General features: G+C 40.3%; 2 protein-coding genes and 1 long non-coding RNA gene across 3 annotated transcripts; 1 reads left to right on the forward strand and 2 right to left on the reverse strand.

The window, feature by feature from the left end:
* Positions 1–8,135: 8,135 nt before the first annotated feature.
* Positions 8,136–31,872, forward strand: ACO1 (aconitase 1). The gene is made up of 20 exons (XM_068175980.1): positions 8,136–8,290; positions 9,997–10,165; positions 12,311–12,448; positions 13,694–13,763; positions 13,868–14,051; positions 16,743–16,882; positions 17,858–18,029; positions 18,468–18,568; positions 19,559–19,675; positions 20,912–21,071; positions 24,211–24,346; positions 24,841–24,925; positions 25,192–25,348; positions 25,916–26,040; positions 26,778–26,882; positions 27,602–27,744; positions 29,163–29,310; positions 29,727–29,849; positions 30,813–30,998; positions 31,735–31,872. Exons 1-20 carry the CDS (start codon positions 8,194–8,196, stop codon positions 31,846–31,848), a joined length of 2,670 nt encoding a protein of 889 aa, XP_068032081.1. The 5' UTR covers positions 8,136–8,193; the 3' UTR covers positions 31,849–31,872.
* LOC137464576 (uncharacterized) lies at positions 27,610–29,469 on the reverse strand. Its single transcript, XR_010994286.1, has 2 exons — positions 29,408–29,469; positions 27,610–27,972 (listed from the first exon to the last, which is right to left on the reverse strand). It is a non-coding gene; the product is annotated as an uncharacterized lncRNA (long non-coding RNA).
* RIGI (RNA sensor RIG-I) lies at positions 30,840–58,441 on the reverse strand. The gene is made up of 19 exons (XM_068175979.1): positions 58,251–58,441; positions 58,027–58,158; positions 56,033–56,211; positions 55,383–55,533; positions 53,514–53,636; positions 52,575–52,688; positions 51,538–51,691; positions 50,422–50,680; positions 49,560–49,722; positions 49,045–49,146; positions 45,537–45,694; positions 44,762–44,897; positions 43,739–43,887; positions 42,541–42,631; positions 41,666–41,836; positions 40,000–40,151; positions 38,053–38,199; positions 34,660–36,407; positions 30,840–31,884 (listed from the first exon to the last, which is right to left on the reverse strand). The coding sequence occupies exons 1-18, from the start codon at positions 58,354–58,356 to the stop codon at positions 36,111–36,113; spliced, it is 2,784 nt and encodes a 927-aa protein (XP_068032080.1). The 5' UTR covers positions 58,357–58,441; the 3' UTR covers positions 30,840–31,884; positions 34,660–36,110.
* Positions 58,442–144,179: the final 85,738 nt, after the last annotated feature.

Raw genomic sequence — 144,179 nt, forward strand, 5'->3', positions numbered from 1 at the left:
GATCTGGATTTTGTTAAGACTAGATTGCATTTCAGAGGCTGTCTGAGAGCACACTACATATATCTGCTTGCCTGGATTACCAAAGGCTGGTGAGATCTATACGAGAGAAGTGTTTTGACTCTAAGCTGTAATACCTGTGTTGAGGTGAGAGGGAAGGTAGCATTTGGCTTTCTGGAGGGATGATGTGAAGGAGTTTAATATCTACATTTGGAACTGGGCACCTAAACTTCCAGCTCACTTAGAGTTACTTTAAGACCTCAATGTTTGATTTCACAAACTCGATCTCTGACCTAAACTTTCAGTTCCAATATGTGTGATACAGCATTGCTAACAAAGTGCAATGGTCAGAATACTCATGACAGCCTATGAAATACACAGACTGTGGGACTATGCAATTAGCAACCTGTTTAGTGTGTTGGAAGTTTACCACTTTATGGATCTGAATAAGTATTTTAGCATTGCAGTCAAAAGTTTCAGGCAGCCAGAGAAAGCAGGAGCATCTGCAATCCAAAGCTCTGTTTGTTCTAGTACAGTATTTCTCTTGAGCATTAAAGTTGAAAGGGGTTCCCTGAAACTTTACCTAGAGATTGTTTAGGAAACCCTCCTTTTTCTATAAATGCATTTTTTCCAGTGTGGAATACTGATGTAGTTTATACCGATGAAATAGTTGCTCAGTCATCAAATTGTTAGTGGACTTCTCTTTAAGGATCTTTATGTAATGACAGACCTTTCTGTGTAATGAAGAAATACAAAGATTCTTTCTCGTGTTTCTTTAACCACTGAAATCTCCTCAGTGTCTGTTAGCAGCAATGGAACAGTGTATATTTGTTACATAGTGGTCTTATCTGCCACAGGCAGAGTGTTAAATAATAAGAGCTTCTCTAAATCAAAAGAAGAAACCTGTGTTTATTGCAACAGTAGTTGTACTCATCTGTTCTTTGTACATCCATGAGTAATTATAGCATTTGATATTTTTATAAAACAAGACTCTGCTTGTTCTACTTCTGGTATTGAAGTCTATCCAAATGCTGGGGGCATGTGTGGGCTTGAGGTATTTTGTGCTTATGGTTTGTTTGGTTGGGTTTTGCCATTATTTTGGTGGGTAGGTGGGTTTTTTTGTTGTTGTGTTGTCATGTGTCTGGTCATCTGTCTGTCTATTTACCCAGTGTAACAAAAACATTTTTGTTAGGCAATTTGAATATTTAAACTAAAAAAAAAAAAAATTCCTGTCACACAGGTATATTTATTAGGATTTTCTTTCTAAACTGACTTGAATTATGGATGGATGTATTTAGTGAAGTTTTACTACTTTAAACACCTGACTGATACTGAAGATGTTGCCTTTCCATATCAAAAATGCAGCTTTTTGTCAGCATGCTTAGCATGGGCATTCTTCTTCCTTGGTTTTTGGATAAGGTACACATGCACAGAACATCATGCAATTCCAATATGATGGAAGTTCCTACATGCTGGACCTGCTTAGAGAGCTCTATTCATGGCTATGCCAACTATAACTTAGGTAAACTAGAATTAGTCATCAACTTTTTCAGCGGAGGTTCCCTGTTGAGTAGAATGTGAAACCATGAGAAAAGCTATGTAAATTTTAGAGCCTCAGGGCAATTATTAATTGCCCTTTAATAAAGAGCAATTGCCCTTAATTAAAGAAGTGCTGTTCAGGTATATGTAACTGCTTGTAATGTCACAAAGTGCATGCTCAATGTTGTGATGAAGCATTTATAACTCAGTAGCTCTGCTGCAGCTGGGCTTAGATTTTTTAAGTTGCTTGCTTTTGCTATTTGGAGGTTCTTGTTGCAAACTTGGCAGCTAAGTACAGATAGATACAGTGGCACTCATTTGAGTGGACAAAATCAGGAAATAACTTGTGAGCATAGGAGTGATAATTGGCGCAGAAGGTGGTAAGGTCAGATTCAGCCTGAATGAAAAATGTTGCATTTTTCAAGCAAGGCCATGGATATTGCCTATGTCCTGCCTTATCACCAGGCAAGGACTTTTACCATGGTGGTCATGCCAGCACACATCTTTTTTCCCAGTTTTCAGTTGGAGGTTTCACCACAGAAACATCATATTTTGTCATGTTTCTTCACAAATTTCCTTCAAGTACCAGCAAGTCTGAGCCTTCTCCTTTTTCTTGATGACTGATAAAATTGCGTCTTTGCCTATGTGTAATCTTTTTTATCACTTCTAGAGTCTGGTAAAATGTTCAAATTAAACTGCTTCTTTGCTGAGTGTGTGCTTCCCAGCAATGGCCAGGAATTTACCCATATTTCAGGAAAAAGACCATTTACTACTTGAAATCTGTTTTAGTTAATATACTAGGTGTTTAGTTTTACAAGTAGATGTCTAAAATTAACCCCTTATCATTAATAATGTAGACACCCTTTCATAATTGGAAAGACAGCAACTAAGAAGCCACAGGTGGAATAGAAAAAGCAATTGTGGAAACATGTTTCTCCAAGTGAGATTAAATGTATGTCTGTACTAAAATGCTGAATAACCATGGCTGTTCTCCTCCCACTTCATGGCCTGAAGCTTAGACAGAAATTTTCTCATCCAGAGCCTTTTTCCCTTCTGCAGGTCGAACAATCTGTGTCCTTGGTTTATCGCCAAGTGCTTCAGTAATAAATGTGATTATTACTAATCATGAGTCTTTTGTAAACATTTGTGTTGTGTACTACAGAAGGAGCATGGTTTACTGTCAGCATGTATGTAGGAAAACCACTCCGTGTGCTACAGTTTTGTCTTTTTCTGGATGGTGAGAGATGAGAGGGATGCTCTGATATCCCTAAAAACCCCAAAATAATACATATTGTTGATATGGATCTGTTTACAGTCAATGAGTATAAGTGCAGCTGTTATTTAAAAATAATCTCATTTTTTTGTGATGTGAGATTGCTTCTTTTTAGTCTGACTGGCTGTGTTCAGTTTCACCTTTAACTCTAAAGAGAGTAGAATAGTATGTTTTAAAGTGATGTCTAGAACAGTTGTCAGACTTTTTCTCAGGTATAGCAAGAGACCAAATACTTTTTTTCCCTCTCTATGATCTTCATGAGATAATTTATGCAAGTGCAAAATTACAGGATATATTATGATGTTTTCTCAATTACATTATTTTCAGTAAAATTTATTTGTTGTCATTGTTCCAAGTTACAAAACTGCCTCTAAAGGGATCTGAAATAGTGTCAAGGAGTCACTGTCCATCAAGAAAGTGCTTTAAACTCAACCAAGTCCTCTTCTAATAATTGTTGTGATGTGACCAGTATTGTGTTTATGTTACATACTCAGAAATGTACAACAGCTGAAGATTTGAAAGCACGCACACAACATATGTTGAAGTGTCCTGTGAATGTTTTTTCTTTAAAAAAATAAAATATTTTACTTACTTAAATCCTTTTTATGGAGATCCACATGAAACTTTAATATAGTTCGAATGTATCTGATTAACGAATAAGAGAAGACAGGGAAAGAGGACGGACAGACAGATTTTTCCTTTTCTCCCCTTGGACTTGTGCATGTTTCTTATGTCATGATCATCAAAGGGTGTGTCCATCAGGACACCACAGAGATAACCACAGACAGTACAGCTAGCAGGCATCTTTGCAGTGATCTTTAGGTGCTAGTGAACATCTGAGGTCTCTTGGTAAAAGCTGTTTGCTGGAACACTCAATACAAATGAAGTGAGGAGTCATGTACTAAGATTTTGTTTGTTCAGAAAGCCTTTTTAGAGTATCACAGTGCAAAACTTGTGTTTCCAGAGAAATTTGAACTGTGTCATATATAGGGATGCAAAAAGCAAGAGACAGCTGTTGTGGGCAAGGGTTCATTCTCTACCCTAAAGGGCAAAACGTTGCATTTGCAAAACACAGCTTCCTTTTTTTTATATTTGGAAAGTTACGGCCTTATCCAAATAAATTTGCCCCTCCTGGTATTCATGGTTGCAATCTTTCTGTACTTCTGCTTCTTGGAGGGACAGGGAAAAAACAGAAATCAGACTTTCTGTGGTGAGCTGATGTGCAGTCTGGGTGAATTGAGGTGCATTCTAACAAGAGATTGAGTGTGGTGGCACAGTAATAGATACTGCATTGATGTAACAAAGTGAGTGGAAAACAATATTGATAGGGAGTTCAGATTCATAGATGATCAGCATTAGTGTGGGCCGGATTGTGGGTGTTCTCAGAATTTTAATAGTAGGCACTAAGGAAGGGCTAAAATAAGGCTGTTTGTCTGGTACACATCATACAAGTCATGCAACCCTTTAAGAAGGTTCCAGTACCTTGAGATTAGTTCTGTTGGTCAGAGCATGGCACTAATAATGCCAGGGTTGTGGATGAGAATATCATATGGGCCATTCACTTGGACTTAATGATCCTTGTGTGCCTTCCAACTCATAATATTCTGAGTCTGTGTCAGTAATGAGATGCTTCTTTTTTAATGCTATTCTGCATTTTCAGGTTTGAATAATCCACGGGTTTTTTAATGTAATCTCCACACAAACAGTTTTAAAGTTGTTGGGCAGAAGAGAAGTGCTTGTTTTGGTATGTCTGAGCAGGTATCGATATGGTCATGCATTGGGCATGGTCAGCCTGTGTGACCCTGTGTGCTGCACCAGTTCTAGGCAGACAGATGTCTGCTCCCCCGTGTTTGCATATTTGCATTTCAGTGCCTGCAAAACACGAATAAATATTCCTTGCTGTAATCACAAGTTAATAAAAAAGTTAACCTGTATCTATCACAGGGATGATTTCAAAAGTTTTGGTATACTCAGTATGCAGAGTATTGCCCCCAGATTTTTTTTGGCAAATCACTAGTTTAGAGTTCTGTGCTGTGGCCACTCGGTTTATAATTTACTATAACTACTAAAGGAAATAATAGTTGGTATGACTGAGCTTCCCTGTCTCTGTGAGATTTACTACAGTAATGCCGCTAGTTGGTATTTTTTTTAGAGATTTTACTTCTTTTCAGGTATTTCTGAATGGCTTCCAGGTTTGCAATGTTGTTGTTCATATCAGTGTGACCAGGCCTATGAAAAGAACTTGTGATTAGGCCTTGGTCAGCCCACAGTTTGGCTTATTTATGTAACTCACTGATGAGAGGAGATTTGTACTGAAGTATCTCATACTGTGAAGTAAAAAAACTCTGTTCAGGGAAGATGGTGATGACTGATAAAGTAATGTTAACATGTAGATAATGTGTCATAACATCTTGAATTTCTTCTGTGATTTTCCAAGGCGTGGACTTGGATTGAAAATGTTCAAGCTGCAATTTATACTTGGATGAGAATACATGAACTGAGTACAGTGGTCTCATGGTCATATCAAATTAATGATTTGCTTTATCTGTCAGGGGATATCTGAATATTTTCTATCTATGGCTACTCTTAGATTTTCCCATGAAAAATTAGTATGAATAAAATAAAGTTCTTAAAGTGGAATGCAGAAAGTAAATCTTAACAGGAGGGTAGCTGGCAAGAATAGGAAGGAAGAAATTCATTTTGATCATGCTCAATTGTATAAGCACACAGTTTGCTTAGAGGAATAGCTAGTAGTTCATGCTGATTAAAGATCATGACACCTAAAACTTTAGGGGCTTGTGTACAGGGTGAGTATCTGCAAAGCTGGGAAGAGGAGTTTCAGAAAATAACTTCTCAATGGAAATGTGAGAGGTGATACATTTGAGGTTGTCCGTGTGTTTGCAGTCTGTTCATTTGCTGACCTTCCAGCTTCCTTGGACATTGAGCTTTTTATCTAGAATAATCCGTTTTTTTCTTTGAAAGAATGCTGGAAATTTTTCTTTCTCTACATTATCTTGCTGCTTTACACCCTGGGCCTTTTTTTGTTACCATTTCTGCTATTTCTCTATGGGTGTCTTCTAAATACATGAATTTTGAAAATACAGGAATACTTTAAAAATCCCCCATAAATATGTTCCACATAGTAGTATTTCCTGAACATTGCATGAAACTAGCAGATGAGATAAATAATTTAATTCTTTGGCCTTGCTGGGTCTGTTTTTAACAAATACTGGACTTTGTGCATCCTTTTGCACCAGTCTCTGAGGCCTGTCATCTCGTGCCTTGTTGTGAATTTTCTTGTTCGAAAAACTGGGGCAAGAGAAGATAATGGTACTTGAATGAAGACAGGAACGATATTCTGGGAAAACAAGGGATCTGAAAATCAGGCCTGTGGTTAACTCTCTACTAAAAAAATTTTAATCGTGACTGGGAATGCTGCCAGGCACTGCAAGAGAATTGTTCTCACTGTTAAATTGTTAGCACTGTTAAATTGTTAGCATGCATTGGCCTAAGCCAACGCTTCCAGAAGCGACTTGGTCAGAGTTCAGGTCTTCAATGTGTCCTAGGAAGTGTTCCATTAAGTAGTTTGCATACGGTTAACCTTTTCTGGACATTAAGAGATATGTCTGTATTGAATTTAGGCCCCCTGCTGCTAGTTGGCCTTGCTGCGAGGAATATCTTAGGGTGTTTTAATTTCTATGTGAACCTAAAAGTCCTAGGTCCCAGAGGAATGCTTTATCCAGGAAACCATTAAGCCACAAAAACCAGCAAATCAGTAAGCAACAACAACAAAAAGAAAATATCTGAAACTAAAATGATGTTTACAATATAGCCTATATAAATTTTCTTTTTGTGGTGACCCTAACAAATCTTTCTGAAATTAGGAGAGTTCTTTTTGTCTCTGTTAGCATTTGTAATCTTAGTCTATAATACTTTCTATCTCAAAATAATAGTGTTTTCTGGTTTTGTTAAATTGTTTTTAATTTTGAATGGAAATGTCTGTCAGTTCAGCTTTAGATCAAGGCCACTTCTGTTGGTTTTCTGTGGGATACTGTTAATTTTGTGTCTAATAGTATGAGGCTGTGGTTTTGATTTGTGCTGGAAACATTTGATAACACAGGGATATTTTAGTTCCTGCTGGCAGGGCTTACACAGAGCCAAGACCTTTGCAACTCCTCACCCACCTCACCAGTGAGAAGGCTGGGGTTGTGCTCCAGGGTGTGCCTGGAGCTGGGAGGGGACACAGCTGGGACAGCTGACCCCAACTGACCCACATGTTCAGCATATAGAACTGTGAGGAGAAGGAAGAGGGAGAAGTCCAGGATTATGGAGTTTGTCTTTCCAAATCACCATGAGATGTGATAGGGCCCTGCTGTCCTGAAGATGGCTGAACACCTGCCTGCCTGTGGAAGAGGTGGATGTATTCCTTGTTTTGCTTTGCTTGCAGGTCTAGCTTTTGCTTTATCTATCAAACCGTCTCTATCTCAACCCATGAATTTTTTCATTTTGCTGCTCTGATTCTCTTCCTTTTCCCACCAGAAAGGAGTGAGGGAGTGGCTGTGGTTGCCTAGTTGATGTCTAGGGTTAAACCACAACAGAATTAAGAAATGGGACTGTGTTGTCATGGTGGTTTGTAAATCACAGAGGCACAAATGGCTGTCTAGAAACAGCATAAAGAAGAGAATAATGAAGACACAGAATTTCTGTTGTGAAATTGTGTCCAGAGGAGGGCAACAAAGACGATGAAGAGGCCCGAGCCCAGGTTCTGTGAGGAGTGGCTGAGGAAGATGAGTTTGTTTAGCCTGGAGAAAAGGAGGCTGAGGGGAGGCCTTACCATTCTCTACAACTCTCTGAAAGGAAAGTGTAGCCAGGTGGGGTCAGTCTCTCCTCCCACACAGCCAGTGACAGGATGAAACATGTTCTCAAGCTGCACCAGGGGAGGTTAATATTTGATATTAGGAAAAATTTATTCCAGTCATTGCAATAAGCTGCCCAGGGAAGTGTTAGATTCAACATCAAAAGTTGTGTGTGTGTGGCACTTGAGGACATGGTTAGTGGTGGATACAGTGGTGCTCAGTTAACAGTTGGACTTGATGGTCTTAGAGGTTGTTTCCAGCTTTTAAGATTCTATGGTTCTAAACCACTTGGTGTATCCGTGTTTTTCACAATACTGCTATCTTCCTTCAGACCTTTTGTCTCTGAGGATGTGTTACAAGTAAATTTGTGTTGGAAGGGGAATGACTGATAGTACCTTTTTCTCTGGTTCAGGCCTTTGTGTGTGGGATAGATACACTGTAGACTGTGGGACATGAAGGACAGATGTCATGAAAATGTCCTTGATTTTTCTTTTGTTCTAGAGACACTAACTAGGGTCTTCAACAACCATGAGCAACCCTTTTGTACAGATTGTGGAGCCACTGGATGCGAAACAGCCTCTGAAGAAATTCTTTAATCTGAGCAAATTGGAAGATGTGAGATATGGTATGTTGACAACATAGAAGAAGCATGTTGTTAATATTGATGAACAGAACCTGAACAGACTTGGCCACATTGAATGATACGTGGTCTCTGGTGAGAGCTATGAATTCAAAAGGCAGATCTTGAAAACAAAATTTTAGCAAAATTTCATTCTTGAAATTTGAATGACAGAAATATTGACAAGATCACAGTAATATTTTCTCAGCATACTGTGCACACAGCAGTCTTGTTTTTGCTGAGTGGGTGAGGAGAGCTAGGCAAAACTAAGAGCACAAATCTTCTTATACTGCTAAAGGCTGGAAAGGATTGAACACTGATATGTATGACTGAACCAATCAGAAAGATTTTTCAGCTTTGAAAACAGTAGTGGGTAGAGAATCCTTTCTGAGGAGGCTTTTCCTAAGTTCTCTGACATTTCCCCAGTCTTTCAGTGGTACTGGTAAAAATCTTAGTGTCTGTGTCATTGACTTAGAAACTTGAGTATCTTAGAGTTATCTATGGTGGGTGTTAGGTGTTTCAAAAGGAAACAGGTGATTAAGGAGAATTCAGGGAACAAGAGGAGGAACATTTTTTCTGAATGTCAGCAACACATATCTATTACAGGCTCCAATATGCGAGCAGGCAATTAATGTCAGTCTTGGTCAGTGAAAAGCAGAGAAGAGTGTTAAAGAATAGACAAATATATATACAGTGTTACCAATTGATCCATTCCAGGATTCCAAGAGTGATAACCTCCAGATCCTTTAAAGGAAAAAAGATGCAGTTCTCACTGTCCAGCATAAAAGGGGAATAGTTTAGCAGGGAAGGGCAGGAGAAGATTCTAAAAAAACCCCAAACAACAACAGTAACAATAATCCCCAAAATTCCCAAATAAACATAATCCCCCAAAACAAAACCCGCAACAACAACCAACCCAAATTGTTCTGAATTACTGTGTCCTGAATAATAGATGGAGGTTTTTTTTTTTTTTTTTACAATAGCACTAATGAAGTCTCACTGAGATTAAGTGACTGTTATATCTTGAGGCCAGCCCTTTGTAGAAAGTTGGAACAAACTTCTCAAAAGACTTTAAAATGTGAATATTCTGAGAGGCAATCAAATGACTGAAGCATGTTTGGGTTTTTCTTCACAACCATTCCTTGTAGTAGAGCAACTGTTGGAGTTGTCAGGACAACTCCAGTAGTATTTTGTGTCATCTTCTTTAAATATTTCTGATTTAAAGTAAAAGAAGGTTGATAGATGCACAGTCTGACTTTCGTTCAGTTTCATCTTCCATCTCTTGAGACAAAGAGACTGCATAAACCACTAAAGTTGTACTTTCCAACATGGCAGGTAGAAAACTATGCTTTTCCTGGTACATTTATATGTCTGTATTCAGTGACAAAAGTGAGAGCAAACTGCTGAAAAAAAAGGAGAGCACAGCATGTTTTCAGGATTGCTGTGCTATGGAGGATGGAAAAGTCCTTCAGAGAAAATGTCTGCTGTGTCACAGGAACTGAGATAATAAACCTGCTGAAAGAATCGAGTGGAACGGGTCAGTTAGTACTGACCTCCTGGCAAAGCTGGAGGTGGGAAAAGGGGTTTGGATAATCAGAATAAGGTCTTGTGAGAATATGGGGATCTGTCTGCCCCAGGCATGGAACTTTGCACTTGCTGACCTATGCCCTAAGGTAAAAACTGAGTTTTTTTCTTGCCTCTTACCCACGCAGCTCGCCTGCCATTTTCTATTCGAATCCTCCTGGAAGCAGCGATCCGTAACTGTGATGAATTCCTAGTGAAGAAAGGAGATGTTGAGAATATTCTTAACTGGAAAGTGATGCAACACAAGAATGTTGAAGTGCCATTTAAGCCTGCAAGAGTTATTCTGCAAGACTTCACGTGAGTCTGATGGTTTCCAAAGCAAAGAAGAGGGTCTTTTTAGAGTGCAACAATGTTCAGCTGGGGTGGAGGGGTGAGCTGAGGGGAAGAATAGCAGTGAGATATTTGGAAAACCCTTTTTCTGTTTTCCTGGATGTCATGCTACAGACAACTCTTGGAGAGGCAAACACTCAGAGTAGGAGCATTGAAAAAATTTTCTGAGACGGAGAAGTAAATATCTTCAGAAAACTTCAAAACAGGGGAAGAAAATGGGATTGATAAATTGCATCCAGTTGAGGAAGTTTGGTGCTTAGAAGTTATTCTTCGAAGGGGTGGTATTGTCTGTTCTCTCTCTCTCTCTCTTTTTCGCTTTTTTTTGGTTGTTTTATTTGGTTTGTTTGTTTTTGTTCTCCAGGGGCTCTTGCTTTCAATATTCTAGCTATTTCAGTTCTCATTTATAACCCACGTAATTTCTTCCTCTTCTAAATCAGTGTTATTATAAATATATTTTTAAAGACTTCTCTGCTGTTGAAAAAATGAGCACATTATTTTTCCCAGAAACACAAACTGAGATTCCTACCTAATGGACGCTAAAAACTGGGCCTTGTTATTGCAGTGAGTCCTCAGGTGTGTCAGTAATAATCATATAATAGTCCCTGTTCAATGTGGAAAGTCAATTTTCCGGTGGAACAATAGCATCCAATTGTTCTAATACAGTATTTGACTTGCAAATCTCCTCACTGTTCTTTGTATCTTTTTCCTCTGTCTATAAAATATTTTAGTACATCCACAGTAAGCCCAGTGCAACTATGCTGCTAGCTGATATTCTTCCTCAACAGTAGAGTGTCTTAGCTGTCATAACCTCTGTTTTGCATTTTCACAGAGGTTTTTGAAGTGCTAGAGACCTAGTACAGCTCAGCTTGAAGACATTAGAAAAAATTGGCAAAACTTCAAATGAAAGAAGTGCTGATTTCCTAGCTATTTTCACCCATTAGCTGTTGTTAATGTTTTGAAAAACTGGAGCAGAGAGGAAGCTGAACTTTAAAGCAAACATTGTTCCTTCTCTTACTGCTCTTCTTTCTTGCCCCCTAGTCCTGCTGAGTTTTAAAAATGTGCCTATAAGTCTGCAGAGCAACTGCATTCCTGGAAAATGAACTCTTGGACAGGCCTCTGAGGACCTATTTGAAAAAGGCAGCTTTGGCAACTTTCCAAAAGCTGTGCAACAATTACATTCAGGTTGTCCTGGTTTAGAATTATCTAACTTCCTAGTTAGGATTATTCTGTATTTATCTTGAGTTGTTCTAAGATGGTAGAAGGTTATTGTGTCTGTTCCATATTAATTGTATAACATTCATAAATTGGCAAAATACTTCTTCTGCTGTTTTCCTCCTACCCCCCTCCCTCAAAATCCCCCAGGCAGCATAACACAGAATTTCCTATTTTTCTTATAAAAAGCTTATCCTGGGATGTCAAACTGCTGAACAGTATCAATTAATTGTGTCTAGGTTAGATAATGTGGATCCTTTTTCCTGTTAATTTTTTGGTAATCATTCAGGATTTTCAAGGTACAATTCAATAGGAACTAAAATTCAATAGGAAGTTTACTGCTGTTGTTGCATGGTTTTTGATATTTTAAAAAAATGTAATAGTGTCCTTATGGTCAGAGTTAAAAACATAAATCCTTACTGCTTTGGGATGCTCTTACAGAAATGTAGTTTTTTCAATGGGTTGTTCATTGATGCCAGATCCACATCAGAGAACTCCTTTTGTTTTAGCAGCCAGCAAAATTAGATAAGTAAGGATGTAAGAGGGTTTTCCAAGCTGCTTGAAGACATTATGGTAGAACATATGTCAGTAGAAAACTGAGAATATGTGTGCAGAGAAGCATCAGAAGCTGTGTTAAAAGAAATACTGAAAAGTGTATGATCTCTTAGAGAAGTCAAGTGTTGAAATGCCAGAAGTTCTGGTTGCTACTCATTATTTGGTTGCATTGAAAATGGAGGAGTGCAGTTTGCTTTGTATGTAGCAGTAGCTGTCTGTTCTGTATCTCAGGATTGGTTTTGTTTTTGTTTTTGTTTTTTTTTTTTTTTTTTTTTTTTGGTTTTTTTTTTTGGTTTTTTCTCTTTTCCAAATTGTTTCACCATGCCCATTTTGTTTCTGTTGTAGTGGGGTGCCCGCTGTGGTTGACTTTGCTGCAATGCGTGATGCTGTGAAGAAACTTGGTGGGGACCCTGAAAAAATAAATCCTATCTGTCCTGCTGATCTCGTGATAGATCACTCCATCCAGGTTGATTTTAACAGGCAGTAAGAATAAAAAAAAAAATCTCTCTTTACTTCTTAATGGTAGTAAGTAAACTGAATCCAGTTACTGGTCATCAAGGTAATTCTACTGGTGATCCTTTTAGCATTTGTACTACAACATTCTAGACATTAAGAAATTTTAAAAATAGACTGTTGTATCAGCTGTGGTGAGTTGGGGAGAGAATTTTCTCTATCTGTGGCGCATCTCTCAGCAGCAAAAGCCTGTACTAAATTGTTAGTAGAAAAAGACTCATTCCAGGCCTGTGTTTATTGTACTTCTATTTAATAATGCTGCATTATTATTAATTGCTCAGAAATGGCATTTTTTCCCACGTGCACTTTTTTGACCCTATAAGGGTTTTTAGAAAGAATGAATGAGAATATTTCCTTTATTCCTCACTTCTCTAAGAATAGAGGTGATCTACTCTAGGCTCAGTTCTGAGGAACTTTTTCTGCTTCAGTGCCTCCAAGCAGAAGAGCATGAGACACTGCTTACTATGGCCCCTGTGAGTTCTGGAAAGAAAAATATAAGGCTGTTCAGTCCTCAGCACGCTGAGGACAAAGATACAAAGACTCGCTAGGATTCACTAGACCTACAGTGAAATAAATGACCTCTGTGTACAGGTCCTTCTGACCTGCAAGGTACTTAAATATGGGCCTACTGAACTAATCTTCTAAACAGATCCTGGAATCATATGTTTTATGGTGGTTTCCTTCCATCTTCCTGAAGTTTTTTGGTATGCAGTTACTAATCATCATTTTTTTGTCACAGCCTTATTTTATTTCTATTAGGCTCGTTAACATATGCAAGAAAATAGAGATTTTTCTCTCATATAGAGAACATTGGCCAGATTTATGCTTCAGTTCTTTCAAACTCTGCATACGTAAGCTAGGGAGCTGATTGAGAAATTTAACACTGCTTTGAAACACAGAGGCTTCAGACAGCACTCTGTCGTAGTGACAGCCATTTTAAATGAAGTTGCAGGACAGTTGTGTTCCAGTTTCCTTTACTGCCTTACTGATTCCTTTTGATTTAGGTGTTGGAAAAGTCACATTTGAAGCAGAGTTCAGGTATTATCTCTTAAGTTTTCTTAAATCGTTTCCATTGGTTGCCTGTAGGGATATTAAAATGGTGTAATGGATCAGCATGCACATTAGCTAATAAATATTTTTTTCTTTAAACCTTTGACAAGATATAAAATTCATGCGATAATTTTGGTTCTGACAGCTGATTATTTTCACTTGCAGGTCAGACAGCTTGCAAAAAAATCAGGACCTGGAATTTGAAAGGAACAAAGAAAGATTTGAATTCTTAAAGGTACTGACAAAAATAATCTTATTTGCATGTAGAAAAGTGCAGTAAATGAAAGTTCTTCCAGTGCTCATGTTGAAAATTTTTTACTCTAATTCCTTTTGTTTCAGTGGGGCTCTCAAGCTTTTAAAAACTTGAGAATTATTCCTCCGGGCTCTGGGATCATTCACCAAGTGAACCTGGAGTACTTGGCAAGAGTGGTGATGGATCAGAATGGCTACTACTATCCAGACAGCGTGGTTGGCACTGACTCACACACCACTATGATAGATGGCTTGGGAGTGCTTGGCTGGGGTATGTACAGCAGTGTATTGTGAACAGTCTTTTGTCTCAGGGAGCTAGCTGTGTTTTGGGCTCTGGTGAGTTGATTCTGGTTGGCAGATCACCCCCATCCAAACACTTCCTCTCTCCTCCTGCTGGCACAATGCAGGAAGAGAACTGTTAGTCCAAATGCAAGATTAAACTGATGGGTAGAGACAAAGTTTAAGTGAAGAGGGGTGAGTGTCAGGAAAGGAAGTTTAAGAAGTGATGCAAGGACAGTCAGTCACCAGCTCCAATCAGCACACCAACTACTTTTGAAAGCCCACCTCCCCAATTGGTGACGAGCCTGATGTTTTATGGCATGGAATATCTCATTGTTCAGCTGTCGTCAGCTGTCCTGGCTGTGCCTCTCATGGTGTTTTTCCCACCCCAGCTTACTTGCCGAGGGGCAGGGTGAGAAACAAAAAGCATTGATGCTGTGTAATGACTGCTTAGCAATGGCTTAAACTCTGATGTGGTTTGGTCACAAATCTAAAACATGGCTTTGTATGCGCTGCTGTGAAGAAAAGTGATCTCTGTGCCAGCTAGACACAGTTACACAGCCTAATCCCAAGTGCAAATAACCTGATAAGGTCTCTTACAGTTGTATAAGACTTTGTAACTAAGCTCCCCTTTGTGATAACTGCCTCAGATAATTTCTGTTACATGTGTTGTTGGCTTTGTTTGGGTTTTTTTAATATATTCTTTTATATTTTTTATATATTCTTTTTTATCCTGCATTTAAAAGGAAGTAGATAAGGAAAACATTAAATTAAAAAAGGGAATTGAAGTATCACTGACCATCCAATTTTTCTTGTGTCACTTGTCTACTTTAAAAGTGTTGGATTATCTAAAAAGTACTGCAAAAACAAATCTATTAGATGGAAGATGCTGAAAATTAAATCTGAGTGACTTAAATACGGTTGGAAAGGACATTATGCAAAACAGAGCTGTGATGTTCTAATACCAGTACTCTGCACAATATTTGTTATCGGAATAGATATAAATAGTTTATTTTTCCTTCTAGTGGTGAACTGAAGTACTTGAATTATTGAATAAATAAGTAACTATGGAGTGGACGTATTTGTAGTCATCCCATAATATAACAAATACTTCAGCTGAGCCTTTATTTTCCTGTGATATGGTGATAGGACCCCTATTGAAACAGCTGTTGTACAAATATGGAACACACTGTGTTTTTAAAGAGTATTTGTTAGTTGTTCATGAATGTGCTTGTGAAGTTCTGAACACCACATATGGTAGGACTTTCTGATTTTAATAACCCACCTATTGTACTGTAGCAGTATTGATTGAGTGAGACTTTCTGAATCAAGGGTGAAAGAGTTTCTGTCTTAGAATACAAAGGTAAACAAGTTCAATGTATCTAAAGCATGACATCTTTGGGATTAGACACATCTGTTATTCTATATTTAGTTGCTTTATATGCATGGAGCCATCATTTAAATGAAGTTGTAGCACTAAAAGCTGCTTGGAAAAGTGTGACTAATAGCCTTAGTTTTTCTCCAGAATATGAAAAGTATGGCTGGACACAGTCTCTAGCATACGTACTCAAAATGTACACTCTTGGATCCAAGAGGTTTATTTTCTAGGGGCTGGTGAAGTTGAATTTGGTTTGTGACTGTCAGTGGTAGTCAGTCAGTTATTTTGACTTACTTGAATGTTTAAAAATGATTCAACACCCAGTGAAAGGAGCCACATGATTTGATCTGTCACAGCATTATCTTTTAAATTAACAGAGGTATATCACTTTGAATAAAAGAAATTAAAAATTATTTTTCAGAACCATTCTTAGATTAGGTGGGAAAAAGAATTGGAATAGTGATTTGACATTCATAAGCAGCTATTTCAGGCATTTTTTTCTAGCTTAGTATTCATTAAGCTAAACAAAAGGTAGGAGATTTCAGAGAAAATATAAATATACGAAGGACTTCCTACAGCAGAAAGTTATAAAACTGCTTAATGGTTTGGCTGCTTAATGCTAAGTTGCGAGATAATAAACGTCATGGCTTTGTTAGATTGCATATGACTATGACATCTTGATACGTTACCTTAATAAATTGGCAGTATTAAATTCTAGCTGGAATTCTGATAGTGAAGGTATGCTTATGCAACGGTTCCCACCTACACATTCCCAAACCCTGTTGGAACATAGTGGTCATAAGGGAAGATATTTGTGTCTTAACAAGTACCTTTTATGTTAGCATTCTTTAGCAACATTTTTTCTTTCAAAATAATTTCTGATTTTTTGTTTGGTGATCAACAGTCATGGTCTGCATATGTTTCACTTACAGCACATGTTCAGTGCCATGTCAGTGGTTCTTGGTTTGTTGCGTTACATGTTTAAGATATTAAATAAAACTTTTACATCTGTTATTGTAAAAGCCAAGCATCCTTAGAGTAAGTTGCTTAGATTCACCTAATATCCCATCTAGTGGCTTAGGAACAAGGATGAAAATATAAAACAAAATTAAATTAAAAAGCCCAACCTTGCAGGAACAGCAGCAAGATGAGGAATGCCTCTTAACAGAAGACTCAGACTGTCTGCTTTCTCTACCGTTTCACACATTAAATAGAGTACTCATCAGGCAATTGACTTCACAAGTTTGTGTCTAACATGTTAGTATCTTTCTCAATAGTCACATTGTGTCCTCCTGTTGTGTGCAGGTGTGGGTGGCATTGAAGCAGAAGCAGTGATGTTGGGACAGCCGATCAGCATGGTGCTTCCTGAGGTGGTTGGCTATAAGCTGGTAGGAAACCCTCAGCCACTGGTAACATCCACTGACATTGTGCTCACCATTACCAAGGTAAATTACCAAGATTTTGTATTTTTCCATTACTGCTGAGAGATAAACACATTCTGTAGGACAGAGCCACTGTACAGAATGTTTAGGAACCCTATGTATGCTTCCAGATAGTAATTTTTAATTTTTAAAAAGCTTTATCACTGTCTGTGAGTTGGATTCAGCTCATTAAGGAAAATTTTCTAGGCAAATCTTTCCCAGAAGCCACACAAAATATATGTTGGGATATTTTGGAATTCAGTAATGTTTTGGAGCAGCAGTGCTTTTTTTCCTCTGCCTGAAAAAAAACATGATGACTTGTTTTTTGAGGTCACTACTTAAAATAAGGCAATATAAAATCTGGAAACCAGACAGTAAGCATTGCAGTCTTTTTTCTTCCATGTGCAGGTGTTTGACTCCTGTAATATATTTATAATATGTTTACTGACTCTGTCCACTGTCACTGAATTAAGAGTATTACTGGGTCAGCATCAGTGTTGTTGGAAGTCAGAAATCTGGTAGGGAAGTTCATCATGGAATGCTGTCTACAGAGAGACCTTCAAATGGGGAAAGCCAACATTTTTCCATCATTTTATTCAAATGTTATGTGTGTTCAATTTGATTCATGTACTTGTGCAGCTGGTTCTCCCTATTTTTCCATCTTCTGGGTTTACTGTGTGAAGGCTCCCCACACAGTTCTCTTCCTCTTATAATATCACGTTGAGAAAAATGCAATTGTAAGACAATTGTAAGTCTAGTTTAAATGAAAGGAAGAGCAATTTTTAGAATAAATATTGTCCTATGTCGTACCTTATTTTTGAAACTTTACATCTCTCTGTCCTCACCTTCATGATTTAGTTTAGCACAAGCTTCCTGGTTTCAAATGGCTGTAGAAAACTTCACAAGACATTTCTTTGAGTCAAAGGCTGGACTTCATAACAGACATGCTCATGTCATTTGACACATAACAATGACACAGGCACTGTATTTTTATAACAGCATCTTCGCCAAGTTGGAGTTGTGGGTAAATTTGTGGAGTTTTTTGGTCCTGGTGTTGCCCAGTTGTCAATTGCTGACCGAGCCACCATTGCCAATATGTGTCCAGAGTATGGAGCAACAGCTGCCTATTTTCCAGTGGATGATATTAGCATTGGGTACCTGATACAAACTGGTAAGTATAAGAAGAGACCACAAGTTAAGGGGTAATTGAAAGAATGCCAGGTCTATATGACATTAGTAGTGGGATTGAATCAAGTGAAGCCTTCTGAGCTTCAGTTAATTTTTTTACTGGTATTTACTTATTAAGACTAGTTTTTGCACTTAGGATGCATGTTTAGGAAGAGCTGAGTGTTGGACTTATGGCAGCCTGCCAAAAATCTGAACCTGGGTTGTCCAGGTGACAGAAATAGGAAGCTAAAATTTTGTTTTGCAAAAGCCACTAAGTCTGCTCAATTGGTTTGTTTTTAGTGGATCTCTAATATTAGTCTTGAAAGGGTCTTGCAGTGCTATTGACAGCATGTCTGTTATGCACTTTTTTTTTGTTCTGTCAGATGGTGGTTCCTCAGTTTCCCTTACATTTTGGTTTTGCTGTATCTGGCTTTCATTTTAGGCCGCGACAAAGAGAAGGTTATGTGCACAAAAAGGTATCTTGAGGCTGTGGGAATGCTAAGAGATTTCAAAAACTCTTCTCAGGATCCAGACTTCACACAGGTTAGAAACTACTCTGTTTTCTGGCTCCTCGCTTTGTGCCCTGTCCTGTTTTATTGTGACATTTGTCTGTTTTTCACAGAAACTATGAAATAGTCAAAGGATTCCTTGTCCTTTGCTTTGGTCTGCACAGCTGTCTTATTTTAAGGCTCAGTGGAATGAGTCAGCTGGCTCTTCAGGTGTGAAAACTTGGATGTAGGTATAGACTAGCTCTCAGCTGACTTCTAGTTGGTGCAGATTCTTTAGTTTGTTCAATGGAGCTTTGAGAAGTCCTTCCAGACTGAAGGATAATCTGAAGTGTAGCTATGGAGATAATGTGGATGTTGTGTGTGTAAGCCCTGTTTGCAGGTTTTTTTTCTGTTCAGCCATTTATTTTACTTTGTGAATCAGGACCCTTAGAAGCCCTGTGTGGGTAACCACAGAGCACACAAATAATTTTCTGTGCAAGAAAATTAAGAACTTACTGTGTGTCCAGGAAACTCAAGAATATTCCTGGTTTTCTCTACTGTAAAATTTTATCTTGTAACTTGTGTTTGAGTCTGCATGATTATTCAAAAATCTTTGTAGATTTGGAAGGATGTAGCACATTATGAAAACAAAGTTGGAAATGGGTGAGGAATAGATGAATAATAGCAGAACAATAGTCTGCTTTGTTTTATACCAGTACCAGTATTTCTTCACGTCATTTTTAACCTGCTTCTAGCATGTGAAAAGACAAAAAATAATCTATAATGCTTAGATGCTTTAGTTACATTGGGTTTTTCAGTAACTTTAGTACTTTTATAGTCATACCTGTGAGCTGGCAGCATCTAAAATTAGAAATGTTCCTTTTCTTCTGATTTTCCCATTCTCGTGTGTCTTCAATAATTTCTGCAAATAAAGATGTGCAGACATAGCATTGATTCAACAGCAGAGGTAAGCATACCTGTGGCTTACCTGGCTTCAACTTTTCAGGCAGTGCCCAACCACTCTCTGTTTATCTTACTTGAACAGGTTGTTGAGTTGGATCTCCATACTGTTGTGCCTTGCTGCAGTGGACCAAAGAGACCTCAGGACAAAGTTGCTGTGTCAGATATGAAGAAGGACTTTGAGACTTGTCTGGGAGCTAAGGTAGGGACTAGGAACATTTGAGCAAACAAACTAATTCATACTTCTGAAAGCTGTCTGGTGTTCAGGAACTATGTTCTGGGGTTATGTGTTGTTTGTTTGCCTACTGAAAAATAAATAAGGATATTTGCAGTTTCAAAAGTGACAGAAGCAACAGGCAGTTTAAAATTGTGATGTTGCTTTTCTTGCATGAAAGTGTTCATGTCCTGTTGGAGTAGTTTTTCTTTCTGATCTTAGGTCTAACACGGTTTTTACATAGACTAGAGATTTCAGAACTCTGCCACGATGGGGGGTTTTAATAGAGGGGACAAAATACTTACTGCACTGAGTTCTGAGATAACTACCCACCTCTTCAGCTCTCCAAGCATTCCAAGTAGCTTATGCCCTGAATCCACAATGCAGTTTTGCACTAAGTATTGAATATGTTCAGCAGAGCAGAACTGTATGTGACTCTTTGATGCTGGTGGTAAAGACAGAAAACAATGACTACATTCTACATCATCCAGTCAAAAGTGGTCATTGAAAGAGGAGCTAGATTTATATTTGAATGAATATTCCTGGATACTTAAGTTTTCAAATCAGATTGAATACCTGATACAGTAACCATCCTTGTTAAAGGCATTACAGAACTCCAGTGATGTAAAAGAAACCTAAACTACAGCAGTTCCCAATAATACTTGGTTTGTTACATTTTCCAAACTCCATTAGGTGATTTTATGCTTTCAGATCTCTAAATGTAATTTTTCATGGCATGAACAGTGCCTACTTGCTCTTTTTTTTTTTCAAATATCAGACCTTTGCCTCTCAAATCAGCTCCTGGTATATATTCAAGCTGTTTGATAATCCTGACTTAAATCTTATGTGTTATGCTAAAATCTCAGGACTAGATTGTGTGCTAAGATTGTGTGTGATCAGGAATCTGTAACATCCAGGAGTAAGAAGCATCTTAGAAATCCAAAGAAGGATATATTCATGCAGGAAGACAATACAAATATGTTTTGCTGCAAAGACTGCCTGTTTTACCAGTAAACAGAGAAGAGGAGAAACTCCAGAAAAAAAAAAAAATTGGCCATCATTTTGGTTGACCAGAAATGCAAGCCTTCACCATCAGACCTAAAAGCACAAGAATGAATTTGATTAACAGATGCTTCTTATTGGTGAAAAAACAGCCCATACTAATGTTCAGTTAAAATACTTATGTTAACCACTCCTTTTGATTCTTACTTTCTCCTCCTACAGCAAGGATTCAAGGGATTCCAAATTGCACCAGACCAACACAACAACATAGTCAAATTTAATTTTGAGGGCCATGACTTCGAGCTTGCTCATGGCTCAGTAGTGATTGCTGCCATTACAAGCTGTACAAACACCAGTAATCCCTCAGTTATGTTGGGTGCAGGTAAGCTGATGTGCTTAATGTGCAGTAGTTTCTCTGTGGCTCTGAATGCGTGTCCTAAAGACGACAACAACAACAACAGTGATGTAATTCAAGGTCTACAGTGCTGGTTTTGTCATTAGGAGTGTTAAAACTGAGCTTAGTTTCTAAGACTAGCAAAGGACTTGTGGAAGTGGTAGCTAGAAATGTAGGTTGACAAAAATGTATTCTTCCCACACGGTCTTTTCTACAAGGCAAGCTAGATCTTAATTAAGCAACACTTTTGGCACTGCTCCAAATGCACAGAAGCTGATACATAGAGATAAGAAGAGGCTGTTGAAAGTCAGAACCAGAAGAGAGACAGTGAAGAATGGTCTTTTGGGACAAGTCTGAAGGTGCTCTGATCTATCAGGAGAGTGAAAAACACACATTTAGCTAGAGGTTGTCCTCTAACGTTGTTACAAGAGTCTGGAGGCATGGTAGGTGTGAGTAGAGGAAGCAAATTATATTCTCAGGGATTGCCAGCTTTCAGAGCCTTTTCATTTACATCTTAACTGCATCCAAAAGGAAGCCAGAGATGAGCTTGGTATGCACCACTGCAGAACAGTCTGACTTGGTTGTATAAAATTTCAGGTCAGGAGATTGTTCATTTTTAATATGACTAGTCCAGGCAGAAAATTTGTCATTACTAATGTGTGCTTCTGGCAACAAAGTAGGAATGAAGAATGTCAGCTCAAAGGATTCAGTCTGTACTGGACAAGTTTGGCTCAGTTTCCCAAGTGCTTGGCTACCTGTTTACATATTTCTTTTTCTCCTCTGCAAACATATACATAGATGGTATCTATCCCTGTATGATAATTGCTCTGTAGAGGCTTACTAGTCTGCCAGACTGTTAATGTGATGCAGACTTTATTCCTACAGAGGTCAGAAGGGATGTGCACTGGGCAGTACAAAGGCCCTTCACCAGAGTAGATTACTTCCTGGTTAAAGTAATATAATTTCTATTTGTTCCTGTGTGGTGCTAAGAAGCTTTTGGGCTGTCAGCAGTCTCTGTCAACAATCACTTTGTGTTTAGCTTTTTGATGTGATATTTATCACTTGTTTTCAGACTAGCATCTATCTGTGCATACTTTACATATCAGCAGGTCACCACCTCCCAGGCCAAAGGTCTTTTAAACTCTAGCAACAGGTTCAAAGTCCATCATAAACTAAGACGTGGGACAAAGGAGAAGCAGAGGAGAGACCTGCTCGTTTTCTTACCACTTTGAGAGGAATTGAATTGAGTTCAAAATTGAACAAGGTGTCTCATTCCACTTGCCTTTAACAGCATACCTCTTTCCTCAGGCCCATTCTGCATTATCACAGAAATATATCTGTACTTCTTTCTTCCAAGGATCAAGAAGTAGGTTTTCTCCAGGCAGACTCTGTTTGCCTTATCTATTCCCTTATTTCTAGGTGGATGTATTCCTCAGCTGTGCCTGTTGAGGATAGTTTTCTCTAGTTTTGGCTCCCAGACTAATGACATGCATTTTTAACCTTCTCTGAAGCAGTAGGGCTACTGAATGCACTTTGAGTGCATTCACTACTATGTAATGCACAGCACCCTCAAGAAAGTAGTCCTAAGCATTTTGGTGTATGTGCTCAGATTTAGTGGCTACTCTCACCTTTGCTGCCTTTCTGTACAGCAGCATTTATGTTTTGACCTTGACAAGGAAGGAAAAAGTAATTTTGTCAGTCTCTGATAACTGTTGGTTAACAGCAGTGTTGAGAACCTCTGAGATACCCACAAGAAACACAATAGTTTGGCTATCAAGATGAGGTTTCAAATGAAAGTAAATAAACATACAGTGTTCCCAACTAAGTAACCAAGCTAAAAAAATCCAGGATATGAGCAGTTGTTTCAAACTACTGCTATATATCCTGTGCACTATGCAGGGCTATGTGTCTGTGGGGATAGTGGGTATGTGCTGTAGGAACTTTGACAGCCTAATCTGACCTTAAAAAAGTGTTGGATTAAGGTGGTTTAGAGGAACAAGTTCTGGCATTTCCTTGCCAACTTTGAGAGTTTGACTCTGCTATCTTTTCAGAACTTGTGTAAGCCGCAAGACAGAGGCCAACACTTTCAAACATGTTGTCAAATTCTCAGTTCTTAGGATGACCGTTTGTTCATGGTCTCATTTACAGAAGTATCCAAGAGCTCCAGTTTCTGCAGATTCCTCTAGTAGCTAAGGAACCTTAGCAACTTCAGGAATAGAACTGCTTCTTTAAATTCATGTGTGTAAGCCATCTCACACAACACTTAAAAGTGTCATGGTCCAGGTCGTGTCTTAACAGAGGTGCCAGACAGCTGGCAAAGACAAAACAGTTTGATGACATCTTCCTGTTGGAGATCATGTTGGATCAAAGCACGGCTTATGTCTATTTTCTTAGCTAAATGAATGTCATGTGTGAGGGGGAAAATGCAACATGGGAATGGGAAGTTTTGCATAGTTTGCCTATCTGCTGGTTCTTTTATGTTCATCCTGGAAAAGAACTGGAGAGGACTTGTTCTCTGAACATGCATCTCGGTATGGACAATTAATTTCAAAGGATGGAATTCAGGATAATCATGTGTGTAGTAAGACATTCCACTGAAATATCTCTATGCATATCACAAATCCAGGAGTGGTAAAACAGCACTTTTGCAACAAGCTGTGGATTGTGAGACGGCTTGTTTGTGGCAAGGGCCAACATTGGTGTTCTCATAGCCTTCTGCTCTTGAGGGCAGCAAGTTCTCTGCTGGCAGTTGTTTCTTCTCTGGGTTATTACACCATGGTAAGTGGGAGCTTAACAGATCTTCATTGCATTTTTTGTGAGACATTTGTCTTACAAATAGTGCTCTGAATTTTGAATGTCTACTTGCTTGCCCCAGTGGGTGCATCTTATGGAATGCAATTTCTGTCATTTTTCTAGTGGAACAGAAATTGCAGGCTGGATGTACAGTTCAACAGAGCACTTGTCCTCTAGCTGTTTGTCACGGAATTAGTGCTGCTGGCTTGCTGTACCATTTCATTGTTAGTGCCTTTTCTGTTCCCAGTTATTTAATGGTATTTCTCTTAACATGCTTATCCACCAAACTGTCTCACTTCCAGGAAAATCTGCAACTACCCTCTGTATTTTTCAGGATTGCTTGCTAAGAAAGCTGTTGAAGCTGGTTTGACAGTGAAGCCGTACATTAAAACTAGCCTGTCCCCAGGAAGCGGGGTTGTCACTTACTATCTGAGGGAGAGTGGAGTTATGCGTTACCTTTCTCAGCTAGGGTAGGAGTGCTTTTGTTACTGTTGTCCTATGGCTGCTTAACTAAAAGCTTTGTCAACAAGTGATGCAATAGAATAACTATTTATCTGTACAGTTTAAAAGATATCGCAGATACCTTATGGTATGATCCTGCATGAGTGATCACATTGCTGTTGTGCTGGCTGGCTTTGTACCAATGATGAAGGCCTGCTGTAACTTCTTGAAGACTTATGTTCTTAAGCAGGAGAATGGGTTATTTTCAAGACTAATTGTTTTGAAACAGTATAAATGACACTGCATTGCTGTTCCTCTTGCTAGGTAACACTGTTCCCATTCTGCGTGCATGGACGGTCACTGCAGTGGTAAAAATAGAGCATTTAAAAAATGTTGTTCTCCGCAGCATTTCATTTTTTAAAATAGTATTTCTCCTGAAAGTAACAATTGCCATCTGCTGAGTGGTTAATTGTCTTGCTCCAAGGTAGCTTTTTGTTCACCATTATTTTTATACTTTGTATAGGTTTGATGTGGTGGGTTATGGCTGTATGACATGTATTGGCAATAGTGGACCCCTGCCAGAGTCTGTTGTTGAGGCCATTACACAGGTATGCAGTTTTTCCTGTGCGGCTCATTTATGTAAGCTGTTCTCTGCTGTGTACTGTTCTGAGCTGTATTATACTGTGTGTTGACTCTTCAGCTCTGTACAAAGTAAATTCAGTCTATCTTCTTTTCTGTGGGAAGTGTTTTGGGATTGTTCAAGAGACAGTTCTGTGACTGGTCATTGTTGCAGTGCAGTGAGACTGCAGACTTGCTGTGTGTGTGGATTCTGCAAGCATCTGACCTATCTTTTGTCTCAAACTCCATCTTACAGGGAGAACTTGTGGCAGTGGGTGTGTTGTCTGGCAATAGGAATTTTGAAGGGCGTGTCCATCCCAACACCCGTGCTAACTACCTGGCCTCCCCGCCACTGGTGATAGCCTATGCAATTGCAGGGACCATCCGGATCGACTTTGAGAAAGAGCCTTTAGGTAAGACAGTATTGGGATGCTTCTTTTCACAGCTTATGAACTAAACTGTTTGGAATAAAGCACTTCAGAAACATTTGTCCTAGAGAAGTGCTTTAAAGTACTAAGTACCTCTGGGAAACAAATTATGAAATTGTTAAGAGTCAGAGCAACAAGGAGTCAGAGAAGATGGAGGAAGAATAATGCTCACACTTGGCTTCCCCCTAATTCCACTGGGTCACATTTTTGGTTATATCTGGGTGATAGTCTTTGAAGAGCCAACCTGAGTTAGTAGATTTTCAAAGACCTTCAAGGACCTTCAAAGATCCATTCCAGCATAAATGGTTCTATAAATTATCCTGGAAGGCCATTGGAAGTCACAAAAGAAGGGTTGTGTACAGGTATTATCAAGTTTGTGACTCAGTTTTCTGTCAAGTGAAAATAAAGAGTGAAGTATTTCACTTGCAAGTGAAATAAAGTGTGTCTTGTGAGTGTTACAAGGAACATATAGCCAGACAACACAGTGGTAAACTTTTCTTTCTTCTTAATGAAAAAATTATGCAACAAAATTGACCATACCATTTTATGCAGGAATAAATGCTTCAGGGAAGAAGATTTTCCTGAAAGATATCTGGCCAACAAGAAATGAGATTCAGGCTGTTGAGCGTCAATTTGTTATTCCTGGGATGTTCAAGGAGGTCTACAAAAAAATAGAGGTGAATGAATCCTCTTGGCAGTAGTTTGATGTACTATGCTATTCTAATGAAATTAACCTTTTTTTCATCTCTAGGTTTTGCTCTTGTTCTGACAGATATTCAGATGAATTTTTTTTTTTTTTAAATACATCTTCTGGATAATTAATTCATTCTTTCAGACATGTTTTGAAAATTGCTCCTTACAATATTTATAATGTAACGTGTAGATAATGTGTTTTCAACAGCCATCCCAAGCTGATATTAGAAGGTGGAATATTCCAGCTTCACAGATGTTTGATTTTTTTCAGCTGACATAAAATTCATTTGCATTAACTAATAGGATTGTTATCAGAAGAAAGACTTGTATTTGGTAATGTCTTCCTGCAAATCCTTCTCAAGTTTTGAAACAAAATATTCTTATGGTTTTTATGGTAGGGAAGCTCTTAAGATTACTTAAAAATATAGTAGACAATTATAAAGTGTTACCTGTGTACATAATACAGGTTATTCTCAAAAAATAGGATGAATGTCTCTTCTTTTGCAATGAAATTAAGATTTTCCTGAATCCTTTAATAGATGGAATAATTTAAAAAACACCCCCAAAGTAATGTAGATAGTTATGTGCATTTTCCAAAGTGCTCTAAGAAATACATAAGGCTTTTGCTAAAGTCTAATTTGTAATTTTACCTGAATTCTGAAGTAATTATGTTCCTTCTGAAAACTTAGAAATCAATGAAAGGATTTTGTATGTTTTTCAGACAGTAAACAAAGCTTGGAATGCCTTAGATGCTCCTTCAGATAAGCTGTATACTTGGAATCCCAAGTCTACTTATATCAAGTCTCCTCCTTTCTTTGATGATCTGGTATGTACCTGCTTTCCCTTTGAATCAGGCCAAAGTGTACAGTGATCTTGACTCATATTGAAGGAGAAGGAAAGCCACTTCAAGACGCCTGAGAGGATTCGTAAAAGCCTATTGAGGCCTTGTTTCTTAAATGTTACACTTGGTTCTTAAGTGTTCTTAAATGAACACAATTAAATGTTAGAATTGTGCTATTGTGTTCATTTTAATACAAAGGTGTGAGTGAATCTCAGAATTGTAGGAATTTCCTTTCACTTCAGGGTTCTTGAAAAGTCTCCTTTTCCTTTTAAGTTGAAATCCTTCTAAATGGTCACAAAGCAAGTGAAGAAAAACAACAGGAAATTAAATGCACTGTTTTGCCTGCTTGCATGTTGCACCAAATAGTTCAGTATTTGAATGGCTAATTCAGTGCCATTTAAAAGTAAATGGAGACTTTAACGCATGCACATGTCTAGGAATTCTCAATTTTCATTCATGTATCACAGGAAGCCTTGGCTGGTTTTTATTGTCTGTTCTATTTTCTTCAGGATGAGCTGCTGGCAGACAGCCAGGTCATCATATTTGTTCAAGAACATGAAGATTTTTAATAGTGTTGGATTTTTTCTTTCTCCTAACCTGTATAAAAAGGGAGACTTTATTTTGCAATTTGCACTTTTTTGAGAAAGATAAAGGAATTATTTTTTCATACATTAATTGTTTTGTTTGTATTTATGATGGCTTAGACTTTGGCTCTTCAGACCCCGAAAACAATAGAAGACGCTTATGTCCTGTTGAGTTTTGGGGATTCTGTGACAACTGACCACATATCTCCAGCTGGTAACATAGCAAGAAATAGTCCTGCAGCCCGTTATTTGACCAGCAGAGGGTAAGCACTGCTTATTTTTCTTGTCATACATTGGGAAGAGAAAATAAATCATAATTGTTATGCCATGTTATAGGCACACATACCTTCTATCTGTTCACATACACTTGTATACCTTGACAGCTGCCTGGACAACATATAAAATAAGAAAGAAATGCATTTCTCTTTCTGCTACTTCAGCAGCTCTCACTAAGTGTAAGAAGTAGACTAGAGTGTGTACATCTGTTATCCCTGTAGAGTTAAAGACCTTTTTATGGAAGTAGGGGAAGAAGATGACTTACTGCAAAAACTAGCCTGTATATTTATTCATAAATAAGGGAATCAAGATCTGTCTCCCTATCAAAGCAAAATTACCATTTTCATTAGCGCCAAAAATGGGTTTTATATTAATTTCTTCTAGCACATGCAACTATTTCACATATCTAGGCTCTTAGGCACTACAGAACATCCAGAAGTTTAGGTTTCAGTGCAGCAGCAATAACTGGCAAACCTATTGTGATTGGAGTCTTGTAAAGTGTTCATCTTTTTCCATGGCCAGTCTGTCAGTTTAGTACTTGGGGTTCAACTGAACTAAGGCAAGACTAGGACTTACCAAGTTGACCTATTCAGACTTCACAGGTAATATAATGCTTTTATTCTCTGATTTTAGCACTTCTTACAACTTCAGTGGTGTTTTGAGCAACAGCACTGACATAAAAAGTCCTAACTCACTAGACCTAATAATTTTGGAAAGAGAATGGATTAAAACAATGTGATATACTGAAAACCAACTGCTCTGGACTCTCTGACCCCCTGCTGTCAGTTACTTGGAAATCTGAATAGTCCTACGTGCATTGCAAAACAGATGCTGTACGTCATGGTTGCGGTTTGGATGTAGCCCAGTGCGAACAGTCTAATTTTCTGTAACATTCTAGTGCAATTTTTGTTTGCTGGTTAGACTGGAGTGTCCCCTTGTTCTTATATTTCTGTTTGCAAGTGAAATTTTTCTTCTGTAGTTCTAACTTGCAGCAGAGAGTCTTGCTGCCTTTTATATATTTAGCACAGTGCTTTGGTGTTGTTCTAGATGCTATAGTAGTATAGACAATGGGGATCTTCAGGCATCAGCTATTGAGAAAAAAAATTGTGTTGCATCTACTGACTTAATGTGAGTTATATCCTTGCATCACTGTTGGATACTATTTCTAGGGCAAGAGTTGAGAATATTATGGAAGCTGCTTTTTCTGGCCAAACTGTAGCTATTTGTAAATCACTTTCCCTTCAAAACGTCTCAAAGGAGAAGTATTGGCTAATTGGATGCTACTGCCAGGGTGGGAGCTACCTACATACCTACCTCAGAAACACCAGTTTATTACTTTTTTTTTAGAGCAGAGTGCTTTTAGTCTAAAAACAACACAGTTTCCTTTCTTCTTTTCCCTTAATAGCTTGACTCCTCGAGAGTTCAATTCCTATGGCTCCCGCAGAGGGAATGATGCTGTCATGGCCAGAGGGACATTTGCAAACATTCGCTTGGTCAACAAGTTTATTGATAAACAAGGACCTCAGACAATCCATTTCCCTTCTGGGGAAATTGTAAGTACACAAGCTGCTCTAAACTGTGGCTCACTGCCAACAGAATGGATTAGTGCTGGCTTTCCTTCTTACCAGTTTAGGTAATTTACTTCAGTACTTTTTAAGTAAAGCTAATTGAGGGGGCAGGAGCTGACTCAGGGAAGCAGTCACAAGTACCTATGCAATGTGGTGCTTTCAGGTATATCAGTGGAGAGTGAAACTACTGTAAAAGCACCAGTGGAAGGTGCAGATATGCGTTAGGAGTGAGATCAGACTAGAAGCCACAAAGTGCTGTATGGTCAATATCCTTGAAGTGCTACTTGGTGGATGTTGTGGGCTTCAGTTGTTTATGTGGGAACACTTTTTTTTCCTCCTTTCCCTGGAACTGTGATTCCACTCGCAAAAAGTTTACAAAGCATTTGGTATTTTTATTCCAGATGGATGTGTTTGATGCTGCAGAAAGATACAAGCAGGCTGGTCATCCTCTGATTGTGCTGGCTGGGAAGGAATATGGTGCAGGAAGTTCCAGAGACTGGGCTGCTAAAGGACCATTCCTCTTGGTGAGTGGCTACAGTAAACTAGGAGGACAGTATTAACAGTGCATTTATTTGTCAGTAAGACTAGCTTATGACCAAATCTTGGGTAGCTCATTCTCACTTTTGGTAGCAAGAGATATTTTGAAATCTCAGCTGTTTCCAAGAGACACAGTAGAGTTGCAAAACCTATTTAATATTAATAGATCTTGTTCCAACTGGTAGGCTTGACTGATCTTCATCTAGAAGTCCACAAGGCCACACTAGAAAGGCCAATTCTTCCACTTTTAGTAACCCCATAAACCATAGGTCTGCTTTCAGCAGCATCCTTAAGCTCACTGAGCAAGGAAACTAGAAAGTGTACACTAGAAAGTGTGAGAGTATCAGTGAAAATAGTGTAAGTGTATCAGTGAAAATTAAATTTAGCATGACTTCACCATGGGAGCCAAATACAGATCCACATACAGTGAAATAACTGTTTCTTTCTTTGTCTGTCCAGTCTTACTCTGTTTACAGCAAGAACTCTGATTGAAACTTTCTTGCATTACTAGAAAAATGTGCAAGAGTTGGTGTTTAAGTTCATCTAGGTTTTTGCAGTTTTTTTCTGTCAATGAGTTTTTGTGTTAAATGTATTAACATGTAAAATTTTCAAAATTAATTAAACTGCACGCTGGTGCTTATAGGAGGGCAACACTGAATTAGGAAGAGTAATGGAAATTACTAGTGGTGTTCTGCATAAGACATGTTAAAGTAGATGCAGGATTCCTGAGAAAATGTGTCACTTTTTTGAGTCAGGCTTCTTTTAAAGAGGTGTGAAAGTTAATGTACAGTCAAGTCATCCTGGACAGTTTGCTGTCAGACAGACCTGCTGACTCTACCAGAAGCTGGTAAATTAAATGGAGGGGACCACAAACAAACAAATTTTCTTCTTGTGAGTACAGAAAGACTGTTTGAACTATGAAATAACTCAACCTGTTGTGCATTTCTTAGGGTGTTAAGGCTGTGCTTGCTGAAAGCTATGAGAGAATTCATCGAAGCAACCTAGTAGGTATGGGAGTGATTCCTCTGCAGTATTTACCTGGAGAGGATGCAGGAACTTTAGGACTCACTGGACGGGAACGTTACACGATTATCATTCCTGAAAAACTTAAACCACAGATGAATGTCCAGATTAAGGTATGAGACACCTAAGAGCTGAATTTTCTGAATCACTATAATTTTACTCAAAATTAATTGTCTCTTCAGAACTTCAAATATGCTGTGTCATATGGCAGTAAGATTTGCTTAAAACAGGGAGAAGAATTGAGATGGTGAAGGAGATTAAAACAGTTATTCTAATAGAGGTTAAACTGAAGGAGGGTAGAATTAGGTTAGATACAAGGAATAATTTGAGATGAGGCACTGGAACTACTGCCCAGAGAAACTATGGATTCCTTCTCCCTGGAAGGGTTCAAGGTCAGGTTGGATAGGGCTTTGAGCAACCTTCTCTAGGGGAATGTTCCCTGCCCGTGGCAGTGGGGGTTTGAACTAGGTGATCCTTAATGTCCCTTCCAGCCCAAACCATTCTGTGATTTACTATGACAGGATATAAAAGCAGGATGCTCAAACTTTTAATTAACACAAAGCCATCCTGTATTTTGGACCGGTGACTCAAAAGTCCGCTATTTCTCAGTTATAAATGAAGCAGCAAATGCAAAGAGACTCCATACTGTGTTTGTTATGGTTTGTTTTACAGCACTTTCCTCTCAAGCAGCTTCTTGTAGTCTAGTTTGGATAGAAGTATTGATGCCTTTAGCTTTCTATCACAATTTTTTAAGATAGCAAAACTATCCTAGTAGTCTTTATTTTACTATGATGTCAAATAACATGTGCACGGTTCTGCTGCTTGAATGACTTTATTTGACCCTAACAGCTGGACACTGGGAAAACCTTTAATGTCATCATGAGATTTGACACTGATGTGGAGCTCACTTACTTCCACAACGGAGGCATTCTGAACTACATGATCCGGAAAATGGCATCCTAATTAAAAACAATTAAGCAAAAAGGTCCAGGTACAAACCTGCTTCTCCTGAGCACAATGAAACTATAGCAATCATGCATTTCAAAGTGTGAACCATAAAATGAACAATTTTTTTCTGTAGATTGTATTAGAAGGCTTGTTTACAGTGCTGAATTTTTCTGTGTATCAGGAAACTGGACACACCCATATAAAGTAAACAGCATTTATTAACTATTTTGTATGGCAATTGGCTTGACTTACCTTAGAATACATTGCAAAAGTCATTAAAATACTGCTGGCATCTGTAGAACCATTGAAGATCACGTGCTGATCACTTAGTTTGACTCGTAAGTTCTGTGCTCATATCAGTGATATAGAATTAACTGACAGTATAAAAACATTTTTATTCCTTCCTGATTACCTGACACTGACTTGCTTTCTTATTCAGTTAGACAGAATCCGAATCTAATATTGAAATTATTTAGCTGTTTATTAATTTTTAAAAATGTGAACTCTGTTTAAAATCTAAGCCTTTGTGGAAAGGTGGACTTATTGGGGATATTTCTAATAGATAAAATTAAATTTATTTTTAAAAAGTTTGGTGGTTCTGTCATTTTATCCTTAGTGTTGTGATGCAGAGCAAAACTTCGACTTACACTCTCCTCATTGTCCCTGTAGGAACAGAATCATATGAGTCTTAACTTTCCATGTTTTAATTCTAGTTTCTTTGACAAGTTTGCATGAGCTAGAATGAATACAAATACTGTCAGATACTGCCAGTCTTCTGTAACCTAGCAGAACACTGGCATAATACAATTCCCTCTGTTTTGTGCTCTCAAGAAGACAATCTCCACACTTTCAAAATCCTCATCAGCAATTTCTATGTCAGTTAGCAACCAGTAATTACATTAATGCACTCAATGCAGTCAGTGACTGCCCAATCAAAAAATGCAATGTTAATCTATTTACAAGGATAACAAACTACTCTTACTCAGAGATAAACAGTTCTGACTCTTAACTGTATGTGCAGCAACTGCCACAACAATTAACATAGTGGAGAAATTACTTCAAAGTAATTTCCTAATGTGTTTTTAGTGCAGTCAGGTCTGGCTGTTTCTGGATAAAAAACAAGTATTAAAATAGTTATGAAAGAAGAGACTTCAGAAGGGCACAAAGACTGCACTGTAACTGAAACAGGCTATTGCTTGATTGTGACAGAGCTCCTCTAGTAAATCCATCAGAGGCCCACCATGATGTTGCAGGGTCTGAAGTGTCTCTCATGAGAAGCTGAGAGCTAGGACTGTTTAGTCTGGTGATGGGAGTGCTCAGGGATATCTCTGCTGTTTGTGTACTAATATCTAAATGGAGGGCACAAAAGAATATGCAGCCAGGCTCTTTTCAGATGCAAGAAGCAGTGGGCACAAAGAGTGTGAAACACAGAATGTTCCCTGTGAACAACAGGAAACACTTCTTCACTCTGAGGGACCAAGCACCAGTGGGAGGAGATTATCAGGAGAGGTTGTGGTATCTACATCCTTGGAGATGTTCAGATGCTGTCTGGACATTTGGACATTGTCCTGGGCAATCCCTTGGGTCACAAGATTACCTTTAGCTGTTCTGTGATTCTATGAACAGAGTAGTTAATATGGTAGCAATCTTAGTAAGAAATATGCAATTTCAGCTTCAGTTTTTTTAAAAAAAAAAACTAGATACTCTCAAAGGCCAAATAGAGTGCTGGTGTTCTTCCCCACTCTTCCATCTTCACTGAACGAGTGTACTGAAAGAAAGGCTTCTTGTATCAAGCTGAATTCTTATTAATGTATTACCCCATCAACCTTCAGTATTTGTTTAGGCTGAATGGCAAAGTTGTTTTTGTCTGAAATCCTTGTGTTCAAAGAATAGGAAAATACCAAAACCTTTCAAATTCAACCAACCAGTAGTTATTACTATAAACTGGAATTTTGAACTGATTTTTTTTTTTATGCCAAGAGTCCCAAAGAAGATGGTCCTTTCACAGAGCAATTTGATACTTAAGAACTCTGATTTTTCCATGTACTTTTAATCTGACAATTCTAAATTAGCCTTTTTCAAAAGTATTTTGTTCCTAGTATTTTTGGAGGGGAGTGTCTTGTTTCAGGGCAAAATTGGGAGAGTACTCTTAAAGGGGTTCCTCTAGAAAGCAGATTCAATTGACCCCTCCCCCTCAACTGGTTCGGAAAAAAAAGTATTTCCTCGGAGAAAAGTGGAAAAAACTGTTTATTAAACAAGAAAACCTAAACAATATTAAACAATAAAAACTTCTTGCTAGTCTAAAAGAGGGACAAACTCGGAAAAAGTCCCCCCGCCCTGGGCTGCAGCTCGGCTCGCTCAGTCTCTTTCAGTCCCTCCGGCGCTGGAAATGCCGCGGCCCAGGCCCAGCCCGCTGGACCACAGGTGCGAGCTGACGGTGCTCTTCTTGGTGTTCAGTCCAGAGCAGGTTGAGCAGGTCCAAAGAAAAGGAAAAGCCACAGTCCAGGGAGCTTCTTTACCTCAGCTAGCTAAAACTAGCTAAAAAGCAAAGGAGAGCTCTGTCTCGCTGTCTGTCTGTCCACAGACAACACAGTCCAGGAGAGGGAATGCGGAGGAGTGAGTGCAGTTTCTGGAAACAAACTCCGCGCTCCTTCTCCCCCCCTTCACTCCTGGAACAAGTCTTAAAGGTGCAAAAATTATTATTCAGCATAAACAGGACAGATGATTTGGGATAAAAGCATCATACAGTCAACCTAGGACAGGAAGGCATTATCTAAACATAAATCATCTTAATTCATTGTTCTGTGTTTCCTTTTAAGTAAAAACTAAGTACAGAGGAAGTTACTGTAGGACTGAGATTCAGCCTTCCTGTACAGTGCATACAGCCTTCACAGTAAAAGCCATAGACTGAGGTGGAGCATGAAGCAGTGTTTACAAAGCTCTTTTGCTTTTAATGCCACACAACACTTTACAAGAACACCACAAGCTTCACTGAGTAGGATTCAGGCAGTTTAAATTAATTTTTGAACTCACAAATTTAGGTTCATTCTTTTTAACTCTTAAATTAGGTGTGTGGGGGGGTGGGGGATTGTGCTTTGGTATTGGGGATTTTTTTTGTTAGTTCCAGTGTTTTGTAACATAATTCTTGCACGTACATACCTTACCACATTGTCAAATACACAAAGGGAACTTAAAATGCATTTGGTTTTGGTTCCAGAAATACTGAATACTAATCTCATTGAAGATGTGTGGAATCAGCAGGTGCTTTAAAGTGTTCAAGTACAACATTTCATAACTCTGTAGGAATTTCTGGTTTTCCCAGAGAAATCCGGGATCTGAGTAAAGAGGACAGATTTGAACACACTAATGCCTAGACTTTGTAAGAATACTAGATCAGCTCTGACAGGAAGCTTACAGTATTTCCAGTGACTTGAGAGATTTTAGGTGACAGTCCATGAAACAGAGCATCCAGGTAAGTGCTAATCCCCATCAAAACTGAACCTCCTCCCATGATCCAGGGTACAGTGTCCCTCTTAGGACTTGCTCAGTTCAGCAACACAGGAGGATGCCCATTCTGCTACTTGAGCAACAGCAACTTGATCAAGGTGCAGTGATATAAGAAAGTGCTACCATTTTAATTACAAGGATGAATCCCTAAGAGGGCTTTGCCCTTCTGCATTTCTTACTGTTGCAGAGGCATTTCCTATTAAAGATAGATTTAAGAGATGTAGTATCTTCCTTACAGAAAAGTTACTGGACAGTCTTCTTTCAATTTTATATATCAGTGTCTAGAACATTAAAAGTAACAGTTAAAAAACTTTAAAAAGTAGCTAGAGTACTGCCTGAAGTGTTAGTAAGCCATGTTGTTCGCAAGGATGTGCAATCCAACAACACGTTAGTGGTACCAAAGAAGATGCTGATGTGCACCCTAATTCTAGAAGGTGTAGCCTGTTACCTAAAGCTGGATGTTTAGTTAGTCAACTAACTAACCATTCAACTTGATCTTCTTTTTTTTCAGATCAAGGTTCTCATAGCCATAATGATTTGGATCTAGACACCTAGGGATATATTTGTCCTTCTGGTGAAACTTCTGGTGAAGTATTTCATTATATAGCAAATATTGGTTTTAGTGGCTTTACCAGCCTTTTATAATCGAGCCAGATGCGGGTGAGGGGCCTAGCATAAATAACAAAAGTTTTTATAGAAAATTGATCATTTATCATTGCTGCTATTTCAGCATAGCGCACTAGAACAATATATCCATTAAAATGTGGAGTTCAGCTGAATGTTTCTTCATCAAAATTCTTCAAAGACAAATTAATACTTTTCCATTTCTGAAAATCCATTTGTGTCCCAGTTTCAATATCCTCTAGTACAAAGCTTCTGATTTTGATCACGGGTAGATTATCAAATATCTTGTACTTCACTATGATCCCCCAGTCATGCTGGCATTCAGTATTTTGGCAATGCATCTTGCTTTTTTTCACAAAATCATCAAACTGAACTGGTTTCCTGTGGGGCTTTGTTGTATAACGCTCCTGGAATGCGTCACCTAAGACAATGTGATGAGATCCCTGAAACAACACATGCCAGAAACACTTAAAATTAGAAACAACATTCCTCATTTTTCCTTGTCATTCCCCTTCCCTTCTCAAATACATGTTCTCCCTGTTAAGGCATTTGCTGTCATCCAGGAGGCTCACCTTCCAGCCTCTTTGGCTTATTGCTCTTTTTTCCCCCCTCCATTCATGGAATACCAGGTACAAGAAGGACCCAGGCCTGGGCTTATCAAAACCAAAAAAAAAAAAAATACTGTGTATCAGTCAACAGCTTACACATATTTGAACTCAGTAAGCTTTTTGAAAACTGTGTTTGCAGTATTTGAAGCCATGTCCATGAAACTAAGAGAGTAGTTCAGACAATGGACAAGTTTGAGAGACTCCTGTTTCCCATGAAGGATCATGCAATTGCTATGGAGTGGTAGAAAAAATAACCCTAAGAAGATGGAGCTACAGTTATTGTTTAAAACATATATAATAAAAGATTAAAGAAATTAACAGACTTATATATAATAAAAGATTAAAGAAATTAACAGACTTATTTGAAAGCATATTTACAATCTGAGCTTGATTCTGAAAATGATAGATCCTCCTGTAAATGCAGTTTGTAGGGATTATTTTAAAAACTGAGGCAGTATTTGCAGAGTACTAAGCAAAACCACTTACTGAAGAGTTTTCTGAACTCCTGGCTCTATTTGCAAAGGTATAGGTGATAAGCCAGGAGCACAAAATAGTGTAAAAGTCAGAGGTGCTTCAGATAGCCCTTGTTTTTTGTCAAAGAAATGTAACCAAGTTTTCACAAAGCTGAGCTGTTCCCAACTCCTTGCAGAGGAGTAGTAAGCACCATCTACATTCCAAAAACAGCTGGTAAAAACAAATAAAAATTTGGGAAGGGCGTGAAGGCAGACATAGTAATGCTCAGCTACGGCCTGAGGCCCCTCATCACATTGCAACTGCATTTTTCAGAGCATTACAAATAGAAGCAGCTTCAAAAGAACAAAAAGCAGAACTATAAAGGCTCAAAGTGCTTAGAAGAGCCTCTCTTCCATGATCACCACTTTCCATGTGTAAAGAGTGTTGCTTTCTTTTATCTACAAAGAAAATATTCATGTTTATAAAGAGTACAGTCATAATGTCCCTTGGCTATACATAGAAGCAATGTGAACTACACCTACAGAATAGAAAACAAAATAATGCTGAAGACCTGTAGGGCTCGTCTTGTGGAATCATGGTTTACCCTGCTTTTCAAAACTCAAACTGACCTATAAGACAAGGAGTTTGTAAGCTGATCCCAGTACTTTTTGTAGATCATTTTCAGTCAACAGAAATTGTAGGAGAAATAACAGCAGAGAGACTTCCATCTGATGCTAATCAGGAAAGTAAATATCCAGCAGTAACTCTAGAAGGTTATGTAGTTGAAGATCAGGGGATTTTCAACAAAATTTGTTAGAAGGGCTTCAGGAAAACTGAAGTGATTCCTACCATAGCCCATATTTTCTCACCTTGGACAATGTCAACTCAACTCATACTGTCATAGCATACCTATTCTCCTCCAGTTTGCATAAAATAGTCCACATCCACACTGATAAACAATGCAGTTAGTTCAATAATGCTGACTTCCCTGGTAGTCATGGATATAGCTTCCCGTACAGAAACATACCTTTATAATTCTGATGTCATCAGTACTGCAGACATATGCTTTGCATTTTCCACACAAAAGATTTTTTTTCCCTTTCACTATTTCATGTTTTGTTTCATTCTTCCTGGAATCTCGTAGCATCTTTTCCTTCATTTGCAGGCCACGTATCTGTAATAAATAAATAAAAATCAAGATCATTATGAAATAAAGTCCCAATGTCAGCCTAAATGTGACTTTGGGCATGTAACATCTAGGAACCTATTACTTAAAGCAGACAAAACAAAATACACCTCCTGGCAACTCATACCAAGAAAGAACAGGGTACATTTGTCAATTTAGAATGCAGGGCTAGAATGTGACTATGTGATGGACAGCATTTATGCTTTTTGTTCCTTCCTCCCTCCTAACCCCCAACAGCCCCTCTGGTCTTAAGGCTGGTATGTCCATGTAAACCTTTAAGTCATGTGAAACCCTATAGCACAGTTAACGCTGCTGCTCTGGGAATCTCATGGTTTTGAAAGAAAGCTACAAAGACCACAGAAACTGCGGGCAGAGAAAGAAGCAACAAGGCACAGCCTGTAGCTGAGAACCAAATGCAGAAATGGAATCCTCTGAGAAGAAGCAGGAGAAACTGCACCAAGCGCTGGATGTAGGAGAAGAAATGTCACAAAGGCCTGCACAGCTCAATCTCTGAAAGCTTGTCTGGAAACACAGGATGATCTGTGAGTCCAAGTGGTATGGGAGAACTGTGTACAAAGCTTTTTTGTTAGTAGTGCCTGCCACTGGCTTATTCCATGCTTCCCTGAGCCCTGCGGAACACCACTGACACCAGCCACCAGCTGTATTTAACTCCAGTCACTCCCACTCTCTGGGCCCAGCCATTTTTTTACCCAGCAAAGAGTGCACCCATCCAAGCCATGAACAGCCAGTTTCTCCAGGAGAATGCTGTGGGAAATGGTATCAAGGTCTTAATGAAGTTCAGACAGACACCAACCACAGCCTTCCCCACATCCACTAAGTGAGTCACATGGTCACAGAAGAAAATCAAGCTGCTCAGGCAGGACCTGCCTATCATAAAACCATCCCAGGTGGGCCTGATCCCTGGTTGTCCTATATGTGATGGGTAATAGCACTCAAGGTGATCTGCTCCATAACATTCCCTGGCACTGAGGTCAGGCTGATGGGGCTGTAGTTCCCCGGATCCTTCTGGTCCTTCTTGTAGATGGGTGGTCACACTGACCAACCTCCAGTCACCTGGGATCTCCTTGATTATCCAGGACTGGAAAGTCCTGGAAAGTGGATTGATGAGCTCTTCCACCAGGTCTCTCACTACCCTTGGGTGGATCCCATCTGCCCCCATAAACTTGTGTCGCCATGGTGTAGCAGGTCACTAACCAGTTCCTTTTGCATTATAGGGCCTTCATCCTGCTCCCTATGTCTGTCTTCCAGCTCAGGGAGCTGAATATCCTGAGAACAACCAATCTTACAGAGGCAAACAAGGCATTAAGCACCTCAGTCTCTTCTCTTCATTTTTGTCACTATGTTTCCCCCCCATAACCAATAAAGAAAGGGGATTTCTCCTTAGCCCTTGGTGGTGGTCCATATGAATATCCAGCTGGGCTTTGACCCTCATGATTTTCAGCTGCAAAACATCACAATATCTTTGTACACTGTACCCAAGATGGCCTCCAACTCTTAAATCACCCATGAGTCCTTCTCTTTTCACAAGCAACAGGTCATAAATTCTACCTCATGCTCTTAAGTTTTCTGCAGTTTCTGTACAATGGACATTCACAAACTGTCAGTACACAGTATCCCTTCTCTGCTGACCTAGCCTTTGTCAGAAATCAAGTACAATGAACACTTCCCTCGGGTTATCACTTGGCCCTACACAGAGCCTTAGTAGGTGAAGGTAGATACAGATTATGCCTTTAAAAATTGAGTATGAAAACTGCACAAATCACAAACCTTTCTTGCAAATGTTGTTTCATCCCAGTTCTGTAGCTTTTCAATAGCTGCATTCATCATTTCTTCCTTGTAACTGTTTAGTTTTTCATTCTCAACCACTTCTGTTTTGCTTGTCACAAGGATGCACTTGCTGTCTCTCGCCCTTCCACGACCTATACAGCAAAACATTTACTCTCTTTAGTTACTCTTAACAACATATGCAAAAGTGACAGGTCTGCCATATGACTATTAAGGGCCTCCTGTATGTCTGCTTTTGTTTGCAATGTTCAGATTCAGATAATGCTGCTTCTGAAGAGCATTCTTCAATAACAAACCAGAACAAAATGCCCCCTTTCCGGGATCCTCATGGATATACCCTAGCCAGTACTGTATTGCCTGCTTCTGTGGCCTCCCTGTGCTGAGTTCAGGCATGCTTTAAAATACATTTTTTGTGTAGCATCTTGCTGTCTTCTTGTTGTGTAAAAAAAATGTAAAGGAGAAAAGTTCATCTTAGTCTTTCTTATTAGTTTTCAGCCCTGCTAATTGGTGTCTAAAAATACCCCAAAACCCCATATATCACAAAAACCTAAGGAACTGGAAATATTGTGCTGACAAGAGCACAGACAAAAACAGCAAGCACCATCTCATCTACCTGACTATGGATACTGCCTGGCAGTTTATTAAAACTGTGACACAGGCAAACCCAGAACTACAGGGATATCATACCAGTTTAGCAGTATTTCGGTTATAAAAAGTGTTCACACTTTCTTTTGAGCTTTTACTCCACAAAAATCATGATTGTATGTAGTTTGAAACTGACATAACCTCTTTTCTTTGCACCTTTAATGGCTTTTTAATAATAAACACTATCTTTTCATCCATAAAAGTCAATTCTGGGCCAGTTATTTCATTATAAAACACAGATAAGAAGGTCACAACACACAAACCCTGAAAGTAGAGTACAGAGTAAATACAATGGAAATCACTTCACATTAAATTATGATGTTAACTGCTTGGGAAATATGAAAAGATATTGCAGATGCACCATTAAAAGAGTAGGCAGTTTTATGCTGTTTAGGAATGTGAAGCAGAAATCAGTATTTAGTTTGGCTCTTCATTCCTCTCTATTGGCCATACTGTAAAATCACCAAATTTAAGGCCAAAGTCATGACAGACTTCTCTGGATAAGCAGGGAAGACAGAAACAGGGTGTCTTTCTTTTGGTCCTTAATATTAGAGATCTGCACAGGCGAAGGCCTCATGTACCTGGGAGTACCTGGGTTGGTAATAAACCACCAGGCTGGAGAAGATCTTCAGAAGCCAAGGCAATACAAGAAATTCCATTGCAGCAGTCCTTTGTAAATTGTCACAGAATGATTTGTAATATTTCTGTCAACAGTTCTTCTAGCCATAGTTCTGCTTATATGTAATTGTCAACTTGACGTATCAGTCCTCAACAATTCAATAACCTCGTGCAGCTTGGCTAATTTGCCTGTTGTGAGTCAGACAACATCAAGGACTTTGCTCTGTGAACAAATTTATCATGTCCCATCATTCACATGACTTTGCTCTAAGGCATAGAGAAACAACTGCAAGGCATGCACATTCCAATGTGCCATTTAGTAGCATTTCATGTCCATTTCTAGGCCAAAACAGGTTTCTACAGTAATAGTTCTGAAATTCCATACCTCTGACTTGGATCATTTTGGTGACATTACCAAAGTATTCATAGAGCACCACAAGGTTGCACTCAGTAATATCAATGCCTTCATCAGCAACAGATGTAGCAATTAGCAGTCTGATGTCTTTGTCATTTCTGAATGCATCCAGGACACCCTTCTGCATTGGCAAGGTCATACCTATAGTACAAAAAACTGTGTCAGGAAAAGTGAAGAGCTCCTTGAGCAAGATACCCACATTTGCTTTTACTTCAGTGATTAGAAATTAGTACATCCTTTTGATCTGGAAAACTACTTCAAGTTTGATATGCAGCTAGGTGTATATTATAGCCACTGACCAGGGATTCCTGTTGATGTTTCACAGATATTATCAACTTGGGAAACACCATTTTAGACACAACACCCACATGATTGTTATTGGAGACACCCATGCAGCTTAGTTAGTTAAAACCCAGCCTAGCTCTGAACTTAAGCCATAGGTAATTAATTTCAGCTGTAGCTTCCATTCTGTCTTAAAATGTCTTTCTGCCATCAAACACAAAGTAAGAGAGGGATCACAAAGTAACAGAGATAATACAAAAATTAATCACAAGAAACTATGATAGTGAAGTTTCTAAACTGCTTTTGAACCAGCAGAAAAATCCTGCAAAAAAGTATTATTGACAATGTTACTGCTGCTTTAACTAAAGGCTCTGGTCAGAAAATGCAAGCATCCCCTTAGGATTCATTCAAGGTCTTCCCGATATGGAAGAATGCAAGTGCAAATCTGCATAACCTTCCTCTGTTTAAGGGCACAGAAGATGAACACAGGAAAAGCAGAACAGTTTTTAGCAGCACAGCATAGCCACTACTGGCTTAGCATATCTTAGTGCAAATCTGCGTACCTGTTTTCTGATCTCTTCTTCCCTTACCCATCAACACATCTGGCTTTATGTGGCTAAGAAGAGGGTTTGCTTCTATCCACTTCTTCAAAGCCTGGAGAGCAAATCAGGGAGTTAAGATTCCCTGTGCAGATGAAATGCTAGTTTGTGATAGGTAGCAACTTAAAGTCTGGCTAGAGAGCAAGTAGCTTTTCACTGCTAAAAGTTTTGCATTTTTCTCTTAAAAACTAACAGGCTACACCTCTGTTAAAATCTAACAGAATGCTACACCTCTGGCATCAAAGGAAAGTAGTTAATATTTACAAACTGGGCTTCCACTACACAGTGACAGTAGCACATTCAAACTGCTCTTACAGAAGAATAAAATTCAGCCAAGCTACTGTAGGCTTTTAAATCTAACATGCAAAGCTGCCAACAGATGCTTGGTGTTGTTAGTTTGGACTTTAGTCTGCTTTTAAGTTTTTTCTGGTCTGCAATTCATCCAGCATGTCTGAATGAAAAGGATAAAAAGGGGGGCTGGGCCATTCAGCTGATAAGTATGTTTACAGTAGACAGAGACAGCTGATATTTGTAGTAAATGTTTTAATCTACTCATGCTAAAGATTGGTAGCGCATTAACATCAAGCACAAACCTTTTCTGGGAGCAAGGTACTGTAAAGGAAAAAAAGCATCATCCAGCCTAAATTTTTGATCATAGGCAAGTATAAAATAGACCAGTGATAAGAAGAGTCCAGGGAATATCTGCTGCACAAAGTTTTTCCTTTTTCTTGATCAAAAGCCAGTGCTAGGGCACAGACCTTCTTTAGGTCTATAGGATTCCTCTGAGAAATGTATAAATACCTCCTGATGTGCAGTCAGTAATGGAGTAGAGCTGCTGATTCATAACATCTTAAAGCCAAAAATCCTTAAAACATATCTTGTAACTGACTTTAGGCCTGAAATAAAAATCTGATGGCTTAATAATCAACTACAGCATGTAGTTAGACATCATGAAGGATACCATAGCTGTACTGTAGTTTTCAGAAAAAGGAAAAAAACTTCACTCATCCACTCATCAGGGCTTAGGTAGACACAGTAAAATAAATTAGAATGATTGAATACATGCATGTTTTTCTATTTCAGATCAAAATGGGAAGGGTAATATGATGATCAATTTTATTTTCAAACTTCCCATTTTAGGAGTTTAAAAAAAATGTCATACAGCTACTAAGGCTCTTGTCTTGGCAAAGAGAATAGTACGAGTCTGTGGGTTATAGTGGTATGCTTCGTCCAGGATGCAAGCAAGCTCTTCCAACTTTGGATTCTCATTTGACTCATCTTTTGAAAGGGCAGTCAGCTCTAGTTCTTTCTCTGAAAGAAAAAAAAAAAGGTTTATTGAAAAATTTACCTTTTTTAAGGCAGAAAGCAGAGTTCCCACACAAACCTACTTTCAAACAGTACACACATTATCTTCTTTTTTTATTTTCTATTCCTTTCTTTCAGATGCAAGCAGGGAAATCTGTTGGTTAAACACAACAAAATCCCCAGAAAAAAACAAATTATGACTATCTCACATTTTGTAACAAAGTGACATGAGAAATTCTGTGATATACTGTGTGTCAAAAGACAGCAACAAAACAAACTCAGCTCTTGTGCCATTTCTTCCAAGAAAACAACTGACATGCAAGGGCAGACAGACCAGTGATTTAAAATTGCAGTCAACACTGCAACACACCACAGCACAGGCTGAAATACAGCCCACTGCTAACTAAATCAGGTCACAGAACAGTGACAACCTCTGACTTTCAATGAGAAAGGCATAAGGGCCACCTGCTTCTCCCCAGAAGACTGGGATTGGCCAGGAGGCTAGGCAGTGCACCGAGCAGTGTATGTTGGCTTATCTAATGCTATCAGCACCCATGACAGTAGACCATCCCCCTACTTGTGGGGCACAACCACAAGGGCACTGTTGCCTTATCTCCAAGCCAGGCATGTAAGAACTTACTATATCATCCAGCTACAATTATTACTATTTTATCAGCTTCTGCACTAGAAGCTTACAGTCCCAGAAATTTAGTCCCCCCCACCTGCCCTAACGCTGCACTTGCACCCATGCAGTCACCACATCTTCTGGAAAGTGCAGTTTCTGGAAAAAGAACTGCACTTACTCTGAAGAAAACACCTGGACCATCCTACCACAAGCTCTCATCTCTCCTGCAATTGTCACAGGTACTATGGGAAATACCTTGAAATTTCTCCGTCAGCTGCTTCTCTAACTCTGTATATGGTCCGTTTTTTACATTTGTGAAAAATTCATTTAGATAGGCTAAAGCATCTTCAATGCGGGCATCTTCACTGATAATGAGAGCATCGTTGAATTTCTGCTTGGAAAGAGACACAAGCATTTAGGCCTCATTTTCCACCAGGTGGGATGAACACAAATTTTATTTAGCTATATTAAGTGCTGCAAAGTGTGGTGTTCTTCCATTTCCATGACAACACAAGCCCTGCAAAGTCTCCTCTGCACTAATCTGTCCCTGGTGAGTATCACAGAGACAACTCTTACATGACTTATGCTTTAGCCTGTGTCAACTTGCTGCAGTCTTCAACATCCTCACTTAGTGGAGAGGCAAGTACAGATCTCTTCACTGTCATGACCAGTGACAGGACTTGTGCAAACAGCCTGAAGCTGAGTCAGGGAAGGTTTAGGCTGGATATCAGGATTTCACCCAAAGGGTGGTTGGGCACTGGAACAGGTTCCCCAGGGAAGTGGTCACAACCCCAGCCTAAAAGAGCTCAAGAAGTGCTTGGACAATGCTCTTGGGCTCGTGGTGAGGATGTCCTCTGCAGGGACAGGAGCTGGACTCAATGATCCTTGGGGGTCCCTTCCAACTCTGTATTTATTCTATGATTCTAAATAGGACAATTGGTTCAAAATCTGCTTCTAGGTGAACATACCTATATCAGAAGGAACAGGATGACTCTACCTCTGTATAGAAGGAAAGAGGATACACACTTACCCGCAAGTGTTCAGTACAAATGAAAAGGTCTCTACAAATACTGCTCTCCTTCTCCTTATCTTCCAGTTGCAATAGTCTGCATTTCTTCTGAGTGGAAACTATCCAATGTTCATATCTCTGTGTTCCAAAGTAATTCTTGTTGATTTGGGAGATGGTATCTATTATAGGAGAGAAAAAAAAATTGTTCCTCTTGAATAACAAATAAAAAACATTAGCTAGAGGATAACACATTTCCCACTAATACTGGCACAAAAAAGCCTTAGCAAAAGAACAGTTTTATGATACAATCACAGAACCACTGAGGCTGGAAGGCACCTATGGAGGTCTTTAGTTCAACCCTCTGCTCAAAGCAGATCACCTAGAGCAGGTCACTTAGTTCAAATGGGCTTTGAGTACTTCCAAGGCCAGAGAGTCTACAAGTTCATTGGACAACCTGTTCCAGTGTTTGACCACCTTATAGCAAAAAACTTCTTCCTGTTATTTAAATATTTCTGTTCATGCCCATTGCTTCTTGTCCATTGGTTCTCTGGGAACCACCTGTGAAGACTCTTACTCTGTCTGCTTCTCTCCCTGTGTTTCCCAGGGATACCCAGATGTTAGCCTAAAATTAACCCAGTACAATTCAACTGAGGATCTATGTTGATCACACACACATCTGCAGGGACTCACTTAAAATAAAATTAGCTAAATAAAATTAGAGCTCACTTATCCTGTAAGAAGCCTATGATATTCAAAAAACTGCATGTACATTGCTCCTTGAATTACCAGATACTCAATAGTTTATATTAATTCATAAAATAGTCCTGAAGCATATTGTCCAAGGGGCTGTCCTTGAGGCAGAACTAGGCAGTACCTCTTTGCTGCATGGATACTCTGCCTGAGTGCTTCATGGACTACATTAACCACAGGGTGCACAGAAGGGAAGCCACTGCCAAGAGGAACTGTGATGCAAAAATAAGCTTCAGAAGTGTTTGCTTAATGTAACATGTATTTTGAAAATCTCTTTGGTCTTTGATTAGACTTCTTGGGTTTTGGGTTGTTTTGCTGGGGTCTTTTTTTGGTTGTGTGGGTGTTTTAATTCTCCCTTCCTGCCCCATAATATAGTTCACTCTCAAATATCTGGGAAGTGGAGGGCAGAGGGTAAATCTAGAACTGAGGTAAACAGGTTTAAGGCACCACAGTCAGTGTGCAAAAACCAGTCTAAACACAGACAACGTCCTTTAATCCAGAGCTGGAGAGACCAAGGCTTATCCTGAACATATCCATTCATGGGTCTCTGCTTTGTATCCCCTTCTGCTCTCCAGTTTTTTATTAAGGCCATTTACTGGACATCACTTAGGAACTCTGCAAAAGCAAAAAAGATCAATTTATTTCTGAAGGGTTATAGAATTAATCTCATGATTATGAAACTAATTTTCTTTTACACATGGAAGTGAATTTTTTCAGGAAGTTGGGTCAAACCAATCAGTGGTCAGGTTTGGATATTAGCACCTGGAGTGACCACTGAAGGTACGGACACACCTCTGAGAACACAAGGGGCTAAAAGCAAGAACTCCCAGGGGAACTGTCTCTTTGGTTCCGGTCAAGGTGCTGTGCAGATCTCCCCTGCCCAGCCATGGGGCTGGGTGGGGGAGGGGAAGCCATGTGGCCTGGTCAAGGTGAGCCGAGGGGGATGAAGGACTGGAACCGAGCCAGCTCCTGTGGATGGAAGGGTGGAGAGAAGCAAAGATACCTTTGTGTCCCGCCCCACCAGAGGGAAGAGACAGAGAGTCCAGACGGCACCTGTAACTTTGCCAGCAAAAGAGAAGGAGAAGGGGGGGGAGGTGCCCAGCCTTAGCCTTGGGAATTGGCTTCTGAGCAGAGATTTCAGCTGTCCAGGGAGTCTGAACTTTTAACCCTTTATTGGGAAATGAAGGCTTTGTAAAATATTACTCCTCCTCGATTTGAAGTACAAGAGAGACAGTCTGGGATCTGAGATGTTAGAAAAGGAAATTTTGGAGTGGGAGGAGATGATAGAGTAGCTTGTGGCTAGACTTTTCTTGTTAGCCGTAGACTGAACCAAATTCTCCTGCAACAGAGACTGCATTTAGGGGGATGCAGTGGTGGGCCAAGAGACCTGTTTCAGTGACTGCCAGCACAGGAATGGAGAGAACAGAGGAAAGCTGAAGAGGGTGTGGAGAAGCCCTCTGTCTTCAGAGAAGAAGAAGATCTCTGTTCTTGAGACCCTTGGCCCCAGGGGAGGAAGAAAATGGGGGGGACTGTAGTCCCAAGATGAGAAGCTGAACTGTTGTCTCTTTTAGTCGGTGGCAAATCATCCTTAAAGGAGCCCTGTGAGCAGTCTGTCCATGCACGGTGGTGAGAGCACTGTGACATGGAAAGGAGAGTGTCACACTGGCAGATTTTCTCTGGGCAGTTGCCATGTGTGACATGGAGACACAACGGTGGCAATTGTGTTTCCTGGGCGAGTCTGTGGTGCAAGAGAGACTTCTCTCTTCTTTGAGGGACTGAGTATTGATTATCTGAAGGGTGGCAACTTGATCAGGAATCCTGGGTGGTGTCTCACTGTGGTTTTATTTGGAAATTGGGTGGGAGGAGGAGGAGGAGTGTTCTGGAAGGTCTTAATCTGGGATTTAGCATCTGTGTTTTTTATAGTAGTAGTAGTTTAATAAAGTTTTTTTTTCTTTGTTATTAAGCTTGGGCCTGCTCTGCTCTGTTCCTGATCACATCTCACAGCAATTATTTGGGAAAGTGCATTTTCACGGGGAAGCTGGCATTGCACCAGTGTCAAACCATGACAATCATGCATCTCCTCTCTGCAAACCTTCCCACCAAAGCAGCTCCCAAAGCTGGAACCCTACTGATAATTGTTTCCTTTCTTGGGCAGCCATATCCTCTTTCCAGTGATGTTTAGGTTGCACAGATCCTACTCTGAAATATCACTTCAAAGGCTTTACAAAGGAAAACAATGGAGACCTGGTAAAAAGTGCAGTTTGGAGACCAGAGAAAAAACAAGAAGTGTCAGAGCAGCAAGTGTGGAAATTAACTTTTGCTGTTAGGGAAAAATTACGACATTCAGAGTAATGCCACTGTGATGTTTCTTATTTTCCTAACAGGACAGATTGGGTGTGAAGGATTTGGAGAAATGTTTAAATAAGAACATACAGGTATCTCTCATCAATGAAATCAAGCCCACTCCATTTTGAATGCAAGCCCTTTTGTTTCAGATTCTTTAAATTCAGAAGCATTTGACAGTGTCAAAAGCAGCCTATTTTTAGTTGCATATGACAGGCTGAAATTCAAATAAAAATGTTTATGATAGTCAAACTAATCAGGTATAACAGGAAAATAGTTGATTCTCTTATCTGTAATCTCTTATTTAGGAAATAAATGCAACTAAAAATGAAGGAGAATGGAAGTGAAAAAAGAGAATCTGTTCTAGCAGCTATAAGGATTCACACTGATTTAATCAAATACTGAACTCCAATACAGGCATATTACAGTATCTTACCCACTGAATAAATCTTCCTCATCAACACCTCTGTCTCAGACATCAGACCTGAGATAATGTCTGCGAAATGATTCTGAGCTCGCATTTTAACCCATCTGATATCTAGAGAAGAGAAATGTAAGTCAGTGTGCTGAGTAAATAAAACATTTCCTCAGGAAGTACAGAACAAATTCTTGTCTATAAGAATGCTACACTTTGTGCTCTATGCCATCACAATCAGGTTTACTGTTAATTAGCACTGCAGGTGCACAGAAATATGCAGCCCCCAGTCCTCACTGGCAGAACTGAATTAAAACTAGAGATGGTTTATCAACAGCAAAGAGAAAATATGCCCAAGTGGGCACTGCCTTACTGCAGGACAAGAGATTGCAAGCCTAAACTTCTTTCAAGCTAGCAGGAAGGAAAGCTCCAGCTTAGTTTTAAGCTTTTATCTTAACCTAAAAAAAGGGGAATTTAGTGGCTGCCATAATCCCGGCTCTGTAACTCACAGGAAAATAAAAATGAAGTGTGCTTACGTGTTTCTGGCTTGTTTCCAAACCTCTGCAGATCTTGTTTGTTCTCTCGGACAGTGGATATGGCCTGTATGTCAAGGTAGGAGCAGAGGGTACAGATGTGCTCTACAGTTTCTTCAGTGCTCTTGGCATTACCAACTCCAACAGAAGCAGTTAAACCTACAATCTAAGCACACACATGAATAGCACTGGTTGCTACTTTGTCACAAACAAAATAAAACCAGGAGACGTTGTTACCAGTCACCAAATTGCCACCATCTTCAAAAACATGGAAACACAACAGGCAGAAGTAAACAAGAAGCAGGCACAAAAACTTAAGAATGAAAACCTGTATGTACTCATGCCTACTCCAATGTGCTCAAACTTATTTAAACTTAAAATAAACTATCCAGCCACTTAAATCCATAATGAGCTGTATCTGTCAATGCTTATTATACAGAGGAAGAGCAAACCCACACCCAGACCCATCCTTCGCATTCATTCAGAGGCATCTCAGCTGGATGAGAACCTCATGCCAGCAGAGGCAGTGGCCCCATTTTATTGGGCAGAAAACAGCAACAGAGAGCTAACAAGGAGATTACTAAATGACATGCTTTCTTCCCAGTTCAGCTCTTCTGTTTGCTCTCAAGTACTCCAGTTTTTGTTATGCTTATCAGTCTTCCTCGGTAGCTGCAGGGAAGATGTAACATGGGGAAAAAGCCTGGAAGTGTCCAAAACGAAAAAATGCTCCAGATGCTACCACTTCCATTTGCAGCTGTTGTTAAATGGGAGTTTGAACTGGATCAGCACAAAAGGCAAGACTTTGCTGACTGCATTGCAAAACACTTTCCTCTAATGTTTCCACCACTGATGGGCTGGGCCTTACCTGAGGCAGCTGGTTTGCAGAGGAGTCAAATTTTTGATCCAGGTATCTGGTCATCAACACATTATAAGGGTGGTTGCCTGTAGTGTTGTGGCACTCATCAAAAATCATCAGAGTGAAGATGGAAAGGGAGCTAAGGATCCCTTTTTCCATGCTATTCACAAGAATCTGGGGCGTTAGCACAATGATGTCACTGTCCTCTATAACATTTTCTACAGAGATATTTGCAACTGTTTCACCACAAATTCCTTGAACAGAGTATCTGGAAAGAAGATGCAAAAAACAGGGTAAGAAAAAGGGTATCTTGCAGGTCAAGGAAAGCTAGAAACTGGGCTTTTCAGCGAGCTTAAAAGGCAGTTACTAAGTTTCAAATGTCAAAGAGTAGGAGGTGGCAGTTTGACCACAGAAACTGAGGAAAAAAAGAGCTGAGGATAAACAACTGGTTTTTCAACTACCATTAACAAAAATATATCATATTTGAGGAGTGATTAACTTGTACATTTAAGCTGCATTTGTCAGTTCACATGTAACATCCCTTTTGTGTACGTCTGGCATCATGGGACTGTTTCTGCCCAGCAGCCTCCTTTTCCCATAGCTATAAGGATGCATATGTGGATGTGAGTAACTAGTTCCCTCAAAATCCAAAGATATAGGTTGTTAATGCCCCTCTAAGCAATCCACAGTCCCATCTGAAAGGTGGACTATCATTTTCTGACTAGAGGTTGAAAAAATAAACAAGACTGGGTCCTTTCATTTATAAAAGAGACTCCGAGAATGGCAAGAGGAATCCCACTGCTACTGCCAGAACTACCTCAGCTTTGGAAGCAGGTGTGAAAGGAGTCTCGAAAGAAAATACACCTCACTCTTTCAGTACAGAAATATTTTCACCATTTCCACAGACGTGCAACAATGAGTGCTTAAACTCTCCAGAACCAGATTTCAGATTGTCCAAACAAAGTCTGCCAAGGCAATGCCATTCTTGCAGCTACTCATCATCCTGATGTTACTGTCAAACACTCTTGTTCACCAGTGAACATGTTACATCTTGCCCTAGCCACAGCTGACCTATAGGGCAGTTTATTTTCTGTGGAGGATGGCACCAGGGAGAATGACACTTACCCACTTCTTTCAAAATGCTGCCTGAATACATTTTTCTGTTGCTCATACACTGGCATTTTGGTTGCAAGGAAGACAATTTTTGCCTTTCGTCCTGAGGTAATGTTTTGCAAATGATGTTCACAAATCAGAACTGCCACAAAAGTTTTTCCAGATCCTTCAAACAAAAAACATGAATGGTAAAGGACAAGTATGAAAAGGTGCATTTGTAAGCAGCAGCTTGTCTCATCTGAATGCCTTGTAACAAAGGGGAGCTGACAATGGGGGTGTTACTCTTCCAGACTTGAACATATTTGGAACAGATTTGAACACAAGCATGTTGCTTACTCAGGTGAAGAATCATCCCTTTCTCTTTCACAGTCTCAGTCTGCAGAGGCCATTAAGTGGGCACTGGGAATTGAAATCTATTTGCAGTTGGTATTTGAATTCTTTGAAATCACTGAGTCTATTTTTTGCTCTTAGCATGTGCCCTCACATCAAATCAGACTGTACAGACATCAGGACCTTTCAGCTTCCATCCTTCCTCATGCAGCCTTGCTCCTCTCCTCTGGTTTTCCTTTGGCCCTCAGGCTCACTGTGCCAGAGCTCTTCTCTGTCCCTGCCTCTTTTATCCCACTTGCCTCCAGGGCTCAGGGGAAAATGAGGCTGGCTGGATGTTGTAGGCATTGCAGTAGAGAGTGGAGTCTCAAGCTAACACATCCTATTTTTCCTTCAACTTGCAAGACAAATTTCTTAAATATCAAGATTAGTGACTGGCTTAAAACTGAAAAATCCACTCTGAGGAGTGAGAAAGCAGAAGTCAGAACATGGAAATGAATGCTGAATGTGCTGAATACAAGCACTGATGTGCCAACAGACATGTCTGTCTTGCCAGCCTCTGTGCTGCCCATGGTCATTAATTGCAGTAGATTTGGATCTACTGCAAGGAAGACAGCTTTGAAATAAATGGCTGAAGAAGTCTGATTCAACCTTTACCATTCCCTATCCTTCACAGCCATATGCACCAAGCGAATTTTTCTAAGAAATGTCTGTCTCCTTACCTGTGGGGGCACAAATCAATGTGTTTTTCCCATCAATAGCAGGTTGTGCAAGCTCAATCTGGTAGCTCCGAGCCTTCTTTGGTTCACAAACAGATGAAGACTCATAGATGCTTTCTAGGATAAAACAATGTTTTTGTGAAGAGCGGTGCAATAAAAATGCAAAAAATATGCTGTGCCCCATATAGTTGCAATCTAAAATGATAAAGGTAGAAGAGTCCTTGCAGTCTACACAGAACATTCTCTGACAGACAAGCCTTTTAACAGGACAGATGCACCAAACAAGAATTTTTTATGAGTTTAATGGCACAGTTTTATTAACCCTCAACTGTGATTCATAAAATGCACTCATTTTAAGGTCTTGGCTGACAATGCTCACTTCAGCTGGTCTTTTTTCAACTCAGAATGAAAACACAAGGGATTATTTTTTCCTCAAATACATGCACAGGATTTATTTTAGCCTTCTGCTCTACAGACTTTTGAAATTATTACTCTCTTAACCAGTGGTCTTGTCAGAGTGTTTGGACTTATGGAACAGGAACTAGAAATAACTGGTGGAGCAAAATTTGCCATGACAGTCACTGCACAGATCCTTTGCAGTCACATTCAGTTCTCTAAACTGGTTAATATCAGGTCATGTGTGAATTAATTATATCAGAGAAGAGGTGCATAAACAACATGCTGGTGTTTGGGGACGTTTATTGACAATGTGCTGACAGAACAACTTTTCACTAGATATGTGAAAAATGAGGGGCAAGCTGTAGTATGTGCAATGCCCAGCATGAGATCCTTTAAACAATAAAACAGAAGACAGCTAAATCAAGTCAGAGATTTGCACTAATTCCTCAGTACCTTCCATTGTGGCACACTACATCTATGTCCTTTGGGAATCTAAGGAAATGGAAAATAGCAACCACAAACTTTTAAGTTCTTAAGAGTTACCTGAAACTGAAGAGAGACTTTTGCTCAGATTATCACATTCTACTTCTTCAGAAAATGTCATTATGGTTTCAAAGTAATTTTCAGAGGCATCTGTCATTTCGCCATCAATATCTTTGCCATTATCTGTGTAAATGGAAAAAAAAGGTATGTTATTGATCCTTATGATTTTAAAATGTATTTGCTGTGACAACAACTTGAGGGAGTTGGTTGCTGGAAGAAAAAGACTACATAAAATGATGCTGCACACAGGCTTCTTTTCAAGGAAGATAGCCAGCACTGAGAATCTTGGGTTTAGAAGAACCAAGTGCTCAATGTGTGTGTAACAAGTTCCAAAAGACAAAGGAGACAATAGATTGGGAGGAAAGTTTATCCTCTGTGTTTAGTGACAAGAAATCACTGTGTAACGTGGACATTTACCACAAGCATGAAAAATTCTTACGAATTCAAAGAAGATTTGTAAATTCAAGATTCTGTTCTCCCTTACTCCCCACCTTCTGAAAGGATGTAGAAATTGTCAGAATATATTCTTTATAGTACACAACGATCAAAAGAGAAATTTTCTTTGGTGTTATAATTTATACTTTCTCAAAGAACTGTCCCAGGGCCCTGCATGAAGAGTCTCTTTGCAAACAGAACATATGATCACAAAGCACTGCTTTTGGAGTGGGAGAAAGAGCACATCTGCACATCAATCCAGCTCCAGAAAGCACACAGTATCTGCAGTTAATTTTGGGTACCAACTCTTAACTGCCAGCAGTAAAATGTTTCCAATATGGACAATGTTTCTTCAGTAGGCTGACTTTGGCTTTGCTGAGTTGGATGTTAAAGGAAGCTGCCCCAAAAGCCAGTGATAACTTTAACTTAAAAAATGTAATTGTCAACATATAATATATCCACTAGCTACACAAATAGCCACCAGCTACACAAAATAATATCTATATACATATAGGTATTACTCCTATGTATTATTTTACCTGTATTTTAATAAATTTATTAATTATGTATACAACTTTATGCATATACATTAATTAGTTCTCCAGATAAGAAATTACACCCCTTGATTGCAGTAATAAAAAAATTTCAAAATAAGAAATATAGTTGAAGAAGCCACTTAAATATAGCTTATCCCTGTTGCTAACTAAAAAAACAATTCAAACAAGCACCTAGGGAGACAACAAATGTAGATATGAAGATACACAGTCCGGTTTATCTAAAATCATATTTTTAGTAGCAAAATAATGTATTCTTCTCAAAATTCTCCTATGCTGTAGGTTACTTATACAAGTATTTTTCAAGGAAGGAAAGGTAAATTCAATGACAAAACCAAAGTCTAAGAGAGACAATTTTGCACTTTTACAAAATATGAACATTATAACTTGGGAAGGGCTGCTTATCGATTTCTCATAGAAAAAGGTATGTGATCTGCTCTGGAGATCATAGAAGTGTATCACTCTCTAGACGATCACATTACTAATCATATTTTATCAGAAAATATAGCATCTATCACAACTCAAGCAACCAAAAAGATGGCAAAAGTTGAATTAAGAAGAGAAGAAAAAAGGTAACTATTTGGCTGTTTTTATGCTTTCAGAGCCTGTGCTGCCTGATTCTCTTTACCAAAAAAAAGGTACCATGCCTAACCATCTAGGAGGAAAAATAGTAAAAAAACCAATTTCTGCCTGTTTGTAGGATATTATTTGTATTTTGTTTTATATTAAAGACATTTAAAATAAATTTTAAAAGGTTTTTCTTTTTAAATCACAAAGTAGCCTGATGGTATCCTTCTAAGTCTGATTCTTCTGGAAAAAAAAAATTACTGTCTGGTATAAGCACATGAAAAGAGCATCATAAAATCAATTCACATTTTACCTTCTCTTATATTCCACAGTTCACTTGCATTGTAATATCCTGCACTATCCAATGCCAGCTGAAGACTTTTGGGCCAGTTTTCCTTATCCGAGCGGCAGAGGCATTCAATGAGTTTAGTTATCCCGGCTGCTTTGCTTCTGTATTCACTGATCTGCACATACCACAAACAGAAACTACTGTAGGTTCTGAGCAATCAAACCCACTGCTCATTGCTTAGTAGGTGAATTTGTTATGTTTCATGCTCAGTTGAAAACTGCATTTCCTTCTCAATGAATAAAAGCTTTACAATAAAATTCGGCCATACCCACTACAGCTTCAATTCTGCCAGTGTAGTTACACACTAAACTTAGCTGGACTATAACAATAGGTAGGCTATTTGTTTGAATATTTGTAAAAAGTGTGAAACATCACAGAGCTATTCTGTCAATTTCTGTCTGGCGAAGTCTCTCTAATAAACTCTCTCTGCCATAAACCTCTGAGGCTTTCAATTTCAGAATAGGAAATGAAAAAATTATAAAATTATGGCAGACCTGTGGCCAGCCATCCTCCTCACCCAGCCACTTGTTACACAGGCACTGATTCATCCCACAAGTGAGGCAGCCAGCACTTCTCTGAAGCAAAACTAGGCAAATACCAGGATTTTACCATACCTGCAGAATCTCATCACACTCCCTCTCTATCAGGCATGTGTTTATGTATGGCATGATTGCTACAGGATCAATTTCTAGCATTGTTGATTCTATCCGCTTCAACAGCTGCCTGTGCAGCTCCAGTTTTTCCAGTTTGCTGAAGTCCCAGTTTTCGATTGCTTCTGCCAACCCAGTGTAACCTTTCAGAAAGAAAGAGACAAATCATAACTGTGAATTCAATCTCTAGATAGAATAGGTAGGAACAAGCTGAAAAAACATTTTCTCAGACACACTGGAGAAATTAGAATTATTTGTCCTGTAAATGATAAAAATCTAGGTGACCCACATACAATTTTTAACTAATAAGTGACTATTTTCCTTTTTAGCACTTGTATGTCTAATATGAAAAACCCTATGCTAAAAGACCAGTAGCACCTGCAAAAACAAGAAAGAGCCACACTATGTCACAGGTCATATCACCACATCACCAAGCAACTATATCCACTTTTGTCTTTCAATCATACAATCCTTGGAATTCTTGCATTCCATGATACTCTTTCACAGGATTCCCAGAGCAAAGAACACTACACAGAATCACAAGACGCTCTGGTGGTCTTTTATTTACCTGCATTTTATCTTTTACTCTTGTCCTTGGCTCCACCCTCCATCAAAAATTCCTACTATACTGGATTCAGGACAGTCCCTGACTGAAAGCAGTACAGACACCTGCAATCTAGACAGTCATCAAACAGCTGAAAATACGGTCCTGGAACAGATAGCGTCAGGGAAGCATACTTTAAGGACTTGTGTGATTTGCTGAGTTGGATTCTGAAGTGGAAAAAAGCAGATCAGGGTCCCAGAGGAACCTGTGGGCAAAGAGAAGGAATTTGCCTAACTTCTTATTTCCTTTTAGAAGAGAAGGAGAGTGGTGTGGATACTTACCATCATAATGTCTTTAGTCTAAGTATTACTTATCCCTGCATCCACCAAAAAGAAGAGTAATACTAAATTCTAGTCTCTGACCCAATTAACAATGACTTGGGATAGCACTTTGAATCAGCAGGCTAACTGTCTCAATTTTTTGCTGAAGATACACCAAACTGAACACTACTAGCAGGCTCAAAGTAGATAGTTCTGCAATTCAGAAATCAGGATTATCACAGACTGGTAAAACATTGCTCTGGACTTAGTACTTGCTTTAAGGGATGAGTGGGCCACATCGAGTGATAAGAAACGGTAACATTTTTTCACTGAGATAATTATTCATAATTAATGGTGAGAAGATGAAAATAAAAGCAGCTTATGGAATGAGACTGTGGGGTTCAACATATCTAATAGATCACCAACAAGGATCTATGATACAATACATGTATAGAGGAAAGCTGGCAGATGCTGGTAATTTTATACCTTCACAATCTCTTCTCTTTCATTTCATAAAAGAAATTGGATTAGGAATTTACACATGAAGTAGTTATAGCTACTGTGGAACAATCATCCTTATAAACTATTAATGGTTACTTACTTCTTGAAACCGAAGACTTTTAATGCCAATGAGTAATTTTAAAAAAATTTAAAAAGTAATTTAAGACTGTCGTTGAGTGAAGTTATCCCACGCTACCAGTCAAGTCCCACGCACCTCCTGAAACCCATTTCCTTTTTGCTTCAGAGGATTTAGTCTCCTTTCATTGTATTTGGTGAGAACAATGGCTGTCTTATTTCTTCTCTAAAGGCTCTGAGACAGGCAAGTCTCCTGCCAATGACGCTTTCTACATCCTCACAATTGTTCCAGCTGCTTCACTTCCCAACGGGCTTATTTCCAGACTCGTCAGCTTGCCTTTTCCTACGGCATCTGACCTGGTGTGATAGGATGGGCGGCTGAACCCAGGGCCGACGGAGCGCCCCCGCCAGTCCCGGGAGCGCCGGGCGGCGCCGCGCGGTCCCGCTGAACGCGGGCGGCAGGGCGGCAGCGCCCGATCGGGGAGCGGCGGACAAAGCCCGCCCGGGGTGGCACCCACCTGCAGCAACCAGGGCATCCAGGAAGCCCCGTAGCCAGCCCTCCGCCTCCAGCAGCAGCACGGCATCCAGGAACAGCGCGGCGGCCGCTGTCACCCCCTTCTCCTCCTCCTTCCGGACTCTCTCCTTCACCTCTAGAAAGAAGCCAGCACGGGCAGTGAGGGGACCGGGAGGGGGCAGGCGCGGGGGCGGCGGGCGCGGGGGCAGCGCCGCTGCCGGCTCTCACCGTCGGACAGCCATTCCGTCATGTTGCTGAGGATGTACACGGGGTTCAGGCTCCTCTCGATGTAGCGCCTGTAGCACCGCAGGTTCTGCTTCTCCTCCGCCGTCATGGCGAGGCCGCGGGCGCACCGCCGCAGGCGGTCCCGGTCCCGGTCCCGGTCCCGATCCCGATCCCGGTCCCGCGGCCCCGGCTGCGTGCGCAGAGCCCGCCCCTGCCGTGGTACGGAGAGAGGTGGTAGGGAGTGAGTGGGAGCCGCCCCCAAGCAGGGAGCGACAGGAAAAAGTAACTTCTGTCTGGCTGAAGAATGGAAAGTGAAAGCAGCTGGAAAGGCGAGCGCTGCTTTCCTCTTGCGTATGTCTTTAGCAAAAGAAAAAGGGGACTGCCGCCCTCACCCCAACTAATCATATGTGCATGCATACGGTTGGAAAGGCTGTAAATAGCCCGTTTTTGCGGCTGCCAGGGTGAGGAAAAGCACAGCGAAGAAACAGGAGTAAATGCATTGGCCTACCTTCTCTTCCCTCTTGTCCCCAGAAAAAGCTGAACGAGCTTTCATGGGCTGTATAATGTTTTGGTTTTTTTGTGGTTTTTTTTTTTTTTTTTTTTTTTTTTTTTTTGGTTTTTTTCGGGGTTTGTTTTTGGTTTTGGGTTTTTTTGGTTTTTGGGGGTTTTTTTTTAAAGATAGAAGCACTTTTAAAAGCGTTTAGAAAATGGATCAGGCAGGTGAACATCAAAGAAGAAGGTTTACCGAAGGGACAATCCTGTTGCAGGGGAGAAAGCACCCACAGTCGAAGTGCTGCTAAACATGACAGCTCCACATGCAAGCCTCCCTCTCACCATGTGCTGAGTGGATGTGTCATACTTGTTATAAATGAATGCTCCAATTTATTAATTAATTTATTAAATGATCCAAATATAAATTTAGAGAATAACAATGAAAAGCCACTATCCAATCAAGAAAAGTCAGTGCCGAGCCCGGGAATTGGCGCTGGGTGAGACACAGGTCTGACCGCTACAACAGAGGGTCCCCTATGTTCACCCCGACTGTCCTGTACGAGAGATTTTTATACGGTTTTTCTTGCCCGAGGCAGAGTCCCTTTTCTTCCTTTTTGGACTGCACATATTCATGTAGAGTTCTTTCTCTGTGGCAAGTTGAACAAAACATGTCCAGAGAGTGATGAACACCCATGACCGTATTCCCGGAATTCAGTATTGAGATGTATCTCCCCAATGGCTCCGGCTATCTTAATCTCAGATATTTATCGTGTATTCATTGTCTGGGCATTCCTCGGATCACCTTGAGGGACGAGCCATCTCTGGGCTGGCCACGTTCATTTGATTGTAAGTGAGGTTCTCCCTCCCTTGTCCAGGTGGTTTTGACACTGTGATGCAATCCCCATCGCTGACTTGTGCATTTAAAAAACCTTTTATAAGAGTATATCTTACCAGTACAAAACTATGAAATAGACGACAATTTTCTCTGCACGAATTATCATATGTTATAAATGGAAAATGATCCAGCCAAATTAAAAAAATAAAAAGAATTTATTTTAGCAATAGAGATCTAACTTAGCCAGCCACAAGGAAAAGGACAGTGCCGAGCCCGGGATCGGCGCTGGGTGCAAGACACAGAGATCAGCCTCAGCAGAGGTTTCACTCTATGCCCCCACAAGCGGGGCATAGAGTGCCCTCTATCCTGGTACAAGCGATTTTTATAGGGAAAATTTTGCCTGAAGCCAGGATTTCGGCATTCAGTCCTTTGTTTCATTCAAAGTCCCATAAGTTGATGAGATTTCCTTCTCGTTGACAAGGCAGAGAAATTCAAAATCTGGTGTCGTGGAAACTCTTGATGAAATTTACGGGAACAGAGTATTCACATGTATCGGCCCGGGGCAGGGGGGATGTTCCTGATGGTGATCAGTGCCTGAGTGTCTCCATATCGTTTCAGATAAGGCCCATCTCCTGGTGAGCCACATCCCCTTGCTTGTAAATCAGGTTTCAACACACACTCAGTTTTGCCTGAGAAGGGGGGCTTCTAATGCTAAAGAGTACATCCTAACAATTATTTAATATTATATATATCATGCAAAAAAAAAAAGGCGCGAATTATACCTGTTACATATAACAATCCCCCACCTTTTATATTAACCCATTAATTCGCGCCTTACTTATTATTTCTACTAGTTTCTATAGTTTTTATTTTATCTTACGGTTACAGAGCCTACAACTTCTGAGTATTCTCTACCTTCTCTGCTGAGACAGAAAGTTCCAATTACCCGTTTATCCAACACCCACCAATCCATACAGTACGATTACATTTGCTACAGGCTGGGATGGAAATTTCTCCTGGGCTCCTTCGGTGCAATTTATGTGCTGACTGTCCATTTTCGAGGTATTTTAATTTTTCCTTGAATTTATATGCCTCCTGTTGAGTGTTAATTTTAGAACAAGGTTTATTAGGCTTACCCTTACTCCAGTTCCATGGGGTCAGGGGCACTGGGCCTCCTGGGTACCTGCCACCGGATTCCCCTCTTTCAGGGTTAGGAAGGTTACTGAGGCATGTGGCTAGACTTAGGCTCATCAGGATTACTCCCACTGCTAGGATTCCTCTGCCGTTCCCTGCGCCCACTGGGGTGCCTCCAGTGGCGGGGTAGACCATCTTCTTGGCAGCAGGAATTTTCGTCAGTGGTTTCGTACCAAGACCGAGCTGCATACTTTCGCTTAAAGGTGCCCCACCAGCGTAATTCAACAGGATCTGCACTGCAGGGTACCTTGTTCAAACTACGGCACTCAACAGTAATGATTTTAGCTTTTGTTTGTAATTTCCCCCTCAATCCGTTCTGATATAGATGAAACCAAATTATTGAATCCAATTGAATCAGTCTCAGCCTGGTGGCCAATACCAGAGAATGGTTAGTCAGGTTTTGTTCTTGTTTAAAGCACTTTGCACACAGCCCACTAGGTCTTATTCCTCTCCGACAGTGAACAGCCCACTTCTTATAACAGTATTTGCTAATGAAATATGCAAAGGGGTAACAGTTACAATCTGGTACAGAACATCTGACCAAGTTACTCTCGGTCATTTACTAGGCCAGCGCAAAGTTATTTTCAAATCTCCAGGGGAGGAGGTGACTTTCCACTCCAGGGCTCGGTCCTGAAGGTCAATTTTTTTCACCCTTGACGCGTGTGTCCACCCCTTCTCTGCAGTGCGTATAGCAGTGTCTGTAGTTAGAAGAACGATATAGGGTCCCTCCCAATGAGAGGATAGTGGAACTTTTTTCCATGTTTTTATGAGAACCCTGTCCCCAGTCTGTATCTTATGTATTGAGAAGCCAAGGAGGCTGTGCTGCATGATTACACCCTGCTTTCGCAATTCCTCGAGATTCTTATTTAATGTTATCAGGTATGGTTGTATTTGCCCATCCTCTAATTTTGGATGCCCTACAGGCATACCATGAGTATAAGGCATCCCATATAACATTTCAAAAGGCGAAAGCCCCATTTCGGAATGAGGCATAGTTCTTATGTTTAATAAGGCCAATGGGAGACATTTTATCCATGACATTTTTGTTTCTAACATTAGTTTGGCTAGTTGGGCCTTTAATGTTTGATTCATCCTTTCCACTTGCCCAGAGCTCTGAGGGTGCCACGGGGTGTGATAATCCCATCTGATACCTAAGGTATCTGCCAGTTGTTTAATAATTTTTGAAGTAAAATGTGTTCCTTGGTCCGAATCAATGTAGCTTGCTAACCCGTATCGAGATATAATTTCCTCCAATAAGAACCTTGATACTGTCTGGGCTGTAGCCCTGGAGCTTGGAAAAGCCTCCACCCAGTGGGCTAGTTTGTCTACTATGACTAGTAAAAATTTATATCTCCCGACCTTAGGTAGATCAGTGAAATCTACCTGGATTCTTTCAAAAGGTCGGTAAGCTGCCGGGCGACTCCCCAGTGTTAGTTTCCGGGAGTTTGCCCTATTTATTTTTTTGCAGATTATGCACCCCTGTACCTCTTGCTTAGCCAGTTCATATATCCATTTACAGCCAAAGAATCTCAGGAATTGCTCGGCTAGTGCTTGGGCCCCGCAGTGTGTTTGTTGGTGCAATCTCCTTAGAATCTTCCTAGTGTATTCTTTCGATAATAATTCCTTCCCATCTGGCAACTTCCACTTACCTCTTTCCAGATGCCCCCCAATCTTCTGATAATTTTCTATCTCCTTTTTGGAGGGTTGGGGGGGGGGGCGGTTCCTGGGTTTCCTCCCTTTCAACCTCCGGGATATTTACCTTTAACAAAGATGCACTTTTTGCCTCTTTGTCGGCTAAGTTGTTCCCCCGAGTTCGGAAGTGCATCCTGGCTTGGTGTCCTTTTACATGGACTACAGCAACTGCCTTTGGCCCTCTGATAGCTTTTAATATTTGTTTAATTATTTCTTCATGAATTAGCCCCTTTCCTCGGGTATTTAGCAGTCCCCTTTCTTCCCAAATTTTCCCAAAGGTATGTACTACCCCAAATGCGTATTTGGAATCAGTGAAAATCGTCTCCTTTTTCCCTTCAAGTCCCAGCAATGCCCTGTATACGGCATATAGCTCACAGGCTTGAGCCGACCACCCTGCATTCAGGGGTCCAGACTCTATCACTTTTCCCATTTGCCCATCAATGACTGTATATTCTTTTGCCTTCTATTACCCTTGCAGAACCATGCACAAACCATTTTTCCCCTTCCTCGAGCTCTTCTTCTTCTAAATCCGGTCTTATTTTGGTTTGTAGCTCCACCATTTCAACACAATCATGAGACAGGTCTCCTGGAGCATCCCCAAATAGCGTCTGTCAGCCACTTGTCAGCTTTTTGCTGTAAAATGCTTCTTACATTGTGGGGGAGTAGATGGTCAATGAAGCCCCGAATGTTACCTTTTTGGCTTCTTCTACCAATATTGCCAAGGCCACAATTGCTTGTAAGCAAGTGGGCCACCCCCTGCTGACAGGATCTAGCAGCTTGGATAGGTATCTGACCGGTTTCTTGGCCCCTGCCCAGTCCTGAGTTAGAACTCCATGGGCAGTATGATTGCTAACATCTACAAAAAGCTGAAAGGGCCTTTTTATATCAGGGAGACTCAATACAGGGGCTGCCATAAGGGTCTCCTTTAATTCCTTGAAGCCTTCTTCATCTTGTTCGGTCCATTTGAGCCTATCCGTGGTAAGTTTGTCATAGAGAAACCTTACCTTTTCACTGTATCTTTCAATCCATTGCCTACAGTAACCCAAAAGTCCCAGCAACTGCCTAACCTCCCTTTTTGTTTTCGGGGGAGGCAGTGCAATTATTCCGGCCACCCGGTCTGGATCTAATTTCTTTTTTCCTTTTGTTAACCAGTGCCCGAAGTATTTCACTTCGGGCTCCATGAATTATAATTTGGGCTTTGATACCTTCAAACCCTGTTTTCTCAGGAAATTCAATAAAGCTATAGTTCCCATTTGTACCTCTTCTTCATTAGAACCAGCTACCAATAAATCATCTACATATTGTAACAGTTTGGTCCCAGGAATTGGCACAAATTCACTAAGCAGTCTTTCAAGGGCTTGACCAAAAAGATTAGGTGAATCCACAAACCCTTGAGGGAGGGAAGTCCACCTCAATTGCTGTTTTCTTTGTGTGTCCGGGTCCTCCCATTGGAAGGCAAAGAAATCCCGGCTCCCCTTGGCTAGGGGGCAAGTCCAGGAGGCGTCTTTCAAGTCAATCACACTATACTATATATCTTCTGGGGAGATATTATTCAATAAAGTATACGGATTAGAGACCGTGGGAAATAGGGTTTTTGTTCTTAGATTTACTGCTCTTAAATCTTGTACCAATCGGTAACTACCATCTGGTTTCTGAACTGCCAGGATAGGTGTATTATGTCTTGACATGCAATGTTCTAATGTGCCTCTCTTTATTAAATCTTCAATTATTGGTTTCAATCCCTTTCTTCCCTCTAAAGGGATGGGATATTGTTTGATCCTTATGGGATCTTCTGGTCTCTCAATTTTGATGTGGATTGGTTCCATGTTTAATTTTCCAGCTTCCCCCGGGGTGTGCCAAACTCTGGGATCAATCTTTTCCTCATCTTTGGTGGTTAGCTCATATAAACTTACCATGAGTCTTGAGTCTTTTGTAATTATGCTTATTCCTAGCATTGCAATCAGGTCTCTTCCCAGTAAATTGTATTCTGTTTTTTCTACTAATAAGATGTCCCCCACACAGATTTTATTTTCAGATTCTATTTCTACATCCCTCAAGACAGGGACTTGAAAGGGTTCCCCCTTTGCCCCAACTACGGTCATAGAATCCTTACCTTTTGTGCACCTGGGGGGTAGTTGCTGGACTGTGGTTCTTTCTGCTCCTGAATCAACCAAAAAAATCAACTCCTGCTTTTGGGGTCCAACCTTTAATTTTATCAAGGGCTCTCCAGATGTTCGCGACCCCAAATTATAGAGCCCCTGACACCTCTAATCCTCCTGAAACTCATTTCATCTTTCATCCTTTTTTTACAGTCCCTCTTGAGGTGTCCTCTTTTCTTACAGTAAAAGCATTCAGGGGCACTTAACTGTTTGTTCTCCCTTTGTGTAGGTCCCGGCTTTCCCTGGGGCTTTCGAGCCTGTGCCAGCTTTCCCATTGTTTGGACTTGCTCTTGTCTGTTTGCTTCCCTGACTGCTGCTACCAACACCTTGGCTTGTATCTTTTGTTTCTCCTCATCCCTCCTGATATATACCTTTTGCACTTCTTTTAACAATTCTTGTAGGCTTTTCTCTTGCCAATTGTCTATTTTCTCCAATTCTCTCCGAATGTCCTCCCATGATTTTGCAACAAATTGCGTTTTTAAAAGGATTCCCCCTACAGGGGATTCGGGATCAGTACCTGAGTACATTTGAAGACTCTTCCTGAGCCTTTCCAACCATTCTGTGGGAGTTTCGTCCTTCCCTTGACACTCCCCTAGTGCTTTACTAATATTTTGTCCTTTGGGGACTGCTCCCCGGAAACCTTGTTGTCGTGGTTTGACATGGAAGTGATTTTTTTCAGGAAGTTGAGTCAAACCAATCAGTGGTCAAGTTTGGATATTGGCACCTGAAGTGACCACTGAAGATAGGGATACGCCTCTGAGAACACAGGGGGTTAAAAGCAAGAACTCCCAAGAGCTCGCTCTCTTTGGTTCCGGTCAAGGTGCTGTGCAGACCTCCCCTGCCCAGCCATGGGGCTGGGTGGGGGAAGGGGAGCCATGAGGCCTGGTCCAGGTGAGCTGAGGGGTAGAAGGACTGGAACCGAGCCAGCTCCTGTGGACGGAAGGGTGGAGAGAAGCGGAGATGTCTTTGTCATCCCCCCCCCAGAAGGAAGAGATAGAGAGTCCAGACGGCACCTGTAACTTTGCCGGCGCGGAAGAGAAAGGGGGCGGGGAAGGCGCCTAGCCTTGGCCTTGGGAATTGGCTGCTGGGCAGAGATAGCAGCCGTCCAGGGAGTCTGAGCTTTTAACCCTTTCTTGAGAAATGAAGGCTTTGTAAAATATTACTCCTCCTTGATTTGAAGTAGAAGAGAGACAGTCTGGGATCCGAGATGATGGAAGAAGAAATTCTCGAGTTGGAAGGAGATGATGGAGTGGCTTGTGGCTGGACTTCTCTTGTTAGCCATAGACTGAACCAAATTCTCCTAACAGAAGCTGCACTTAGAGTGGTGCGTTGGTGTGCCAGGAGACCTGTTTCAGTGATTACCAGCAGAGGAGTAGAGAGAACAGAGGAGAGTTGGAGAAGGTGTGGAGAAGCCCTCTATCTTCAAGGAAGAAGAAGAGGAGAAGAAGACCTCTGTTCTTCAACCCTCAGCCCCAGGGGAAAATTGGGGGGGACTGTAGTCCCAAGATGAGAAATTGAACTGTTGTCTCTTTTAGTCCATGGCAAAGCATCCTTAAAAGAGCCCTATGAGCAGTCTGTCCATGCACGGTGGTGAGAGCACTGTGACATGGAAAGGAGAGTGTCACCATGGCAGATTTTCTCCAGGTGGTTGCCATGTGTGACATGGAAACACAAGGGTGGCAATTGTGTTTCCTGGGGAGTCTGTGGCACAGGAGAGACTCCTGTCTCCCTTGAAAGACTGAGTATTTGAATATCTGAAGGGTAGCAACTTGATCAGGAATCCTGGGTGGTGTCTCACTGTTGAGTTTGTTTAGAAATTAGGTGGGAGGAGGAGGGGTGTTTTAGAAAGTCTTCATCCAGGATTTAGTGTTTGTAGTTTTTATAGTAGAAGTAGTTTAATAAAGTTCTTTCCTTTGTTACTAAGTTTGGGCCTGCTCTGCTCTGTTCCTGATCACATCTCACAGCAATTATTTAAAAAGGTACATTTTCATGGAGGCGCTGGCATCGCGCCAGTGTCAAACCATGACACTTGTATTACCATGTTTCTTAGTCCAATCATTTTGGCCCGATCCTCCTCCGCCTGAGCATTCCATGATGGTCTTTGTTCTGGCCACTTCTCCACCCCGCTCCCTCCTTGGGGGTTTCTGAATTCCCAGTCCTTGATGGCAGCCTGCCTTATCATATCTCGTTCCGCTGCATTAAACAAGGATCTTAATATGGCTGAGATATCATCGTATGAGCATATACTATTTCCCAAGAATTCATCCAACCTCTCCACCACCCCCAACGGGTCATTCATTAGTTTCCCCATCTCCTTTTAAAAAGCCCTTACATCCCCCGTATTGATGGGAATGTTTACAAATCTGATGACTCCGGGGGCGGTTGGGACTTCCCTTAAAGGGTATAGATTAGGTCTGTCCCTTTCATCATCACTATCCTCCGTATTTTCTCTCCTTGCTTTACACCGAGTTCTACTGGCGGGAGGAGATGAGTTTTCCCCAGTGTGAAGCAGTTGCGGTTGTGTGTCTGTGTCCCCGTGTTGGGGGGGGGGGTGGTGGTGTTGAGAAGGTCCCGGTGCGTCTGCAGTCAGTATTTGGGCATTAGGTGGCAATGCAGACTGAGCTGGAGGTGCTGTTGGTGGGGCGGCCGGGACCTGTGCTTGTGATGGAGGAACTTGGTATGGGGGTGGTAGGTTTTCCAGGGGTTCCCAAGTTTTACCTGAACTTATCTTGCTGCCGGAGGTCTTAATAGGGAGCAACTGCGCGCTAGCATATTCCCACAGCCTGGCATACCCCAGCTCTTAATCATCCCACTCTCCTTCTTCGTATAAGTGTTCAGAGAGTGCTTGGCAAAACTTACTTTCAAAGGTACCAAAAATGGGCCAGTATAGGAATTTTCCAATTTCCCTGTTTCCCCATACCTCTACACAGTAGTATATAATTTTTTCTTTGGACTTCCCCCGCCTCAAGGAGCAGTATTCCCAGTGTTCTAACATCCAGCCCAGGGGACTTTCCCTTGGAATTTCAGGCAACCCGTCCTTTTCCCCTCCTCCCGATTTATTTTTCCCTGATTTTAAGTTCTTACCATTTCCAGATTTAGAACTCTTCTCTTGAGTTCTCCTCTGGACTTTACTGTTCCTTTGTCCCATGTTTGAAGTTTTTCCTTACCGTGTTTCTGAGTCGGTGTCTGCAAGCCGTTCCAAGAAGTCAGTAACTCGCGTGCTAAATGTATACACCAGTCCTGTCCCGGACCAAGTCTTACCAAATGTTTAAACCGGTCTGTCCCCGACCGAGCCTTGCCAACTTAGTAGCCGCACAGTGAACCGTTCTGTGGGTTTTCAGTTGGAAGAAGGGTGAGCTCTCTTTTACCTGTTTCCCTGGACTCCCCGAGTCCAGAAGTCGGTGAGGTTTACCAATTTCTTGAACCCACGAGAACGTACCTTCCCTCCCCCGACCTGTCCGTGAGTGGATCCCCATAACTCCCCCGAGTTTCAGGTCGTATGCGTGTTGTGAGTGTACCCGAGTTCTATCGCTTCCCCTGTAGCCGACCACTTCGCTCGCGGGATAGTGAAACTGCGGTTTATTGGGGTCCGCTGTCGTCCCGTGACGAGGTCATGTCTCACACACACACACCCACTCATGCCTCACTCAACCACGCGATACTTATGGCTCCTTTTCCCGCGTGGATTCTTCATGCACATTGATTTTATGAGTGAAAAATTTCTGCTGCAGCCTCGGAGACTTAGGCTCCGAATTCCAAGAGCTCTGGGCCCACCTTTTTTTTTCCTTTCTTTGGCTTTTGCGGCTTTTCGTAATCCGGTTGGTTCCGTGGGATTCCTCCTCCCCGTCCGGCCGCTGAACTCAGCGAGGTGCCACCCAGATCGAGGGTAGGGAACCCCCTGGATACCCCAAACCAGATCACGTCGGGGTCACCAAGATTGTTATAAATGAAAAATGATCCAGCCAAATTTAAAAAATAAAAAGAATTTATTTTAGCAATAGAGATCTAACTTAGCCAGCCACAAGGAAAAGGACAGTGCCGAGCCCGGGATCGGCGCTGGGTGCAAGACACAGAGATCAGCCTCAGCAGAGGTTTCACTCTATGCCCCCACACTACCATCCTGGTACAAGTGATTTTTATAGGGAAAATTTTGCCTGAAGCCAGGATTTCGGCATTCAGTCCTTTGTTTCATTCAAAGTCCCATAAGTTGATGAGATTTCCTTCTCGTTGACAAGGCAGAGAAATTCAAAATCTGGTGTCGTGGAAACTCTTGATGAAATTTACGGGAACAGAATATTCACATGTATCGGCCCGGGGCGGGGGGGATGTTCCTGATGGTGATCAGTGCCTGAGTGTCTCCATATCGTTTCAGATAAGGCCCATCTCCTGGCGAGCCACATCCCCTTGCTTGTAAATCAGGTTTCAACACACACTCAGTTTTGCCTGAGAAGGGGGGCTTCTAATGCTAAAGAGTACATTCTAACAATTATTTAATATTATATATATATCATGCAAAAAAAAAAAAAAGGCGCGAATTATACCTGTTACATATAACATCATATACACATATGCGGCATTCGGTTTTTCTTTGCCCTGGTCCCGGGCAGCTGGGGGTGCCCAGCTGGCACACTTCTTCTCAGCGAGACCGGGGCCGCCACATGGCTGTGGAGCTCTAGGGCTGAGCCTCCGTGTGGGTCTGCCGCACCCGTAGCCTCACACTGAGGCAAGATAAAGGGCGAGAGAAGGCGCACTCTGCCCGCATGGCTGAGAACTGTTTATTTCCTGCGTGGCTGCAGTAGTGGACAATGCAGCTGTTCCCAAGCCCGCATGGGCAGAATGGCAGGTTGGACAGGGGGAACATGGGGTTAAATAGGGGGTGGGCCAACAGGGGCAGAAGCCCCCCTCACCCAATGGGGACAGATGACAGGGGGTGACACGGACCACGGCAACCTGTGGGAACATAACAGGGGTGTGTACAGGGTTCTGGGACAAATGGGAATGCAGAGGTGGGGTGATTGACACAGAACTTTCTGTGGGGAAGGGGCGTGGTTACAAGATTGACAGGTGAAAGCTCCTATAGCAGACAGCTTGGAGCGAACCATTTTGAGGGGAAAATAGAGGTACATAGGACTGATCTAACTAACATTTATTGAAACCCCTTACTGAACCAACCCGGCATGCAACACACATATAACATACTCAAACAGACTACTGGCAAGTACTAGCCCAACACAAGATTCCTGCTTCCTAAAGCCTGCCAACATAAGACCACTGAGTCATGGGCTTGTACTGGACAGATGGGGTAGCAGGGCAGAAGGAGGGGTATTGAGGAAGGCCCTGGCATTTCATTTTCTACTCTTTTCTAGTCCACTTTTACTCTAAAGTATGTAATATCCTTCCTTCCCTTTCTCTTAAGTCTTATGTCTATTGGAACAGTTATTGGGCATTGGAATAGGCTTCCCTGGGAAGTGATGGAATCACCATCTCTGGTGTCCCACCCCTGAAAGTGTTTAAGAAAAGACTGGGTATGGCACTTAGTACCATGGTGTGTTGACGAGGTGGTAAGAGGTTGGACTCAATCATCTCAAAGGTCCTTTCCAACCTAATTTATTCAGTGATTCTCTGGTTTCACAGTAAATAAGGAAGGTGCTGTTCTCAAAAGGCTGTAAAGGTCAGTAGGGATCTTTGCTAAAGCCTTTTGTGTGGTTTGTTGTGTAAACCTGATGCCAGACAGCCGTAAGCCCAAGCAGCATGTGGATTGCTGCAGTAGAATAGGCAAGGGGCAGCAGGATTTCCAGTGGGTAATTGCATTTTCGTTCTGTAAGTCAAGAGGATGTTAATATATCCCAATTTTAAAAAGCAGGCATACCAGACACCTTACTTCCATCATTATGCAAGAAAGCTCCTTGTGGATGGATGTCTCTGTTTAAGGACTAGATTGCCTCCAATCACAGCAGTGGGGCTACTGAGGGCAAGGGGACCTGGCAGCAGGTAAGGTCCCTGGGGAAACCAGAGTGCTTTTTTTCCCAGGATTGCTCTTTGCGTGCATCCTACCTCACTTCCCAGGGATCCTCCATTCCTCACAATGTCCTTGATTGCAATGCGCACAGACTCCTGCCTCAGGTTTCCATGAATAATGCTGAATAAAGTAAAATACACAAGAGCAAGGGTTGCTTTGGCATTGAGACCCAAAGTAGCTCTTTGATGTCCTGAGAGTGTAATACTATATGTACAGTTAAGATATAGCAACTGTGATCATCAATACCAAATTAATTAGATTTGCTAAATCCCTTGAGTTTTGTGTGGAAGACTTGACTGTATACTGGCCTGAGAAATGTGTTGATAAGTAATGCTGTATCTCCCTCTGTTGATCAAGACTTGAATTGCACATGACTAAAAGTCACATGAATGGCAGCTTTCTGAGCATAGTTTTATTTCTGCAGATGGAATCTAAGGTGATCTATAAAACTGCCCATTTCTGTAAGTTCCTCAATAATCATCCACCATGCAGAGAATAAAAAAATTGGAAAAAATTAAATACAATTATTAAGTTGTAATTAGTGTCATATGAGACCAGGTGGTAGGTTCTGTTGTGGCAGGAGAAATACATAAAGTTTTTGATAGAAAACAAGCATACAAGGATAGCAGAGAAGGAGGGCTGCAAATCCTCATCCTTTCATTACTGCAGAATGCATTGTTATTCCTCAAAACAACATAAGGAGATGGACTGGTTACTTCACTGCCTCTCTTGCAAAATCCTCACATGTCTCTGGCTCTAAACCAAAGGTCTGAAGCACCTTTTGAACAAACACTGCCATTCTCATTCTTTGGTGACTCATCCATCTGATCCCATTGAACTTTCCCTTGGGTTAACCTGTAAAAGCAACAAGTGTCTTTTCAAAGTGATGTTTTTTGCATGACATGTTATGTTTCTTGAGAAAAAAAACATAATCTCTATTTAAAATTATTTTGCCCACCTTAAAATGTTCTTTCTCTTTTCTGAAGACTTTTATATCCCATTCATGAAGGCATGGGAAGACGCCCTGCAAAGATCTTGGAAGACACTACAATTATGCTGGAGTTTACTTTTACTCTTTGCAAGCCAAAAGACAAGAAATAGAAGAAAAAATAATTCAAATTACATTTGCCCGTTCTGTGTCAGGAACTCAGCAGAGCGCATAAGTAGCTTTGTAACAGAGAAATTATTCTTGTGATGCTCTTATCTTTGGCTTAAGGAAAATCTTCAAGATGCTGTCTTCTTCAAACCTTCAGGATACTACTACATTTGAAGTAGGCTTGAATCCCCTGTAATGCTTTCAGCCTTTTCTTGTGAAATGAACATCAGTTTTTATTCTGGTGTGTTTTGTCTCAAGTACTTTAGGTCAAGTGTTACTTTACAGCGAGACAGAAACTACAACTAAACTCCTGAGCTGAACATACAAAGAAACAGGAAAGAACAGAGGGGGCTGACAATAGTTGTTAATGTTTTGTGTCTTATGAACAGCAGGGCTGTTCAGTGCTGCTCACTGATAAACCTTGCCCATCTGGGAGCTAAATTTATTTTTCACAAGACTTCTAAAGTGTCTTTGTCAACTAACATGTATAATATTCCAGTACTGGTTTTCAATAGGCATTTGGTACTGCACAGTCCTCCAAAATATTGCAGGAGCTGTTGGCCCAATGAAATTGTTTTAATCCTAGAAACTAGTGCAATAGAATGATAAGAGGCATTTATGACTGACAGCAGCTGAAGATGCCCAAATCTTCATTATCTCAATTATTTTAATGTCTGATTTTTTTGTTAGAAGGCTCATACTGGAAAGTAAATCTCTGAAATGATCTTATATGTTCTCCATAGTATTCAGCACACTTGTGTCCCATAGGTAGCAAAAAGGAATTATGTTCTACTGATTAATGTGCATTGAAGTCTTCACAGGTTTGACTGGCCAAAAGGACTCCCTGCCATATAAAGTAATGAATAGGAAATAGCAATAATTATCAGCCAAGTCAAACATCATGGAACTTACCTGTGGCCATAGCAAAAATGTAAAAATACATGCATAATGCCTGATGTGCAAAGGAGCGATGAAACAAACTTCATAGGACACACTAGGTGGGGTTTGTTGCTAATCTCATCATTGTCTCTCATACACTTTAGATAGAGAATGCTCTGTTCGCCAATTTCTCAAAGTTATGCATATGCATACAATGGGATGTACATCCCAGTAGGTGTTTTTGAGGAGATCTGCTGAAGAAAAATAAATGCCACTTCTCTCAGGTTCTGCCTAGAAAAAGCATGTTAACAGGAACTGCCCGTAACATTCCCATGTTATGAAATTATCTTTTTTAATGAGAATTTGAATTAGTGTAAAAACTGTGAAACATTTTCAGTCTAAGGACATGAGCCCATTAAGAAAGTTTCATATCTCTTTTTGCAGTGCAGACTGACAGACACATGTGAAGAGGAGCAGCCTGAACAGCCTGAACAGCCTGAACCCCGTGTCTTGATGGGTGCTCAATTTGTTAAGTAAATCATGATACATGGGGTGTCATATTTTTACCTCTCAGTCTGGTGTCCATTTGGCACAGTCTTGCTGACCACGTGGGTGCCTTGAGGCTAAGTTTCTTGCACATCAAGTGTTTCCATGAAATTGAAGCCCACCTACACCCATGCAAATATCTGGTTCCTCCACACTGCAGGTAAAGCAGGTGCTCAGCTGATAAACACAGACTTCAGGTACAGAGTGCAGTGCCACTGCCACTGGAGTCATGTACAGCATGGATTTGTTTGCATCAAACTGTTGTTCACATGATAATCCAGCTGGATAAAAGCTGCTCCTGTGGAAGTCAGTGAGAGCTCTACCACCCTTCTCAAGCACAGCAACACTGACACAATAAGATTGCTCATGTCAGTAAGTTTGCATGTATCAACATAACTGTGCCTGATTGACCCTCCTTTGGCTTCATCTGTGGGTGAATGAATGAATGAGTGAATGAATGAATGAATGGAAAATGCTTAAACTGAGCATGCATACTTAGATGTTTACTCCAGCACCAAAGGTTCCAGAAAAATGTCCCAATTTGAACTCCCCTGATGCAGCTTCATTCTCTTTTCTTAAGTCCTATTGCTGGTCACTAGAGAGAGATCAACACTTCCCCCTCAGCTGTCCCCCTTAAGGAAGGTGTAGACTGAGATGGTGTCAACCCTCAGCCTTCTCCTCTCCAGGTGAACAAACTGAGTGACCTCAGCCTCTCCTCCTAAGTCTTTTAATTCCTTAGCCACTGGCCTAAGCACAGGATGACTCACATGGGTCTCACAAGTCCTTTAACCCCTGTTTATCCTCTCAGACTATGTTTCCACTAATGCTATGTCGCTGACCTCAGTGGATGTATCCCTGACCTGTAATGAAGTAGCAAGTAGAGAAGGAATCCCAAAATCCCTCAGCAATGACCAGCTCTGTGGTGTTCCACCCTGACAGCATACACTGGTATTGTCCAATAAAATCTCTCACGTAAGCATGAAGGCTAGTTATCATTCAATTAACAATACCCAGCAACTTCTCACACTTCCTGAATTCCCCCATGATCCCACTGCCCAGTCACTAAAATGTGGCTTACAGAAGTGCCACAGCATGAAGTCTAACTACTCAGTGAAAGGAGTGTCACTGTTAAAACAAGGCATTTAGATTGTGTTGACATCAATCTGTAATTGCTGACCCACTTCTGCTTGCTAGTGTATTTCATAAATAGATAATAATGCTCTGGACTGTGATCACAGGAATCTGTGATATGCTATGGATTATGAGCTCAGAAACTAGGAAACCAATGGTGCATACTGGTCTGAGTGGCTTGTACGCAGCTAGTTTTAACATATCTACTAGGCAAGGTCCTCCCCACAGAACAAAACTCAAGAAGTTGGCTGTGAGTGTGGAAGATTTGAAAGACTTGTGAGGAATGAGGAGGCAACAGCTTCCATGTTCCCTGCTCCCGTGGTGCAGGCACTGCTGGCCCATGTCTTACCAGGAGTATGGACCAGGAGCTCACCTGCAGCGTTTGGCAAAGGCACTTGCTGAGGACATGATTGCCCACAGGGGCCAGACCTTCCTAGCTAGGAACATGAATCAAGCAGCGCAATGCGTTTTTTGTTTCAGGTAAGATGTTATTGATACGGACTGAGTGTATATCCCCCAGCAGTGAAGCAGGGCTCTTTTTCAAATGTAATACATCTAATCACAAAAAACAAAAACAAAAAACCCAAACTAAAAACAAACCAAAAAACCCCTTGGAGCTCATCATTGCACAGAGCTCTTGATCAGTCTCTATATGACATAACAATGACATAACTCTATATGGGAAAGTAATCTTGCACTTTGAAATACTATAATTACAAGAATTGTTAATGTGATGAGTGGACATCATAGATGTTTTAATGAAAAATGAAATTAAGGAGTCAGTTTGTTATCCTTCTAAGAAAGCAATTCTAGAATAAAACATTGAAATACAAAAAGTGTGACTATTTTTACTGGGTTTGTGGCTCTAAATGCTCTTCTGAAAAAAATCATAAAGCCTAAAACAATAAGCTAATCATTTTAAGTATCACTACACCAGGTGATAAAGTACTGTGAAGATAAATTATTTCTGTCAGAGTTAATGTTGAATCAAGTAGCAGTTCATGCATGTTGGTACCACACCAAGCCATTAAAACATGCCTGCAAAAAGTGCTCAATAGTTCAGAGTGGAACTTCATCACAAAGCTCGATTTCCATGCAACTCCAGGAAAATAGGAGTTTTGAAGTATGTTTTCCAAAATAAGCCAATTGATCAAGTTTTCAAAATAAGCCAAGGACCAAAAAGACAGATTTGCAAATTAATATATACCCAAATGGGTCATATGGTGAGGTCTCAAGACAGACTTATGACACACTGGTCTTAAAATCTCAATCATAGATTTTTAAATTTCTAAGGTTTGCAATTCCCTTGACAGTTTACTGTTAGTGTATTGAGCATTCTTCATTTTTATTGCTGTGGTTAATCTAGAATCGTAAAAGTTATTTTGTATGAAAAATTATTTCCCAGAATGACAGAATGGCTGTGGTTGGAAGCACCTCTGGAAATTACCTAGTTCAAGTCTCTGCTCAAAATAGGGTCAACCATGTTGTCAAAGCCTGTTTCCACTCAGTTTTTTTAATATTTCCTAGAATGAAGACTCTTGTGCTGAATTACCTTTCCAGTGCAAAAAATAGTAATTGTGTTTAAATAGAATTTCCTTTATTTTACTTTGTGTGCATTGTCTCTTATCTTTTCACTGGGCACTGATGGACAGTGTCTGGCTCTTTATCTAGATATCTATCTAACCAGCTATACCTCTAAATATTTTATTTATTTCTCATAAAGTCACACAGAGCAGCAAAAGACAAGTTACGGCACTTTTTTCTATGAAATATCGCCTTATCCAAGCTGGCTTTTTCCATTTGAGTGTTCAATATAACAATTGCAGAGTGCTTGTATTTCTATTTTATTCCCTTCCTTGTTCATCTAACTTTTGGAAATCCACATGGCAGGGCCTTTCAGGCCTTTAAACAAGTCACCACTTTTTGCATGGTTGTACTTAGACACACAGACACACAGACACATAGATACACAGACACACACCTCCTGATAGGTCTTTGGTGAATTTTCAGAATATACATCTGTCCTCTGTTCTTAGGCACACATGGATAAGAAAAACCTGTGACAATGGAAACGTAAGAGAGAGAAAATTCCTGTGAATCCTGCTTACACATGCTTCACTCAGCAAAATAAGGAGGTCCTCTCTGACTTTTTGCGGAAATGTACAACTAGGAGCATGTCACTCATTATTTTGATTTGTCCGTGGCCAGTTGCGTCTTTGTGGACCTGTACACAAGCACCAAGAACATGCCAAGAGCTCAAAAGATAAGAAGTAAAGTTAGTTTCAACTACCAAGGCTTAGAATTGCATTTTTGAAGAGTGTCAGGGACATAAATAGGGAAATTTTCAGCACAGCAGAGAAGACCAATTTCACAGATATGCCAGTCCTTTCTTGCATCTCCCCATGGTATCCCTTTCAAAGAAGAAATAGTTCACTCATTGAGAGCTATTTTAGCCCAGGTCTGACACTGATCAGTGTTATTATCTAAAAATAGTCCTGAATTAGGGTTACCTCTACTTTTCAGAGTACTTTAGTAACCCAGGCTGTAGTCCCAGCCTTAGAGTTTACCTATTCATTTGGAAAAAAGGGCAACAAGGAAACAAACAGCTGGATATAAACGAAGCCTGCACTTCATTCATGCCTTCTCATTTCCTAAGGCAGCTGTCAGTCTTTACCAATATATTGGTAACCAGCACAGTCACTTCCTCTAAGACATCAGCACCTTCTATTCCTAAGTATACTGTGAACAAATCATGTTGTTTTCGCAACCTTAATCTGACTCCACCATCTAAAACAAAAATGAATTACCCAGATTCACTCTTTCTATCTTCCCAAAAACCTAACCCTAAAACTCACCATATCCTTAGCCAGAGGATATTGGTGAGTATCCAGTATTAGCAAACTGGTGATGTTTGCTAATATCAGCACTGAATGCTGCCAGGGGAAGCAGCTGCACAGCTTGTTAGCATCCTCTCCTTGCAGCAGTTACTTCATATCCCCTTGAGGTCCAGAACAATCATCTCATTCAAGTAACCTCTCATTTATTCCTCATGAAGGAACCTTCCTTCCTCATGAAGGAAGTTTAACCCCAGAGCACCAAGTGCAAGACTCTATGAACAGCAGGAGGCTGTTCAGGTGGCACCAGCCCTGGCCTCAGCAGGGCTTACCATCTGACCACAAGCAGGAGAGGAATTAACTATGCTCTGATGCTCCTGACACAGGCATGCAAAGGGCTTTTATGGCCCAGGTGCATGGGAAGTGGGGAGGGAGCCCTCAGCACGCCTGGCTGTGCCAGCCATGCACTGAAGCTGAACCAAAACACACCCAGCTCAGCCACTGGCTGCGGTTTATCCTGGGCACTGGAAGCACAATTCTGGCTTTGCCTCCAAGGCTGTCACCCTGCCCCACCACTGCACCATCAGGGGAGGACACTGCAATTTACAGCACTACTACAGAGAAGCTTGAGAAGATGTGTCATCTGCTCTGTGTTCCTCACAGCAAGACACTGTTCAGGACCTATCTGTGCTTTAGTCTCTGTCACTCTCTTCCCATCAGTTTCTTCAGCGATGTGCAAGCAGCAGAGAGTTCCCAGATGAATAAACCAGACTAGCTGCAAGATCCAGCTTAGCTGAGGCGATCCTGCCTTGGAGAAAGAGCTTGCAGGGTGCTGCAGAAGGCGTTCAGTATGTCTATTCCTCATTTGACCAAACTGCAATCTTCATGTCCTCCTGCAATTTCCCCGCTCCTTGCTGTGAAATCCAAAAATATCCCAAAAACACCAAAAAGCACTATAAAACAAAGGTGAAAAGCCCTTCATATCTAAATTTTCAGATTGGATTTTTCTCTCACAAATGAAGTTCTATATTGCTCTCTGAGAGAACAAAGGGTCAAATCTTTAGTGCTTTAGATTCAGCATAGTGTGTAGAAAGCATTTTGTTAGAGAGACATTTGTGGACGTGCAGGTCTCAGTCTGGCAGAGACACATGCACACAAACTCTACATTGGAATTCAAGGTAACTTGGATTATGAGAATTTACACAGACAGCATTCACTTGACTGGGACCAGAACCACTAACATTTGTCCCGTCTTCTGGAATTAGCATTAACATCCTCAAATTAACTGTCCTCCAGTTCCGTGTGGGTGTCTGGGGAAAACAGGAAAGGAAAAGCATTCATGTGCTTAAAATAGTTATTATCAGAGACTTACAGAGAAAATAGCTTCACATGTCATTAACCAAGGACATAAATAGCATGTGAGGATTAAAACACAGAGACGCGTGCACACATCATACATGACATCATATCACATCATATCACTCCACTATTTTCACTGTTTCTGAGATTTCCAGGCTGAGGCTAGGCTGTGTGCGTTTTTTGGGAAGTGTAGGGACACCATCTAGTGTTGTCATTTGGAAAAAGCACATTGTGTCCCAGCCCCTTAAACTTTTTCTCTGCCAGTGTAGAACAGGAAAAAAGGTGACTGGAAAAGTTGCCGAAATTGTATCTACATCCTTCATCAGGATAAAGCATAAAGTGAACAAGCTGGATGACAACAAATGAAGCACATCAGCATCCATCTTTCCAAGAAATGAGGTACAATGCTGTAACAATTTTACTGTTCACCTTTCAGCAAATCAGGCAGCTGGGCAGCTTTGCTTTCTTAATCTTTGCATTACTGTCCCATCTGGCCACACTGAAGGGTTCGTCTTAATGATAAGTTTTCTCACCACTTCTGTTATCTAAAAGAAGTGAAGCTTGTTTTCATAATTTCTGAAATTGGAGGAATGACGTCTGAATGCATATTTCACTGCTAAATCTGACTTGAACAGTGTATTTCCTATGTTCATTTTTGGACAGAGCACCCACCAATAGAGCAAGAGAGAGGTTTTTTTCCCAGCTTCAGTCCCCCTAACAGCACATAAGTCTGGCAATATCACTGCTGTCCACTACAGGGACCTGAGAGAGTGCCACCAGAGAGGCAGCTCTGCAGCTCCATTTCTTCATCAGCACAGAGTGCTGGGAGTCTAAATGGGAGTCTTCTCTTCTATTAGGAATAGAAGTGAAACAAAGGAGAGAGCCTTCTGCTCCCGTGGCTCTTCTGGGTGGAGAAGAGCATATTCCAGCATCTCTCCATAGCCTGGGAACAACATGCTGTGTAGTTAGATTTCTTAAGGCATCTCTGTCCCAAGCAGTCCCAGCCCTCAGATTCCCCAGATATGTACAACTAGCTCCTGTGTAATTCCACTAATTCTTTAGCACAGAACTGTAATTTTTTGGGTTTTTTCATTTAGAACTCAGCAGAATCAAACTTAAGAGGAAAATGGTCATCAAGCCTATGATTAACTCCATTGAAATCTCACTTACTAAGGTTTACTTGGCCCATTATTCTCAAAATATAAAAAACCATAGTTACTTAATATTTGCTGTCTTTACTCCTAAATATGAGCATTGCTTTTCTGAAATTTCTTTCACCATATTTCAGCTGACCCCAGTAAATTTCGTCCCTTATGATGACAGATTTTCATCTACAGTGAAAATTGTTACCTTTCTTTCATTTTCAAATTCCTCATGTTTTAAAAAGCTAGGTGTGATTACAGGCACATGTGTGTTAGTTAAGGACAAACAAAGGGGGTTTCGCACATATTCAGATGGACTGCAACCATCCCTATACTGCTGAAAAACTGAACAATATGATCAGTAGTGTAGGCACACAGGTTTCTTGTCTTTTAACTTGATACCAAAATTCTATGAGATTCATCAAGAAAAACCTCTAAGTTTTAAATCAGCAGGGAGTAAAAACACTGTATTGCTAGACAGAGATGTGGTCAGTCCTACTAACATCAGACTTTGGTGGGAAATTAACTTCTTTCATCATAATTTCACATAAGCATAAACACATAAGCAAATAAGTTTTACAGCCAAAAGGAGTTCCTTTCTCCAATGGACTGTAACAGCAACATTACACATATTAATTTAAATATTTAAATATTTGTTTACCCTAACTATAACTAATACCTATCTCAAATACAAGGTTCAACAGGTAAATGGAAATTCAGAGCTGTCAAGGACTGGTTAATGGTATGCAGGGTATGTTCTGGCCAAGTTTGTGTCTGAGTCTTTTTTTTACCTAGCACATGTAGTGTGTCTAGGCAGTGACAGAAAGTCAGCATTTTGAACATAGTTGCTGTTGGAGGACAAGGTATCAATCAGCCACTGCCTGTGAAAATACCTTCTCTGTGTACCACATTCTTTTCTACTACTTTTAAGGGAAGTGTATGTTGCATTAAACATGGCACTTATTTAACCATCTTGGTGAACTGTCGGAGGAAGGGCCACCACACTGCATGCATGGAGGGGAGACCTGTGACTCCTAAAACCCAGATCAAACCTGGGCTGTTCTCCTGCTGGATTTAACAAGCAACACGGGCAGAAATCCTCTCTATAGCCCAATGCCCTGTTTGTTTGAACAATCTGTGTTATGGAACACTTTGTAATTAAACAGGCTGATCACATAGATCTCAAAGACTGCACACCGGCCTGTCTCTATTTCATTTTGCTTTAAGATGTCTTCCTAGCTTTGTTGTCTCTCTCCTACTTACTTTGCTAAAAAAAAAAAGTACAATTATAAGATTTACTTTCCTTTGCTCCCCGGTATTCCCTGTAGTATGAAAAAGACTCCCAAAACTTTAAGGTATTTTTAATGTTGTTTTAATAAAACAATTTGTAAAATATGCTTGTGCTGCTCCCACTTCTAGTGTTTCAAGAATTCTATTTATGGCCACTCACTTCTTTAGGCATTTAAGTGAGATAAAGAATCTGGAGACATGAGACAGCACATAAAACACTTTGATCCTTGTTTTTCTGCAGCAGACCGGGAAATCCCCATGAATAATAAGGAACACTAAGGAAGGAAATCTAGGGGTTTCCCTGAAGATCAACAGACTGCCTGAGCATCTTCTGAAGTACTGTGCAGCAGGAACACTACTAATTGAGCTGGGAATAGTACAAGTAACAGTGGTTTGGTGGATAGGCTTAAGCTACACTTTTGCAGGAAATTAGTAGCAACTGACACATAGCTCTTCAAGTAAGATGGTTTCTCTTTTCTTGCTGTGCACCACAGATAATACTGAAGTGTCTTTCAGTATTGCATGTGACAAGCAAGTGGCTGGAACAGAGCTAGAGCTATTCACAAATCATGCACTAAATCATCAAAATTTGTCTCAGAAAAGAGCACAGGAAGATTTTTAAAACTTCTCCACAGTTTGCTTTTTGGCATGCTTGGGTTTTTTGTTTTGATTTTTGTTTGGTGGGTTTTTTTGTGGGCTTTGTTTTTGTTTGTTTGTTTGTTTGTTTTACTTTGAAAATGTTACTTAATTTAAGAAGAAGAGGAAACAAAAGAACCATAGTATGCATACTAGAAATATGCAAAATATTTGGTTTTGAAAAGAACCCAAATAAATCTGGGTTAATTCTTGGCTTGCTTTGCAGAAAGTAGTTCTGTTTCAGTCAGACTTTATTTAATTTCTATTCCTTGTTCTGTCAGCAGTTCTTCCCGTTCAGTCAGCATGACAAAAGTGAATTAATCACTCAGTCCTAACTTGGAATAACTTTTCTGATTATGACTGAAATTTTGTTCTCATACCCAAACACAGGGATCCTTGTCCTGAAGAGGTGATAACTGATTTTGCTTTATCTCCCTGACTTCAAGTGCCATGAGTGTGCCACAGGTTCTGAATGTACTTCAGGTTTCCACTGAAGTGTCACACAGCCTCCACCACAGACCTGTGCTTCTGCATTTCAGACAAACGTCTTTTCCTTTGCTGAGCAGGTTAAATGTTGCTGCATATGGGGAGGGAATTTTGTTGCCTCATGTTACTGCCAGGCAGACAGTGTCTTGTTAGATCAGTAAAAAGTTACCATATCAATATACTACAAACAAGCTGGCATTGAAAGCAAGAACAGATGAGAAAGTAGAGTGTGGTATCAAACAAAAGACTGTTTGTTATATGGCTGTTTGAGGATTTGAGTAAATACTGCCAACAGCAAAACCAATGCAATGGGCAGAAAAGAGTGCAATGTGTTTTGTCCAGCTTCAGATCAAAGGCAGACGACACATAGTTTCAGTCATAAACAGAGGAATATTATAATAGCTTATTTTTCTAGTGCTTCCACCACTTAAATGAAATTGCTGCCTCAAAACAGTGCTAATGGGAAATAAAGAGTACCTGGCTGGCCCATAACAACATGCACATGTGCAATAGCACATGTTCCAGTGTGGTTTGAGTGCAGCTTCTGAATGAGGATCCCCCAGTAAAGCAGATAGCCCCATTTATGGACTTAGATGGAGTGTGAAATGCATGGAAAAGAGCTCACTTCTCATTGAGGTTGGTCTTGGGCAGCTCAGAGCTGCAAACTCTGGTTGCTAATAACTTTCAGGTTAAAATGTACAAGAAACTTGCAGCCTGGGTTGTAGAGACAGGACATAGTATGTAAGTGTCCTCTAGTTCCCACTTCAGCTACTGAAATAATTCTTCTCAACCTATCACCAACTTCCAAACACAAAGTCTTCCTTCTTTGCCTGGGGGAATTGGTCACTGAAAATAAGGAGACTGTAAGGCAGAATCAATTGAATAATTTAAGGCCAAAGACATTCAAGAATATAGAAGGTTTAATATTTATTAAACTTTTAAATCAGGCTTTCTTGTTAACGCTGTACAACTTAGTGCTTCAGGGCACAACAGAAAGGATACAATTTTACACTTTTAAGATTAACATGAGAGAAAGCGGTCAGTGGTTATTAATCTAACACACTGCAGGTAGATTTCCTATATTTCATAATCTCATTTGTTGTACTACCCTCCTAAAATGTCTTTAATGCACTGTTTATTTTATGTTATTTTCCCTTGAGTGTCTGTGTGTCTGAAGTTATGTTGAGGGAAATCATCTGTATTTTACAAGTCTTTAGGTATTGTGGTTTCTAACACCTAAATTAGTGACAAGATTTTAAACCTAAAATCTTTAAAAAATGTTAAATGTTCTAACTAAATGTTAGAACTAAAGTGTTCTCTGTCATCTGTTGCACCAATTAATGCAGCATTAATAGAAATATTATGTTACCGTGAGTCTTAGAATTTCATATATACGTTATGGAGACATATGCCAAATACTTCTGAACTGAGTGACTGATCTCACCAGAATTATTTTTATACACTTCAAATCCTTCTTGTAGATACCTTTCTTTCTTGTTATTCACAAGAACTGTCTTCTACAAAAATCAACTGTCATGTATTAAGCAACCCACAATAAGGCACTTCCATAGTTACTGGGCTGTATAATAATTTCCCTGTGACCCATTTGCTCTCTCACAGAGTCTTTCAGATCCTGCTTTACAGGGAATTTTTTCCATGATTTCAGGGCATGTACATCCATATGTGCAGAAATAGCTTGCCTTGGTGCTGTTTTTGAACTTCCTCAAAATGGAGGAATTCAGGGCTTGGAGTGGTGTTATCTTACACTATACACTGGGAATTTACAAACTAACCACAACAGACTCTGATTCATCTTTCTATTGCTGAATTTCACATTCCTCTCATAGACACCTGAAAAGAACATTCTTAATCATAAAGCAAACTGATTTGCACTCAGACACCCAGGGCAAAATTGTAAACTTAACTCTTTATTCGCCTTCACATTAACTGTTGACTTGGTTTTGCTTCTCACACTTTGATTGCACTTTGCTGAACACCCTTGCTTCCTTTCTCCACTTTTACAGAGTGCACTTGTGGCTGTCTCTGCTCATCTTTCTGGACACTGCATGTCTCATGCCTTTCTTAACTAGAAGCTCTTACCCTTGCTCTGTCCAATGTACAAATGAGCAAGATGGAGACAGCCTTTTACTGAGGAAGACTGGTGCTTTGGGAAAGCTGATGGAAAGCCTGGAGAAACAGTTTGTTTGGAGGAAAGGAGGGATCTCCAGTTCTGCTGTGGAAACTGGTCAGACACCTAGGAAGAAGTGTGGGGAAAGGCAGGAAAAATATTTTGTGAACTCTTGAATTTGATATGCCTAGTGAAAAGAAGGAAGATTTGAAGGTTGTGAGGAGGACAGGTGATCCAAATCCAAGTCAGAGATATTCATGGCGCTGACAGTAGAAAGACTTTCTCTGTTTAACAAAAATTCAAGGCCTGGGGTGGGGAGCCTTGAGAGAATCTTATAAGACCATGACCAAAGATAGATTAAAGATCATTCTATGGATGAAGCTGAATGGCTGTAAGAAGAATTTCAGCAAAAGCTTAAAATTTTTTTCATTGAAGGTTTGCTTTGATTATTTACAGGAGCATCAGACATTTTGCTTGTAGCAAGAAACTACATAAGTAAATATATATGCCCTGTAGGAAATCCACTCTGGTTGGGCTTGTTTCAAAATTAGTAGGATTTTCATGTTCCTACCTGCAGTTAATTTTTAAAAACATAAAAAAAATAGATTTCAGCAAAACTTATCATCTGCAAGGCATGTTGAGAGGAACACCTTTATTGGTAGGAATATAATCTCACTATGAAGGAAATCCTCCAAAAGAAATGGACATAGTATGTTGTACATAAAAGTAAGTATACCATAACTACCATAAAATGTAGTGTATTGTCCTTCTAAACGCCTTCTAAACACAAGCTATCTCCAGGGGCTCTGCATCAGCTGGCAATTTGTACAGGCTTTCAACTGCTACCAATAAAAACCCTAAATAGTGGGTTGCACCACTTTATTAACAGCAGAAGGCACATGTAATCATGCCATTCATACAAATATTTTTTCTGTTTGTTATCTTGCTTGTAAGGAAGGTGAGAGCTTGGAGTCAAATCTCATTTTCCTCCTTTCAGCAATACACTTGATATCTTTAACATGAGTTCTAAAGTTTTCCACTTTGAGAAAACCTACAGAAGGGAAGCGAATCCTCCATGAATATTATTTCTGAGTGGGATAAGGAGTCGTAAAAATGTCAGTCTGGTGGACGTGTGGAAAAAAGGACCCCACCAATATATGTCAGCTATTTGGGGCGGTCCAGAGCTTGAGTAATTCTCATTAACCTTTGAGACTGTCAATACCAAGGCCTGTTTTGATAAAACACCATGACTTACTGCAATATTTATTGAACCTAAATCAAACATATCTGCACACTCATATCAGCACACAATCAGGTTTTCTAATTCTTCTGAGGCATTCTGCTATTTAATTTCCTACAATGAAACAAATTCCATGTAGTGGTGAAAGCTTCTTTCCTGACTTCACTCAATACTGGAAAGAGAATGCAGGAAAATACTTTATGCAAAACAGGAAGGAACTCTGTAGTTTGTGATTTAGAATTAATTGCATAGCAATAAAATATGACAAGATCAGACACTGTTGTTTATACACATATCCAAGGCTTTTATTTTCTTGATCTGCCATTTAATATATAATTTGAAATTACTCTAAAGTCTACAATAGCTTGCAAACCAGTTCATGCCAAATTCTTCCCCAGTGTATGTGATGCAGGTGGTAAACGTTGGCACATGATTTCCAAATGGTCGATAGGATTGCAAAAGTGAGTCTTATATATGTCTGGAAGTGCAATGAACAGCTAAGACACTGCTAATGTTGAAGTACATTTTGAGTACATCAGTCTCTGTGTGGGAAATCAGGTGTTACATTTTCTAATGTTACTGAAGAAGGCTAATAGAGCATGTGACTGGTTTTCTGTGTATGTCTTGTGAGTTTTATGGAGAGTCCCTATTAAATTTAAGAATTAATCAATATCCTGTAAATAACTTTTCTCTCCTCTGTAGTGGAATCCCAGTTACACAGGGCCCTGGGTTAAACAGAGTTCATTTGCATTCTCCTGAGTAATGCTTCATACAAATTTTTGCCTTTTTCCAGATCACCCATCTTTTAGGTTTCGCTTCCCTAAATTGCTGGGTTTGGAATTAAACACTGCCCAAATGAAAATTAAAGGGTAGTCTGTCATTTTTACCTCATCTGAGAAGAATTTCACCAACTGTACTTTATTTTGTTATTACCAGTATTTTACTGGCTGCAGCTCTCTTCTTCATGTAATTCTATTTAACCAAAGACTTTGGATGTCACCCAGATGTTCACATAAATTATATTTTACTTTACTGGAGACTGACCTCATTGATGTCCTGTAGCCATAAAAAGATTTGGCAGTAGTTTATAACCCTGAATTTCAATCATATTTTCTAGAAGTGACATGCATTTTTATTGATAAAGTGGCTGTGATAAAGGTTGTGTGGACAATAGGCTTCTTCTGAGGCACATAACACAAAGAAAAAGCAGTTATTACTTCAAGCTACAACACACTTTACTACACTGGGTAGATTATTGATCTTATTCACACAGTAAGAGGCTCCTACTTAATTAATATGTCACAGTGGCCATTTAAATGCTGTGGGCTTGGTTGCTTTTGTCTAAATACCTGTATAGCTGAAGTCCATACCACTGCAACACTGCTGTGGTCTTCAGATCCTTCACAGAGTTATTGCTGATGCTAGTGAGCCTGTGTGCTGGGGAAGGGGATAAGAGGTGGCATGCACACATTCTCCAGTAAAACAGCAACTCGACTGCTATTCATAAATGATCCTTTTAAATACAGAAAAAGAATACTAAGGACATCAGTTCAAGTTTAGCCTACAGACTCTGTAAATAATTATTCAAATATTATATGTGCTTTCCGTGTGTTCCAGATGCTTCCTAGAATTTGCATTTTCTCTAAATTATTATTAGAAGGCCTCCTGTGGGATTAAAGATCTTTGGAAAGGTTATGAGACCTTTCTTTTTCTAAGTAAACTCACAAACCACAGTTCTTCTACATGTTGCTTAGCTTCACGAGCTTGCTGAACTAATCGGCAATGATTAGTTCTATGGGGTTATTTTATGCCTCTTTGTTTATTCTTCCAGGAAGAGAAGAGTTTTCTCAAGGGTACTCCTGTTGCTTCAATGAGCCCATTGGGCAAATACATCCCAAACGTGTCAGTGAGAGCATTCTCTTAAAGCTCTTTTGTGAAATAGTTTTGTTAAAGGTTGGAGATCCCACATAGTGACAACTTCACTCTGGGCATAACAGGAGATGGGAAAAGACACAGATTTTTAATTCTTCATCCCATTTGAATATTTTGTTCATGTTTTCTGTCACAGCAATACAAGACAATAACAGGGCACTGATTTAGCAGGATATAAAGATAAACAAAATTGCTGAGAACCACCTTGAGAAAGCATAAGAAGAAATCCATACCACTTTGGGGAAGCATGTTTGGTTTAGTCTGTTGTGTGTCACTGGGGCACTAACAGAGGTCATAACAATGGACACCTTGCTGTGAGATTGTAAGATAAGACACACCTTGACAGCTACTGAAGAGTATCACACAGTGACACACATCTGCACATCAGTTCAGGAATTAGACCATTATTCAGGAGTGTAGTTTTCTAAATCGTAATTTCTTCAGTTCATACGCAGAGCTGCCCTCTATCAATCAGTAGCACTTCTGCAAAGTGACACTTGTCTCTGAAGCCAAACTAGAGAGGACTGTGTACACTCACAAGACCTTCACACATGACAGTAAGCCAATAGGAGAAATAAGGAAAAAAAGTTATTAGTAGACATTTCCTATGAAATAACGAACTTCCTTATCATTTTATTTCCAAACTGCTGCTTTTTCATAGTGTCTGATAATCACAGAGAACTCTTCTCCTCTCAGGATACACAAACCACAGGATTCCGATGACTCACACCAAAAGAGCTTTCAAACACATGGAGGACGGAAGGGCATGCTGTTTCTGCATTAAAGCTTCCTGCCAAAGCCCCAGACTAAGCATACATGAATATATTTGGACAAAGTTTTAGCAACAATGGTAAGTTCACCTCACTGTAAATGTTCTGGTGAGACAATCTTGCCCATTTTATGAACTGTCTGATTGCATCCTGTTTGACACTTCCTTTCTGACAATCACAGCTAGAGCTAAAACACTTGTGAAACTGTTGTTTGCACAGAAAGGTGCACTATTGATGCAAGGATACCTCCCTTTACTGATGGTCAGCAGAAAAGGTGACTGGGCTGAAATCTTGACAGTTCTTTGGACAGGACCTGTAATGCTTTATATCTTTATTTTACTTTTATCTCAATAAGCTTCTTACTGATCAAGCTCTTGATCTAACAGCAGGAGGATACAGAAAATTAAAGTGAAGTTCTCTCTTCTTGGAAATGTAAAGATAAATCCTTCAGCTGAGGCAGCACCTCTGCTTCAAAGGAGAAATACTGATCTTAATCTGCTGTAGAATATAGGAGTCCTTATGGAAAAACTTCAGAGGAGAAGGGTCTGAAAGGGGAGGCCAAATATACACAGGTTGAAAGTGCAGTCTGATGCTGCTTCTGTCAGTAAAGCTATTTGGCCTTTCCACAGTGCTTCTCTGAAGACATGCCAAGGCATTCACCTGCTGTTTAACACCTAGCTAACACTGCAGGGGAATAATGAAGCCTGTTCAGTCACGTATTTCTCAGAGCAAAGGCTGAATACCTCTAAATATCCTTCTTAGCTGAACTTAGGTAGTTGCTCACACCATGGCTTGGACTTTGATGGAAAAGAAAATAGACCAAGTCAGTGTCAATGGTTTGTGAATCAATAAATTTCAGATTGTGACACCAGGGGCCAGTGAAAGACCTGCATTCTCAGATTCATAAACTAGTTGATGACAGTGAATGCCTGCCTTGAAGGGAAGGTGTGACTGACATGCAAAACTTTGAGATGCTGAGCTGATCTCAGAAGTGCAAAGCAAGACCAATGGACTTATAGAGTACCTCAAGTCTTGAATTTCATTCTCAGCAGCTGAAACATTTGAATTTCATCCTCGGCAGCTGAAAGTGCAGAGTTTTCAGTAATTTGAAGTTAATGTATGTATGCTATGGTCCCCAGATCCCAGATACCAGCTTCTTACTGACTGCAGCTCCATTACTAAGGACAGAGGTAAATCCTAGAGCAACCAGACTGCACCTCTCATATTGATAGAATTAGATAACAGGAATAGAGCATTTGGGATCCCAAGCAAGGGGTATTGGTGAGTTGTGCAGTAGGATGATATGTATTTTTTGGGAACCTCTGTGGGAATAGAATACAAGCATTGCAAAGGTACAACAAGGACAAGAAGCAGGAGGTCTTACACTTTAGGAGGATTATAACCACCTTTATCCACCCAATTCACAGCCCCATTATTCTTGATGTGTCGAAAGCAGGTAACAACAATTTCCCTAGGGTGATGAGTGTATCCCACAGTTTATGTTTTTGCTGCTCCCACAGGGAATTACTGTGCTCATTCTCCTTCTTCTATCAGTTGCATTTGCAACTAATGACACTGCAACTGATACAGATTGTTATTATTAGTCTCCCAAGATATCAATATACAATTCAGGGCATGTGGAATACCATTCATGAAAGATTTAAAGGAGTTTTCCTATTGCAATTCTCGCCTTTACATCTTTCTGCCCCGTTCAAAGTTATGATGGATCACTCTTTCTCCTTTATCCATTTAGGCATATTTAAGTACAATTACTATAGAAGATCTATAAAAGGTCTTAAAGAAAATAATTTTATAAATGCATGGTATTATTACTAGAACACTGCGGGTTTTTATCCTGTTTGTGTTAAGCTCCCATCCAAACTATTCCCTTTATGAAAGTTTTCCTAAGAAACCAAAATCATAACCTGGTTTTCATGCAGATAATGAAAAGCAGTAGTTGCAGAGACAGCTGTTACTTTTCTCTTTTCTATGTACCATTCAGTAGTTAAAAATCTGCATCATTCTAGATGTTCAAAGGTAGCATAAACATAGTATCAAAGCAAAAGTGGGTATTTGCATGAAATGAGGACATTAGGTCCTGGAAATAAAGAAAAAGCATGCTAGGTGTACACTAGTAAGCATTTCAATTTTTTAGAGGTCTGGATTTAAATAAGAATTTTGAAGCACAGTCCTATATGACATTTTTTAAGGTTAATATGGTTTGGATTATAGTGTTCTAGGGTGGTTGCTAAGCATTTCTGGAAAGCACACTTCAAGCAATGATGACAAAAATGTCAAACAGCATGTATGTATCAAGTAAGTAAGTTTTCCTTGGGTCTACCCCAGGCAGGTATTCAATGTTCTTGTTAACCACTTGGCTGATGGAAGAGTGAATGTGAAGAGTGGATTGAAGAGTGAATTGCACCATCAGTGTTGTATGAGCTGCAAGGTTAGATGTGCTAGAAAGCAAGGTTAGAGCAGTCTTTGAATATCAAAGAAAAGGTCTGGAAACACTGTGTTCAGTTTTCAGTGGTGAAAAATGCAAAATTCTAGACAAAAAATGGAAATCAAATAATACAAATGCAGGGTGGGAAGTGGTGGACAATTGTAGCTCTGCAGAAGGTCATCTGCAGGGAGGGGTTTTGAAACCAAAGAGGTCCCACTGGCACACAGAACCAGCTGGCTAACTTGAGGCCCAGAGAGAAATTGCTTGTGTTCTGCTGATATATCTTCAAATAATTTTTGTGCTTAGTTTTAAGCATCCTATCTTTAGAAGGATGAAATATGCTTACAATTACATCCATTACAACTGGAGATCCATAAGAGAAGAAAGAGAATAAGGGTGATCAAAAGGCACAAAATAAAGCCGATAAAGAAAAATTGAGACATATAGAGTCATCTGCTCAAGAGAGGATGAAGGGGAGGCTAGGAAAACAGTGGGAGTGACAAGTTTAGAGAACCTGCACTAAGGGACATGAAGATCAGACAGGTGTGAATGTCTCAGGTCACCCAGGGAATCTGAAAAGTCTCTCTAGCAAAACATCATTATAAACATGGCCAAAAAATAATCCTTACTAATAACTGTCCTGGGGAAGAAGATGACCACAATTTGATTCTGAACATTCTAGACCTTCCAAAATGTCACATGGGCACCACAGAGTAGAGAAGCAGTATCAAAGTTTTTAGTACTTCCAGAAACATTGAGGGGATTAAATAAACAATGAAACCATGCAAGGGTATCTTAATTTGATCAGTTTTTAAGGCCTTGTGTCTAGACCCTCGTCCAAAATTAGGGCCTTGAAAAAAACACCAAGAATAAATTTTAGTGAGAAGAGCTTAGTTTTAATGGAAATAAATTTAGAACAGTTCACTTTCTTAATTGGGAAAACTCTCAGCAACTCATTCAGACAGTCTGGAAATAGGAAGGTTGATATGAATTTCTTCCCTAGCCCACTGCCTCTCTGCAGGCAGATCCTCATGTCCATGGCTGGTTGTAGCCAACTCATTGACTATTTGAGCAGCAGTAGATTTTTCCTAGTAGTCTTTAGGAAATTTACCCGTCTTCTCCAGTCCTCTGGTGCTTAGATGTCAGATCTCTCCCTAGGCAAGAGCAGCCTGTACTCCTTTTCTTTCTGGAGGGCTGAATCCAACCTCTTCACTTGTTGGAATCCTGGATGCTGAAAGGCACAGACTCACAAGAAAACACTGCATTTGACCTGAGGCTATGGAGAAGACTTTAAAAATTGATTGAAAGTACTGGGATTACTGGGTATGTAATTGGTTAGAAGTGTGTAATATCACAGGGTGGAAAACTGAGAGTTTGGGGTTTTAGAATATAGAAATAAATATTAAGCAAGATGGAGGTTTTAGGGTGGAGACAGGTTGTTCTTCTTTATCTTCTTCTTCCTGGGTTTGGGTGATTTGTGATTGGACAGAAGGTCTGCATTGCGGGCTTTGGGGGATCAGTTATTGGGTTAAAAGGGAAAATAATCTAGGTGTCCTTTCTTAATTGGATAGTTTAGTTTTAAAAGACCTTGTAACAAAAGTTAGTTAGACATTTTGTGCCTTGATGATGAAAAGCTGCTGAACTCATTGTTGTGAGACTGTTTCACTGATAAGAAATGATAAACACCTGAGTCCGAATACGGACTGCTGTTTCAAGTTCCTTCAATCCCGACTTTGAGAAACTGATATTCACTTTTTAATGGAACACAATATATCACTGTAAGCACTCAAGCAACACCAACACCATCCATCACACCTTCTTGATGGAAAAAATGACAAGTTAAGATGACGGTTAACAAAGACCAATCATTTCTAGAGTGTAAGGCCAAAAGGGATCACTCCTGATGTCTTGATAGCCTCTTAAATAACATAGATCAACAAATTTCTCTGAAGTATTTTTTATCTGACAAAAGTGTTTTTATTGCTCTTTTAAATACCTCAATTCCAAATTAAAACTTGCAACTGAAAAAACTGTCCCATTTTTTGAAACATTGTTTCAATGGTTAGTTAGACTTGCTGCTGAAAACCTGTGATTTATTTCTAATTGTCACTTGTCATTCTCTGGTTCCTGTGATATTTTCATCTGCTAGGGTTAAGAGACATAGTCAAAGGCTTGCTCACTCTATTCATGCTGACCCTCTGGGACCAGATCATCTCCTAACTTCCTCTTTGGTAAGCCAACAATTTTGAGTTTCCTAGTGTGGGACATATTTTTGAAGTCATTACTCATCCCTGTGGCTCTGCCATAAACCCTTTGTACCTTACCAACATATTTAATAACACTGCAGAAATGGTTGCATTGGTGGCACATATTAAATAAGGGAGGGGGGGAAAGCTTCATTTCAACTTAATTCTTCCCAATACATTTCTTAGGCTATTTTAGTATACTGAAATAGTATAGTATTTAGTATACTGGCATTACAGGGGGAACTTGCTTACACACCACCCACAAATATCTTGTCAGTGGTTCCAATTTAATCTCCCTGAGCTACATATGCTCTTGCCCTTACCTAAATATTTAGATTTGATTGCAAAATCCACAATGCAATCTCTTTGCAGCTCAGCAACTCTCCAATATTTGTCTTATGAAGAATTTAGATTCTAGCCATCTTATTTATTTTTGTTCTTAAGTAACTGGCAAAGTGTCAAATCTATTAGATTTAAGCTTAACGGAATGGAAATGGGAAAAGCATTCCAATACTTGTGTCCAAATGTATAAAACTATGATAACTTTCAATTTGCATTTTTGTGTTTCTGATTTTTCATCTTTTGTTTCTGGCAAGTTTTTCTGTTTGCCGATCTCTGCATGTATGCAGCTGTATACAAAGAGATGGCCCAGAAATATTTTGATTGATCCTTTTGACAGAAATAATAGGTTTTTTGTTCTGGATTTTTTTTTTTGATCAAAATCACACTTCAAAACAGGGCCTATATTAGTAGAATTTTGTAAGTGTTGTGTTTTGGTAGTGTCAAAACTTGCTAGTGACATTTTAATAAAGGCAACTGATTTTTCAGTTCAAGCCATTTTCAGTGTTTATTTAGGATAAGTTTAGAAACTTTAAAGCAACTTAAAGCAGAAGAAAAATATTTTAATATCAAAAAGGCCTCAATATTTATTAAAAAGCCAGTCAACCAAAGGACCTTTCAAAATGTTTATTCCTGCAGGGTATTTAAAAGTTTTTTTTTTAATTCAATTCTTCTTTGAAATGTTCTGTCATTGTCAAATTTCCTCAGATACAAAAAATACTGTCCCCAGCCAACTCTTACATTTGAACCACAAGCAGTTTTCAAAGTGCTATGGGCAGGTCACAAGGACAACAAACCCCCAGATACTGCAAAAACAGGAAGGAATTGTAAAACATGGCAGCAAAACAATGACTCACACGGATGGCAAACATTTGGGATGGTGTGATTCACACGCCTTATCGTGCCTGCCTGCAGAACGCCGTCTCACCAGGGCAGAGGAGCTCAGCCAGCTGAGCACTTCCAGTTGCAAAGAGGACACATCTGCTGGCAGCAGCTGCACGTAACTCTCGGAGAAGAAAAGCTCCATTGGATGTGCAATGCTTAGCCCTGTGAAACTTGTGCCTCCACTCCCACCCTGCCTCCCTGGGGAACCTTTCTGGCACCTTGCAGAGACACCATGTCACAGATCAGTTCTACTCTCTCAACAGGAGGGGCTGTGAAGACCCCACCAGATCCTTTTCCTCTTTCTTGCCTGAAGGCTGCCTGTATAGCTGTTAACTAGCTCACATCAACCAAAATAAACTTGACAGATATTTGTTTCATCCCCCAGGACCATCAACCTTTCTCTTTCATATGTGCAGACAGCATTTCCTATGGGTGAACGAGAAAGTCAAGGGGCACAGTCTAGATGGGAAAATCCAAATTGCTCCCATCATACTTTCTGTTTTCTCCAGAATAACTGAAGGGACTTATTTTTTTATTTTCACCTTTCTTATTTCAAACTCCCTTTTCCACCCCACAGAGGCACCACAATCATCTCTAAGTCTTCCCACATAGTCTCAGCAAAACAGGAGATCTGGGCTCCTTCCTGTTTCGCCTTGAGTATTTCAGGACAGACATCAGGACTCCACAGAAAAGACATTCACTGCCAAGGAGCAGTGAGGCAGCGGGGGGTTTGGTAAGACAATTCCTGGATCAGAGCACATCTTCATAGGGTTTGCAGAGCTCAGTGCCTGGTGTGGAGTACATGCTGTTACCAGCAAGGGGCAGGGAAAACAGCAGTCTTTTACAGAACGTGTTATCAAGTTCGGTGCTGATGAGGAAGTATGTGGGTGTTGGAGGATAGCAAAATTTCCTCTTTTCACAGCTGGCCAATCCCACCAGCCTCATGAGATACAACTGCCCCATTGATTTCGTATTTACCTCAGAGGACCTACTTGGTGCAATACTGCTCAGTGCCAACACTTCTTCTTGCAAGTTCTTCTCTTCAGACCCCAGATGATTTATCTGAAAGTTTTAAGTCCACAACACACCTAGACAGCAAAATCTGTGTTGTTGTTTTTGTTGTTGTGAATGGCAATATGATTTCTTGTGTTTTCCACTCTGTTTCCTTCTGCTTCTTTCAGTGTTCCTGTGTCCACAGAAATCTGTAAGAATGTGTCACATCAGTATTGTCACCTGCTGGAAGTAATTTCAAAAAATTACCCAACTGGCACCTCTATGAACTATTACACTAGATACAAACAGCAGGCCTAGAGACCCTGCCCTGTGTATCATTGCAAACTATTTGTCTTCTGATGCATGCTTTTTCAGCTCAAAGGAAAAAGTAATCCTCAAGTAAATAAAAGAAGCTCACTGTCAGAGCATACACATCTCTACACATGCAAATAATTACTAAAAATTAACAATATTTGATAAGTCACAAAAGAACTGTGTTTCATGTAATTATCTTACAACCATCTTCAGAGATGCTGTCTTCTTTTCTTCCTCTAAATGCTTTGCATTAATTCAAATATTTAGATGTTGGCAATGAATGAAACTTCCCCAAACTTAAAAGGTTTTTTTTTTAGGAAGACAAAATTACTGATTCAAATGAATTTTGGAACAATAGATTAGCTCAAGACTCAGACAACACTTGCACATCTGACTTTCCAAATCTTCTTCTGGTAGAACAAGAAAATAATACAATAAAAGGTATTAAAATTAGATTAAGCAAATATCCATAATAACAATTTGTTTCCATCACTTGAAATTTGGCTGATCATCCAACTGCATGCATGTGTCTGACAAACTTCCTAGTTAGTTTTAAGTATTCTCAAAATAAGTGTTGTCATGCAGCTTCCTTTTCCATTAATAGATGGGCCCATGGACAATACTAAGTGATCACTTCCAAGGAAATAGTCCATGCATTTTGGAAGACAGGTAGCTTTAGAAGCATTACAGATTAATTTGAGGTCTATTCCTTGTTTCTCACTGTAAGACTTAATAATTCAAGCACAAAGGAAACAAAGGACAATTCCAAAACATATCATGTTAATTCACGTGTTTTATACTTAGAAATGGATCTAGCTTCTTGTGTTTTGTTTTTTTTTTTTAATTTTACAAATATGCCTCAGAGCAATAGACATAGAAATATGCTGGATGTTTTGACAGCAAAACAAAACCAAAGCTGGCAAAATTTATTAAAAAGGATTATCCCTGAGATGAAAACAAACATCTGTCTTTCTTGGCAATTTGTGCTAAGACTTATTCTCATTACAAAAGTCTTTCAATTGTTAACTATTTATAACCACTGTGTGCCCTCTAGAAAATGCAGGTATAAGAAACCCTTCAGGATTAATGTGCTTTGATTGGCACAAAACCAGTACAACAGCATCAGGATCTCTGCTAATCGGTATCAGATTCAATCTGGACTGCATGGTGTTTTACACTATCTCACTTGCTCTTTTGATCAAACAAGGAATATTTTTAAACCTGACCATTTCCAGGATGCAGCATAGCAGCCTCTGACTCAAACTGTGCCTTTTCATTTCAAAATCAAGATTTACTAGTAGTTGAGGATGAATGGGCTCACCAAGAAAGGACTTTATTTTTTGTAAAAAGCAAACATAAAGAATCCTATAAAGTCTGGTAATTGGCTCATCGTACTCTGCACCAAGCTTTCGACATCCCCTAGCCTTCTGATTAGACATAATTTCTCCCTCAGTATTTGCACCCTGTATTTAAAGCTGCCTCACCTTCTTCTTACAAAGTTCCTCATCAATCTCCATCACGGCTTTGAAAATATAGTGTCTTGTTCCAGCATGGAGAGGGGCAGGAGATGGAGATGTGGTGGGAGCTGTTTTCCAGGCCTAGTTTCCAATGTCTGTATGCCTGTTGCTGCTGCAGTGATGGGCATGCTGCCTTGTGGTCAAGAGTCATGGACACTCCCTTCCCCTTAGCATCCAATTCACAGTGCACCCAAGATTTTTTAAATTGAGCTTCATTGAATTTGTAAGGGTATCCTGCTTGAAAACAACTCCCAGAAATCAGTCTTCTATCTAAGAGCCTGGTGTAAATGACAGTCACTATAATTAGCAGCCACAATAACCACTTCCCTCACTAACCATCCACTGAAAAGCATATTTATCAAACACCTGACTGTTTCTAGCTGCTGAAATACATGCAGTGTTCTTCCCACCACTGTGTATTCTCAGAAGGGTTGTTCACTGGTACTACTACACAAAGGATGTGTCATCTCAAGCATCTGTGTGGAAATAAAAGGCCTATGTTGAACTGAATTCAGCTCTCTTCTGCCAACTGGCATATAGACCTGGACAGACACAAAGACAGTCAAGAACAAGTCAAGACATGACAGCGATACACAAAATTTCTGTGACTGGGACACTTGTGTGAACAGACAAGTACAGCAGGAAGGAAAGTCAAGAAAGCACTAGCTAGCTAGCTCTCACACTCAATAAAAAGTACAACATGCCCTATTCAAATTTAATTCATTCAGACAAACGTGTTGTTTCACTCTGTGTATCTCATGTGTGTAGTTTTTATTGCTTTAGGAAATAATATTGTTCATGCTTTCTTCCTCTTCCTATGTTTTGGATTTACAACCTATTTTGGATTTAAAGAGGGTCCTGGGATTTTTCTTCCTATTACTTGCTATAATTAAATAGTGTTTATGTATTTATGTAGTGTTTCTGAGTTGAAAGCTTTCCAATTTATTTTTTCTTTTCATTATCAATCATTAGTTCTTTTGCTTTTTTTCTTTCATGACTCAGTCATTTCTTTTCAGACATCTTGTTGCTCCTTCCTAACTAGTATGATAGGCTAAACTTTCACACCAAAACATTTGGCACTTGCTCTTTATTGCTTGTTTTGTTTTATTTTCTCTGTGCAAATGCCTTCTCCTTGGCCCATAAAGTCAGTTCTGTCAGCCTGTAGATTCTACCCATAAGCACCTCTGACCTCTGACTTTTGGTCTCTGTTCCAGACAGAAATTTTGTTTCCTTTTTATCTTCTGAAATGTCTGACATACTTCTCAACTGTTGTTAGTATCATTACCCCCTTCCATATTATATATTATAGCTCTGATTTATTCTGCTCTGAATACATAAGCAATTGCTTCCTTTTTTCTCTTTTCATTTAGTCCATTGACCTCCATCTCATCTCAGGTTTTGGGGCGTAGAGTCTTAACTTGAGTACTGTTAATAAAGAGTAAATACTCTTAGAATAGCTCAGATTACTTAACTCTCAAACTCAAGCCTGCATGCATTTTGCTTAGGTGTCATTACACCCTATTAATTTTGAAAAAGGCTCATGTGATAAAACTTGTAGATGACCTCAGCAGTAAAACATTTTTGATTAGGTCATTCAGTCATTAAATATTTAGATTTCCAGTATTTTTTTTTCATTCTCATGTGTTAAAAACACAATGTAAGACTGGGGATCATGATCCATAGATTCTTCTTGCTTATGTTGAATGACCAACAGGAAAACATTTTTTAGTTGCTAGGAAAGGGAAAACATTTTAACTGAAGAGCACAAATTATTTGTCTGTTTGTGTCCATTCACAGAACTCTAAGTTCAACACATGGGAGAGGGGTTTCCTTGAGATTTCAGACAACAGGACCCCAGTGAAAAGTATGATGTCAGAACAGAATCTTCAGTCTTTCCTAAAAGATCATACACCCAGAGACAGAATCAAGAAAACCCTGATCTGGCAATAAAAAGCTTTCTGAAGTCAGAGGCAGACAAAAACTTTTCGTATATCATAAAGAAAAATGTATAGCAAAATTGTCTAAAAGTAAATGTTTTATAAGTGAAATCACAGGATACTCTAAAAATCCCAATCTATTCTCATTTCCCTTTTTATTGCCTGTTTGTAGGATCATTCCTTTAAAATTTTTGAGGGTTAGCAGATCTTTTGTATATATTTCATTTCCTCTTTCTTCCTGACTTTTTTTTTCCATTGAAACCTCTGGATACTTGTCTCTCAATAATGATACAAACGGATGTAGCCACCCACAGCCTTGCGGTCAGTCCTTCAGAGTCATTCTTTTCTTTCATAAATGCCTACATGTTATGACCCCTTTCCAATCCCATTTTCTAGTTGATGGCAATGCCTGATTAGACGGGCGTTGCTAATATCAGCCAAGGAGAAATCATGAACACGCAAGCAGGACAAAAACTGCAGTTGATACTAAAAATAAGAAGCTGGAATGTTAATAGCTGAAGTGCTAACAGGAGAAAAAAGTTTTGCCTATGGATTTTCTGAAAGCAAATGTTTATCTTGTTTGGCCTTATACATCTTAGCTACACATTGCTCAGAAGTTTGTTTTTGCTATGTCACTTACCAGTGGAAGATTTCATTAGTTCATCTAGTGAATGAAAATCCAGTCTATTAATTAATGATTTAAAATGTACTCAATCCCACCAACACACATGGGAGCAGCAAGCTAAGCTTTTAGTGCCTTTGAAAGAGAGGCCCATCAACTTGAAACTAGTGAATTCATGAAGCTTGAAAAATGTATCATGGTCACTAATTACTTGCTGATGAATTTTGTACTTACTTCATTAATTGAAGATCATAAAGAGCTAGAAGTGGCTGGGGGAAATGCACAGAGGCTGTTTTCCCAAGCCCAATAGTCTTTGATCAAGGCTGAGTATGGGCAGGCTGTGTTAACACATGCTGATGTGATATCAGTGTGCTGCATAAATGCTGCTGCCAGCACTGGGGTGAGACCTCAAAAAGCAGCGGTGAGAGTGCCATATACTGTTTGCTGCCTCAGCCACCAGTCACTCTTCACCTCAACATGATCTTGACCTAGGCTTGTGCCATCACAACTGCAGAGTACACAGGCTCTCCTCCAGAAATTTCTCTTGAAAATTCCCAAATCTCTGCAAAAGAGAGGTCTCAGTCACAGAGATTACAGCTGAAAGCCTTGTGCATATAGACAAAACAAGAATATTGAGTCAGGAAGTTTCTCACTGTACAATGTTCACCTCAAATACTTAAACATGCAAAGTTCCCCAGACGAGATGGTGGATCCTCCTTTCTAATAAACAGGCTCTGCTTCAACCCCATGAGCCTCTGCCAGGTGAAACATAGCAGAAGGAAGACACAAATGTCCTGCATTTCCCAGTTCACCAAGATGTGAACAAACTGGGTGCTTTGTGAGATGTTCATACTTTTTGTGATTCAGAATGTGTACAAAGACAGCTATTGTGGAAATTCCTCTATTTCTTGCCAGGAATCACCATGATCACCCCACAGGCATTGCAAATCTAGAGGATGAAATGTGCTCGGGTAATGTGGAAGTCATTGCCCTCCTACCCAAAGGCAGTATGATACATAGCTGGTAGAGTGCTGTAGATCGGGGCTCGGCATCTCGGCAGAAGGAGCAGCAGTAGGTATCTCCACAGCATCCGCAGAAGACTGTCTGTTCTACAGAAACCAACTTCACTGGAGTGAGGATAGTGTTCTCAATGTTGAGAAAGCTGAGGAACAGCTTATGTGTGGTTCATGGGAAGTCATAAAAGCAAGCGGGAGTATATTTGAACAGGCACTTGCTTACAAAGGCGCAGGTGAAACAGAGCTGGCAGGAATTCAGGTTGTGCATGGTCGAGGCATAACGCCTGAGTGCAGAGTGATCATATTATTTGTGTTACAAAACCATCTAGCAGTCATGGTTGGCATTAACTAACCATTGCTCTGGGTATTACTACATATTGTCCCTATACTATGAAAGGAGATGGTAGTACTGTTAATATATTCTTGTTGGATGAGAAGTAGCTTATCAAACACTTGCAAAAACCAAAGGGAACACAAGAAGTGTTTATTCAAATAGACTGCATAGTTTCACGTGTGCCATTCCTAACATCGGTAAGTTTCTATTTGAAACACTCAGAGGAGAAATTTCCTTTTTCTGTGTGAGAGTATGTCATGGTTTGACACTGGTGCAATGCCAGCGCCCCCATGAAAATGCAATTTCCCAAATAATTGCTGTGAGATGTGATCAGGAACAGAGCAGAGCAGGCCTAAGCTTAATAACAAAGAGAAAAAACTTTATTAAACTACTACTACTATAAAAAACACAGACACTAAATCCCAGATTAAGACTTTCCAGAATACTCCTCCTCCTCCCACCCAATTTCCAAATAAAACCACAGTGAGACACCACCCAGGATTCCTGATCAAGTTGCCACCCTTCAGATAATCAATACTCAGTCCCTCAAAGAAGAGAGAAGTCTCTCTTGCACCACAGACTCGCCCAGGAAACACACTTGCCACCCTAGTATTTCCATGTCACACATGGCAACCGCCTGGAGAAAATCTGCCATGGTGACACTCTCCTTTCCATGTCACAGTGCTCTCACCACCATGCATGGACAGACTGCTCATAGGGTTTCTTTTCAAGGATGCTTTGCCAAGGACAAAAGAAAAACAGCAGTTCAGTTTCTCATTTTGGGACCACAGTCCTCCGCCATTTCCCCCTGGGGCTGAGGGTCCAACAGCTTCTCCTTTTTGGGACTATAGTCCCCCCATTTTCCCCTGGGGCCGAGGGTCCAAGAACAGAGATCTTCTTCTTCTCTTCTTCTTCTCTGAAGACAGAGGGCCTCTCTACACCCTCTTCAGCTTTCCTCTGTTCTTTCCATTCCTGTGCTGGCAGTCACTGAAACGGGTCTCTTGGCCCACCACCGCATCCCCCTAAATGCAGTCTCTGTTGCAGGAGAATTTGGTTCAGTCTACGGCTAACAAGAAAAGTCTAGCCACAAGCTACTCTATCATCTCCTCCCACTCCAAAATTTCCTTTTCTAACATCTCAGATCCCAGACTGTCTCTCTTGTACTTCAAATCGAGGAGGAGTAATATTTTACAAAGCCTTCATTTCCCAGGAAAGGGTTAAAAGTTCAGACTCCCTGGACAGCTGAAATCTCTGCTCAGAAGCCAATTCCCAAGGCTAAGGCTGGGCACCTCCCCCCCCTTCTCCTTCTCTTTTGCTGGCAAAGTTACAGGTGCCTGTCTGGACTCTCTGTCTCTTCCCTCTGGTGGCGGGGGGGGGAGGGAGCAGGACACAAAGGTATCTTTGCTTCTCTCCACCCTTCCATCCACAGGTGCTGGCTCGGTTCCAGTCCTTCATCCCCCTCGGCTCACCTCGACCAGGCCACATGGCTTCCCCTCCCCCACCCAGCCCGTGGCTGGGCAGGGGAGATCTGCACTGCACCCTGACCAGAACTAAAAAGAGAGTTCCCCTGGGAGTTCTTGCTTTTAGCCCCCTGTGTTCTCAGAGGCGTGTCCGTACCTTCAGTGGTCACTCCAGGTGCTAATATACAAACCTGACCACTGATTGGTTTGACCCAACTTCCTGAAATAATTCACTTCCATGTCAAACCACGACAGAGTACCAAAGCCAAAATAAAGGTCTGCAGATCCAATATGAAGTCGGATATAGATGGATTGCATCTATATTTTATGTTTAATCTGTTTCAGCAGAATGTCTGTAGATGCCTAGGACATTTCAAAGTATTTTAAATAGTGTAGTTTTAATGTTAATTATTCTTTATATGTAAATAAGTAATAAAGTCTTATTTGATACAGTTTTCTGTGTATTTTATTACATGCTATGTAGTGTACTAGTGCTGAAATCAGAGAAGACAACTAAAGTGGAATAGATACATAGCATTCTATTTATAAATTCTTGCCTACATGTCATGTGGCAAAGTTAATGCCATGATTTGGTTAAGTTTTCTGAAGTATCCTACTTCTTCATCTCCTTCCTCAGTCTTCATGTGCCACTAGAATTCTGTGTGAATCACTGTGTCCTTAACTTTTGTTATTTTCTTTGATTTTATAGAAAGAAAGGACATAGCCACCTTAAAGATTGTGGTTATACAGGTCCACAGAATACTGATGTTTACAGGTCATAAATTTTGTACCATTTCTCAGACCTGAAACACCTGAGGTGGTAAAGACTCAACATACTTTAAAAAGCTAAAATAGGGTGTCCTGTTATGCAAGAACGAGTACTACTTTTGTTTTGAACGTCCCTAATTTGTTCCTCATACCTTTAAAAATTATCTTTTCAGTTTGGCACTCTGAAGTCCAATAATCTGTTTCTAGTAAAAAAACTTGAAATTCCAGCTTATTCACACATGTTGCAGTTTAGCTTCTTGATAATTTCAAATCACTTGAACAATTAATCAACAAGTATTCCAGATGAACTCCAACTTTCAGAAAAGGAACTCTTACTTCTAAAAGGGTTAATTGATTTTTTTCCAAGTTAAAAGATACATCTCTAAATAATGGGGTGCTCAATTTGCAATGTGTTATCTTCTGCTTCCCCACTGGCAGGCAGGGGTTTAACCACATTTACTCATCCTGTGACTCTCCCACTCTGGTTGGGAAATAATTGCGGCAAACATACTCCAACATGCCTTTCAACAGACAAAATTATCAACCTGAGCCAGTGTGGGAATATCACATCTACTCCAGAAGCAGCCTCCCTTTCCCCTGCACTCTGAACACAATCCAAGTCCTACCCTAGCACAGAGAAAGTCTTAGCTATGGAAAGGCCACTGCACTCCACAATCCCACTGTGCTTCAGGAGGTCACAGCTGGGATTTCTCCCAGTTAGAGAGTGCTGGCACTGCTCTTAGAGAAACTATAATGACAACAAAGGTGCACCTTTCTTCCATGGACAGTAAAAAATGGTTTAAAATTCCCTGATAATTTGGAAAGAGTTGGCCTTTCCAAGAATGAATTGTTGTGGTTCTCCTGACCAGCTTTTAATTTATGTAAAACAGGGCAAATATTCAGAAGAAAAGGATTAAAGTCTTGGAATAAACTCAGGATCTGCAAGTTGTTTTCTGTCCCTTTTCCAGTTGCTTACTCCTGCTCTGTGTTTGTATCTTTTTGTGCACTCACCAGGTAAATACCTCCTTTTTAAACTGGAAATCGCAAGAGGGAAATAGTTCCCGCCTCCAAGTCAAGTTTTCAGCATGGAAAGTTCCAAACCCAGTTAGGATAAATGTCCTAAAAGTAAGAAAAACATTTAACAACAAAAAGTTTTGAAAATCCAAATGTCATAATGAATTTTGATTTAATTTTGACCATAAACTTACTCTCAGTAATAATCAATATCTAAATGATTGACTGTAGACTTAATTCTAAATTATCTTTGAATTAAAATACTTTCAGAAATCAAAGTACAACTTTTTAAATTGCCAACTAAAAAGAAAATTAAATAGTATTGACAAGAAAATTTTTCATATAAGTAATTTTTTCATATGGAAAGCTTTGATTAGAATATAGCTTTTTTCAAATGATTATTCTCCTCAAAAACCATCAATTTACCAACCAAATTAGACTTGAGAAAAGGCATAGTGTAGATTTTCACACTTCACATTTCACACTTCTCATAGTTTGAGACATCTTCTGACACAAATCTTTACTCTTGATGAAGAACTGGAATTTTTCTTTATAGTGACTCAAAATAACGTCCTCTGCTGTGGTCAAATAGGAGAACAGTATCAACCATTTTGTTCTCATATTGGTGTCTCTTACTCAAGAGTATTATAAAAATCCCTTATTGAGAGAGGGGTGAGGAGAGAGACAGAAATGCTAGCTGTGGAAATTCTCAGGATGAAAGTCTGAAGAATTTCTGTGGGGTTTTGTTGTGGGAAAATACATCAGAGCAGCATAGTGTCAGTGGAATATATGTATAGACCTGTATTCCAGGACATGTCTGTCTTGAGCATTGTTTTACATAAAACCAAGGATATAGCCTTTAAAACTCTTATCTGCTTGTTTCTTAATTATAGTTATACATTCCTTTGTCACTGAGGACATATCACACAATTCACAATGAATCAGATGGAGAAAGATTAGGTAAACATTTCTATTTTTTACAATAACCTTGAATTGCACTGAACTTTATGACAGATTAAATAATAAAAGGTACTCACCTTTGTCCTTTAACTCATCAAATTAGAGGCTACTTTTAAACCTACAACCAGTGTTTCCTGGAGAAACTTCTTTTACCTCTGCACACCAGCATGGATGCCAATCACTGGCTACTGGACCATGGCGCTGTGCTTCCAGCCGCACTGGTGCCTTGCATAAATGCACACTCTGGATAGGCAGTGGGAGCTGTCTGGGGCTGACTTTCTCAACCCCACTGCTGCAGACAAGCCAGAGAATTTGGGGATAAATCTGCTAGAGCAGGGAAAACAAGGGAGTTTCAGTGAGAGAAGGGAAATTCCTAGTGTCAGGTCATCTGGCACCTACCGCTGGCCCTATCCCAGGGCATTGCTGCTCCGTGGGCTGTTTGCTCACACCACAGGCAGGCTGCTGGGAGCAGGCAGCTCACAGTGTGCACAGGCAGGGTGGAGACAGCTGCTGCTACACAGCACACAGGGGCTCAGAGGATTTATGGACTCAGCTGGCTGCCTAATATAGGATGATGACATGTTAGGGTTTTTTACAGAAGCCAGAGAACTTTTCTACTTTTGTCATGTGCCGCAAAGTGGTAGATGGCAAGGACACTGGGAACTTTGCTGTTTATTTTGAAGGTGGATATTAAGTTTCCTACAGCTAAGAGACAAGCAGCTTAGCTTCTGTGGCCTCTTAGTTCTTGGGCTTCTGAATTTGAATAAGGAGAGAAGAGAGGAAAACTAGGAATCATTCTTCCCTTCAGCTCTTTGATTTATAAAACTTCAATTCCTGTCTTCAAAGAGAGAATTGGTCAGGTCAAGCAGAGGCACACTGCCATCCACCCACACAGAGTTCTTTTGGTAGTTTTGTTTTTTGTTGGGGATTTTTTTTTTGTGTGTGTGCACACCAGTAACTGTGCTTATAACCAGAGGAAAGAAAAGAGCAAAACAAACAGGCCGAGTAAAACTTTATAAGAAAGTGTCAAAAGACTTCTGAAGATTCAAATCCCAAAAAATTCCACTCCCTTATTGTTGAGATTCAGCAATTCATGTAGGTTACAGTAGCTCTTCTTTTACCATTAAAATGAAGCAGTACAATCAACACTCCATAATACACATTAATAGTCCTCTGCTTGATAACTATAGAAGCACTGAAACTCATGATAAACAAGTATCTGTTTTCAATGACTCTCGAGTTTGGGCTCACTAGGAAGTAAAATTTCCTCTAACACAGGATGAAATAAGGAAATCATCAGTTACCTTAGCAACTCTTTAAAAAAAAGCACATGCACCTATCCAAAGGGCAACTAATCTAATTATAAATTATTGTAAAGGTTACATGAATGAGGAAGCCATGATTCACTATTTTAGTCTATGGGAAACAGTATTGCCATTGTGCTCCTGCACAAACTGTTCTACTGCTGTGCTCTGCAGACCATCTGACAAGGGCTCCTACTTAACTCACAGGACTGACCAAAATGCATCCAGTGAAAAATATGGCCTAGGCTCACTGGCACTGCAGCTCTTTACCTCTCCTGGCTGGCAAATTTCTCACACCAGGGAGACTGGAGCCCAAAGCAGGCATTTTTTTGTTCAGTCCTGTGTATTGCTTGTGGCACAAAATTTTCAAGAACACTCAAGCATTGTTCAGCGCTGCCTGCCTGCAAAATCACCATCTGCCTTTTAAACATCCACGCAGGAGATGGGCAGTGATATGTGTTAATACCATAGCTACCATTTAATAGAACTTAACTTACAGGGTGGTCCTAACTAGTGCTTTGTGACAGGTTGGGCGTGTCAGACCAAGGAAAGTGTCCTGCCCACCAGCACTTTTCTGAAAACACCACATGCTCCCCCTGCGCAATTTTACCCTCAATACACCCCAAAGGCAGTGTGTGCCCTTTGTAAGTTGTGTCTCCTGGAGCAGAAGAGGTCTCACCACAAACTCTAGCTTTCATCTTTGCTACATGTCTACCAGAAAGATGAAGGCCTCACAAATGCCAGTGTCTGAGTGGCAGAGAGCAGACATGGTGAAACACTGGGGTTAATGGCAAAGGATGAGAATGCCAGGTTTCATGGATTAATTCTCTGGCACAAGAAGTGATCTGTACTCTTTGGCAGGAACACAGTATAAAAAAGGTGAATCAGAACTTCAGTCTCATTGTTTTTAAGCATGATCCTTGCTTAAGAGGAAGAAACACAGGAACTTACAGGTTGCATCTTTCTTAAACTGCTTCCTGTACTCATAAATTAATAAAAAAAAAAAAAAAAAAAAAAAAAAATCAAATCCTTCCCTTGCCAGGTTGTTTAAACCAGCTAAAAGCCACTGTGAAATGAGCTGGACATCTTCACTCAGTTTTTCAGTCTGACATTCCTAAAAGCTCATGAACTCAAACTGCGACCTTAATAGAGGATTCATGGACTTGAATGATGGCTTAGGTTTTATTTATAATGCCACGACCTTCTGTTTTTCTGGGATGTCATGGGTTCTGTGAACCACCCTTAATTTCCAAGGTGCTGAGAGAGCCTGACATTTCCTAAATCAAACAGCTGTGCCCATCCCTCAGCCTTGGGACCTCCACAGGGACCTCCATGCTGCTGAGCAGGAGAAACATCCCAGCCACATCCCAGTGGGTTGCAGAATGTACTCACCAGCCTCCACACACACCCTGCTATTCTCTAGAAGGAAATCCTAGGGGCTATGACAGGCAATGCCTTTCCCATGTTAAAATGCCTCCAGCATTATGTTGGCGGTGGGTTTCCTATTTTGCGTGTCATTTGAAACCTGCCCTTCAATTGTTTTTGACATATTTACCACAGGTTGCCAGACTTGCTTCAGGAGATTCTGTTTGGGCTCAGGCTGGGAAAAGATTTTCTGGGAAATCCCTGGAATCACATCAGGTCTTCTGTATTGCATAAGTATAGTTATGTGTGGTGTTTGGTTAGAAGCTGTGGGAGCATAGCTTGAGATGAAGAAGAAGAGATGATGCCTTTCCATTTCCTTTCCCTGGAAGTGAAAGGTTTTCACCTGGGCAAAATGAAGACTCATGCGATAAGGTAAAGTTTTGTGCTGATGTAGTAGAATTTTGCATTAGTTTCCACAAGTGCACATGGACAGCAAGACATCATCCCTTAAAACGCAATTCAGAGGAATTAAACTAAATAAGGCATAAAGATAGTATGTTCCTCTGTCTCCAGAAAAAGGCAGAAGGGTGTGTTGGTAAGAGCCTGAAAAAGAAACCTGGCTTGTTTCTGGTAAGTTTCAGTAGCCTGGGGACTATTTCTTTCATTCACCTCCCAGTCCTGCAGGGCAATTTTGACACCTCCTCCCAACTTTGGATTTCTGTAGCACCCCAAAGTGCCAAGAAGACCACACTTCTCCAAAAGCAGCCCCCCAAATGTCACTGAAAAAGAGAGTGAAAAACTCCTTGTGCAGCGCAGGCGAGAATCCCTCTGCCATTACTCCTGATCTCATTAAGTCATTAAAGGGAACTTTAGACTTTTCTGGCACCATGTGAATAAAGAGTTGCAAATAGTTTCTGTGAGCAGAGTATCAGCCTTGCTTCATCAAGATATTTATTATGCAACATAAAAAATGGGAAACGGAGGTACGGGGGAGTTGCAAGGTCACACAGGAAATGTGCAGCCCAGCTGGAAATAAAAACACGGGTCTCCTGACTTCTGTGACCAACAAACCCTTTCCTTTCCGCAACAACAAAGGCTACTCTGAAAAATGTGTTTTGTTTCTCTGACAGCATAAGAGCATTTTTTATGCAGAAACTTAAATTATTTATCATTGTTATCATCATCACTATTCTGTTCTTTTAAGAGAGCTGTTCAGAAAGTGCTCAAAAATGGAAAATTTTAGTTCTAGGTAATTTTCTCTCTGCTTAATCAGATAAATTGTTGCAGGTCTTTTTCAGTATTTCTCAGTTGTACTTCAAATAGCCAGATCTCTACTCCTTTCAATTTATTTTAATCCTGTGCTGTGATCTCTCAATGTTAGCAGTAATTTAACTGATGGCCAGCAGGAGGAGAAACAGACCAGAGTGTGATCCTCCATATACGAAATACAGATAAAATGGTTTATGTGGAAAGATGGAGTTAATGGGAGCTTGAGGTGGAATCACTCCTGGCGGCAGTTTTGTATCAGAGCGCTGTTTGAGCTTCAGTGGACTGCTGGTATGTCCACCACTCCTCCAAAGCACGGCGTGACCTGGTCTGCTCTCAGTTGCCGTCAGACCTGTTAGGTCCTCCTCCACCTGACCCCTCTGGGTTTGCAAAGTGCACGTCAAGGAGCAAACATATGAAAGAGTCATCACACCTCATTGCACAAGTTTTATCTTGCTCTTCTTTAAACCCACTTGCAGGTGCTGCCATGCCTCAGGTAGCATGCCATAACGCCTGATTCCCCTCTGCCCAAGTAGGGTGAGAAAAAAGGCCCTGGGGGAGGAAAACTGTGAGAAACTGCATGTTTTCAAGTGCACAGGAGCCTCTTAGGAGCTTTCACTGAGATTGGCACCCTTGGTTTTGTGTAGGTCGCTGTGATGAAACCGTCAATGCCAGTGGTTGTACAATGTAGCACATACAGCAAATTCCTTTAAAAGGGTGCGGTCGGGCCACAGGGATGGAGATGGCTTGTTTGTCTTGTAAGGCCTGCAGCATCTAGGGCCAGGTAAAACCCTGCAGAGGCACAGAGAGCCCCCACTTCTTCCAGCATCTGCCAAGCATGGTTGGGATGGGAAAACCTGACAGGTTGTGAGGTGAGGGTGAGAGACCCCATCCAGAGGGAGCTGGCAGTGGGTCAACAGCACCACAGCTCTCATTCAAGATCCTTCCAAAATCTCAAATGTGCGCAACACAGTGCATTCTTTAGCAGAACAGGGCCTTTTTAATCTGTGACAACAATGTTCTGTCAATAGAGTCTTAAAAATAGATGCTTCTCATTGGGTTACCAGTTTCCTTCAATGTAGGGTTGGAGGGTTTTTTTCAGTTGTTTCTCACTGGGTTAGCTTTCTGTGCCAAGAAAAAAATTTATTAGGACAAGGAGATGTATTACAGTAAAATCAGTCTGGAGAGTCCATAAAGGCCGTAGAAGTACACCCTGAAACTGTTCTATAAAATCTAAGTAAGAACATACACTGGGATGAAAAGTCAGGGATTCATTTGTGAACCTAGCAGATGAAACATTTATTTTGAGTGGTAAGAAAGAAGATGGGATGCTAAGATTTGAAAGTAAATCTGTACTGGTGTTCCCAATGCTTTGTCTGACTCTCTGATATCCTCTTCAGACAAGAGTATTTGCTGCAGAAATTTTCTACTAAAATAATAGTGAGAGTGATGTGACTTTCACACTATGCAGTAATACACAACATTATGCCAATAAATTACTTTTAAAGGCAAGAATAATGGAGCAGTGTCATGTGAAAGGAAACGAGAAAAAGCATACGCCCTGATCCACATCTAAAGGCTTTTCTGCAAGACAGACTTAGACTTGCATGTTTACCAGCATGCTTCTCACATTTCAGGTTCTGCTTCAGTGCACAGCAGTGCCGCTGAGCCACTGTGACAAAGTGCCAGTCCTTAAACTACAGTCCCTTTGATATAAGCACCCTCAAACTCTTGCTGTATCGCATGTATTCATAGCAGAAAATGGGGCCTGCAGCCATTATGACCCAAAAACAAGGACAAAATGATAAACTACTGTAACTTTTAATATACACCACTGGTCACAGCTGTTACACAGGCGAATGTAATTTCAGGTTTATCTTCAGGAGACAATCAATAATTCTTTCCTTTTGCCATGAGAAAGGATAAAGCACCACTGATCCCTACTTCATTGCCAATGACACCTGGGTTGACAGAGCTGCAGAAGAGGTCCCCTCTCTGTGGACTGCTGCAATGACAACTTTTTACTTACTTTTCCTTTGTGCTACTCTCAGCATCATAACCACTTAAAAATTTTTCTTTCCAGCTTTTCCTTTCCCCTTGCAAGGAAAGCTGAGATAATGCCAGTCCTTCTTAGCTGTGGGCATTTTCCCAAAGCCTACTCACTTATCCAGTCCTCTCTGCTTCCCCTTGAATCTAAGCAAAGGAGAATGAAACTTCCTCAGCCTCAGTTATATTACTTTGCTACCTTAGATGTCTAAAAGAGAGTGGTGCTATCTTACTATGAAGATGAATTTCAGACAATCTCTAAACATTGATAAGGAAATTGTTCATTGTTCCTTCTTCTGTAGCTGGAGTATATTCAGCGTGTGGTTTGAAACCCTTATCGGAGAAATGTTGATGGAACTCATCAAAAATTATTTTTTTCTTCTTATGAAGTCGGTTTGGCATTTTCCATTTGTCTAGGCAGGTGAATCTGCTTTTCTTAACAGGTATAATTTATGTTAAAAGCAAAAGTCCAACATCATTATAAGCAGATAAAATATGTGCCTTCATCTGTCTACCTGGCTGCATTCTAAAAGGGTGCTTTGTTTCTCTGGGTGTCTGTTGAGGCACAGATCCTAGGGCAATGCTGCTGTTAGCTGAAGAGAAAACCACCCTTCTAGCAAAAGGCATTATTCCAACAGCAAAGCTAATTTCTGTACCTGTAAGTTTAATCAGATTAATTTGGCTTGATATATTTAAAACAGTTCTGCCAAAACATTTGTATTCTTATCAACAAATGTGTTCTTATCAGTTAGAACTTACACAAAAGACTTTGTTTTCCTCTAAATTTGTTTTCCAAAGAAGTTGAGTTGTTTTAGCTGAAGTAATTCACCATTAAAAAGTAATCACAGGATAATTTAGATTGGAAGATTTTATAGGCAGTCTGCTCTAACTCCCACTTTGAAACAGCTCCGGTTAGATCAGGTTGTGCCAGGACTTTGTTAATTTAATGTTTGAATATCTCCAAGGACCACCCTGAACTTTTTTCCAAAGTTGCTAACATCATCATGTTGCAAAAGTTTTTCCTCATACCTAATGGGGTTTTCCCACATTCCAGCGTATGCCTGTTCCCTCTAAACCTGTTGCTAGGCATCCCTGAGCTGAATTTGTACCTTCCCACGAGGCAGTAACCATAGCCTGGTCTCACCTTTCCCTCCTCTTCACAAGGCTGAATGAGCTCATTGAACTCCACTTCCTGCATATGCCCTGTGTTCCAGCCATCACAGGGCAACTTCCACTGGACTCCTTCCTGTATGTCAGCATTTGTTCTCTGCTGTGAGCCCAGGATAGAACACCAGGAGTGGTCTTACCACTGCTGAGAACCTGTGGAGGATCCCTTCCCCTTGTTGCTGCAATGTTTTGCTACATCAGTGCCCTTTTGACTCCTGGCCAAATTGCGTCCTGCCAGGATCCCTGGGCATTTTCTGCAGAGCTGTTGCCATCTGGTTGACACCAGCCTGTCCTAAGGCAGGGCTTTGTCTATTCCAGAGGACCACATTTACGCTGGTGTTTGTTCAGCAAACCTGTTCTGCTTGAACAGCAGCCCTATCTTTCAGCACATTTTGGCACAAACCAACATTTGATGTCATCTGCAAACACACCAAGAGTGCAGCAGTCCAACACATCATCCAGGTCATTAATGAAGGCACTGAACTATACTGGTCCCGCTGCTAGTCTTTGAAAAATACTACTTCTACTACTTCGAACTGGGCCTCATGCTGCTATCACCACCTTTTGAACCTGGCAGTCCAACCAATTTTCCATGCATTTTATGGTGTACATACCCTGTATCTCACTGGTCTGGCTACAAGTAGTCTATGGAAGTCCATGGCAAAGGTCTTACTTAAATGTAGAACTTCCTTCCCTTACATCACTATAGAAAGCAATAACGTTGGTTGAGCACCATTTGTCCCTGGTAAATCTCTCTGACTGGACTATTTCCAATCACTTTCTTGTCCTTTCCATGGCTGGAAGTGGCTTCCAGGAGGAATTTTTCTATCACCTTTCAAGGAACTGAGCTGTGGCTGACCAGTATGTGGATCCCTGCATCCTGTCTTGCCTGTCTTGAAAATCCATATAACATTTATCTTTCCATTGTCATCATCTACATAATCTAAGAGGGCAGAGATGAAATTGGCAGAGATGGAGGTGGTGAAGAACGCAGTTGTTATGACACTGGCCAGCTCCTTCCATCCTTGGGTGCATCCCAACTGGTCACACGGACCTGTGTGATTTTAATTGCTTCATGCTTCACTCACATGGGTTGGGCTAATGCACTCAGGGGGCTGCCTGGCCTGACAATAAACATTTCACATGCAAAGTGAGCCTAATACTCATGGGTGGGTTACCCAGGATGGATGATTCATTCTGAAATAGTTATTGTTTGGCCAAGTAACTGATGTACAAGCTCCTCTAATGGGAGCTTAATTACTGAGTAGATTAAGCACCCATGTACAAGAAATGATAATTGCATTCTCCATAATGGGATGCCATCCTTTTCTGTTGGGATGTCTTCGATTTTAGAGCCCTGAAATTTGAAAGAATAGCGGAGGCAAAATCTTAATGTATTGGCACGTGTTGTTCCCAAATACTTGTGCTGGAAGCAAATGAGTCCTACAAGCACACATGCCTACATGCAAAGTACAACAAATCAATTAAAAGGCATATCAGTCACACCTAAATAATTGTCTGTCCTTTACATCAGCTAAAGGCCATCTCAAGTTGAACACTAAAAATTCGTGTGGTTTTCTGCCTTCTACAAGGTTATCGAGATGAGCTTTTAAATACTTTATTTTATTTTTAGCTTATGATGTTCTGTGGAGAGGATTAGTGTCTTGCTATCCTAGGCAAAAAAAAAAAAAAAAAAAAAAAAAAAAAAACAGAAAAAATAATTCTTCTCATTGCAAATGCTTCATAGATTCCTGATATGTCTCCCCTTCTTATCACAGTGTTTTATTTGGCAATTGTAAGGTATGAAAAGAATGCTTATAAAGCCTTTGTTTGTCAATCAGGCAGCCAATGGATCTTATTAAACTTCTTTAAAACTTATCCTAAATTCTAAATATCTTAGCATACTAAGAAATAAACATTGCCACTGACTTACAAGGTTAACAAAATTGATCAAATACTGCCAGTAACTTTAAGCTAAAGGGGAATAATTTCAATATATCAACATTTTAAAAAATTGATAACACAGCTTTCATTTGGAAAAGAGGACAGTTTTGGTCGCAAAACTAGCTTGCTGTAAGATGCAGCTGAATTCTGTTGAGTTATGGTATTTCTGTTGTCATATCACTGAAGACCAATGTCATCTGGTTTGTTTATCTTCAGACTAGCCATCAAAACAAGGATATAATATGATCTCCACCCTGATCTCACATCTCTTAAATGTAGGAAATAAGAGGTGCTGAAGCTTACAAGACTATCTGAAGCACAGTGCAAAACTGAATCATATTGTTGTAATTCCTGAAACACTGCTTTAAGTGATCTTTCCCAGTACAAGGCAGAGGGGATACACTCCAGGAAGGAGGCTAACTTTAAAATGAATGTGAACACTGAATGTCTATGACAAAACAAGACTCAATCTATGTTTTAAAACACCTTCCTGTACATAAACCTATCTGAATGTAACCATTTTCTCACAGATCAGAGACAATTCATTGGTAAACTTAGCGCAGAGCACCAATATCCAAAAGCTTATGAACTATTGACTCATTCTGCCCTATTTGCCTCCTTGGCCTTTATCAAACAGTTTTACTGTCCTATCCGAAGCTCATTTAAATCAAGATTAAATCTGAATTATTGCCCTGTACACTTAAGTATAAAGCCTGTGGTAGGACTTGGATCATCCCTGTGGGCAGCTTCCAAATCGAATTATTCTATGATCTCTAGACAACACAGTTGTTTTCAGTCAGACATCCTGCAGATCAAACCTATATACAGCTGTCTCTATCTCCTGTGAGAGCAGGCAAAATCCAGTTTTTCAGAACAAGGATAGGTGTTTAACAGCCACCTTCACTATGTCACTCTTGAAATCAGTGACAAGCTCCCTTTAATAAGAGTGGGCTAGAACGGCACCATGGGGAAAATTTCCTAAATTTTCAGAACATAAATTAGCTTTGCCTTCTTGTACTCAGCTGTTTACTGTCTTCAGAGGTTCACACTTTTTGCAAAACAAACTTTTAGACATCTTGATTCACAGCTGCAGTCCTGGAGTTGAACATGTTTCTGCATATAGGTGAAAGAACCTATCTTGACTCACCCATCTCCTCATTCAGTTTTACAGGAATTAACCTTAAAAATATTTTGCTTCCCATGAGCCAAGTTTAGTATGTAAAGTAATTGCCAAAACAGTAAGTATTGGAGTCCATAGGAGATCCTTTTCTAAACAGTAAGTTTAGATATGAAAAAAAACTTCTTCAGGCCCTGAGTAAAATGTTAAGGAATTACTGCCTATCTCATTTTTATACAGGTTGCACTTAATGTGCAATTTTTTAACACTATCGTGTCCTCTATGCTAATAAAATGTAATAAAACATTTACATGGTTTTAACAATGGAACTTAGCAAGAATGTGTAAGGATTCAGAAGATCTGCGACACTAATGATTTTTTAAAGGAGGCATACAAAAAAATGTGGGTTACATCTTAAAATGGGATGAAAATAAAATTTTGTTTCAAATTTTCAAAGTTGGTCTTAAACCAGAAGACATTTTCATGAACAGGAACTGGGGAAATAGGGAGAGGATGGAAGGGAGGAAGAGATGATCTGAGATCCTTCAAAACAATGTTGCTAAATACTGTATTACAAAGAGAAAGAGATATGTGTTATTTCATGCTACATTCTTTCTTTTGAGATATCAGTCCTACAGAAAACTTAAATTTTAATTAGATTCTAAAGCAGTAGCATGCACACAGCAGTGCTGCCATGACACTGATTAAGAATATCAATGCTACTTGCAGCACTTTTTTTGCTAGACTTGGAGTTATTGCTGTGGTGGGAAAAATTCTTTATTCTTTTAAAACTTTAACTGGTGACTCTGCAGCTTTTACAATACTGCATTCAGGAAATAAAAGAGAAGAAACTAATTTTAAATTAAGTATGCAAAGTGTACTGCCAAAATGGCTAATTAATCTTGACAAAATTCTCTCATAGCTTTGCTACAGTGCTCAGGTTTTCATGAGATTCTAATTCTCTACTCTGAGTCACCTCACAGTTTTCTTGGGCTATGGGATAATTATGTTATTGTATATTAATCCGAATGCTTAAAAAAGATGCCACCTTCTCAAGAATTTTCATAACAGGCTCGGCTTTTGAAATTTCTGATACTCAGGTGTTCCTATTCTGCTTCCACACATAAGGTATATTTTAACTAGAATATCGGGTGTTATGAGAATAACTTTAACATACTTAAGTCCAGTACATACTGTCTCTCTGAAGATAGTCATCACACAGTCTATAAGGGAGGACAAACAAGCTTTTGCTTCTGCAACAGTCGCTGAGTTGTCAATATGGAGCATGCAGTGAAGCATTGCCTTCTCTTTCATATGCAACTAGGCTACTGTCTTGCAGTCAGAATAGCAGTGCCCTCCCTCCTCGTATCCACACACACATTTTGACCACATCTAGTTCAGTTTTCAACTGCCTACCCCTTTTGTAATTTTACCTAATCCTTAGCATCTTAATGTAATTCCGCAGATCCTCCTTGACTGTGCGAAAGGCTTCTTCCTTTATCTGTCTGCATGAAGAAAATCTGGTTTAATCTTTTATTCCATCTGATACCTGGAGAAAAGTGGTGAAAAAACCTTAGCCACTCAAGTGACAATATCTCTGTCAAACGCCCTGACTTCACTACTGAGTGTTAAACCACAAGGTGTTTTAGACAGCAGAAGTATACACACCCATCTTCAGAGGACCAGCAAGAGAAATTCGGGCTTCATTACTGACAAATATATAGTAATATCCTGTCTGAGATTAGGGAGAGTGTGTAGCTGAGGAACAAGTGCAGTCCCCAGCTGCACATTGCTACCCATGCTCTTACCAGCTGCAGCCAGCTTCAGGTGTTGAGGTTAAGTAGCTCTCACGCTGGTAAGAGCTAGACTCTTACCACTCTTTGTTGAGTCAGCTGTCAAATAGCTCAGCTTTGGAGAAGGTAATCATTGGACACTGAGTCTCAGAGCCTCTGTGTTCACTAGGAAGGAAAACAGCCTCACACAGTGAAGTAACATATGGACATAGTTCTGTCCTGAAAGGCTTCCGGAGAGCCACAGCCTTGGCTCTTCCTCCTTCCAGCCCTATATGAAACACCCATGGAACGTGTGGCTCTGATAAGGGAGACAGACATTTCTTTGCTGCAAGTGGATGGGGAAGTGGCTCTGAACACCTGAGCTGCACTGCTCTTCCTCACATTGGTGATATATTCTCTGCTATTTCATACATTACAGTGCAGCAAAAAAATAAATATATACTGCCATTTATTACTGTAATCTACTAGACTGGTCATGACAGTAAATTGCCATTAGGTTGGACAGAAGTTACCTGTTTATGCCAGGGCTCTTATTTGATCAGCCAGGCTGGTCTCTGGTTTCTGGCCTAATGGCCAACTTTTTGGTTGTCTATTAAAAATAATTTACTAAGCTATTGTCTTCCTCCCACCTTGTAACTAGATGTCACACTTTTATAGTAATCTCAGCTGTTCATAAGTCACAAATCAAAACAACTCTAGGCTGGTTAACTTTAAAAGCTTAACTGCAGCCTTCAGGTACTGGCTTTCTTTAGATGATGATCACTGGTCCTTGAAATCAGCTGCTTCATGTCAAGTTATTCCCCATTGAAACCCTGCCTTTAGACATTGGTTAATCAAATTCTGTTCTAAAGTCCTTCTCTTCTCCAAGACTCTGGTGAGACCCTTGAGAATTCTCTGTTAACAGTCACCATGACCTACTCATGCTCATCTTTGCTATTTCAACAGAGCACAATCATAACCCTCTGCCTCCAAAATGAATTGGCCAATGACATTTGCTCAGATTATAGGATTACATCTTTTCCCTCATCACTATGGAAATTAGGTGTGAGGACCTTTCAAACTGCATACCAAATTGGTGCATACTCTCAAAACCTCACTCATGATCCCTTTACAGCCCTGACCAGAACAAAATAATAATGGTAGGCAGATGTTGGTTGTGTTCTGAAAATTGATAATGGGAAAAAAGGGGTCTTGTAGTCTATATCAAAATTATGTGGAAAATAAGCCTATGCCTGTTGTAGTCTAGTACCTATAAACTATCTTTCTTAAATAAGTTTAGACTTCAAGTCTTTATATTTTAAAATTTATTGTCCTAGTGTTGTACAAATTAGTCTGTCTTACAGCTTCACTGCAGAAAGTGAGGCAGACATCTGCCTGTTTAAGACACAACAAGGCAGGTTCTCTAACATTGTTTCTGGTAGAACATGCCCAGAAATATTTCAGGAAATTCTGAAAAGAGGTGTGCAGTCCATACGTGGCTGAGAGACTGAAATTTCTCATTAGGTCATGGAATATACCCAAGAACATGTGATGCCTGAATCAATTTGGAGGAACTAAAAGACTTGTGAAAAAAGAAAGTATGGCAGGTTGCAATGTCATCTCCTATTAATCTCTTTTTTTTTTCATTTTTGAAATATGCAGACTTGTAATGCTATTACATATGCTGTAAATAAAATTATGGGTCATGATGTGCTAAATGTGTGATTTAGAGACAAACCACTTCACTTTCCTGATATTCTTCTCTTTTTAAATTTTGTGAGGTTGGAAGAACACAGCATCTTTTTCTTTACCATTTTCTGAGAAGTTACCCTCCAGACTGCATGTATGTGTGAAATACTGGCATGTATTTTTTTTTTCTGATTTTACTGTCTCATTAAATCCATCAACATAAGTTTAAGAAAAATTCAGCAAGCTAGAATCAGTTAACAATTACTTCAGCTTTCTTTTTGCATTATGTAAATTAAGGAAAAGACATGTAGGCATTTTCTCCCTTTCAAATAAACTCTGCCTCTTTGGAGAAACATAATTGTTTCTCTGTAAGAGACTGTAACACTGTGCAGCGTTCAAGTGGTCTGTTTTCCATAAGGTATATCTGAAAAAGTTGCCCACATAGGCTTCTCCATTTCAGGTCATTTTGTGCTGTCATTCACCACTGTAAATAAAATGGAAAATAACCCCACGAATGCCATTAACAGTGTGTGTGCAGGCAGGGCAGTTCTGGAGAAGGGTTGATGCTGAAACTATGTCAATTTTGCCAGCAGTGAATGACTCAAAATAAAATCAATGGTGTGCTCACTATAATAATCTTTTTAGACCTTGTACTAATGACCAGAACATTGGTATGGTCTCAAGGCTAAATATAACAGATGTTATCAAAAGGCAGTTTCATTGTATGATAAAAATTTTGCCTTCCAAAGATGAAACAACCTCCAGTTAGTTCTGCAGTATGTGTACTGTTTCAAAGGTTATGACTGTGATTGATTACAGAGGCTGAAGGGGGTAAATCAGATCGATCTGTGCCAAGAGCTTGCAAGCCAAGGTAATATTCATACCGCCTCACAATTTTTGCTTGGAGATAGGTTTGCTTTCAACTTTCCACCTACATATATGTATGCAGTTACTTCACTTCCATAGACATGCAGCTTGTCATCTTTTTGTGTGACCAGCTTCTGATTTCCACTTTTAAGCAAATTTCTAAATATATGGCTAGTAACATCCTGGGAGAGGGGGCCCAACTACTAAAACAACTAGAGATCATTGATACAATAGAGGTAGGATTTGTAATTGGACAGTCAGAGATAACACATAAAATTCTTTTAATTATACTTTACATTAACTATGGACTGGTTTAAAGCAAAGAAAATGTTAGGTAGAATGTGCATATAGCAGTGTTTTTTGCTTGTTCTAATAGGAGTAATGGTAAGTGCACTTGTGTGCTGGTTTTGGCTGGGGTAGAGTTAACTTTCTTCACAGGGTCAAGGGCCTGTGTTTTGTATCTGGGCTGAACACAGGGTTGATAATATATAGACATTTTTGTTACTACTGAGCAGGGCTTACACAGACCCAAAGCCTTTTCTGCTTTTTGTACTGCCAAACTGGTGAGGAAGTTGGGTGCGCATGGGAAGCTGGGAGGACACAGAGCCAGGGCAGACGACTCAAACTGGCCAAAGGGACATTCCAGACCATTTGACATCCTCCTCAGTATTTAAAGCTAGGTGCAAGAAGGGGGAAGGAGGGGACGTTTGGAGTGATGGCATTTGTCCTCCCAAGTCACTGTGAGGTGCGATGGGGCCCTGCTGTCCTGGAGATGCAAAACACCTGTCTGCCCATGGGAAGTAGGGAATGACTTTGTTTTTCTTTGCTTGTGTGTGCAGCTTTTGCATTCCCTATGCAACTGAATTCATCTCAGCCCATGAGTTTTCAAGCTTTTATCTTTACAGCTCTCTCCTGATCCCACTGCAGGGCAGGTAGCAGGTGGCCATGTCTGGTGCTTGGTTGCTGGATGGAATGAAACTATGATGACTTGTAAATCGTTGTCTTCTGGACCCACCTTCCACTTCTAAATCCTTTCACCACTTGTTACCTAGTTAACAGTAGATTGGGAGTTTTCAGGCAACTGGAGAAAACTAGGTCACAGAAACTGCCTGCTGATAATCATATACCACCTCTTCCTTCAGCCAAGGCACAAGAACAGTGCATCCTAAATGAGCAAGAAATCAGACAAAAGAGGCAAGAAACCACTGTGGATGAATAAAGAACTCCTGTCATTCCTCAAATGTAAACAGGAAATACACAGGCAAAAGAAGCAAGGTCAGGCCCCTTGGAATGAACACAGAGAGATTATCAAAGTAAGCAGAAATAAGATGAAGAAGGCCAAGGCCTTATATCTGGCTGAGGATGTCAAGGAGAACAAAAACAGCTTCTTCAAATACATCAGTAACAAAAGGAAATCTAGGGATAGTGTGAGCTTGTTACTGTATGGAGCAGGGACCCTGATAACAGAGGATGCAGAGAAGGTAAACTTACTGAACACCTTCTCTGCGCTGGTCTTGACTATGACCAGGCATCAGGAATCTCTGACCCAGGAGACAGGGTAAAGGAATGTTGAAAGGGAGACTTTCCCTTGGTCAAGGAGGATTGGGTAAAAGAACACATAAGCAAACGTGACATCCACAGGTCCATGGGAATGCATCTCAAGTCCTGAGAGAGCTGGTGCCCTATTCTGTAGGTCATCTCTATCCACATGGATGACAAGAAGATGATCAGGAGTAACCAGCATGGATTCAATAAAGGTAAATCATGCTTTACCAGTCAGATTGTCTTCTGCAATTAGACAATTACCTGGACGGATGAGGCGAGAGCAGTGGGTATGCTCTACCTTGACTTCAGCAAGGCTTTTGACGCTGTCTCTTGCAGCATCTTCATAGGCAAACTCAGGAGGTGTGGACTGGATGAGTGAACAATGAGAACTGGCTGAATGAGGGCCACAATTAGTGACACAGGGTCAAGCTGGAGTCTGTCACTGATATTCCATATGGGCCCCAGTGTTGTTTGCCCTTCCCATCAATGATTTGGGTAGAGGGCAGACGCCTCCTCAGCAAGTTCACTGATGATACAAAGCTGGTAGGAGTGGCTGATATCCCAGAGGGCTCTGCAGCTCTTCAGAAAGACCTCAACAGGTTGGAGAGTTGGGCAGAGAAAAGCTGTTTGAAATTCAACAAAGGCACAAACTGGGTCCTGCACCTAGGGAAGAAAAACCCCAGGTACCAGCACAGGCTGAGGGTGACCTGCTGGAAAGCAGCTCTGCAGAGAAGGACCTGGGGCTCCTGTGGACAACAAGCTATTCATGAACCAGCACTGTGCCCTGGTGGCCAGTGGGATCCTGGGATGCATTAGGAAGAGCATCACCAGCAGGTCAAAGGAGGTGATCTTGCCCCTCTGTTCAGCCCTGGCAAGACTTAATTTGGAGTTCTGTGTCCCATTTTGGGCTCCCTAGTTCAAGACAGACAAGGACATACTGGAGCAGGTCCATTGGAGGGCCACAAAGATGATTAAGGGACTGGAGCATCCTTCTTATGAGGAAAAGCTGGGCAAGCAGGGTCTGTTCAGACTTAAGAAGAGACAACTGCGAGAGGACCTTATCAATGTCTATAAGTATCTGAAGGGACAGTGTCAAGAGGATGGAGCCAGGCAGCAAGCAAGGACAAGAGGTAATGGGTAGAAACTGATGCACAGAAGTTCAACCTGAACATGAGGAACAATTTCTTTACTGTGCAGGTGACTGAGCACCAGAACAGATTGTACAGACAGGGTGTGGAGTTTCCCTTGTTGGAGATTTTCAAGAGGCATCTGGATGCAATCCTGTGCCAAATGCTGTGGAAGGACCCTGCTTGAGCAGAGGTTGAACTAGATGACGTACTGTGGGCCCTTCGAATTTTACTCTTTCTGTGATTCTGTGATTCTGCAAAGATAAGCCACACCTTCAGGTCTAAGTCAGGTTCCTGCTTCCCCACAAAAAGCCTTGGAGTATCTGAGGGAGGGAAAATTAAATTGTAAAATTCTGACACAGGATAAAAAAGTCTTTCTTCAAGAGACCTAATCAGAGTTTGCCTGCCTTGTAACTTAACTTTTGCCAGTATGAAAGTTATCTAGGCTTCCCTTACCTAACAGACTTAAAAGAAATTATATGTCTAAAACAAATAGCAGACAACAAATGGCATTGTGACTGAAGAAAATAAAGAAGAATCTCATTTGCAGCACCTTGCATTAAATACACTTTCATCGGAATATGTTTATGTTATGAATTTGTACCACTTGATGTTTTCAGTTCAGTGGAGTCCTAACATGTAGCTTTTCATACAACTTTACCCTCAGGCCACACCAATGACAAGGAGTCTGCACCCCTCTGAGTCACTATGGTGCTCATTCACACTATCAAGGCATATCTTTAATATGTGTTCTCTGTTGATTCATGCCCAGAGGATGGGCATGCGAGACACCTGCAGAGCTCTGGAAGAAACCAGACTTCTATCTTCATGCACAAAGCCCAGCTGAGCATTCTCTGAAGCTATTCCCTTGAGAGATCTCCACTGGTCAAGAAGTGCTACTGCTGCTTCCTGTTCCCAGTAGCCAGTTTGTATATCTCTTGGATCAGAATGATTTCTCTTTCCAGAAGAACCCAGTCAGTGCTAGCACTTACATAGAGTTTACAAGGTCTGTTTTCACTGGGAGAAAGATTCTAAGAGCAGGCCCATTAAGAACACAGTACCAGAGTGAGCAGGAGAAGACCCCACCCCTCCATGAAGTGTTTAATGTTCTGGTCAGAAATCATGTCCTCCTGCCTCTCATCCATGTTTAATTAATTCCTCTTTGTGGGATGGGAATAATCTCAGAGTAATACCTCTTGAAAACTGCCTCATATAATGGACCAGAATCAAGTCAAATTCTAGACACTTCCCACAGATTTCAAGTTCATAGAATTTAGTATATAATGGGTTTTGTTAAAGACCACTACCAACTTGGAGAACTGTAACTGGTTATTGAATTTGGTGGAACAAGTACATAAAACAACTGAAAGTCTCTTTCTGATTGCATGCAATAGGAATTTTCCATCAGGTACTGAGCTACCATATAAGGAAAGGAAGTATTATAGACAGCTAGAACAGCTGGCTGTCTGGTAAATCCCTTTTTTCCATGCCCCTTTCAGGAATGAGCAGGAAGTAAATACACACTGCGTTCAGACCCATACTTTATTATAGATTAAAAGTAAAATAATCTTCCATTAATATCAAACATGCCTGAAAATTATGCTTTTGAACACCCCAGGGCCAGAAAAGCGGGGCACACATTTACCATATAAGGGTCATTCATTTAGGAATAGGCTTTATAATTTAAGGAAAATTACAAAATGGTGCCTCACTCAGTGCATCCTATTATTTTCAGCAGAATGTTTTCCCTCCCAGCAATTCCACCCTGAAAGGTGGTGAGCTGACTCATACTGTCTGGCCAGACAGGGACACAATGCTATCAAGCAGTGGGTGGAAAGCAGAGAATTAAAAACTATGTGTTTTAACAGATGTGTCCCAGTATTGGTATTGTACCTGATTCAAGGAAAAATATCTAGTAACAAACTTAACTAATAGCTTGTCTGGACCAAATGCAATTCTCAAACATTGACCTCCAATGCCAAGGGATCGAATTGTCAATCTGGACTCCATTCAAATACATTAAATACAAATACTCCTTCCTAGTGGCTAAGCAAACAACCCTTTATATTTATGCACCCACAAACACAGACAGCTGGAAGGGGTTGCTGCAGGCAAATGAAAGATCTGACCTGTGGTACACAAAATCCTCAGTTGAATTTTGTAACCAAGACCCTTCCTATTCCATAATGGAAAACCCCTAGATTTTAGCTCCATTAGAGGTCTTGCACTTTGTGCTGAAAGCAGCTCTTTAGTTCACCTAGCTTATCAATGAAAAGTTAGTCATAAAACTGTACCCACCACAATTAGAGTGGAATTTACCAGAAATCACGTGTACATACACAAATAAAAGCAAACACAAAATAAATATTTGTCCTTTACATAATATTTGTCCAAGTTGTTCCTTCTCCTTCAGCAGTTTGCAGAATTCTTATATATTTTGTCTGGAGCAGCTTCATTGCCAAGAACATCTTCTAAGATGAATAGTAATAAATATCTTTGTCTATAAAAGTAATGAGAAAATGTTTTTAAAAAACTAAAGCCACTTTTTTTTTTTTTTTTTTTTTTTTTTTTACATTTGTCCGAAATTTAAGGGAAAAAAAAAGGCTAGAGATAAACAACAGAACAAGTTTTTGTTTTAAGGAACAAAGATGCATGGACACCATTGCACACCAATCACACATGCCTTAGGTGTCCTCTCTGTTCTAAGTGTAGCTATGCCATCTAAGATATGATATGGCAGCTAATGCAAAAGAAATATCTGCAAAGTGTAACTCCATCAACAAATATGAGAGCTCCATCTGTATGGTAACTACTCATGGACAAATACAGAAGTTAATGTGATAGCAGCTCTTTGTTTCATTTATTGCTGCTACTCTATCATTTGTAAACATCAGCACTAAGAACAAGGAAGGTGAGAGTACTTTTTATTTATGTATGCCTCCCATCTGGTAAATACAGTTGCATTAAGTTGCCTTAGATGCTATAAGGAATGTGCAACTCTGTAAAAATTATGGGAATTATCTGATGTGGCCACACATGTAACCACCACAACACCAAATACAGTCTAGCCTTTTAGCTGTTATTTCCCTTTTCTGTAGTTGTGACTCCTGCAGATGATCAGGTTAACAGGATTAAAGTTGTTTAGTCACCAGTGGAAAATATTCCCTAGTCCACATACAGCGAATACAAATTTATATACATTTAAATCATTTAGATATTTGAAGTATTGAATCCTGAGATTTGTAAAAGAAACAAACTGCCATCTTTCAGAATACAAGCCTTGACTTTTAAGAAAACGGTAGGGAGGAGTGTGGTGTGGGGATGGGGGAGGGGACAGAGGAAGAAAGAAAACTTGAAATATTCTTGCTTAGCTTCAAAATGACCCAGTTAGGAGTACAAGAGCTATATGTTGTTTTCTGCTCACACATTTCCTTCCCTAAGCCTTTGAGATCTATCACTTAACTAATCAGAACAGCCCTTACAGAGCAGTGATGTGCAAAAGTGCCTCGTGAAAGACACTGCAATTTACAATCAAGCATGCTCTTGCTGGGGAATGAAGGAAAGCTTTCAAGGGAAGATCAGCTTGGTTTGTTAAGTGTTTTTGGCAAGTTCTCTGCATCTGTTTTTCATCAGAGCTTTGCCACTGAGCTGTAAGAAAAAGACAATCATTCATCCACTTCCTTTTTGCTCTGTGACATAGGGAGTCTAGTTACAGAAAGGAGAACCAGTTTTTTGGACAGCGGAATCACTTCACCTGTGTGAGTGGGGCAAAGCTAAAGTACAAGGCAATCTCAGGCTGCACACAAAATAGCAAAAAATAAACCTTGGAAGTCACTATGTGTGTCTTTTAGGTGAATGAAAATTAAAAGGCAGTGGAGAAAGATGCTTTAATGTGAGTAACAGGTAGCAGTAGTCAGGCTTAGGTAGGTGCATTTACTGTAAAGCCCCCATGACTTCCCTTGTTTTGGAGAAAATATGGAAGAAAGTACATTGAGAAAAAACTGTTGAAGACAGTTAGTTAAAAAGTCAAAGGCTAGATAATGCCTGGGTGTGGTTATTTTTGAATTACTGTAGTAGTGCTTCTTCCACTACTTTGCACTCTACTATTGTTTTTTATGACATAATAAGCCTACATAATCTGAAACTTTTCATAATTGCTTTCTGACCTCCCTTACTCAGGATGTCTTTCCAACAGTTCACATAAGTTCTCCCTCTTGCTAGTTTGTCCCAAACTTCAGTGAAAAAAAACAAACAAAAAAACAAAAACCAAACAAATAAACACCTGAAAACCTTCCAAAATGTAAGTACATTTGTTCTATAGAATTCAGAATCTCCCTGTGGTGGTATAGGCTGTCTTTTTGGACCTGAATTGTGCAGCACCTTGCATTGTCACATTCTAATACATGGTTAATGGTCCTAAATATCATAATTAAAATGTAACTATTGCATGATAACTTAAATGGAAATTTTTCACTGCATTTAATAACACATGATGATAACAGTGTACAAAGTAAAATAATATTAATGTTCCACCAATGTCTTTTATATATAAGCATAATTAAGAAAACTTGCAAAAATGGGATGGTAACATTTGGACTTTTAAAAGCACATTAAAAAACCCATTCAGTTTTGTGTACTGAACAAATGGGCAGTGGATGATTTATTTTTTAAATGCAGCTATTTTTAATTCCAAATTATTTTCATGAAATCATAGAATAGTCATGGTTGGAAAGGACTTCTGGAATTATTTATGTCACCTCTTAAAGCAGGTCCAGTTAGATCAGGCTGCTCAGAGATTTGTCAAGTGAAATTTTAGTTTCTCTAGGGTCAGTGACTTCACACACTCTCTTGGCTCTGTTTCAGTGCCTGATCTCTCACATGGTTTTTCCTAATATGTAATGGGATTTCCCATGTTCCAGGTCATGTTCAGTGCATGTCATCCTACTGGTGCTCACCACTGGGAAGTGTTTGGGTCCATTTTCTCTGTTCCCTCACAGCAGGCATTTGTAGACAGGAAAAAGTTATTTCCATCCCCTCCTCTTTCCCAGGCTAAACTAGTCCAGTGACCCTCACCTGCCCTTGAATGCCCTGTGCTCCAAACCTGACCCTCACAGTGACCCTTCTCTGGACTTATCCAAGAAGAAATTCTTCACTTTGAGGGTGATGAGGCACTGGACCAGGTTGCCCAGATTAGCTGTGGATGCTCCATGTCTGTAAATGTTCAAGACCTGGCTGGCTGGAGCTCTGAGGTACCTGGTCTAGAGGGAAGTGTCCCTACTCATGTCAGGGGTTTGGAACCAAATGACCTTTAAGTCACTTCCAACCCATTCTGTGATTCAGGTGTGTCTGCACAGCAGGCCTTGCACATTGACTGCCCCACCCAGTCTGGTATTATTGCCATATTTCCAAGACTGCCATTTATCTCAATATCTGCATTGTCAAGAGACACATTGATCAATGCTATGACACTTCCTCCTTGCCTGTATCCCAGATATTTGTTTAGTTGTTGCAGGCCTGGGAATGAATAGAGTCTGTCTGCTGCTGACACAGAGCACAAGGTTTCAGCCACTGCCATCCCAAGGCTTCCTAAGATAGTCTATGTTCCCCCATGTCTTCACTTCTCCTTTTAATCTGTAACTTGGGCTTTTGCCTCTGCAGCATATCCAAGAAAGCCTCATGGAGATCCTGTTTCTCCTTCCTCATGCTACCCCATCTGCTCATCTACTCTGACACTCTTGAAATGACTTCTTCAAACATGTAATCCATGACTGAGATTCGGAGGAGACACATCTTCCTCATCATCTTTACCACATGAACCTGAATCTGTGGACTCAAGAAAATATTAGAATCATTTGGCAGTTTGACCTTTTCCAGGTATGATCATTTTAATACCTCCGCATGGCCTCAGAAGCCCATGTGTGACACACAATTCTGTGAGTGCCTTCTAGAGAAAACTCTCTCCGAAACCACAGCAAGTGCCGTGTGTCACCGTAGGCATTTCAAATAAAGATTAATGTTCACATCTCAAATATTTCTAAAGCACTTCTGCCTTGATGTTCTTATGAAGAAAACAGTATTTTGCTCTCTACAAGATGATTGAGGTTTTTGCTGAGTGAAAATACTCTCAAGAAATGTTTCAGTTCTATTAAGCTTCTCACCTTAGACAAAAAAACAATAAATGATGCATGAAATAACCCATCACAGGTGTAAACCAAATTACTTTTTTAATGCCCTTCTGAAATGCAAACGTCTTGCTGCAGAGGGCAGCTGTAACTTACTGTTTGGTTACTCATAATCAGAATGTGTTTGCCTGACTCTGAGGAACTCAAATAAAAGGACTGTTCCTACACACCCTGGCAGACTTACTGGCAGAATTACCTGCCATGGCTCTGCAGATGAGTCCCAGCCATTCAGACAGTTGAGTGTAAGGGCTACTCCTAGAAATCATGCCTGCATGCAGAAATGATCCCCACCCAGTCTGTAGCTTAGGGGCAGGGGAAAAGGTTCAAACAATCAACAAGAGATTATTCAATGCAATAAAACCAAAGCTCACAGTTCAGTCTCCTTCCTGTGCTCATTGTCTCCTCAGCCTGCTGTCAGCTGACACAGAGAAAGTAACTGCAATTCAGTTTATGGAACCAAGAAAAGTTTTATCAGCTAATAACACAGAAAGGCATTTTAATTCCAGTGCTGATCTTTATGACAAGTATACTGACTGACAGCAATCAATTTTACATATTTAGATGAAGGAAGGTCCTAAGAGTGAATGCTACATGGAAGACCATGCTCTTCAGAACCTGAAAACCTGAAGGTCTGGCTATATCTCCCCAAATTTCAAACAAGATATTTTTAAAAAATAATCCCTGTCCCTTCAGTTTCATTCAGAGTGAAGCAGAAAAGGAAAATTTGTTCATCTGCTATCACTGAGTACCAGTTTTCAGAACCATTGTTCACTGAGATTTTGCAGGTCCGGGTGCAGTCTGCCCATCCATCTCTGACCTGGACACAAAGCAAACTTCCCTGGGCCTCAAGAGAAGGCTGTGAACAGTAGCTGATCATGTGTATTATGTCCTGCCAAAGTACATAGGAAAACAGAGACCTATAGTCCTGAAAGCAGATATGCCAAATGACTTAACATTTCTTCTTCTGCCCCACAAGTAACCAAGGCAAATATCTAATCTGAACATTTCCCACTTATCTCTATCCATCAGATGATCTTCTTTGCACAGCCATTTTCACTCTGGCTCTCTGTGCCTGTAAAGATCTAAAGTTCTCCTCCCTGAATAAAGAACAGCTGACTGAGACGGCAGCTACAATTAGGTCTGTGATGAATGAGACAAGGATGCTGCAGGCCTGGGCTGGGAGGAGAGCCTGGGGAAGGGTGACCTGAAACAGTCATGGATTTATGCAGAGAGCAATGTGCTTGGCTTCACAGAAACTGTTCATACGCTGACTATTGACAGGACACTGAGTGAAGGTGTTCAAAGAGCAGTTCAGGATACGGTTACTTTCACAGCCATTGGGTCAGGGATTATCACCTTCTCTATTCAGAAGAGTTGTATGGCATTCTTTTTCCCTCCCTTTTGCAATAATATTAAGAGTCAGGGTGATAAATTGTGTGGTTTCTGTGGCTATGTCACAAAGGTCAAGAGTTAAAATTAATGGGCTTGAGGAGGTGATTTGAAAATGCCATGTGAACAACCTGTTAGATTTTCTTTTTCACTCCCCACCCATAGTCACCTGCTTTTACAAATAGGCTGCCAGTGGTAGCAGGCTACTTCATGTTTCAAAAGGGTATGTCATCAAAAACATCAAGAAAATCCTTCCTTGATTATTTAAATGCAAGTTTCATTATTTAGTTTATTCACTGCCAGAATGATGTAATGACTCATCTCCTGTGTCAAGAGCCAACAACCTACTACAGCACTGAATTTCTCCAATCACTGACACAGGGAGAATTTGGGACAAATTCAGTAAATCTCCTCCAGAAACTGGTTAGGAACATATTTTTAAGATTTTTACTCTTATCCTCGACACAAAAGGGATATTGTCACTTCCCCAAACTTGCAGGGCCAATGAAAAATAGAACCTCTCTGAAGTGAGGGTAGGAGAAGAGGTAAAAATCTCTTCTAATAACTTCAAGTGTAGAAAGTCAGCTTCATGTTGCCCTTGGTAGACTTCTTTGTGAGGTAATCTTCTGCTCAAAAAAATGACCTGTACATACATTTCTGAGCAACCATTCCTATGTTCATTTTCCCAATACTAGGTCCCATATAAAAAGTTTGTCTAGTGACAATGAAACTGTCATTTCAATATTAAGCCAAAACCATCCCCCATTTTCATTAAATGTAGCAATTTCCAACCCCTGATATCAGGGTGTGAGAGGATGGAAGAGATAGAATTAAAAGGCTACCTTACTTATCCTAACAAATCTCTTCAGAGCTAAATAAATAGCTATATTTTATGTGCTCAATCAAGTACTTTATGAATATGAAGTGAATGAATATCAAGTGCTATACGAATATGAAACAGAAGACATAATTTTGTCTTTATGAAAGTTTTAAAGATACTAAGAAAACAAGCTGAAGACTTTTAGGGCTGAAAGGCCCACTGGTAAATGGGTTGCAGCCCTCCCTTGGAGAGCCAGTCTTTAATCCACTGACTTCTCAGTTAGGGTGAGAAATGCTCCCACCCAAAGTGCCTTGTTCCACATATCTTAATATGTTGTTACCTATTGGTTGGGCTTCCCTTGCCCCACCTCCAAAGTTGCACCCAATTTGTTACTGTGTTTTACCCACCCCTGCTTTCTCCTATAAAGAACCCATTCTCTCTGTGCTCAGGGAGCTGGTTGTCACTGGCATCCTTCACAGAGTGCCCTACACTTCATAAAGGTTTTCTCTGTGGAACACCATACAGTGCTCAAAGTATCTTGCTCCGTGTCACCTCACAAAGAGCTGGAAATCACTGGCTGGACTTGTGCCTGTGCACCTGGGCAGTCCTTTTCAGGACAGCTTCTTCAGGGATTGTTGCAGCAGTCCACCATCAGACCCTGCCATGGCAGAAGACAACAGGAAAATGGTATTAAAAATCAATCAGTATTTCAAGAGAACCCCTAAAATAACTGAAGCAAATTTCTGCCTTACTGTAAATAATTCCTTTGTTCTCACAAGAAGCTGAACTGTGACTGTGCTCTAATTTTTGGGAGTCTGAACTATGCTGCAGATTTTCTTGATGTTGTCTTCTGCCATCTTCCTCTATATATCCTACCTCATGGGAAAAGGCAAGGGGCAAGCAGGGGCTGTTAGATTTTTTCAGGCACTTGCTGCTGAGTTAGATGTAGGTCTCTTTTCACCTTTCATTCAATATTGGTGAAAAACTAAGTGAAAATTCTGTGGAGGGAAAGGAGTTTGCTCTTATTCCGTGCTTGCAAAACACCAGGCTTCTGAACATGGGAAATTTTAGCTTAGTAACTTCAGACATGTGACTCAAGGCTGGATAATTTAAACCTAACCTCAAGTCAGATGGTGAGTTACCTAATGCTCCAGCGTCTGGTCCTGAGAGTGAAATCCAAAAGGCCAGCAACAGCAAAATGTCCCTGCGTGTTGAAGCAGAGGAGTGAATATTCGAGGATGAAGGTACAAAAAAACCAGCTGCTGTGCAGGAAACCACCCGTAGTTTGGCAAACACAGTAGAGAAATGTGTGACTGCAATCTCACTCCTTTCTCAAAAGCAGCCTTCAGGTTCCCAGCAGCAACTAGGTGTCGTTGAAGGCACAGAGCCCAGGGTCTTCCTCTGCAGGTGAGCACTGGTCTTCAAAAAGATCAGAAGTAGTCCCTGCAGCGAGTCTTCAGGCAAGGTGCTCTAGGGCTGATCCAACTTTCCTCATGCCATGCAAGTAATTTTTGGCAAAGGTCTGTGGTAAAGCTAAGGTTTTATCTGAGGTATTCAGCCCTCCTCTCCCTTTCAACAGAACTCTGATACAACTGCCTGCAGAAATTAACTGAAATATCCCAAAGCTATGCATTAAACAGCACCAATTGATAGGAGATTTTTGTCTCCAGTCTCCTGCCTTGACCTCTGAAACCCATTGGTTTTGTGGTAGAAATTAGGTTGAAGTTAAACTGGTGTTCTAGCATTTCATACTAATGTTGCAGCAGTATTGCCCCGAGCTTCCTGCACTTGGAGGAAGTTATTCCCATCCTCAACAGACACTCAGTATTTAACAGGGAGATAAAGTAGTTCCAAAAACAGAGGTGAACATTCATATTTAGGAGTAGCAGGATTTCTCCTTACACCATTTCCAGGCCACAGAAGTGATTTACGTGCAGGCAGAATGGTTAGACTGGATGGCAACTACTTATGATACTACACTAAGAAAATTTCAGGATATGAACCTTTTTCTATGGTGGGTTTTTTTTGGGCTGTTTTTTTTTTTTTTTAAGTGTCTAGTTTTTGTTTCCACCAACCCCTGGAAACAGCAACTTACCCTTTTTAGCCATGCTCAAATTTTTTAGACCTGGTAAAGTTGTAAAATTCTCAAATAGTTTTTTGTTTAGTCTTTATTTTTCTAAACACTTGCCTACTTTATACGCCTACATATTGTATTTATTACTATGTACTTTTTTGTGCTACCCACACTTAATAGGATGGAGTAGGATTTTGCCAGTAATAGCAAACTTCACATGTTTTTCCCAGCATTTCTGTCAAATGTGCATAGAAGTCCATCTGATAGAAGCCAACGAATGTTGGTGGTCTATAACCACAATTTCTCAAACAATATGAAAATAAATCTACTCTGGAATATCTTTGATGTGGTATCAAATAAAGTATTTATTCACTGGGATGAAATAATAGGCATTCTTCAAACCATTAACACAAACTTTTTGAAGAGTAAACAACGATATCTGCTACTCTGTGCGGTAGCACCTTATGGGTATCCCAAAATCTGATAATACCTTCTAAGTCTAGTCTGCAATGGTACCTCTGTTTTTGTCTCTGTCATGAAATGAACATCTTGTATGCAGGAGAAGGATTCCCATGTTCATGCAGTTGGCACTGTGTGCATCCCCAACTTCCTGATGCTGCAGGCAACACAGGCTGGAAGTGCTCCTGCCTTTGTAGGTGAGTTTTCAGGTGTTTCATGCTGCACTGGTAGGAAGGAGTGGGCTGTGTCTCTGTACCATATATCCTACCCACTCAAGAGGTGACCTTCCTGGCTATTCCCTAACAGCATAAAGGAAGTTGCCAACAGCAATAAGTGTAGGGTTTGCTTTCACTAAATTCATAGCTCTTTTTGAAAATAGCCTGTTTTGGGTTTGTTTGGAGGTTCTTTTGCCTATGCCACCTTCCTTGTAAAAAAGGTTTTAATACCATTGCTAAATCTGAAAACAAACATGCATTTTTCATGCATGATTTACTCATAACTGCTTCTCTCATGTTGAGGTTCAACAGCCTTGTAGAGTAAAGTCCCAAAAAAAAAAAAAAAAATCTGTATTTTACTGTAATTTACTATATGTTTCCAAACAGCTCTTTCTCCACCTTTCAAATTCTGGTGGGGTTTTTTTGTTTGGTTGGTTTTTTTGGGTTTTGTTTTGTTTTGGTTTTTTTTTTTTTTTTAGTGCATAACAGCTTTATAAAATTCAGTGGGTATGAACACCACCCAGCTTTCATTACATCTCACCTTAACTCCTTTAAGGACAGAAATGTCTCAAGCACCCTGTATGTGGCACTGTGAAGAAAGCAAGGTACAGAGGCCAATTTCCAGAGGTTTCCACATCCCTGATCCCCTTCTGATACCCATTAAGCTGCCTGGGACACACCTGTGTGTGTCTTTGCCCTGGAGCAGTAACCGTCCTGGAAAGCTGCAGGGATGCACCTCTGCCAAGAGCCTGCTCAGACTCATCTGGAGAATGACTGGACAGAATCACTCAGACCTTGTGAAAGTTCAAGGCTGTGTGAAAGTCTGAGAGAGCTGAGTGAGCCAGGAGGTTATGTGCAGAATGAAAAAGGAGATGTTTGTTATAAAACAGCCATCAGGGACATAACAGCACAGGCCAGCAATGTTTTTTGGGATGATGCCATGCTGCAACCTCTTTTCCTTCCTGTTCATTCAGCTGCAGTGGTCATCCCAGAACACTAAAAGGATGCAAGTGAAATAAAAATAGCCTGTTCCCTGAAATTCTGTGGACAGCCTTCAGCTGGGTAGGATTGGTTTTTTAGGTGTTTTTTGTTTGTTTGTTTTGTGGGTTTTGTTGGGTTTTTTTCAGGAAAAAGGGGAGGGGCATAGTGGAAGAAGGATTTTTCTGAGAAATCCCTTTGCAAGTCTTGCCACCTCAGGAAAAAGCAGCTGCCCTGCCATCTAAAGTCAGGGTGCTCCATGCTCACAGCCTGCAAGCTTTGCCAGCCCAGTTTCTCTTGCTTCATCACCAGTCCCTGACAGCAATCCACCAGAGAAACAACACCATTACATGTAAAGGTATAATCATATTCAAAACACAGAACAGAGACCAGTAAAATTATTTGGGAAGTTTCTCACCTTTAGCTGTCTGAAAATCAAGAAATAAGTCTACAACAGATCTGCATTCAGAAACAGTCACTTTCAGGAAGTAATTCTTCCCATTTGAACACTCATTTGAGGGTAATTCTAATTTTTTGCTAAGACTAGAATAATATGCTTCTTGGTAACTGTCAATTCCTATGTGTAAGTCCCACTCAGTTAAAATAGCTATGTAAGGACTTGCTAAGAACTAGATACATAACTATCATAAAGCTATAATCACACAAAAATGGTTGTGTCAATTCTTACTGCTAATAAAAATATATCTGACATATATTTTTATTTCAGAATATGAATATTTAGGCTCTAGAGCCTAGATCTCATGAGAAGTTTGTGATACCTGTTAGCAAGGGTTGGAGTTCTACGTTATTTCTGCAACTATTACACCAGTTGCAGACTGACTTTGGAAGTCTCTGTCCAGTCCTGATGTCTATGCTTCAGAGCACATTCTGGCAAAAAAAAAAAAAAAAAAAAAAAAAAAAAAAAAAAAAAAAAAAAAGAAAAGCCACAACGACAATCCCTTATCACAAAGGTTTTCCTTTCAGTAAGAGATAAACAAGAAATCCCACCAACTACCACAACAAAAGCCTAAAGAGTGATTGGTCACAGCCTGTCATTACCTACATTTGGGGCACATTTCCAATACTATCTGCTTCTTTCAATCAAACAAGTAAAGAGACATGCTATTTAATGGCTGGAAGTTAAAACTGAACAGAATCAAGCCTACAATAATGATGTATAGTTTTTGAAATGAGGATGACTGGGTAATAAGATGAGGAATGGTTGTCTGCCAGTGAAAGTTTTCTGATAAATAACACTGATCTTTCCACAGACATACTGAAGCACAACTGTGGGGTTAATACAGAAATTACTAAGCAAGTTTGATAGTCCATGCTGTTTGGAGATGGTGGTAGTTACCTACTTTTCTCCCCAGATGCACAATAGTCTCTTTGTTTTAATTTTAATCTCTCTCTGCAGGAGTTCTTCATGTTTTCAGAAGATGTAAAGTAAGAGAAAGGAACATGGGGGAGGTATACAGAATATGTGAGACACTGATAAGTAACAATGACTGAGTAATCCTCTAATTGGTTTGCAGCAGAAAACAACAGGGTACTTGAAGTAAACCACAACAAAGAGATGCTTTACCTGTTTGATGTGACCTTGTTTGATATTTGCAATCATTATGATATGGCAGTAGCTAATTTTTCCCTACTGGTAAAATCTGTAGTGAATAAGAGAACAGATGCTCAGAAACAACAATAAAAATTTAGTTGGCATATCAAAAGCTATGGCAGACAGCACTAAAAGATAAGCAAGAAATCTTTCTAGACTTCAAATCACAGGAGACACACAAAAATTTACTTTTTACTCATTTTCTCTGAACTTCTGGTTTTCCTATCAGCAAAGGAGTTGAGAACTAGATCCAGACTGTCCAAAAGAGGAGCATTCCAGGAGCATTGTTCCCACCATTACATCTCATATTGAAAGAGGGCTGTGGTGCTTCAGGTGTGAACACGACCACATGGGTCATCAGTCAAAAAAAAAAAATATTCCTGCCCCGATCCAGTGAGAGCACAGATGGTAAAGGCTCATCAAGCAACACACATTTATTTGGATTAGAAAATCTGCAAGTGGCAGTAACCGAGGTTACAGTCAGTAGCAGTAACCAAGGTTACAGCCAAGAAAAACAGGTGGAAGTTTATTAGTGGACTCTTTGCAGGGTTTTCAAAATGCCCTGATAAAGGGAGAGGCTTAGTTATAATGAGTCTGCTGGCAGGAACAGCACATATTTCGTCCATCTAAGTGATTGGAGGATCAGGCTCGCATGATCTCTTGTGTGTTGACTCACCAGAGGGCAGCAGCTTTCCAGATGTGACATTAGCCCATAAAAATGCAATACATTTCTATTGCTGTCCCAGTCAGACCACCCCTCTTTGTACTGTACTCTGATGTCAGGAAACCTATTTTTGCATGCTTCACTGGAAAGTTAAACATCACAACGTTTTGGGGTACTGGCAAGTTGGGTCATGTACCCGATGCATGGTTAATCCACAGTTTTGAAAGCAGTAGTTTGAAAACAATCTCATGCCGTTAATTCACACTAGGATCATCTGCTGCCTCATACAGACAGACATTAAGGTTACTCCATGGCAAACTGAAAAAATTTTTTGAAATATTTTCTACTTTAGCAGTTAGATATATTGCCAGCAGGACACAAGCTCTTTTCCATAGTTTGCTACTCTAAATTAAAGGATGGAGAAAATTACATTTATCCCCTATTAAGACATTATCTTATCCCCTATTATTTTATAGACATATTGGCATCCAGTGAAGCATGCATGTGCCTTGTACAGTTCATTGGGGCAGATAGATGTTCCTTTAGTTGCTATATCAAAGCACCTCTCAGGTTTTTAGGATTTATTTTCTCTGCAACTGAGATCTCATTTGGTTCAAGTATTTCTAAAATAACATAATTAAATTACTAGAATAATTTTCTCTCTCTCTGTTTTTCTAAGTATATGTGCAAGCAGGGTTTTTTAAATTTTGGGAGGTGGGGATAATAAGGATAGCAAAGATTATTTCTTTGGATTTATAAGAAGAGTACACCTCTAACATATATCAGATTGCATGGAAACACATTTTTGCCTAAAGTGTTGATTTTGTTTTCCCAAGATCCTTGACAAGGTATTAATAATGATGTGGCCAAATAATAATTTAACCATGCTAAACTGTGGAGATTTTCTGGCAGCTCTAATTGAAATAGAGATTTTTGGAGTTCACCTGAATTAACAAAATAAATTAATTTTAAACTTTTACTTGAGAAACCTCTGCCATGGTACAAAGGGCATAGGAAAATGCAAATCTCTGAAGCTTCTTGCATAAAAGACAATGCCAGAGAAGACCAGGAGATGCAAAGAACCCAGATAAAGGAGCTCCTCTGTCTCCAAGCTTATCAAGACCGACAGACATACTCAGACAGGCACCAAAGGACCAAAAACGCATGCGCAGAGGAGAAAAGTTCAAAAGTTCAATCCTGAAGAAGACCACAATCTTCAGCCTCAGGAGACCACCAGAGACCACCGCGCAACCACCACAGCAAGCCACGCATGCCCAGAAGGGCGTGGACCTATTTAGCATGAGAGGCGAGGACAGGCGGGGCCAGAGGTTGAATATGCATGGCAAAGTTGTGTAATGTACTATATATGGAACACCTTTGTGAATAAAGGTGTGGGCCAGACTGAGGCTTGGGGCACAAGGTTTTGGAGAACTATCTTGCTTGTGCCAGGCACTGGCATACATACCCACTTCATAACTACATGAAGTTGTGGAGTCTATTTATTTATTCCGCATATCGCTGCATAACAAAATTCATCCTCACAGCAGTCTCTGTCAAGTATTACAATACTGCTCACCTTCAGAAAGGTTGGCATGGATGATTTAATACAATTTAGATATAACAAGGCTGAGAGAGAGCAAACAGGAAGGAGGCACCTGAGTTACTCATACAAACTGCAGCCCTGCAAATTAATTCTTAGTCCATTAGAAAGATGCTCCTTCAGGGCTTACATCAACCAGAGGGCACCCTGCAGCACCAGCAGGACTATAGCCAGAGGAGGGGGCAGGTAAAAGGTAGAATATGGAAGCAAAGAACAGCTGCTACAAGCTGCTACTACCCCTTTGGAAGGCAGCGCTTTACTTTCCCCGACTCTTATTTTGGAATATGATTCCTCTCTGTGGTGGGGTAACAGCACTGCAGGCTTTCACTTTGTAGAGCATCAAACAGCCCCACTCCACAAGCTCACCCCAATGATGATTTCATTGCTTTCTGCTGTGGCTGCTGGGTAACTTTGAGGAAGGTGTATCCTCGCTGAACATGTCTGGCCTTCTGAGAAGAATTTTCAAACTCCCTTTGTAATGAACAAAGGTCCTGATACTCCCGGGCAGGGCCTTCCTAGTTCCCATGGCAACACTGAAACAACTATGAACTCTAGCTAAGTACCAATACTGAAATGTTAATTAGCTAATTGCTCTGTTTGTTTTCTCTAAACTACCTGGAGATAACCTGCCTCCCCCCACCATGCCGACATTCTGGGACTAAAATAAGAAAACCCCCTGGGATCATGGAAGTATTATTAGGGTATAGAGACGCCCCTAAATAAAAAACTAAACACATTAGAATGAGGTAGACAAATGGCCTAGCTGAGGAAGAGAGTAACACATCCCCTGATCGACTTTTGTCCGTCGTCATCACCTAAAAAAGACTAGACTAGAGTAGGCTGTGGGAAGTGGAAGTGGAAGAGACAGAGAGCCTTGGTGCTGCCACCAGGGAAGGAGTGGGGACAGCTGTTGTTCAGGACTTCAGCAACAGACTCTGCACGCCATTCCTCCTCACCCTTTGGCCACCGGTTGTGCCACAGGGAAGAAGAAAGGACAGTTGCTGCTCTGGACTTGAGCGACAGACTCTGCACGCCTCCTTCCTTTTGGCCACCTGGGAAAGCTACAACAGTGGGGGCGAGCTCCGTTCGGGCCCCCTGCCCAGCTGATCTTTTTAATAAAGAGCTGAACGTTAATAAAGGCATTAGTCCAATTCATTTCACCTTGACCCTACAACCACAGTTCCTTTAAGAGATTTTAATCTTATCAGTAATTACAAAATTTGAGCACTTGCAAGCCTGCAGCTGTGTTTTTGTTACCAGGCTTAAAACTGCAGTCCCTGGAGCCACCAGGTGTTCAGGCCTAGTGTTGACCCCCCCCCCCCAGGTTTCCTCAGAGACCATCCTCCTCCTCCTCCCATGACACCTCCAGGACTCCCATTCTTGCTCACCCTCCCTCTCCCACTGCACCAGCACCCCACATCTCTGCAAGCTGAGAACAGCTTGTGCTCCCCAGTGGCATTGTTGCCACTTGCACCCTTCTTGTGTCAGATAAGTCATAACACTGGCCCCTCCACTTTCCAGTTTCCTGACATAAGACTGATGAAGAGTTTAAGCAGCCATGCAACCCATCAGATGGAACTTACTTTGCCAATTTTTGCTATCATTTGCATGGCAGCTCTTCATTAAAGCTTGGAAATAAATATCTTTTGCACCTTAGCAAAAAAAAAAATCTATGCAACCATGTTAATAAAATAAAATTATGTAACAAGAAAATCTAAGCTTCAAGGAGCCCTTTTGCAGAAGTAACTTTCATTATGTAGGGTTAGGTTTGTATGAATAATACTGTATTTTAGAGACTTAATAGCTTCCCAGGGGGAAAAAATGTAATTCAGACCATGTAGCATAAGAGTAGTTAGCTACTCTGTACCAGTAGCTACACCAATAGTTAGTTACTGGTGAGGAACAAAATATAGCTGCAAGTGTTTATTTTTTATTAGATAAGCAAAAACCTTGTGTCTTACTGGAGCCCAACTGGAATTCAGATATTGTTTGACATTTTCTCTCCTACAACACACATTTGAGCTTGTAATGCTTTTGAAATCTAGAGCAAATACAATATCTCAAGTTAAAAATTACATGAGTCAAATGTACCATTAATCCATAAGAATGACTCAAATTTAGATCTGTAATAAAATACTTCAATGAGGCATAAAAATTAAAATATTTTAATTAAAAATATTTTCATTAAGCGTAACTGGTGTTTACCACAGCTCATAATAATATACCTGCCACCTAATAATATACCTGCCACCTCTATGAAGATTTCTGAAGATAACGCCACTGCTATCCATTCCTGCACCTTCTTTTTGTTGGTGGGTGATTGGGTTTTTCCCCACTGGAGAAGCACAGAGCCTTTGACATCTGTTCATTATTTTACCTAGTGCAATGCACTTGGCAAGCACAGCCAGTTCTGCTCATTTAATCATGAGAGTAAACCAAGGCACATTTGAGCCAGAGCCTCACTGCCAGTGCTAATGGCTTATATGGCACTAGGTTAATTTACACCATGTTATGACTTATCCAGGGGTGTTAGACTGGTTGCCAGGGCTATGAAATAAGCCAGGGCAGAGTCAATAGTAGAGGGGGACGTTGGAGCTCTGGTCACCTCTGCTGACAGAATAGCACCTGCAGATTGGACCACTGACTGTCCTGGAAAAAAATTATGTAGGAAGGGAGTTTGTTGCCAGAAGTCATAAGACTTTTTCTTATGTGAAAATGTAAAAAAACAACCCACTGCTCCACATAAACACATGTGTTTGAGACATATTTAATAAAAAAGATATCAAAAATTCAAGTACAAAAATGCAATATTTATTTTCAAAGTTATAATCACTCATGCCCTCTAAATTCAGTTTTCTGTGAGCAACCAAGAAACAATGACACTTGAGTTCAAGGATTCCAACTTTCAAAATTTTTAATACCTAAATGTAGATGACTGATCGTAGATGTCATTTAAAAAATGCCAAAATTATCGGTTACCTCATTGGAGTAAGCATTTCACCCAAAATAATATGTAAGTCCCTGCAAGTAACAGTTGAGGACAAGCATCCTGAAAGTGCACTTTTGTCTGGTTTTTTAGCTTGTGGATGAGAAGCAGCTACTTTTTTTTTAAGATGAACATACCCTACAACATGCTGGTTTTGACCTCTATAGCTTTGGCAGTGTCACACTAAGACAGTCCAACAAATATCCTTGTTAAAAAAATAAGTCTGCTTATATTAAAATTTGGTCTAAGCATGCCTTTAGAAACATCAGTATTGATGACACAAATAGCCTGAAATAATACCTATGCTCTTTATTAAAAAGAATCTTTGGTTATTTTATTTCACACAGATTGATGTTACCATATCTTCTATACTCTTCTATGTTTGGGTGTGTATTTTTTTCTCTTTCAACATTATTCTTCCCTCTTTGTCCTCAGAAATAGATTTTAAGATAGTGTGGCATGAATTCCACAATGACAAATCGTTTTCCTGGACAAAAATTTTATTTTCATTTCCATATCAAATCTAGTGCAATTATCTTTACTTAAGGAATTTTCTCAAAGCTTTAGCAAGGCACAGCAACTTCATTTATTTAAAAATTTCTTGAATGTTCGTAATTGTAGTGGGTGACTGCCAAAATGAAAAGGACATGACAAATAGTAGTTTTCTGGATTTTATCTTTTAGTTACAGAGCTTGGAATCAATTCTAATAAGAACCGATGTAGTTCTATGAAAACGAGTGTCTTAAGAGAACAGCATGTATACCTTGTGAAAGCAGTGAAAAGATGCTGTAATGTTCTTTAGTATGGCTTACTTCAGAAATTGTGAGGTTTAATTGCCTTTTTTCTTAAGCAAAGAAGTATTTTCAATTACATTGGTTCAGACCCCACAAGCTTTCAGACTTTGTGGTCCATCAAAATATGCTTTGTTTATTTTAACAGATAAACAAATGCAAGCTCCACCCTAGTCATGGAGCCAACTGAGGGTGGGTGTAAGTCAGTGGAATTGCATCCCTTCTGGAAAAGAGATTTCTGAGTAGTTTAGACTTCATATTTATCTCAGAATACTCATACCACTTCTGCTGCAGTGAGACATAAATTGTGTAACATGTAAGACTGTAGAACTTCCTCATGCTTTGTTTTCCTCCCCCTCACTTAAAATTTGTAGGGAGAAGACCATTGGAAAAGTAAATTTTTTAGAATAAAAAGCTGGGTCCCTAATACAGGTAGGTTCTGTGGCTTATGAGAGAGCAAAGTCTCTCCCTTCTGCAAATGCTTTCCTGGGGAGGTTTGCCTGAAATACACACAGGTAGAGGGAACTTAACTGGCTTTAAATCAGCCACCTAAACTAATATTACAACAAAATAGCACTAACCATTTAGAGACCTAGAGTAGAATAGCTATGGGTTTATGGTTATTTCTTTTTTAAAAATCAAGGACTCCAGTAAGTATAAAAATAATATCTTTCCTGGCATTAACAGAACCTACATCTCTTCCGGGTTTTACAGACCCCTTCTTTGGGAGACTCAGTGCCTACTGAGTTATTCTTCATGAAGACTTTTCAACTTAAAATTAAATCATTAAAACAGGACATTTTTAATGTTTGCACTCTAATGAAACCAGATGTGGCAAGAATGAAAGAAGAGCCTGAATCTCCAAGAGCAAACTTTGGCCCCAAAAGCCTTCAGCTAAATCTATTTTACTTCATCTGTGCTCTTCTGTCTGGATTCTTCCTTGGCTAGACAGAGGTCTCCACAGCCACCAAAATTTTCATGGCATGTTACACTGTTAGTACAGATGTACAGTCGTACGTCTCTTTCCCAAAATCAGAAGTAGGTGGGACTGGGGCAACTGAAAGAAGGTGCTAGGCCAAGGACTGCCAAGACAAGCTGTTTGGTCCCTGCATGTGAAGACGGTGTTTTGGGGAGCATGCACTTGAACCACTGCAGGTTTTGGTTTGTTTCTTTGTTGGTTATGGTATGGCTTGATTTTTGGCGAGGAGGGAAGAAGCCAGCCATGGAAGTGATTTTCTGGGAGGAGCTGCTAAAAGCTTTCTCTGTGCCTGGCAAAACCAATCGCTGGCTGGCTCTGAGAACAGGCACACTGCTAAGTCAATTAGAAAAGCTGGTAATGCTTCTATGACAACGTATTTAAGAAAGGGAAAAAATTTAGAAAGCTCTCTTTTTTCCTTGCCTCTGAGGAGTGGGGATGGGACTGCCAAGCCACTTCTCAGTGGGGCCAGGGCCCCTTTCCAGTGGGGCCAGGGCCCCTTTCCAGTGGGGCGACCAGGACTCCTTCCTGGCAAGGCCAGGACCCTGTCTGGTGTGGCTGCCGAGATCATGCTGTGGGGAGGCCATCCTGGCACCACAAACAACCACATGGGCCTTGCTGGCCAGCCACCATGGCGCTGGCTCCATGTAGCACCCCTCTTCCTGCAAGGTGCTAAAAAGGAGAAGTTGTTGCTATCCTTCTGCCCTTTTGCTTGCAGTGCGGCAGGCCAGAAGTGGTTATGTGGCCACTGCAATCTTGGCACGACCAGCAATGGACTTTGCCTCCCTGGCCAATTCTAGCCTGCTGCACCACAAACAGAAGGGGAGAAGCAGTGGCAGCAGCTTCTCCTTTTCGGCACCCTGCACAAAGGGAGGCACTAAGTGGAGCTGGCACCGTGGTGGCTGGCTGGATCTCTTCTGGGTTTTACAGACCCCTTGTATGGGAGACTCAGTGCCTACTGAGCTATTCTTCATAAGGACTTTTCAACTTAAAATTGATAATTAAAACATGATTAAAATATCCCCTCACCACATGGTGCCAATGAGGACCACATGAACAGCAGCAAGAATCATGACAAGCAATTGTCTGATGCAGAGCCCGGACAAAATCAAATCTTTCAGCACTGCAGAACTCATTAAGAACTTTTCAATTGATGGAACTTGAGAACAAACAAACCTATGAACACCCATTCTCTCCCTAGTCAGAGAAAAGGGAAAGGTGAAGACACATGTGAGGAGAACAACACGGCAACACTAGGGTCAGTG

The sequence above is a fragment of the Anomalospiza imberbis genome, chromosome Z (genome assembly GCF_031753505.1).
Source record: "Anomalospiza imberbis isolate Cuckoo-Finch-1a 21T00152 chromosome Z, ASM3175350v1, whole genome shotgun sequence".
NCBI classification, from domain to species: Eukaryota; Metazoa; Chordata; class Aves; order Passeriformes; family Viduidae; genus Anomalospiza; species Anomalospiza imberbis.

Coding starts and splice junctions, on each gene's coding strand:
- ACO1 (XM_068175980.1), top strand. CDS start 8,194: ATGAGCAACCCTTTTGTACAGATTGTGGAGCCACTGGATGCGAAACAG. Junction 24,347..24,840: donor CGTTACCTTTCTCAGCTAGG/GTAGGAGTGCTT, acceptor TACTTTGTATAG/GTTTGATGTGGTGGGTTATG. Junction 29,850..30,812: donor CTAAAGGACCATTCCTCTTG/GTGAGTGGCTAC, acceptor TGCATTTCTTAG/GGTGTTAAGGCTGTGCTTGC.
- RIGI (XM_068175979.1), bottom strand. CDS start 58,356: ATGACGGCGGAGGAGAAGCAGAACCTGCGGTGCTACAGGCGCTACATC. Junction 44,898..45,536: donor TTTGTACTGAACACTTGCGG/GTAAGTGTGTAT, acceptor CTTTCCAAGCAG/AAATTCAACGATGCTCTCAT. Junction 42,632..43,738: donor AGACAAGAGCCTTAGTAGCT/GTATGACATTTT, acceptor TTTGCTCTCCAG/GCTTTGAAGAAGTGGATAGA.